This window comes from Vulpes vulpes, chromosome 13 (genome assembly GCF_048418805.1).
Source record: "Vulpes vulpes isolate BD-2025 chromosome 13, VulVul3, whole genome shotgun sequence".
NCBI lineage: Eukaryota > Metazoa > Chordata > Mammalia > Carnivora > Canidae > Vulpes > Vulpes vulpes.
Window position 1 is genome coordinate 84,909,048 of NC_132792.1, and position 121,896 is coordinate 85,030,943.

A 121,896-nucleotide genomic window follows, 5' to 3' on the forward strand; every position below is an offset into this window, starting at 1 on the left:
GTATAATAGGACAAGTGTGGGATGGATTAGAATATTTATAATATTGTTATTTTTAGTAATGAAAACATTAAAACCTAAAGGTTCATCAATCAGCAATTGATTGAATCAATGATGATATATTCACTGCAGTAGAAAACAGGGTACCTTTCAAAAATACTATGTATTTTTATTTTTTTGGCATAAAAGATATCCATGATAGCCAGCAAACAGCAGACTTAGTTATCTGGACAGAATATGCATGAGAATGTGTTCACTGTCCCTGTATTGTTTGAACTATTTATAAAAATGGTGCATTTATGAAGGAGGAAAATAATGTTGCTTTCTGTTTGGGGAAAAAATACGCAGCTGTAATTTGTATTTTCACTGCACAGAAGATAGAGCAAAGAGCAAACCATCGGGCTGAACAGATTTGCGGTCATCCGATCCAGTTTCCTCACATGGGATATACATAGTAAGATACTTTTTAAAACTCATGTAGCATAATCCCTTACTTAAAAATACAAGTAGCACCCAAAAAAAGTAGTACATCTTTTTTCCAAAATATGTTGCTGAGAACTGTGATACAAAATAAATGACACATTTTTCAAAGGAAATATATAAAGTAATAATTTATTTCAGCATTAAAAGCATTATAAAGATCAAAATCATATCATAAGTTTAAAAAGACATCCATACAACATATAAACATGTAACAGTGTCATAAACCTGAACTATCTAAATGGAAACAATTAATATATAATAAATGTCAATTATTTAATACAATTTTGATTGGCTTATTAGAATTTTAATGGATTTGGGGATGACTTCTATGGATCATGTTGCTAATAAACTTGTCCGTGATAATTTTAAAAGATAATTTCCTCTTTATTAGTGAAGTTTATGTAGCTAAGGGACACATTTTCAAAATTGTATTGATGCTGACCTGGAAACCTGGACTTCATCTTTCATTTTTCTCCCTTTCTCTCTGTTTCTCTCTGGTCTGAGAGATATCTCTGAGTTTATACCAGATTTACCTGCTAGAACTGAAAAGACAGATGTATCTGGCATTGATACATTTTCATTAAGAGATTCTTTTCATGATAAAATATATCTTGAGCCCCATTAGAATTTTTATGTGTATTTCCCCCAATCTTTTAAATGAAAAATGCTGTATATATAGAAAAGTTGGCAGGTAGAAGTATAAAGCGATATATACCCACTATTGGAGTCTGCAAGTATTAATATCTTGCTGTATTTGTTTGATCATAGATCTATCTTTTCTTCATCCATGTATCTATCTACCCACCAATCCATCTTATTTTAGAAAACTGCCTGGGTGGCTCAGTGGTTGAGCATCTGCCTTTGGCTCAGGGCGTGATCCCAGAGTCCCAGGATCGAGTCCCACATCAGGCTCCCTGCATGGAGCCTGCTTCTCCCTCTGCCTGTGTCTCTGCCTCTCTCTCTCTCTCTCTGTGTGTGTGTGTGTGTGTGTCTCTCATGAATAAATAAATAAAATTTTAAAAATAAATAAATAAATAATAAGATAATATATATTATTATAATGTATTACTTTTTAAAAAGTAATCTCTGTATCCACCACATGACTCGAATTTATAATCCTGAGATCAAAAGTCACATGTTCCACCAACTAAGCCAGACAAGCAGTCCATTTTTTATGTATTCCAAAGTAAACAGAAGACAAGAGTACACTTTATCCCTAAACATTTCAGCTCACATGTACTTAATATTTGCTTATAATTCTTATTATTTGCTTATAGAAATCTTAATGTTTGCTTATAATTCTTTACTCTTATGAGAAGTCTACATATAGTAAAATAGACAAATATTAAGTGTACCACTATTCTATGAGTTTTGAAAAATGCAATACTCAATCCAACTCTTAACTAGATCTGTCCTCATTTTGTACATCATTGATTAGTTGTACCTATTCTAGAACTGCATGTATGTGCAATCATTCAATTAGTATTGTTTTGTGTAAGGTCTCTTCCACTCACTGTGTTTTGGGGAGTCATTCATGTTGTGTTTCAGTAGTTCATTCCTGGTTATCACTGAGTGGTATTCCATTATGTAAGTGTATCACAATTCATTTCATCCATTCTTCCTTTGATGGACATTTGGTTGTTTCCACCTCAGGGCAATTAGGGAAAAAAGCTGCTTTGAACATGTGGGTCTGTGTGGGTCTAAGGTTTTATCCCACTTGCAAACTACCCCTCCACGCTTTCACAGATGCTGGCCGAAAACATGAGACTCCTAAGCCAGATATAAAGGGTGTTATGGTGGTAACCAGAGCATCAGTAACTGGACTACTGCCCTCTAAACCCATCTCCATGGAGTGACATAAAGGGCCAAGTGACCTTGCATCCAGGAGTTATGTCACAGGGAACAAACCCTGAGCTTAGAGAACCTGAATCTGTTAGGATTGCCCTGAAGGGAGACTTGATCTTTATCTTCCAAGACCCATGGAGAACTATCTCCTAACAAAACATTCTTGCACAAGTCCTTTTGTGAAGGAGTTTTTAATTTCCCCTTGGGTAAAATCCTACAACCTGAATTGCTGAGTCATAAGATAGATGTTTGTCTAACTATCAGAACCTTTCCCAAAGTGACTGCACCATTTTATACACCCACCAACAATGTATGAGAATTCCTGTTATTTCCATTCCCCTGTGTTGGTGTTGTGTTTTAAATTTGGGCCAGTCTAGTTAGCTACAGTGGTAATTTTTTTTTTTTTTTACAGTGGTAATTTAATTGTAGCTTACTTGGCATTTTCTTGACGACTAATGATGTCAAACACTTTTTTATTTGCTTATTGGCCATTAGTACATTTTCCTTTGGAAAGTGTTTCCTCAAATTTTGCCTTTTCAAAAAATAGGTTTTTGATAGGAATGCCTGGTGGCTCAGTGGTTAATCGTCTGGCTTTGGCTCAGGGTGTGATCCTGGATCCCTGTATGGAGCCTGCTTCTCCCTCTGCCTATGTCTCTGCCTCTCTCTCTCTCTGTCTTTCATGAATAAATAAATAAAATATTTTTTTTAAAAAAAATAGGTTTTTGTCTTTCTATTATTGAGTTGTAGTAGTTCTCTATTATTATGAGGCACACATCTTTTACTAAATATATATTTTGCCAATATTTTCTTCTTGCTTATTTATCTTTTTTTTTTTTAATTTTTATTTATTTATTTATTTTATGATAGTTACAGAGAGAGAGAGAGAGAGAGGCAGAGACACAGGCAGAGGGAGAAGCAGGCTCCATGCACCGGGAGCCTGATGTGGGATTCGATCCAGGGTCTCCCGGATCGCGCCCTGGGCCAAAGGCGGGCGCCAAACCGCTGCGCCACCCAGGGATCCCCTTGCTTATTTATCTTAACTGTGCCTTTCAGGAAATAGGATTTCAAAATTTTTGCTGAAGTCCAATTTATCAACCTTTTTTTTAAGTTGGCTCCACACCCAATGTGGGATTTGTGGGTTTTTTTTTTTAAGATTTTATTTATTTATTCATAGACACAGAGAGAAAGGCAGAGACACAGGCAGAGGGAGAGGGAGAAGCAGGCTCCATGCAGGGAGCCCGATGGGGGACTTGATCCCAGGCCTCCAGGATCACCCCCAGGCTGCAGGTGGTGCCAAACCGTTGTGCCACCGGAGCTGCCCCCAATGTGGGATTTGAGTTCACCATCCTGAGATCAAGACTTGCATGCTCTATTGACTGAGCCAGCCAGGTACCCCTAATTTATCAACTTTTAATTTTATAATTACTACTTTCTGGGTCCTGCCCATGAAATCTTTGCCTACCTCATAGTCATGAAGATTTTTTTTTAATGTTTTCTTCAGGAAGCTTTATAGTTTTAACTCTTAAGTCTAGGTCTATGATACATTTTAAATTATTTATTGGGTAAGGGTGAGGTAAAGGTGGTTAATTTCTTCCATATGAATATCCAATTGTCCCAGCACCATTTTGTGAAAAACTTTTCCTTTCCTCGTTGAACTGCTTTAGTAAAAATCAAATAATTTTTAGTAAATATTTTAGTAATAATTTTTAGTAAAAATCAAATAATTGTATAAATGTGGATCAATTCTAAGCTCTCTATTCAGTTCTATTAATTTATCTATCATTACACCAGTACCACACTGATTACTATAGCTTAATAGTAATCTTAAAGTCAGATAGCGTAAATTTAAAAATTTTGTTCTTCTTTTCCAAGATTACTTTGGATAATCCAGGTCACGTGCCTTTTCATAGGAATTCTAAAATTTCCTTGGAAGATAGATAGACAGATAGATATTTAGTTTTTGTGTGCTATGTAATAGAAAAGTTATTTAAAGTATAGCAATCAGAAATACATTTAAATAACTGCATTATACTTTTCTTAATTATTTAATATTTCGAAATCCATATACATAGGCAACTTGAGTTTTTAATTTATTTGACATGCTACAGATGCCATGTAATTTGATTAAGACTAATTAGATAAGAAAAACCTGACAATGTGATGTGTTTGTTTTGACTCTTTAGAATAGGATATTCTGATTAGTATTATTAGACTGTTTCAATTTTCCTAATTAGAATAGTCATGTTCTAGAAAGAGTGAGCATGAAACAAATTAAAGTGAGAACAAATAAAGTAGTCATTATGTTGTTGGCATTCATCTAATTATATTTTTTAATCGCCTACCTAAAGTAGCATTCCTAACTAATTTGTTCTAACTAAAGAATTACCAAACAAAATAGAAAAGTAAAATTATAGAAAACCTTTGAAGAATTATCAGAAGGTTAACATGTACTTTTGAAAGTTTAGCAGTAAAAATATCTGAAAATCTTGAGAGATATAATAAGCTAATATTAAAAATCTATAGTAAATATCAAGCATATAAACAATTAAGTTGGCTAACCACTGTTTAATATTTATCACTTTACTAAAGTTGCCTAATGCATATTTTCTTCCTCGTACCTTAAAATTTCCATCCTGAAAACTAATAATTCATTTGCCAGATATTTTGAAGTAGCAGACTTCTCAGTTTTTACATTTATCTTATTATTGAATAACATTTATACCCTCATCAAATGCTTTTTGCTGTCTTAAAATTTTCTGGGGACTTAGCTACATTAACAAGTTTGTCACTTTTACTACTTATAGAATGTTGTAAAATGCAGAGGTAAGAAATTGTGGCCTCTTAACTGCAAAGCTTCCAGTATATTAAATTTAGAATGATCTTCTGTGTCAAAGAAACTTATTAATGGAAAATTGACTTGACTACCAAAAGGTCTCTCCTGCCATCTTGTAGTACACGGCAGCCCTTCATGAAGAGTAGTTTCACGAATAGTTGGCAAGAGAGTAAATATGAACAATTAAGGAACCCGAGTTATATTAAAAAAAAATAAGCAACAAGAAGGAAAATGCCAAAATAAACAGGCACACTTATTTTGGAACAAGTGGTAAGCCAAGGTATCCTGGCATTAATTTTAAATGATTTTCAATTTGAACTACTATATAGAGTCAATCTATCAATTGAATGAAAAAGTAAATTAAGATATTTGCACACATACAAGAATTTTTTTTAAGATCTTTATTTATTTATTCATGGGAGACACAGAGAGAGAGAGAGAGGCAGAGACACAGGCAGAGGGAGAAGCAGGCTCCATGCAGGGAGCCTGATGTGGGACTTGATCCCAGGACTCCAGGATCACGCCCTGGGCCAAAGGCAGATGCTCAACCGCTGAGCCACCCAGGCATCCCACGAGAATTTTTAAAATATACCTCCCACATATTTCTTTTCAGAAAGTTCTTAAGATGAGTGTAAAGCCAAGAAAAAGGAAGACATGGGACACAGGAAAGAGTAAAACTGACCCAGAAATCAATTGAGAAGAAGCCACTCTTTTTTTTGACAAGATAAAAGAAAAGCACTTAGAAACAACAGAAAAATACAGGAAGCTGTATAGGATAGTCATGGTTCAAACAGGAAGCAATCTGGAAGGCAGTATAATTTTGAGCAATTGGTAGAGTATTAGAAAAGGGAATCAGTTTGCTTATAGTTCTAAGAACATTCTTTTAGGTGACTCTGGAGTGTTGACATTGACCATGTACAGAAGGATATAGGATCCTAGCATTTTACTTATTTATTTATTTTTAAAGATTTATTCATCTATTTTAGAGCGAGAGTGAGAGATAGTGTGTGAGCAGGGAGGGGGCAGAGAGAGAGAAATCCAAGCTGAGCCCGTGCTGAGCATGGAGCCCTATGTGGGGCTTGATCTCACAACCCCAAGGTCATGACCCAAGCTGAAATGAAGAGTCAGATGCTCAACCAACTGAGCCACCCAGGCACCCCTGGGATTCTAGCATTTAAAAAAAATCTCTGCGGTTAATAATACTTATATAGTTATAATAATGTGTAAGCCATCTCATGGTTTTCAACTTTGAAAAGTAACCTTTAGATAATCCACAGAAGATTTAGGAAAGAACCTAATTTGAGAGGTAAAATCTGGAGAAGAATTCTAATTTTATGTCCTGGAGAGACAAGAAATATTGTATGAAATTGAAACAAACAAACAAAAAAGAAATGAATGAAACAAGAACTAGAGGTCTAAGTGCATTATTTCAAGTTACAAAGTTTGTAAAAAAGAACTAAAAATAAAGTAACTATCAGGGATGCCTGGTTGGCTCAGCAGTTGAGCATCTGCCTTCGGCTCAGGGCGTGATCCTGGGTCTGGGGATCGAGTCTCCCTCTGCCTGTGTCTCTGCTTCTCTCTGTGTCTCTCATGAATAATAAATAAATAAATAGTCTTTAAAAAATAAATAAAATAAAGTAACTATCAAAAATTGAAAAGAGAAGGTCAATTGTGTAGGTTAATTCTTTCTATTTTGGAGTGGGGAGCTATTGGATAGTATCTATCTAATTTAGAAGTAGTGATATAGACACAATATTTAGGATTATGAAGGTAAGTACCAGAAGTATGGAAAATAAAAAAGTATTTGTGAGAATAGCCCTGGAGTGGAGAGAGACATGATGCTTTCCATCACAAATCTTGTGATTTTTTTTCAAAAAGTAATTTACATCTATTATGTTGATATAAAATTTTGATTAAATGAGAATAACATTTATTTTTTTAAGGTTTTATTTATTTATTCATGAGAGACACACACACAGAGAGAGAGAGAGAGGCAGAGACACAGGCAGAAGGAGAAGCAGGCTCCATGCAGGGAGCCCGACGTGGGACTCAATCCTGGGTCTCCAGGATCAGGCCCTGGCTGAAGGCAAGCGCTAAACCTCTAAGCCACCTGGGCTGCCCAAGAATAAAATTTAGATTGAAATGTATCAGCATCAAAAATAGACCAAAGCAGCTGTCTTAAATGCATTCAGTTCTTGGTTGAAAAACACCAGTTGGTTTATTTTTATAGATATTTTTGTAAAGTTTCAAACTGCTATTTGTTATTATTTGCTCAGAAATCATACATTGTGAATAGAGGACTTTTTTTCCTCTATAAGTGAAAAGCCAAACTGGGCTTTTTGAATTATATTTTCTCTTTTAATATTGATTTGTGAAGAATGAGAGATAGTTTGATGTGCAGCATAAGAACTGTGATTCGAGAAATACACCTTACTGATTGTGGCAAATATTTGTACATGTTCTTCAGAGAAATGTCCACTCGAGATGATTGACTATTTTTTTTTGATTGACTATTTTTAATCAGGTTTGTTTTGTTATTGAGTTTTAGGAGCTCTTTACATGTTCTGGATCTTGACTCCTTATTAGATACATGATTTGCAAATATTTTCTCCCATTCAGTGGGTTTCCTTTTCATTGTGCTTCCCCACTTTACACCATAGGGTTTTTTTTTAAGATTTTATTTATTTATTCATGAGAGATACACTGTAGTTTTATATGAACTAAACAATGCAGAACTAAGGATAATGGTCACCCCACCCCACCCAGTGAGCCAGCTGAATGGCAACCCCACCTCTCCCCTCTCTACTGCCCTGCCCCCAGTAAGTGATATGTGAGCTGGTTCCTCTGACTTGTTCATTGGATGAGCATTGGATGGCTCTCAAACTTTCTGTTTTAAGGATGAAATTTTTTTAAGTAATTATTTTTAAAACTTGAAAGAGAACAGTGATCATTCTATCTTCTAACAAAGTGAATCCTTTGAACCTTCAGTTGAGAAATGCTGCCCTGCTCCAATAAATCTGATTTGCAAAGTCACTGCTTTGAAATCGCACAGGACTCGTCAAGGGGCTCCCTCTCCAGGTGTGGAAAATGCTATTCTAGAATTTTCTCCCAATTCCCCAAACAGTTCCTCCCTCTCAGATTCTGTGGGATGAGCCATTCATGTGGGTCCTCTGTTACCCCATGCTGGTGAGGAGAATTTGAAACTAGGGTTTCACTATTGAAAAATAACATTGACATTTTGCCAAGGGAATTACACTTGGTGAAATCCCCTCTGCACTAACTTGAAGAAGATTCAAATCTTGACTCTCCATCTCTGGCTCCTAAGGTCTCCCCTGATGTCTTGGCAGTTGTTAAAACAAGTGAATTCTAAGGAAAAAAAAAAAAAAGCAGAACTATCCTAGAGAAGATCCAAGCTGAGTAGGGAGCACAAAAGTCCCATCTGCTTGTCCCCGGGTGCTTCCCACCCCGAGGCCTGCCCCATGGTTCATGATGGTTAGTTTCTCTAGACTCACTGCTAAGGACATCCAGTGCCATTATGGAAAACAGATAACCAGTTGTCTGTACATTTGAGGCTCTTTGAAAATTCTGTCAAGGGCGCCTGGGTGGCTCAGTCAATTAAGCACCTGCCTTTGGCTCAGGTCATGATCTCAGGGTCCTGGAATTGAGTCCCGTGTCAGGTTCTTGCTCAGCCAGGAGTCTGCTTCTCCCCCTACCCCCCACACCCTGGCTTGTACTCTCCCTCTCTCTGAAATAAATAAATAAAATCTTGAAGAAAACAAAGCTCTGTGAAATGAAAGCCCAAGTGTGATATTGGGACAATTAATTAATTTTAAAAAACATGATTTTCAAAGGCTATAATTATGTGTCAAGGATATGGCTGGCCACTGACATTTGAAATCAGCTTTTTATTTTCCTTTCACAGAGATCATTTTGACATGTTTGCTACTGGGAATTTCTTTCTCAGTAACATATAAAAGCATTGAACTGGATGAAGTTGACATTCTAAACATTTGAAGTTTGTCTTTGATTCTTTCAACAAAAGGAAAAGGAAGGGAAGGTCATTTAACATCATTAGAACATCTTGGAAGTTTTGAGAGGCTTGTGCTATGGAAACCTAAAATGACATGGAGACATTTTTCAAAAGGATAGAATTTGGGGGTTTTCCTTAACTTTCCCCACCGTCCTCTGCAGAGATGTAGAGGCTGAGGCCAAGTAACATTAGCGTCCCTCACCCCTGACATCACTTGCTCAATAGCAGGTCTCCGTCCCACAGGTCACCACATATCCAGGCATTTGGCCTCCCCAGCCTCTCTCCAGCCCTCTCCAGGTCATTCTCATGGCCTGCCTCCTAATCCTAAATCAGCAAAGAGCACAAGCAAACCATCGTCTTCTAATTTTAAAAGGTAGGCAATATGTGTTAAAAAGGAGAGGTGGCTCTATCTATATTGACATGAAATACTGTAATATATTAAGTGAAAAAAGCAAGACACAGAAAAATAAATTCAATGATTCCATTCATGTTTTTAAAAATGTGTGTGTGAAAAAAAATAAAAATAAAAATGTGTGTGTGTATGCATGGTTAAAAAAGGGGGGGGAGTCATACACACACACATAGACATATAAATACAAGAAAGAGAAAGAAAGAAAGAAGAAAGTAAGAAAGTAAGAAAGAAAGAAGAAAGAAAGAAAGAAAGAAAGAAAGAAAGAAAGAAAGAAAAGTTAAAAACGAAGTAGCAGGCCCCAAAGGGAGTCACTTATGCTAAGCCCCACGTCACCAAACTGACTTAATTAGTGTTGGCTCTCCCAGAAATGGAATCTTAAACCAGTCGGTCAGGAATTGCCCGATCAGCACTAGTGAGGTAATGTGCCTGATACACCCCTGTCATCATCCCCTAAAGGAAGGTGACATTGCAATAACCAATTTGATTTTTTTGCCTGGTGTAACTTCCCTGTTCCCACTCCCTTCTGCCTACAAGTCTTTCACTTTGTACAGCCACTCACTGTTCCTTTCTATCTGCTAGAAGGGCTGCCGCCTGATTCATGAAGCATTGAATAAAGCCACTAGAGTATGGGATCCCTGGGTGGCACAGCGGTTTAGCGCCTGCCTTTGGCCCTGGGTGCGATCCTGGAGACCCGGGATTGAATCCCTCGTCGGGCTCCCGGTGCATGGAGCCTGCTTCTCCCTCTGCCTGTGTCTCTGCCTCTCTCTCTCTCTCTGTGTGTGTGACTATCATAAATAAAAATTTAAAAAAAATTTTTTTAAAGGAAAAAAAAAGCCACTAGAGTATTAACATTCACTGTTTTTGTTTGTTTGTTTAAAATTAATTTATTCATGAGAGACACAAAGAGATGCAGAGACACAGGCAGAGGGAGAAGCGGGCTCCCTGCAGGGAGCCGGATGCAGGACTCGATCCTGGGACCCCAGGTCAGGCCCTGAGCTGAAGGCAGCCGCTCAATGACTGGGCCACCCAGGTGCCCCCACTCAGTTTTTTAACAAAACCCATTAGGAGGGCAGTTTCCTCCCACCCTCAAGGAGAGCCGAGATCTACAAACTGTCCTCTGAGCATGCCCTGCTTGGAATGTCCTCAGCTGTGACCCCCAGTGTGGCCATGAGGCCACCTCTTGGAGTCTGCTGGAGCACCCGGGGACAGAGGGTCACCTTGGGTCTCCTGAAGCCTAGCACCCAAGGTGGCATAGGATGGTGTCCATTACAGGAAGGAAATGAAGGCATAGAAGAATTCTCGCTTCCCTGTACCTTTTCCTGGACCTGAAATGGTTGATTCTAATGAGGGGGGCTGTTCCTTGGGAAGGCCTGATCCATGGGCACCCTGACCTTTGTCTACACAGACTCTGCTCAGATTCTTATCACCTGCTCAAACATTTCCCTCTTCCCGCCTCACCCCACCTGCCCCCTCGAGTGCATGGCAGCCTTTGGGACTTCCTCCTTTACTTTGTGAAACTGCACCTTCTTTGCCCCTTGAACAAGTGCTCCAGAATAAAATTCTTTTTAAAAAAATTTATTTAGGGACACTTGGGTAGCTCAACGGTTGAGCGTCTGCCTTGGGCTCAGGGCGTGATCCGGGAGTCTCAGGATCCAGTCCTGCATCAGGCTCCCTGAATGGAGCCTGCTTCTCCCTCTGCCTGTGTCTCGGCCTCTCTCTCTCTGTGTGTCTCTCATGAATAAGTAAATAAAATCTTTAAAAAATAAATTAAAAAAATAAAAAAATTATTTACTCATGAGACACAGAGAGAGGCAGAGACATAGGCAGAGGGAACAGCAAGCTCCCTGTGGGGAGCCCAATGCGGGACTTGATCCTATGACCCTGGGGTCACACCCTGAGCCAAAGGTAGATGCTTAACCACTGAGCCACCCAGGTGCCCCTAGAATAAAATTCTTGGTTCTGTGATCTTGATGAGTGAAGAGGAAGAGGGACTGGTTTTTCTAGGGGCTAGAGTGGGAGATTATCTATCGAATTTATAAAGCCTCTGAGAAAAGTTTGGAAGGTCTGTGGGAGGGGTAAGACGGGAGGAGAGTGTATGAAGGAGCTCTCACTTCTCACTCCATATATTTCTGTACTGTTGCTTTTTTTTCTCGCAATGATCATGGATTCGTTTTTTACTTGTGTAATTACAAGAGTAAAAATAGAGGCTTGGTTGGTTAAATGAGTTGTGGGTTTACGCATACATTTTTAATTTGCCTTCTTGTCATGGACCAGAAATACTCTCTAAAGTGAAGACGTCGTGCAAAATAATGGAAAACAATGTGAGCGAGCTGTCACAGGCACAGGGCTTTCTCAAACTGGCTGGTGTTCGTGCCCTAGATAATTAAGTTTAGAGGCAGCCTGTGTTCAGAACTATTTTGACTACACAAATATAAATGGAAAGCACCAAGATCAATTTTGTCTTACTGGCTGTGACATTCTACAAAGCTTAGCAGTAATCAGAAGAATCTGCTCACAGTCGAAATCTGGCCAAAGAAGGTCAAGGAGGTTATAACTGATGTGAAACCAACTAATCCCACATATGAAGACATGTTTGTAGTCCTCGTTCATTTTTTAGAATGTGGAATTTTATCATAATTTTTCAAGAAGAAGCAAACACAAACACTTCCCCCATAAGACAGAAATGTTGACTAATGGATGATGTGGATTAGGGAAGAGAAATCTTACGTAATAGCTGAAAAATTAGAAACTTTGAATATAAAAATGGGAACAATTATTCTTGCTGCTGAAACCATTGGCTGGGTAAAAGCAGTCTGCAGAGCATATTGTTATAACTACTCTCTGTTAATAATACAGCAACATCTGAATAAGAAAATGAAAAATATTACCTAAGAAGTATGAACGTAGAAAGTAAACATAGAGCTTGCACCTGATGATTTAGTGAACTCAAATGCAGAGGACACAACTGACCTCCTTGTGGATGTCATTAATTTAGCAAAACAAAACAAAACGCCTGAAGCCGTGATTTGCAAATGTGGCCACTGTTAACAAGGGCATGAACTGTATCAGAATTACCAAAACAAAAGTGACCCTCTTTAAATGCTATTTACATGGAACCTCAGGACAAATGAGATTTAGCACCTTAAGCCATTTTAAAGACAGACAGATGGAGGGGCACCGAGGCCCCAGCCAGGGAAGGTCCCAATGCTGAGCCTGGGATGGAGCCCTGGGCCCCCTGCTCGGCGGGGACTCTGCTCCTCCCGCTGCTAGTGCTCTCCCTCGCTCTCTCTCAAATAAATAAACTCTTAAAAAAAAAAAAAAAGGGTATACTGGATGGCACAGCTTCATAAGGGACTTTGTTTCTTTCTCCTTTTATTTCTTTCCGTTTCTTTCCTCTTTTTTCCTTCATTCTTTGAAGAAGAGAGCACAGGCAGGCGGTGGGGAGGTGCGGGGGGGGAGTGAGAGCCTCAAGCACCCTCCCTGCTGAGCCGAGCTCGGGAGCTCAGGCCCAGGACCCTGAGATCAAGACCTGAGCAGAAGCCAAGAGTTGGGCACTTGAACTGACTGCCATCCCAGGCGTCCCGGGACTTTGGTTTCTTTCTTGCTTCTTCTTCTTCTTCTTCTTCTTCTTCTTCTTCTTCTTCTTCTTCTTTTTAAGATTTTATTTATTTATTCATGAGAGACACACAGAGAGAGGCAGAGACACAAGCAGAGGGAGAAGCAGTCTCCATGCAGGGAGCCCGATGTGGGACTTGATCCCTGAACCCCGGGATCATGGCCTGAGCTGAAGGCAGATGCTCAACCACTGAGCCCCCCAGGCATCCCAGGACTTTGGTCTCTAAGTGTGCTCCATGGAAGTTGTAATGGGAACAGCCAAATTACTTGGGCTAAGAGTACGAAATGTACCCCAGGTAGCTAGTGGTAGAATTGTCCGAAAAAAGAAGGTTTGCTTGCTTGGAGCTGTTCACCATCTTGCCTTTGGTCCCATCTAAGCATCCACATTGTTCTGCATTCCCCGGTTTTCATTAAGTTCCAGGGACTGGCCTTTGTTTAGAGCACTGTTCCAATGTTCATCATGCAAATGTGGTTTTGCTTTGAATAAGATTTCAATGTGTTTGCTGCTTCACAGATGCCTTGAAGCATCTGTGCATCATGCAAACCTAGTTTGGAGAAACCTTATGAATTCTGAAATGGGTCATGCTGTTACACAAGGGAGCTTGTCAAAACCTCTTTTGTACTCCTACTTCCAACCTTTTTTTTTCCATTTGCCAATATCCAAGTTTTCAGTAATTTTCCAGCTACTGAATATGCAACCTGGAAGGATGCTTGACCAAGGGCTTCTCAAGCATAAGGTCTCTATCCTTCCCCATTTTGGTACTAGGTCTTGGACATCTTGGGCTACCTATCATATCCAGAGTCACTATTCTGTGTGTGCCTTTCATTTCACACACAGAAGATTACAGGTCCTGCCGGGAGACATTTAGAGCATTCCTGAGGAAGTAAAATATTCCTGAAGGGCTAACAGTCAGAGGTGATTTAATTCAAAGCCCTGGCTTTCCAGACCTTGTGGGGGCTGCAGACTTAGTCTCGAGCACCCACCTGGATGGCAACAGCACACCTCTGCTGCACATAGTTCACCAAGACACATAGTTCCCTGGCCTTTAGGACACCATGCAGGGCGTGCAGGATTCCAGAATGACTTCTAGGCTACAAACACATGCACCACAGCCAGTGGTCTACACTGGCTGAGGCTTGTATCCATTTGTGATTTATACTGTCCCAGCATGATCTTGTAGTTTAACATATTTACCTTCTAAGGGAATCTGACAGCTCTCATTCCAAGAAGAGAAGCTCACACTGCCCCACCCCCACTCCCATTTAGCATCACTGCTTTAGGGAGCAGCAAAGGAAATCCAGAATATCTAGAAAGAAGAGGAGAGGAGAGGGGAAAGAAGGAGAAGGAGGAGGACTAGAATACAGATTTCTTACTTTCTCAAGTGAGTCAAATCCTGAAGGACATGGTTTTCCAAAGGCGAACTGGTAATAGATTCAAATCCACTGTTTTAAAATAAGCATCACCAATTTTTTTATATGAATGTTTGTAAACTTTGTAGATGTTTGCCCCGTCAGAATCCTCATCACCCGAGTCAGATTGGGCTGTTCTAACAAACACCACAGGATGGGTGACTTAAACAACAAGCATTCATTTCTCACAGTTCTGAAGGCTGGAAGGTGAAGGTCAGGACGCTGGCAGATTCCTTGTGTGAGAGGGGCCTCTTTCTGGCTTGCAGACAGTTGTCCCGTGGCAGAGGGGCGAGGGGTGGCCCTCCGATCCCTTCCTTCTCTTATAAGGATGCTAATCCCATAATGGGGGCTCCACCTCAAGATCTCATCTAAACCTAATCACCTTCCAGAGCTTCCGAGTATCTCATTGGGGGCTAGAGCTTCAACAACTGAAACTGGGAGGACTTCTTTTTAAAGGGAAACAGTCAGGTATTTAACAGGTGGGCAAATTGTGCCCTGGATTCCTATTCATTTCCCTTTGAGAAAATCTGCCTTTCTGAGATCCTCTTGCTCCACCAGAGATGCCTGAGGTGAGTGATGTGTGGGATGTGCCAGTCCAGACAGCACAGGGACGCAGCTCCTCAGCCAGGGAGGTGCCTTGGGCCATCGGTTTCACCCACTGGTGCATCCATCTCCACCCTGTGAGCTGGGTTCTCTGGAGCAAACTACCAGCAGTCGGAGGATCTGCATCACAGCCCTTGCTCTGCCCCCATGTGATTTTATTTCTTTTTTATTTTTTTATTTTTTTAATTTTTATTTATTTATGATAGTCATGCACAGAGAGAGAGGCAGAGACACAGGTAGAGGGAGAAGCAGGCTCCATGCACCGAGAGCCTAACATGGGATTCGATCCCGGGTCCCCAGGATCACGCCCCGGGCCAAAGGCAGGCGCCAAACTGCTGCGCCACCCAGGGATCCCCACCATGTGCTTTTAAAAAGTCGTCAGTGGGGTGCCTGGGTGGCTGAGTCAGTTAAGTGTCTGCCTTTGGCTCAGGTCATGATCTCAGGGTCCTGGGATCAAGTCCCACCTCTGGCTCCCTGCTCAGGAGGGAACCTACTTCTCCCTCTCCTTCTGCCTTTTCCCACTCTAACATGTGCTCTCTCTCTCTGTCTCAAATGAATAAATAAAATCTTAAAAAAAAAAAAAAGTAGAAGAAGTGTAGAGGATCAGGACCCAGAGTGGCCATCGTAGCTGGCTTTGCCACTCAGTAGGAGTTAATGGGACCTCCTCAGTCCCTTCTCACGGCTGTAACTACGGAAGACTGTGTGGCCTATCAACAGCAGGCATTTATTCTCACAGTCCTGGAGGCCGAAGTCTGAGAGCAGAGTGCCAGCATGGTCGGATTCTGGTCACTACCCTCTTCTGGGTTATAGATGCTGACTTCTCATTGTGTCCTCATGTGACAGAAAGACAGTTTTGAGGTCTCTTTTATAAAGAAGACACTAATCCCACATTCATGGGGGTGGTGAGGGAGGGTGATGATCATACCTCATCACCTCCCAGAGGTCCCATCTCCTAGAACATCACATTGGGGATTAGGAATTTAACATGAATTTGGGCAGGAGGACACAGACATTCTGCCTTTGGGCGGGGGGGGCGACCTCTGACTCCAGGCTCATTCCTGGTTTTTCTCATTCTTCTTGGAATAATTTAATTCATCATAAGAACTTTCATTTTGCTTTCATTTATAGTAATAACAATTTCAAGGAAAAGGTGAAATAAAGCAAAATTGTGTAGCATATGACTAATTTTAAGTACCCTTTTCGACAAATTGAAATGTTTATTATTTTAAAATGTTCATAATGGGACATTTCAAACATATCTAAAAGTAGAAAGAACTGTATAAGGAACCCTGTATACCCATCACCCAGCTTCAATAATTATCAGTACATGGCTGATCCTACTTCATCCCCTCAATCACCACTGGAGTATTTGAAAGCAATTCCAGACACCATATCATTCCATCATTAAATAGTTAAGTGATTGTTTTAGAGTTTAGTTCATGTAAACAGCACGAAATTCAAAAGGTAGGAAGCAAAATTGAGAAGAAATAAGTCATGGTGCTTCGGTCCCCTTCCTATCAAGTCCTGCTCCCAGAGGCAGTGACTGTAACTAGTTTCTAACTACAGTTGACCCTTGAACACAGGGGCTGAGGACTCTGGCCCCCCACACAATCAATGATCCACATATAACTTTGGACTCCCCCAAACTTAACTACTGATAGTCTGTTGATTCGAAGCCTTACTGAGAACATAAACAGTCAATTAAAGTACATTTGCCTATGTATTATACACTGTATACTTACAATAAAGCAGGTTAGAGAAGAGAAATTTGTTAAAATACTAAGGAGGGGCCATTGGGTGGCCCAGTAGGTCAAGTGTATGACTCTTGGTTTTGGCCCAGGTCATGATCTCATGGGTTGTGGGCTCTGTGCTCAGCAGGGAGTCAGCTCAAGGATTCTCTCTCTCTCTCCCTCCCTCTGCTCCTTCCCCCACTCATGTATGCAAGCTCTCTCTCTCTCAAATAAGGAAGTAAATCTTAAGAAAGAAAGAAAGAAAGAAAGAAAGAAAGAAAGAAAGAAAAAGAAAGAAAGAAAGAAAATCATAAGGAAAATGCATTTACAGTACTATATGGTATTTATTGAACAAAATCTGCATATTTAAGTGGAGCTGAGCAGATAAAATCTATGTCATTCAAGGGTGAATGGTTGCTCTTCTAAATGGAGGTACCACTTAGTCCCACAAAAAGATTTCTCCTGAGAAATTGACATCTGAATAGACAGACTGAGCTATCGGTGTATTTCATTGATGGCATTTCTGGTAAGAATAGTCAGATTGGACTACATGTTGAGCATATTATAGGTCAATTAATATCTGGTTTGATTGATCCTGGAACTAACAAGGGCCGTTTCTCAAAACTCAATTTGTGTTTATTTTTTATAAGATTTATTTATTTACCTGAGAGAGAGAGTGGTGGGGACATAGGGGCAGGGGGAAAGTGAGAGAGAATCATAAGCAGACTCTGCCAAGAATGTGGAGCCTGACGAGGGGCTTGATCTCACAACCCTGAGATCATGATCTGAGCCAAAACCCAGAGTCGCATTTAACCAACTGTGCCAAAACTCCGTTTTAAAGCATCCACTTTGCACCACTCTATCTTGGCCATGCATAGAACATAAGAACTAGAAGGCCCCTAGCACTAATTTAGCTAAGCCCTGGGAGGTAAGAGAATTAAGTTCAAGGAAATCAAGTTGGTGGCAGAGAATCAGAACATCATTCTTCTGCGACCAGTGCTCTATCCACTGTATCCTAAATTCTTCCCCAGCCTGTCCATGTTGGAGCACATTAGATGTGCTTTCATTACCATCAACCACAATTAAAGGCAGATGCTCCATTTTTTAAAATTTGCTTATGGGATCCTTATGGTGTTTGATGGAACAATCAGTAGTAGTGTGTTCTACATGCCAGGGCTGGCCACAGAAAATTCTTCCTAAGATTCAAGAGACTCTCAAATGGAACCTAGCCCGCCAAACATTGCCAGGGGCTCACCGTGGACTCTGCCACTTTCTGCTCACTGCACGGGGGTCACCTTAAGCTCAGAATGCATTTCGTGTAGCCCTGGGGAGTTTCTAAAGTTGCCTGACACCCAACAGTTCATGCGTCCCTCCTCTTTCATAACCCTGGGTATATGTAAAAGAAAGTCCGATTCCAACATCCTAAGTGACCAGGCCAAGAAGAAGTAGTCAGAAAGGGGCAAAGCTAGCACCGAAAGGATGGCCTGAGGCCCCAGCCCAGCTCTCCACCCTCACAGCCGGCTCAGCTACAAAATGCAGGACATGTCTCTATTGAAGGAGTACATGTACGTAAAACTCGACCACTGCTTTGGAAGTCCATAATACAGTGTGTGTTTCTCCTGGCACCAGTTTTAATTTTAGTAATTTTGGAAAAGGCCGTTCCGGCAGGGGCAAGCTGGGAGTGTGCGGGATTATAAGCAGTCTACATTTCTGGAGCAGGGAGCTGGTGGTTGGGCAGCAGTGAGAGCCAAAGCCAGGGAGGAGGGCAGGAGCCAGCCCAGGGAAGAAGGCCTTTGCATGCCATGGAGATCTTGGATGTGATCCTCTCGCTAGCAGATAAGAAGCCATGAGGGCATTCAGCAAGGAGTACTAGGGACATATTTGCATTTTAAAAGGTCATTGGGGGCCACCAGAAGAATGAATTGACTGTGCCAGAACCAAGGGCAGAGGGATCAACCACAGGCTACACACGGGCCAAATGAGAGGGCAAGAGGGTAGGCGCGGGAAGGAACACCAGGCCCCAAGGTCCAAGTCACCGAGCCCATGAGAAAGGCTAACCTATGTGCATCCTGACATTACAACGCGGGATGCGGCACACCGTTCCGGGGTCTAGCTTTTATTGAAAAAAACCTGAAGACCTAATGAACATCCAACACAATGCACAGGTGTTAAATGCTCAGCCCGATGAGTTGTTTTTAAAAATTTTTAATTTTAATTCAATTTAATTAATGTATAGCGTATTATTGGTTTTGACGTGGAATTTTGCGATTCATCAGGTGCATACAACACCCAGTGCTCATTGCATCACGTGCCCTCCTTCATGCCCATTCCCGTTACCTCATCCCCCAACCACAACCCTTCCAGCAACCTTTAGTTTGTTCCCTAGAGTTGAGTCTCTTATGCTTTGTCTCCCTCTCTATTTTCATCTTAGTTTATTTTTCTTTCCCTTCCCCTATGATCCCCTATTTTGTTTCTTAAATTCTCCACGAGTGAGATCATATGATATTTATCTTTCTCTATTTCACTTAGCATAATACCCTCTAGTCCCATCCACATCTTTGCAAATGGCAAGATTTCATTCCTTTTTGATCAGCGGATGAGTTTTGACTACTGTGTGACCCCTGTGGCCACAAGGATGGCGGCTGATAGGTAATCCCAGGTGCAGGAAGTGTGAGAAGAGAGCTACACTTTTATTTTGTGTTTCCCACCCACCACTAAGATGTGTTATCAAGGAACAGTGCCAGCATTATAGCCTTCTGATTTCTTCCCTGTCCCCAGGCTTCTGGATGGCCCTGGGGAGAACCGAGGGGGAAGGGACAGGAAATTACATGCCAGGGGTAACAAGTATCGTGGCACTAACCCTCCCAATGGCAGCCTGGCAACCAAACCATGAAATAGGTTGTTAACGCAAACAGCTGGAAGTCAAACACAACGGACATTTCATGGGAACTCCCACATCACAGTGTTCACCCACAAGTGCTCCTAGCAGAGACCCCTGAAATAGTGACAGAGCAAGAGTGACAGCGCCCATCACCTCCCGTGAGCACAGAGATGGGGACGGAGCTTGGCCCAGGTGAACAATGGCCAAGCAGGGAGGCCACCACTGCGCAGCTCACGCGAGGGGCACCGCAGGGCTGTGGAGATCTTGAGAGAGAGCCAGGGCTCCCCGTGGTCAGATCCCCAGGCCCATGGCTGCCATGTGGCTGACGGACGCACCTGCTGGCTGCAGCTGCCAGGGAAAAATGCTCCAGGGACAGAAGTTGAAAGTCATGGGCAGCCCGGGGGGCCCAGTGGTTTAGCGCCACCTTCAGCCCAGGGCCTGATCCTGGAGACCCGGGATCGAGTCCCACGTCGGGCTCCCTGCGTGGAGCCTGCTTCTCCCTTTGCCTGTGTCTCTGCCTCTCTCTCTCTCTCTCTCTCTCTCTCTCTCTCTGTCTGTGTGTGTGTCTCTATGAGTAAATAAATAAAATCTTAAAAAAAAAAAGTTGAAAGTCATCGGAGCAGGAAAGGGATAGGCAGAAGTTGACTGAAGTTGTTTAAACGGCCTGCATTTCTTGTGTCTTCACAGCCCTATGAGACGGTTCCACAGCCAGGCCGTCTTCGCTGGAGTTAGACCAAAGAGTTCAGTTTTTCAGTTTCTTTATCTTGATGACAGATTTGCTCTTTTTAAAATGTCACAGAACAAACAGAACTGTAAGTTAGGCTTCCTGCTTTTCTGGGGCTCATTTCATGTCCTTTGGACAGTTGCAATATGTCTATGCTATTGAGAAATTGATTTGGGACAGAGGAAGTGAGAGCTGTTGCTGGGACTCTCGGGGGGCTCGGGGCTGGAGGGGCTCCAGGGCAGGCAGATCGGGAGAGGATCGCACTCAACTTCGCCGTGAGTTTCTGCGCAGGTGTTTGCTCAGCAGGATGGCAGCGAATTGGACTTTGTGATGACAGCTATTCAGAAGTTTGGGTACCTCGCAAGGAAATTTTCTAAAATTTCAGTGATATTTAGAAGACTTCTCACAACATATTGTCAAGTTAAAAATAACAGTTCATTATGATCCAGTTTTGTACATTTGGGTGGAGAAAAAGACTGGGAAAGCATCGCATTACTTGGGATTTGAGGCTGCAAAGAACAGAGACTCCCCAAGACTTCTCAAAAAACAAACAGACCAACAAACCAAAAAAATGAGGTTCATTGCAAGGCAACACCTGCACAGAGGCACAGGAAAAGCTGGGAACTATGAGGAGTGAGGATGATTCTGGAATCAAGATAGGTCCAGAGGCCTCTGCAACAGGAGCTGGACCTACCAAAGCTTTGCTCTGCAGTTGTGACCGGTCGGCTTCCTCATACCCTCCTCCATAGTTTCTCTCCTTTTCACACCTTCTCACGTTTTCTGTGCCGCCACAATCTTGGCTTGCACAGGACCCATCAGGCTGCGCTGATCCTCACGAGATTCTTGTAGCTGGGTCCCCACTGGCGGCCACCACTCTGAGCAGCTCCTGGTTCCCATACGCAGGACAGGAGAGCTTGGGCCACCCCATCTGTGTGCGGCCCATGGAGATCAGCCCACTGTTGCATGCCTGAGCTCCCGGACCGTGTGCAAGGATCCGGGTAACATACGACACTTTGCGCTCCTCAGGGCCGTGGCCGGGGCCGGGGGGCTGGGGACGATCTAAGTGCAATCAGACCACACACTGACACATCAAGCTGACTGAAATGGGAACGATCGGAAAGGGTACAATCCCGCACTGGTGACGGGACACCCTTCTTTGAAGTGTGGTCATCACTGGCAGGCTCCGCGCCCAGGACACAGCCGGCGTGTGGTGACCACATGCCACTCACTGCTGTCACACTCCTCATGTAGCCTGAGATCGCAGCACCCAGAGGAGGATCCCCTTCCCCCAGCCTTGCCTGCCAGGCCTAGCTGCTCAGTTTTCCTGTTTTCCAGCAGGAAATCGGAATTTGAGAATGATCGACTTCTGAGTTGCTTTTTCAGTCTGTCTGATGAGCTCCTTATCAAGAAAATCAAATATTCAAAGAAAAAGGGGATGTTTATTGTTCTTTTTACTTGGGCATCAAAAGCAGGAAAGGGATGGGAGACATGGCAAAAACCCACAGATGGTGGGTGATTGATCTGTGTGCAGGAGACGTGCCTCTGAGGAAGTGAGCACGCCGTCTTCCACCGACAGAAGTCTACGCAACCACAGGGGAAGCAGAGGTTCGCTGTTCCCATCTCGTCTCCAGAACTGCTGAACACCTGCACCTCTTGAATTTCATTCAAGATTCCTCATCAATAAGAGAATGTGTTCTTTCAAGAGGTCACAAACATTTCTGGAGCCTGGAGCATGAGTGTGGCTGGCATCCTGCCACAAGCCCTGGGAATCTCTTGAAAGTCTGTACTCTGGGCCCTTCTGGAAGGAGCTCTTTGTTCTGAGTCCTGCATGTGTGTAAAGCGGTCCCTGGGAGGTAATCTGGTATGTCTATTCAGAACAACTCACAAAAGGGAGGGTGGTAAACACTCTGATAGACAACGTTGGCTTTAATAAATTAACGATTACCTTAAAATGATTACACTCGCATGCTTCCTCCTCCCCACCCTGGGGGTTCTGGGTCCTGCCAAATGCACCGAGCTTTTTATAAAATTGGCAACAGCGAGGAAATTCCAAGTCAAGAATGTGACGGAGGCCCCACTATCAGGGCAGGAGGAACAGGGGACACAGAAAAGCCGGGGGGAGGCAGTAATCTCACAGATTATTAATGAAGCAACTAGATGGAAACTACTGGTTAGCATGTTTTATGTGATCACAAATACATTCTTCTTAAAGAAGCTTAAAATTAAGGCTTGGAGTTACTTGCTGGTGTTTTCTTTGGTTCTGAGCAGTTTAAGGAAGTGGAATGCAGCTGTTTAAATGGATGCTATGGACTGAATTTCTACTCCTGAACTCCTCCGTAAGAACAAAGAAGTAAGTCTCATGATCATTAAAGGCACAAACCACATGACTACCTGTCCTAAAATCTTACTGCTAAAATCTTAGGTCCTATTTGGAAACTATTTACTAGAATTTGAGAACCAAAAATATGTCATTATCCCAAACGCGACTAGATCAACAGGTGGAGTCTATCAATTATTACCAAGACTCCTTAGGTTAACATTTTTTAAAGATTTTATTTATTTATTCATGAGAGACACAGAGAGGCAGACACACAGGCAGAGGGAGAAGCAGGCTTCCTATGGGGAGCCGGATGCAGGGCTCTACCTCAGGACCCTGGGATCACTACCTGAGGACCTGAGCCGAAGGCAGACGCCACCACTGGGCCACCCAGGCATTCCTTTAGGTTAACATTTTTATCAGAGACTCTGGGTATCTAGTCACTCATAGAGACATTTTTTTTTTCTGCAAAAATCGAATTTTTTAGGAAAAATATCTGTTCACATCTTTTTAAAATTCAAAAAAAAATTTATGGTAATAGATTCTCCTGGCTCACAATTGAAAGGTAAAAAGGGGCGGGGATCCCTGGGTGGCTCAGCGGTTTAGCATCTGCCTTCAGCCCAGGGCGTGATCCTGGAGTCCTGGGATCGAGTTCCACATCGAGCTCCCTGCATGGAGCCTGCCTCTCTCTCTCTCTCTCTCTTTGTGTGTCTCTCATGAATAAATATATAAAATCTTAAAAAAAAAAAAAAAAGAAAAGAAAAGAAAAGAAAAGAAAAAGAAAGGTCAAAAGGGCATAAAAAGTGACAGTCAGCTTCCTACCCCGTCCTTCAGCCTCTCATTTTCCCTCCCTGGAGGCGGCCAACATTTTCATATTCTTGTGAATTCTTCCAGACACTTTCTTGCATACAAGCAAATATGTACATACATTTTTCTGTTTTACACAAATGGTAGAATATTATACACAATTCTACATCTTGCTTTTTTCTGTTAACAATATATCTTAAGAGAGTCTCCACTGTTCACCATTATCCCACTATAAGAAAGTATCATCGCTGACTCAGTTACCAATGTTGGGCACTTAGGTCCAATCTTTTGTGCTACAATGTTGAGTGGATGCCCTTGTGACAGTATCATCTGTAAGGTAAGCTTCTAAACATGAAATAGCTGGATCAATGCACATATGCCAAACGCACTCCTCCCCCGCAAAGAGGATGTGGAAAGCTGCATTCCCACAATGACATGTATTCTAATTTGCATCTCTCAAATTTTGAGAGAAGTTAGGAATCTTTCATAGTCATTGGCATTTCTTTTTCTCTGAATAGTCCATTTATATACTCCAACTATTTTATTATTGGGTTATAATTCTTTTTCTTACTGACATGAAAAAGTTTTTCCAACGTATCATGTCTTTTTCATTGTTTAGGATTTCTTTTTAAATTCCCAAATTCAAGTTTTGGCTTTGTAGTAAAATGTAATAATCTTCTAAAGAGAAGCTGTAAAATTTTTAAATTGTAATTAAGATGGCCTTTCCTACCCTAAAATTAAAAAATAATTCTCTTTATGGGGGTACTTTTGTGGTTTAATATTTTTGTATATAAATCTTTGATTGGTATGGAATGTATTTTGGTATAAGGTATGAGGTATGATTTCAGTTTTATTTCTCAGATGGTTGACACTATGGAATGAAAGTTTGTGTCCTTCCCAAAGTTTATATGTTAAAGTCCCAACAAATCCTCAATATGATGGTATTGGGGGTGAGGCTTTTGGGAAGCAATTTGGCTTAGATAAGGTCTTGAAAGTACAGCCCCCATGATGCGATCAGTGTTCTTATAAAAGAAAGGAAGAGATAGGAGATATCTTTCTCTGTGTATACATACCAAAGAAAGATCATGTGAGCGCATAACCAGGAAGAAGGCCTTTGCCAAGTGCTTGACCATGCTGCCACCCTGATTTCAGACTTTCCAGCCTCCAGAACTATGAGAAATAATTTTTTTTTAAATATTTTATTTATTTATCTGAGACAGAGAGAGAGAGGGCACAACCAGAGGAGGGTCAGAGAGAGAAGCAGACTCCCCACTGAGTGTGAAGCCCAATGTGGGGCTCCATCATGACCTGAGCCAAAGGCAGAAGCTTAGCTGACTGAGCGTCCCCGAGAAATAAATGTTTACTGTTTATGACACCCAGTCTGTTGCATTTGTTGAGAGCAACCTGAGCTAAGTTACCCAGTTGTTCCCACATTTGCCTAATAACAATTTCACACTGGTATGTAATGCCATCTTTATCTTATACTTTACATTTTGTACATTTGTAACTATTTCTGGGCATATCTATAGCTAGTACCACACTGGTTTAATTACTATACCATCTATCATGTTTTAATTTCCCTGACCTGGTTTTAAGTGCATTTCATACATAATTTAGTATTGGTGTTCTATGATGCAACCAACAGAAAATTTTTTTTTTTTTTTTTAGAGAGAGGGAGAGCACACAAGTAAGTGGGGGAAGGGGCAAAGGGAGAGAGAGAGAGAGAGAGAGAATCTTAAGCAGGATCCACTCCCACTGTGCAGAGCCTAATGCAGGGCTTGATCCCAGGACCCTGAGATCATGACCTGAGCCAAAATCAAGAGTTGGATGCTTAACCAAATAAGCTACCCAGGTGCCCCCAACAGAAACAGATTCTTAAGCAAGGAAAAGCTTTTAAATATAAGGTTCTTGGGGTAGATCTCAGAATCAAAGGAATCAAACTGGGAAGTGTAGGAAGTAGGTCAACTCCAGAGAATTCCAATAGTAGAGCTTCTCTCCAGAGTGGTGCCATAAATGTGATTTTAATTTCTGTGTCACTATCTTCAAGTTCCAAATTCTTGAGCTAGAGATGGGCTGTACTGGCTTAGATCAGGTGTCTTGCTGGATCAACAGAGAAGAGGCCACAGTGAGAAAGTCACAGTGAGAAGGAAGTTGCCCCCGTTAATGTATCTACTACACATCTAGATTCTTGACACCATCCTTCTAAATCCTTGCTAACTATACATTTCTATATTGAAAAGTAAATGGCCAGGCTTCTATTATCAGCAACTTAGCATCCTGGAAAAAATTCCAGATAATAAGAAACGCTGATACAATATAACCAATGTGGTTTTTTTTGTTTGTTTGTTAAATGTTTAACTGCACTTGTGAAAAACTAAAGAAAGTTTCTAGGTTAAAAAAAGAAAAGGGGCACCTGGGTGGTTCAGTTGGTTAAGTGTCTGACTCTTGGTTTTGTTTTGTTTTGTTTGTTTTTAATTTTTATTTATTTATGATAGTCACACAGAGAGAGAGAGAGAGAAAGAGAGAGAGAGAGAGAGAGGGAGGCAGAGACACAGGCAGAGGGAGAAGCAGGCTCCATGCACCAGGAGCCCGATGCAGGACTCGATCCCGGGTCTCCAGGATCGCGCCCTGGGCCAAAGGCAGGCGCCAAACCGCTGCGCCACCCAGGGATCCCCTGACTCTTGGTTTTGGCTCAGGTCAGGATCTTATGGATCATGAGATGGAGCCCCGCATTAGGCTCCGCTCTCAGCAGGGAGTCTGCTTGAAGATTTTCTCCCTCTGCCCTTCCCCACCACTCTCTCTCTCTCTCCCTCAAATAAATAAATAAATATTTAAAAAGAAAACAGAAAACCAGGGCACCTGGGTGGCTCAATCAGTTAAGCATCCAACTCTTGATTTTGGCTCAGGTCATGATCTCAGGGTCCTGGATCAAGCCTTGTGTTGGGCTCCCCGTTCAGTGGGGAGTCTGCTTGAGGATTCTTTTTCCCTCTCCCTCTGCTCCTCCCCCTGCTAGCTCTCTCTCAAAATAAATAAATAAGTCTTAAAAAAAAAAAAAGGAAGAAAAATCTGATGCTGAAGCTAAAAGCCACACTGGCACTGCTGTCACCCCTGCCCTGAGAGTATTAGCTGATCTCAAACGAACAAGATACTCAAGTTTTAATGAGCAAGAAGACAGAAGACGAGACATCAGCCCACACAAAGTAGGTGTTATAGATTGGAGGCTCTCTCCTACCTCCCAGCAAGCTGAGACTCTTGAAAGGGTGTAGTTTTATAAAGTGAGGACTCGAAAAGATACTCTCTCTGACAATAGGAGAACAGAGGACAAAAGAACAACTGTCTGTGTTGCTCTGGATGGGGCAAATGTCTCCTTGAGAGTTCATGACCATGAGCTTGTCTTCATGCTGCTCTGGAGTTCAAATTCTATTACTGATTATGCTTATTAAATCTAGAAATTCACAGTAAGAATTTCTGGGTTAGTAACACTGTGGGGCAGCTGCAGAAGTGAAAAAAAATCCTCCCATAAAGTATATATACACAAACCCAGGTCTCCTAGGAATGGGATAGCCCTGTTGAACACAAGTTTACCCCCTCAAAATATAAAATGTATGTAGAAAGAGGCATGAAAAGTGAAATAGACATGAAAAGTTTAATCACTGGAGTTAAAGCCATCAGAATGCTACTCTGGCAAAATCTTTAGGTACAACGACTATCTATGGGTACCATCACTGCCTGATTAATTGCCTACATCCTTTGACCATCTAACACTAAACACACACTTTACTTGCTGAGAGACCCTCAGAATAAAACTGTCCTATTACTAAAAACACCCAGACACTCCCACAGCTTTCTGTCAATAACTGTCTATACCTTTAACCAGTCTAGACATTGACTCTACCAATAGGTGGTTTATTCCCCAAATACCAACAGATATGAGTTTTAAAAGCTTATTAAACAATACCTCAATTTATTCTCTTAAAAAATAAAAAAGTCCTCAACAATGTAGTTTTAGAGGGAACATACCTCAACATAATAAAGGCCTTACATATATGAAAACCCCACACTAACATCACATTCAATAGTGAAAAACTGGATGTTCAGGCAGGGACCATGGCAGATGGCAGCTCGGAGAGGGCTGATGGACACATCGTCAAGATGGAGGTGGACTACAGCGCCACAGTGGATCAGCGACTGCCCAAGTGCAAAAGCTGGCCAAGGAAGGAAGACTTCAAGAAGTCATTCAAGAAGTCACTCCCTTCTCTCTTTGGAGAAACAGACCCACACTGCTTCTGATATGGTGTCTACATCCCGCATCTTAGTTGCAGTAGTGAAAATGTGCAATGAGGCTAAAGAATGGGATTTACTTAATGAAAATACTATGCTTTTGTCAAAAAGACGGAGTCAGTTAAAACAAGCTGTTGCAAAAATGGCTCAACAGTGCTTGTACCTACATTGAGGAAATCACAGACCTTCCAATCAAACTTCGGTTAATTGATACTCTATGAATGGTTACAGAAGGAAAGATTTATGTTGAAAGTGAATGTGCTCACCTGACTAAAACATTAGCAACTATAAAAGAGCAAAATGGTGACATGAAAGAGGCAGCCTCCATTTTACAAGAGTTACAGGTGGAAACCTATAGGTTAATGGAAAAGAAGGAGTGAGTGGAGTGTATTTTGGAGTAAATGAGGCTCTGCATAGCTGTGAAGGATTACATTCATACACAAATCATCAGCAAGAAAATTAACACCAAATTTTTCCAGGAAGAAAATACAGATAAATTAAAGTTGAAATATTATAACTTAATGATTCAGCTGGATCAACATGAGGGATCCTATTTGTCTATTTGTAAGCATTACAGAGCAATATATGATCCTCTCTATATATAGGCAGTAAGTGAAAAGTGGCAACAAGCTCTGAAAAGTGTTGTCCTCTATGTGATCTTGGCTTCTTTTGACAACGAACAGTCAGATTTGGTTTACCGAATAAGTGGTGACAAGGAGTTAGAAGAAATTCCTAAATACAAGGATCTTTTAAAGCTCTTTACTACAATGGAGCTCATGCATTGGTCCACCCTTGTTGAAGACTGTGGAATGGAGTTAAGGAAATGGTCTCTTGAGAGTCCAGCGACAGATGTTTTTGGTTCTATAGAAGAAGGCGAAAGGAGGTGGACAGACTGAAAGAACAGAGTCGTGGAACATAATAATGGCCAAGTATAACACCAGGATAACAATGAAGAGGATGGCTTAGCTTCTCTGTCTGTTGATGAGTCAGAAGTGTTTCTTTCAAATCTAGTAGTTAACAAGACCATCTTTGCTAAAGTAGACAGGTTGGCTGGAATTATCAACTTCCAGAGACCCAAGGATCCAAGTAATTTATTAAATGACTGGTCTCAGAAACTAAACTCACTGATGTCTCTAGTTAACAAAACTACACACCTCATAGCCAAAGAGGAGATGATATACACCCTACAATAAGGGTCTCAATGCCCCTAATGCTTTTAGAAAAGAGTTAAAATTGGAAGTCATAAAAGACTGTTATGGTGTATATGTTGGGTTTTTTTTTCCTATTCTCAGCTCCTTTGTCTAAAATTTAAAAGATAGTGAATATGTTTAAGGCCCTTTCCAACCTTTCAGTACCCCGATTTTATCATTAACTTTGCATTTGCAATTGATGCAAAAAAAATTCTATTTCTGTTGTCTATGAACTCAAACAATTGTGTCATAACTTACCCAAATGTGTTTTTCTATCATTTGAAGACTTTTTTAGCTATTATTTGTTCTCATTCAGCTAACAATTATAATAATCATGATAAAAGCAGTATATATATGCACACTGACTTTCAAAAAAAGATGGTGAAAAACTGAGAGCTTTTCCGCTAAGGTCAGGAACAAAACAGGAATGTCCACTCTCATCACTGTTATTTAACATTGTACTGGAAGTCCTAGCCTCAGCAATCAGACAAGAAAAAGGACTAAAAGTCATCCAGATGAGTAAGGAACAAGTAAAACTCTCACATGCAGTTGACACGATACTAGATAGAAAACACAAAGATTCCACAAAAAGCTACTAGAACTGATAAATGAATTCAGTAAGGGTGAAGGATACAAAATCCATGTAGAGAAATCCATTGCATTTCTATACATTAATAATGAAGCAGCAGAAAAAGAAATTAAGAAGGCAATCCCAGGGCACTTGGGGGCTCAGTCAGTTGGGCATCTGTCTGTAGCTCAGGTCATGATCCTAGAATCCTGGGATTGAGTCCCACATGGGGCTCCCTGCTCAGCGGGGAGCCTGCTTCTCCCTCTGCCTGCCATTCCCCCTGCTTGTGTTCTTTCTCTCTCTCTGACAAATAAATAAATCAAACTTTCAAAAAAAGAAAAAAAAGAAGACAATCCCATTTACACTTGCACCAAAAATAATAAAATACCCAGAAATAAACTTAACTCCTTAACACCTGTACTCTGAAAACTATAAAACATTGATGAAGGAAATTGAAGATGATATAAACAAATAGAAAGACATTCTATGCTCATGAATTGAAAGAAGAAATATTGTTAAAATGTCTATACTGCCCAGTGGGGAAGATGGTGGCAGAATAGGAAGACCCTAGGCTCACCTCATCATAAGAATGCAACTAGAAAAAAGATCAAATCATCCTAAACACCCTAGAAATGGACTGGAAGCCTGGCAGAAGAAACTCTACAACTAAAGGTTGAGAAGAGGCCAATCTGAAAAAGGCAGGAAGTGCAGAGACGTATTGGGAGAGAGACACTGTGATAGGGGGGAAGCCATGGTCACAGAGGAGGGTGAGAGACACATTAACACACAGTGGAGCACACAGGGAAGAAGAATCCCCATAGCCATTGGCTTAGAAAGTGAGAGGGGCCAAACTGCATGAGTTCTTGCAACCAGCAGGGCTTGAAGACTGGAGTTTGAAAGGTCAGTGGGCTTGGCTGGGAGACCCCAGAGGACACTGTACTGTTCCTGGAGAGAAGGCAGGCAAGTCACCTGCAGATGCAGAGCATGGAAGCAGCCACCTGAGAGCACCTGAGGCACGCAGTGGGGAGGTTATTCGCTCATCTCAGTGTCCTAGAGAGACGGAGTCCACAGGGAGAGCCCTCTGGGAACAAAGAAACTGGCAGGTGCCCAGTGCCTCCCCTGCCCCTCAGCACAAGCCAGGGCCACCTGCAGGACCCAGTGTAGCGCCAATACTTGCTACCTTAACTTGCTTGCACCGAGCCCTCCCCACCCCCCCAACTCTCCAGTGGAACCACCCTTCCCAGTCATGTTTGCCTCAGTCCCAGTGCAGTCGACTCCAAAAGACTGGCCCAAACCCCTCTTCACACCACATCTCCTGATATTTTGCAGAGCCTCAGTTCTGGCAGCAGTGGGCACAGGGCTCATTTCACAAACAGACCAGAGCACAGCTAGTTGAAACATGCCACATTCAGACCACAGACCAAACACTGCTCACAACAGGCAAAGACAGCCTCTGCAGATGACTGGCCTGAAGGATGGAGTGGCCAGTACAGAACAGCAGGGCACACACAGCACACATTGGAGGCGCTCCCAGAAGGGCCAGGCCCAGGGGAGGAGGGGACACTATATGGCAGGATGTTACAGGACCACCTCTTCATAAGGTCATTACCCTCAAGAACAGGAGATGTCGTTGACTATCCTAATACACAGAAACAGAGACAGACACTTAGACAAAATGAGATGAGAAATTTATCCCAAATGAAAGAATAGGACAAGGCCACAGCCAAAGGTCTAAGTGAAACAGATATAAGTAACATGCCTGATAGAGTATTTAATGTGATGATCATAAGGATACTCAGTGGGGGCGCCTGGGTGGCTCAGTCAGTTAAGTATTTGACTCTTGATTTCAGCTCAGATCATGATCTCAGTATCGTGAGATCAAGCCCTGCATTGGGCTCTTCACTGGACATGGAGTCTGCTTAAGATTCTCCCTCATCTTCTACCCTTCCGCTCTCACCCCCAACTCTCATGCACACTCTCACTCCCTCCCCCCGCCTCTTTAAAAAAAATAATGATAATAATAAATAAGGATACTCACTGGACTGGAGAGAAAAAGGGGAAGACATGAGTGAGACACTTAATACAGAGATAAGGAATAACAAAGCAGAGATACAGGGCTCACTTAATGAAATGAGAAACACACTTGATACTCGCAAATGAAATATCCAACAAAGGTTTCATATCCAAAATATATAAAAATGTATACAATTTAACACTCAAAAAGCAAAAATTATGTAGAACACCTGGGTGGTTTAGCGCCTCCTGCAGCCCGGGGTGTGATCCTGGAGTCCCAGGATGGAGTCCCACATCGGGCTCCCTGCATGAAGCCTGCTTCTCCCTCTGCCTGTGTCTCTGCCTCTCTCTGTGTGTGTCTCTTATAAATAAATAAGTAAATAATATTTTTTAAAAAAGCAAATAAGGCAATTAAAAAATAGAAAAAATGAACAGACATTTCTCTAAAGAAGGCATACAGATGGCCAACAAACACATTAAAAGATGCTCAACATCACTAATCATCAGTGAGATGCAAATCAAAACTACGATGAGATATTACCGCACACCTGTCAGAACGATGGAAATCAAAAACCTCAAGAAACAACATGTGTTGGCAAAGATGCAGAGGAAAAGGAACTCATGCACTGTTGGTAAAAATGCAAGCTGGTGCAGCCACTGTAGGATACAGTATGGAGGTTCCTCAAAAAGTTAAACAATGGATCTACCCTATGATCCAGTAATCACACTACTGGATATTTAACCCATAGAATACAGTAACACCAATTAAAAGGGATACATGCACCCTATGTTTATTGCAGCATTATTTACAATAGCCACATTCTGGAAGCAGCCCAAGTGTCCATCAATAGATGAATGGATAAAGTAGAAGTGGTAGATACACACATGCACGCACACACACACACACACAGAAATATTACTCAACCATAAAAAGGAATGAAATCTTGCCATTTGCAGCAATATGGATGGATCTAGAGGGTATAATGCTGAGCACAATAAGCAGTCAGAAAAAACAAACACCCTACAATCTCATTCATATGTGAAATTTAAGGAACAAAACAAATGAACAGGGGGGAAAAAGAGACCAACCAAAGACCAGACACTTAGCTATAGAGAACAACCTGATGGTTACTAGAGGGGAAGTGGGTGGGGGGATGGATGAAATAGGTGATGGGGATTAAGAGTACATTTCTCATGATGAACACTGAGTAATGTGTAAATTTGTTGAATTACTGTATGGTACACCTGAAACTAACACTAGCATAACATAGTGTATGTTAAGTACACTAAAATTAAAACTAAATGAAACTAAACTAAAATAGGGATGCCTGGTGGCTCAGTGGTTGAGCATCTGCCTATGGATCAAGGCATGATTCCTGAGTCCCGGGCTTGAGTCCCACATCAGGCTCCCTGCAGGGAGCCTACTTCTCCCTCTGCCTGTGTCTCTGCCTCTCTCATGAATAAATACATAAAATCTTTTTAAAAATAATAAAATAAAATAAATTATATTAGCAGTATTCTGAAGAAAATCTCAGCAATAATCCAGGGAGAAAAGCTACTTATACAGGAGGCAAATCCAAAATAGTTAAGGTGTTTATAATGCCCTTTATTAGAACTCAAAATACATTTTTTATCCTCAGAAAATATATCACATACTTGAGATTAAAATTAGCCTTCACAGAAGTTCTTTTCATACTTTAGCTAAAGGAATATTCCTTGATTAATTTACTAGATTACATTAGTAAGAATTTTTAACATGCCAGGCAAGGAAAAAAATTACCAGGCCTCAAATTAAAAATACAGGTTTTTTTTTTTTTAATTAGTCATGACCTTATTTATTCAACGATTATACATTGATGATTCAGTATGCGATGGAATATGCTGCTTACTGGGTATACAATGGTGAATAAAGTACATCCTGTAACTTCAAGAAGCCAACAATTAAAACAGAGTATAAAGGCCATGATGGGCCAGCCCAGGTGGCTCAGCCGTTTGGTGACACCTTCAGCCCGGGGTATGATCCTGGAGACCCAGGATTGGGTCCCATGTCAGGCTCACTGCATAGAGCCTGCTTCTCCCTCTGCCTGTGTCTCTGCCTCTCTCTCTGTGTGTCTCTCATTAATAAATAAATAAAATCTTAAAAAAAAAAAAAAAAGGCCATGATGGAATGAAGAGAGAATTTTAAAGGAGTTTCAGTGGGGAAGCCTAACCTAGCCTTGGAGATGATGAAGTCTTCCCAGAGGAAATGAGACAAATAGGGACAATTGTGATGGACAATGCAGGGGGGGGGGTAGGGGGGTGGGGAGGGGGGTTGGGAGGAGAGTTGGGGAGTAAATTCCTGAAAGGAGCAGCAGAATGCACCAAAATATGGAGTTGAGAAAAACTTGGAGCACTCTGGAAACTTCACGTATTTCTTTCTTTCTTTCTTTCTTTCTTTCTTTCTTTCTTTCTTTCTTTCTTTCTTTTTTAAGATTTATTTTAGAGAGCATGCACATGCATTTACAAGGAGGGTCGGGGGAGGGTGGGGCAGGGAGAGGGAGAGAATCTCAAGCAGACTCCCTGCTCTGTGCAGAGCTCAATGCAGGGCTCAATCTCACCACCCTGAGACTATGACCCAAGTTGAAATCAAGAGTCAGACACTCAAACGACTGAGCCATCCAGGCACCCCTCTTTTTTTGGCACCCCTCTTTAAAAAAATACAGTTATTTAAAATTGGATTTCCAAGTCTAAAGTCTGCCTTGTAAAGAAGCGTTTTTTGTCAAGAGAACACCTTAATAAAGCTGAAACATTTCCTAAAGCTGAGCTAGTGGAGACTTTAGTTTTTATGAATACTTTACCTAAGTGCCCCTTTCTGGGTAATCTGTGCACTTCTTTGGAGACCCTCTACTCCTCTACTCTGTCCATGTGATCCGGGAGGGCTACCTGGGACCTCCTCTGGAGCTATCTGCACAGTGATGCACTCTTCATGCTTGGCATTGCCAGCCGGAGGAGTGAGCCAGCTGTTGAGGCGGCTCCTTAGGGGTGTGCCAACCAACCCAGCACAGAGCTGCAAGCAAGAGAGACCCATTCCTGTATTCAGCCACTTCCAAAGCTATGGTAACCCTGAACTTTTGGGGTGTGTGTGCCTCCCAAGGTTTTTTTCCCCTTTGAACTGATTTGAACTGGGTTTTGCCACTTGCAGCCTAACCTGCCTTTATAGAAATACTAAAGGGAGTTCTTTAGGTTGAAATGAAAGGACACCAGATAGTAACTTTCCAAATGAAGAAATAAGGAACACTGGTAAAGGTAACTAAAAAGGTAAATGTATCTTAAAAAGGCATAAATGTATTTCTTGTTTGTAACTCTTTCCCCCCCTCTTATCTGATTTGAAAGACAACTGCATAAAGGGATAATTATAAATCTGTATTGATGGGCATATGAAATATAAAGATGTAATTGGTATGACAATAACATCACAAAAGAGAGAAGTGAAATTGTTATTTTTTTTGTTTGTTTTAAAACCCTTGGGATTTCTTAAGTGATAAGAGCCATAAAGGTGTCTTTTGTTAACAAAACAAGCCCCTTTCAGCCACATCTGAATTTGTGTTAATAATGTGACTTTTTTTGTTTTGTTTCACTTTTTAGAGAAGGAGAGAGCGAGGGGAGGGAGGAGTAGAGAAGGAAGGAGAGAGAGAATCCCAAGCAGGCTCCATGCCCAATGAAGAGCCCTATGTGGGGCACAATTTTACAACCCTGAGATCATGACCAGAGGTGAAATTGAGAGTCCGATGCTTAACTGACTGAGCCACCCAGGTGCCCCAACCATGTGACTTTTGGAAAGCACTGAGGCTAGCCCACACTTCCATATCTCCAGTCCCACCTACCCCTCTGCCTCTGGGGAGGGGAGATGGGGCTGAAGATTGAGTTCAGTCACCAATGGTCAACAGTTTAGTCAATCATGCCTATGTAATAAAGGCTCCATAAAACCCCTCAAGGACAGGATTTAGAGAGCTTCTAGGCTGGTGACTAAGAATGCATGCATCCACATGTTCTTGGGAGGCTTCCCAAAGTCCATGGGAATAGAAGCCCTTATGCTTGGGACCCTTTTGGATCTCACCTGATGTATGGCTTCATCTGGCTGTTCATTCTTATCCTTTAACCTTTGTAATAAACCAGTAATCTAGGAAGTAAACTGTTCTGAGTTCTGTGAGGTGCTATAGATAATTAATGAAATCTGAGAACAGGTAGTGGGAACCCATGATTTATAGCCAGTCAAAGGCACAAGTGACAGCCTGGACTTGAACTGGGGGGGGGGGGGGTGAGGGGCAGTGCTGCACAACTGAGCCCTCAACCTGTGTGGGATCTAAGACCATCTCCAGGTAGAGAGTGAGTTGAATCATATAACACCTAGTCAGTGTCCACCAGAGAGTTGGAAAATTGCTTGATGTGTGGGAACCCCCACACACCTGGTGTCAGAAGTGAGAGTGGCATTCAGTCATGAGTAAAGGAAACAAGTATATTTTACAAGAATAGGAAAAAGGGAGGGGAAATAGAGCTACAAGGAAACAAAGTTCTTACATGCTATTGAAATTAAATTTGCATTAATCCAGGGGTACCTGGGTGGCTCACTTGGTTGGGTGTCCAACTCTTTTTTTTTTTAAACCTTTTTTTTTTTTAAAAAAAAGATTGTATTTACTTATTCATGAGAGACACACAGAGAGAGGCAGAGACAGGAGAAGCAGGTTCCATGCAAGGAGCCTGATATCAACTTGATCCCAGGACCCTGGGATCATGCCCTGAGCCTAAGGCAGACACTCAACTGCTGAGCCATCCAGGTGTCCTGGGTATCCAACTCCATCTCAGCTCAGGTCTTAATCTCAGGGTCATGCGCTCAAGTCCAGTGTTGGGCTCCATGTTGGGCATGGAGCCTACTTAAAAACAATAATTAATTAATTAAAAATTGGAATTAATCTGAAGTAGATAGGTTGTTATAAATTAAGATGTTAATTGTAATTCCCAGTGCAATTATTAAGAAAATAATTCAAAGAAAGAGCAAGAGAATTAAAATTGGGACTAAAAAATACATAGTTAGGGGTGCCTGAGTGGCTCAGTTGGTTGTGCATCTAACTCAGTTTTGGCTTGGGTCATGACCTTGGAGTCCTAGGATTGAGTCCTGCATTGGGCTCCATGCTGGGAATGGAGTCTGCTTCAGATTTTTTTCCCCTCTCTCTCCGTCCTCTCATCACTCACATGCACACACACTCTCTCTAAAATGAATAAATAAAATCTTAAAAAAAAAAAAAGAAAATATAGTTAATGATCCCCAAATTTTAAAAGGGCAAATAATGATATTTGTTTTCTATATGTCTTATGTCTTTTTTCTTCTTATATTTAAAAAAAAAAAAACAATATACCTCTGAGTTCCATTCCCTGTTCTGCTTTGAGTGCCCACATTTGCAAAGATTTTGGTGCATATACAATAAACCTTTAAATAGTACTTTGGTAATTCATTGATTTTACTTCTGTTATTTATGAACTTTTTTTTTTTTTTTAGATTTTATTTATTTATTCATGAGAGACACACAGAGAGAGGCAGAGACAAGGCAGAAGGAGAAGCAGGCTCTTCGCAGGGAGCCTGATGTGGGACTCGATCCCTGGACCTTGGTATCATGCCCTGTGCCGAAGGCAGATGTTCAACCACTGAGCTACCCAGGAGTCCCTATTTATGAACTTTTGGCAAAATGCTTATTTGGATATTTTAAATTAAAGAAAATATTCATTTTACCTATTTCTAACTTGATTGGCAAATTTGGGAGGAAAACTTGGCATGCTCGTCCCCTTGGTAGTAAGCTATCTGTAAAGAACACAGATTTTGTCCAGTTCCTCCAGGGGCAGGCCCTCCTTGAGGACATGGGGCATTTTTGCCTAAATCTTGGTTCAAGTCTTATCCTCTAATCTGGCCTCTGTCAGCTATCAGGTTCTCTCCCATCCACTTTCACTGAGGTCATAGGAAACCTCAGGTAGCTGTCTCGTGTAATAGCAATCTGTTTTTCGATCTTGGAATGATTTAGTAGATCTAGGATATGAGAATCAAAACTATATTATCAGTATTTTTGTGTTAAGAATTGGTATATTTCATTGAATGTTGGAGAGGATTTTGCTTATTAGAGTACAGCCTCATAAATCCAATCTAAAGTGTGTAATTGAGTAATTGAATTAGGCTTAATTTTCAGTTGACATCTTCCTAGGTTTTGTGTAGAATTGGAACTTTCAACAGGTTCATCTTATTATTATGTTTAATTTAACAGTTGTCTAAGCAGGGGCACCTGGGTGGATCAGTGGTTGGGCATCTACCTTCATGATCCCGGAGTCCTGGGATCGAGTCCTACATCAGGCTCCCTGCATGGAGCCTGCTTCTCCCTCTGCCTGTGTCTCTGCCTCTCTCCGTGTCTCTCATGAAGACATAAATAAAGTCTTTAAGAAAAAAAAATCAGTCGTTTAAGTACTCAGCAAACACTGAAGGACAGGTATGAAAACTTGATCGTTAAATATATACCTACATTGTTAAACTGTTAGAAATAATACTTTTTTGCAACTTGTGGAAGAACTAGGTTTTTAAACTTTTTTTTTTAAAGATTTTATTTATTCACGACAGACACACACACACACACACACACACACACACACACACAGAGAAAGGCAGAGACAGAGGCAGAGGGAGAAGCAGGCTCCATGCAGGGAGCCCAATGTGGGACTCGATCCCGGGACTTCAGGACCACGCCCTGAGCCAAAGTCAGACACTCAACTGCAGAGCCACCCAGGCGTCCCTAGGTTTTTTAATTTTGTAAATCAAATAAATTGAACATTAATTTATTTTTTTTAAAGATATATCGGATAAAGGACTGTTTTTTTATTTTTATTTTTATATTTTTTTTATTTATGATAGTCACACACACAGAGAGAGAGAGAGAGAGAGGCAGAGACACAGGCAGAAGGAGAAGCAGGCTCCATGCACTGGGAGCCCGATGTGGGATTCGATCCCCAGTCTCCAGGATCGCGCCCTGGGCCAAAGACAGGCGCTAAACCGCTGCGCCACCCAGGGATCCCTGAACATTAATTTATAAAATGCATATTGACATATGATTAGTCTTTTCTGCAACAAAAATTGCCCTCAAGGATACCAAAAACTTTGTGTCAGCAACATGCATGGTCTTCTTGCTAGGTTGCTAGAGAAGTCTCCCAATCGTTAAGCCTCCTAGAGTATAAGTAGTCTGGAAATACCCTAAACCACACAGCAAAGGTGCATGTGCAACACTTACACATGTCCACTCAAAACCAGGACACTGGGGATCCCTGGGTGGCGCAGCGGTTTGGCACCTGCCTTTGGCCCGGGGCACGATCCTGGAGACCCAGGATCGAATCCCACGTCGGTTCCCGGTGCATGGAGCCTGCTTCTCCCTCCTCCTGTGTCTCTGCCTCTCTCTCTCTTTCTCTCTCTGTATATCATAAATAAATAAATAAATCTTTAAAAAAAATAAAAAAAACCAGGACACTGGCTGGGAGAGTGGCTATTCACAGTGCCTGGTTACTTTCTGCTTAGGGTAATGACTTGGTTAAAACACTGCTGTGGAATTTCCTGGGGTCAAAGGCCAGTGAAAGCGGTGAAGGTCATGCACAAAGGGAGAAGTGTCCCAGGCTGATGAAACATCATCTACAAGGGGCCTGAAAGGGGTTTAGCAGGATCGTGAAACAGATGAAGGACTGAAGCAGGGAAATGCTTCCCGTTAGCCTGGAAGGCTGACCTAAAGCCTGGATTGTTTTGATAAACATCAAATACGTGCTGGTTGCTACAGTGATTAAGGGTCTCGTGACTGCCTATATATCTCACCTATATTTAATGTCAGACTGAATGATAAGCAGCAGAGGAATCTTGCAAAGGTAGTTTTACAAGTAGAAATTCAAGGACTCTTGTAATCTGACACTCCCTGCATACCCGCTTTCTTTTTGATTACCAAGTCTGTAACAACCAGCCTCACAGCAAAAAGTGCTGCTCTTTCTGCCCATGGGTCCTGCGCCTGTTGCTTAGATAAACTAAGTTGCACCATGAACGTCTCAAGAATGCTTTCTTGACCAATGCACTTGACAACCCCGCATAATTTTGCAGGCGGGGTACAGGGACGGGGCAAAAAGAATTCAAGAGCTTCAGTGCAGCTCCGTAAATCTTCTTGACACTCCCACCCTCCTCTGTCTTTCCTACGTGTCCTTTTTCAGAGATGTCCTGAATAGCACGACCCTTCAGAATGTGCCTTGTCTGAGTGTTCAGCAGAGCACCTCTAGCCTATGGCTACACTGCAGGGAAGGACAAATTCCTGCCACTGGGCTGGTTGCTAGTGCCTTGGCCGTAATAGCATAGGGCTCAGAAATCAGGCTCTCCCTGTTTTACCTGTTCTTTGAATACTTGTATTCTTCTCAGGCACTGGACAGTCATACGGGTCATTAGGACAGCCATGAATCCTAAGAGTCCTAAGAGTGTAAGATTTCCTTCTAAATAACCTGGTAAGATCCCCTGATGAGCATAAAATCAAGATACATCTGACCACATGCTTCTAGAAAGGGACTGGCTGGAGCTAGTGCCCAATTGGGGCACTCACCCAACAGGAGACTGTTTCCTTGGGACTGGACCATGGATAAACCTCATGAGAAAGTTGCTTGGATTAAACAGGAGTCCCCATACTTCCCTTTTATCATATCTCTCATTTGTCCTTCCCCTGGGCTATTTGGCATTCTCAGTCATGCTCTTAGATTAAAGGCACTTCTTCTAGCTTAGATATAGGATGCTTAATATGATATATAAAATAGCAGCCTCGATCTTTGTGGCATTTCAGTTCATATACCGGCAAGTACTGAAGCCAAGGACGTAGTGGGAAAGTGAAGGGAGGTCAACATCCCTTCTCAAGTGGTACAAGGGCATCAGAGCCATCAGGAAGAGGGACACATCTTGTCACCCTGAACCCTGGGAACCTTTGGCAATATTCCTGACGGGATGCCATTCAGAAGCCAAGGGGGATTTTGGTAATGGATTCTTGGTCAATATATTTTCCTCATTTTGTTGGAATTAGCTATCGGATCAACTTCCTCAATCCCAAAGGATTCCCTCTTGGATTGTCTCCTAACATACTGGAGTTGGAGTCAATTTGGACTTTTTTTTTTTAAAGTGCCAAATAATAAAAATTCCTGCCCCAAATAATAAATATTCCACCCCTTTGCCTAACAACTGTCAATAATAGATAGAAACCCATTCCCCAGGATGTGCAGGTCTCTCTTGAGCTTGACTGCTCTCAGATCTCCAGAATGTACTTCTCATTTTAATGGACTCTCCTAAAAAAAAAAAATAAAAAAAAATAATAATGGACTCTCCTGCTTCTGTTACTCATATCCTGTGCTTTATGTCCGTCCATGAATTCCTTCTTCTCATGACAAGACTAAGAACTTTTGGCCACTCCTTTTGGTCTGGATGGTCAAAGCCCCAGGGCCCGAGGTCTCCCCAGTTCACCTGGCAATATCTTTTTGGTGACCATGAAGGGATGAGGTAACAGCAGGTCAAGTGATCCTCTTCATCAGTGAGTCTCCAACTCTCGCCTTCCTTGTGCTGGAGAGTTGCTTAGTCACTATTCTCCTCTGTTCTACTCTTTCTTCCCAATCTACCTGGGAAAGACCCTAGAAAAGGAAACAAAAATCGCTGGTTCACTAGATTAAATGCAAGCTCAGTGCAGGGGAGACTTCCTGTCTCGCAAGGACACTCATGCTGATTGATGGAAGAATGGGCAGGGGTATCATCTTCAGGGCACCTAGGAGGCTGAAGAGGTGGGCAGCTTGGGAATGCCCTCTTGCACCAGGGATGATAGTTTGATGGTTCCAGGGACATGTCTCTGGGGCCTAGACTTCAAGGCGTTGTTCTTGGGGTTCAACAGGGATGTCTCTACCTAGGAGATGGTCACTATCTTCCTTTCCTCTCAATCCTCAATTCCATCTGACATTCCCTTGGGATGCATCTTGAGAAACTGGAAGCATCCGCGGAAGGCAGACGTTTAACCACTGAACCACTCAGTCATCCCTGGACTGTTTCTGTCCAAGCAGATGATCTCTAGGACCGGGAGGCCTCTCTCTCTTTGCCCTCTTGGCTTTCATCCACTTTCAGCCTTCCTGGAGGCATCTCACCTCTTCTGCCTTCCTCTTCTCTTCCTCCTGGATCTGCACTACTGTGGGTGCAGCCTACATAACTGGCTCCTACACCATCTGGGTGCCTCCCGCACCATTGACTTCTCTTCCTCTCCCCTCTGCAGTACCCCACTGGACTTACACCACCCACTTCAGATTCCCAGAGCAGCGTCCCAGGTAAAAATTGACCATGGGGGACAAATTGATTAACCTTTCCAGTGGACTCAGTGAAACAGAATTCGGTATTTAAACTAAGTCAAGCTTGTTGGTTTAAAGTAGACATGTCTTTAGAGTTATCAGCATTAAATATGAAACTTTTATTCTACTAGGGATTACTGAAGGTCAAATAAGCTTGTGTTACCTTTGTTAGCAAAAAGATGACTTAAAATGATGGTTACTTTTGTATGTCTCAGAGTTTTCATGGGTAATTGTTAAGACAGCTTTCAAAGTCTTTGGTAACCTGAGACTTTAAAGCTTTGCTTGGATGATAAATTGGGACTGAATTTGTTGGATATCTAGGTCTTTTCCAAATAGGATAAAGTGCTAAAGGCATTGATTACTGAACGTAGATTTGCACTTTCAGCTTCTTACTGCAGAAAAACTAAGAATATTTGGGTCTGTTGGAAAACGTGTGCTTAATAGATTCATAAGTTGCCATCTAAAGAATTCTGGTGTAACAGTTCACAATTGGTTACTACTTAGTTTTCACTAGAGACTAGGATTTCTAAGAGTTAAAATTCTGCTAAATGTAATTAAGACTGATGGAAATAAGGGAAGCAACTCTGAATGAAAAAGTTGTAGGTTTATGAAGGGAAATCTTTGGAAGGGAATTTTATATGTGGTCAAGATAAAGGCTGTAATGAATGGATTTTAAAAGTGGACTGGTATAAGATTGAAATTCTGCTTTTCTCTCTGTTAAAAATTTTTTTCTTTAATTATTGGTCTGCTCTTGATAAAATATCAACCAAGGTTTTTTTCTCCTTTGCCCAGAAAACCAAAGTTTCTATGTTTTGTCTTTATCGGGTCTTTGATTACTTACATGTCAATGTTAAAGGAGCTAAGTTTTGCTAACAACTATATAACCCTCTATATTTGCCTTTGGAATCTTCTATTGCCACCTTGGTTAAATAAATAATTAAGTTTTAAACTTTGTAATGATTTTTTTTAAATTTTTATTTATTATTTATGTATTATAGTCACAGAGAGAGAGAGAGAGGCAGAGACACAGGCAGAGGGAGAAGCAGGCTCCATGCACCGGGAGCCCGATGTGGGATTCGATCCCGGGTCTCCAGGATCACGCCCTGGGCCAAAGGCAGGCGCCAAACTGCTGCGCCACCCAGGGATCCCTGTAATGATCTTAAATCATATTTAGGCATGTGCTTTATAGCTTCCTAAGGTTTTTAAACACATTTTCTTCCAAAAAAAAAAAAAAACCCACACATTTTCCCAGCTTTAAATTGTAAATGTAAATTTAATTTTTGACCAAATAGGCTCATTTATTTGGTATGTTAAGTTACTCTGGAAGAACTGTCAAACATATAATGGTAAACTTTAGGTTATGTTGCCTGAATAAATGCTATAACTGTTCATATATATATTTATTTTCACACATATATATATATTTTCACATATATATATATTTATATGAAATTCCTGAAGTCTTAATGTTTTGATAATAAGGTTGTCACTTAACATTCTAATTATTCAAGTGTTGTGTCACAAAAATGACCAGATTTCCTTGCCAGATATACTGTAACCTCTCATCAGATCTTTAACCATGTTCATTTTTGAGTCTTTTGTCATTATAGTTATTCTCTTGCGAAATGTGTTTCGTTTTCAGTGAGATTCATATCTTTTGGCATATACAGGGTTTTTTTGACCTTTAAAAATCATAAAACTAAAACTGGTAAGAATTTCCAGAACTATCTAGAAGCTGCATGCAAACTAAAGAATTAGTACCATGGGACTAAATAAATTAAGGAAGAGGACTGTGGTTTTTGTGACTCTTATTTGAAACATTGCTGGTTCTCTAATGTTTGCTCTTCTTGATTAAGGACATTTTAAGATATCTATGACTCACAGAAATGTGATAAAATATTCATTCGTGAACAAATTGAAGCATTTAACTTTCCACCTGAACCCTGTGAAATTCCGAAATTCTCACTGAGGATTCTTTCTTTCATGGCAGTCACAGCTATTTGCAGTAAGAATCTGTTCTACCTGTAACAGGACACCATTGGAAACCCTGGTATTTTAACCAAGGCTTTGACTGGAATGTCATAACTGAGAGATGCTTAGACTCAAATATGACCATGCAGCTTTAAGGAACTAAGGTTGACTTTATGAAGCATGAAGCTAATAAAAGCCTTTGAAAATGTTGGCCTGATATTTTGCTTACAGAGTTCCTGGCAGCCTTACCAGGTGAGTGAAGAATGTCACTTCCTGGCAGGTGCAGGAATCTCAGACTATTTTGGGGACCTCCAGAAGAGGAATTCAACCAAATATACAGGATTGCAGGCATGTGTGATGGCAAGTACTTGGCTTGGCTTCTGACTTAAAGAGGCTACTAAAAGTTCAATCTAGATTCCTTATAAAAAGTTCTAGCAAAGCACATTTTAAAAGAGCTGTATGATCAATCACCATTCTTGCTGAGCTTATAAAAATAACTAGGCCAAATTTGTTAAAATTGGACTTGTTTTACATGAAATTAGATTTGGCTATCTCTGGAAAGGAGGGTAATTATAGAGAAATTATGTTTTAATAACATCTTTGTAGATATTAAATTTTAATACTATATAATAAATATTTTATAATAAAAACTAGACTAGATCCTGAATTCTTCTGGTTTCCTCAAATCTTTGGCTATGGCTTTCTAACTAAGGTTTCCAATCTTCTTCCATTCTCTTGACTTAGAGTCATTAAAAACTAAAACTGCCTTTTTTTCTAAAAATCTTAAAAACTGATGCTAGGCAACTTAAGGTAAACTTCAGAGAAATAGCTCATGTATAGATAATCTTGCTTGTTATTCTGTGGGGATAATAACAAGACTCTATGGGCATATGATTATGTGAACAACTGGAAAATGGGATGGAGTCCCCCAACAATTGTATATGTAAAGCCTTTTCTCACTGTAGACCTATCAATAGATAAAGACTATAGTGATCTATTAAATTATTCACTTAAGGCTGGTTTAATTCCTGAACTACTTAGTGAGTGTGCTAATCACATGCTCCCAAAATCTGGTTTAACTATATAGTTATATATAACTATAATTAAAAGTCTACCTCATGTAAGTCCTGGAAACTTTGAAAGATTGGATTTAAGTCCCACAGCAGGAGACTTAAATCCACAATAGAAAGGTCCATATTAGGTCATATTATGTACTCCCACTGCAATAAAATTAAAGGGGCATACTTCATGGGCTCATATACCTAAAATAAAACCTGCACCTCCTTCACAGGAGACCCATGAGCAGAGTAACGTACCTTCTTACTCCTGTGAACCTGCAGAAGATCTCAAACTCCTCTTCAGATGACAATGAAGGTTGTATATTTTCTATTTGTTTTCTATTCACCTATCTTAGCTGACAATTTCTTTCCACAATAGGCACAGATTACGCTGAACCACAAAATCAAACAGCTTGTGGATTTCTGCCCATGTCAAGTACCTCTGGGTTACCCGGTGGATTTCCCCTTTACAAGGCACTATTGGGCACTCTCTATATAATTATATCTCAGAAATAATATATAATGATATCATGTTTCATGATCAATCTATCACTAATCATAATGTTTTTTCCTGGCCCCTGATCAGAGGACATGGAATTTACCAGGACATAACCAGACCTTTTCATACCCTCACACTCTTAAAATATTGACTTTACCAACCCACAAATTAATACCCACCAAAAGTGCCCAAGTTACAAAACCCTACTTATTGCTATGCTGGCATATATAAAATTTGGGATACATATTTATGGCTCCACCACTGGACAGCTCAGTCCAAAGGCAGTTTTATGCTGGGAACAAAGAAATCATACATACAATACCTGGGCAAATAGCACGTGCCATTTAGGATAGCTATCTTTATTTTTATTATTATTTTTAAAAGATTTTATTTATGTATTCATGAGAGACACACACACACATAGAGGCAGAGACACAGGCAGAGGGAGAAGCAGGCTCCTCGCAGGGAGTCTGATGTGAGACTCAATGCGGTACTCCATCCTGGATCCCAGGATCACACTAAGCCGAAGGCAGACGCTCAACTGCTGAGCCACCCAGGCGACCCAGGATGGCTATGTTTAGAAGCATGTTCTCAAACCATTGTACTTCAGGCTACTGACGGTTTGCTACTGATTGGATACGGCTACCTGAAGTCAGATGGCTAGCTCCAGACAGAGCCCACTGATTATGTGAAACTCATCTATGGCCCTGGCTTCTTCCAGGGGGTTAGGTCGTTGTACTTTAGGTTTTGCCTGGATTCATGGGTGAGTTACTAAAACTATCACTACTCCAGCTAATCTTCCCAATTTAAAATAAAGATGGAGGCTCTCTGCTCTTCCCCATTCGACAGACAGCCGCATCTTCTGGTGCAGTGCCAGCCACATCCCCGAGACACGATGGTGAAGGTCAGAGTGAATGGATTTGGCTGTATTGGGCACCTGGTCACCAGAGCTGCTTTTAACTCTGGCAAAGTGGATATTGTCGCCATCAATGACCCCTTCATTGACCTCAACTACATGGTGTACTTTGCTAGAGAGAAAGGTAAATTTAGCTTACAATAGCTCGGCCTCCAAGATCTTGTAAGTATTCTTTAACATACGAAAAACCTTTTGGAAACTTCCCACTGTCTTTATTTCCCTCATCTCCTAAGTATATAATCAGTTGCTCTTCACAATCCCAGTGCAGCCTTTTCTGCCCATAGAACACATTTGCACCAAAAATGTCTCAAGAATTCTTTCTTGGCCATTAGGTCTGAACCTCAACATTTCTATACCAGTTACTAATTGATTTTCACTGGAGACTAAGGTTTCTTAAGTTAAAATTCTGCTAAATGTATTAAGACTGATGGAAATGATAAGGAAAGCAACTCTGTATGTAGCAAAGTCAGGAAATAAAGAAGGTATAAGAAATAAGAACACATTTTGTTGAGGGAAAAAGAAAGTAATTGTGCCCTAAAATCAGACTGGTTATTTAGAGAGAAAAACCTTAGAACAAAATCTGAAAGAAATTTGTAGAACGTTTGTGAAGGGAAATCTCTGGAAAAGAATTTTATATGTCATCGGGACTAAAACTGAAATAAATGGATTTTAAAAGTATACTGGTATATGATTAAAATTCTGCTTTTCTGTTAAAAAGACAAAAATTATTTTGGATTATTGTTCTGTTCTTGATAAGAAATTGTAAACAAAGTTTTTTCTTCTTTTCTGCCCAGAAAACCAAAGCTTCTATATTTTGTCTTTATCAGATCTTTGATTACTTACGAAAGTTAAAAGTTCTCAATATTGAAGGAACTAAGTTTTGTTAACAACTGTACAACCTTCTGTAGAATCTCTTATTGCCAGCATGGCTAGTTAAATATTGAGTTTTATACTCATCTGTGATCCTATTTAGCAACGTGCTTTGAAACTTTCAAGGATTTTAATTCTAAATGAAGTCTTTTCAACTAATTAGGCTTGTTTATTTGGTATGTTAAGTTGCTTGGGAAGCATGTCATAGAAATGATGATAAAACTTAGGTTACGTTGTTTGAGTAAATGTTGTAATTGTTCTAGAAAATACACGAAATATCTAAAGTTTTAAATATGTTCTGGTATAAGGTCATCACTGGACATTCTAATTATTAAAATGCTATGTGTCACAAAAATAACCAGATTTTCTTCTCAACTGTGTTGTCATGCTTTCTCATCAGATCTTTAACCATGTCCATTTTTTAGTCTTTTATCATTTTTAGTTATCATTCTGATGCCTTTGCCAGGTAAGTTTTGTCTTCAAGGAGATTTGTGAAAAGGACTTTCTAACAAACAGATTTTTGATATCCTTAAGATCATAAAACTAAACTGGATATGAATTTCCAGAACTAGGCCACCTGGGTAGCTCAGTTAAGCGTCTACCTTCTGCTCAGGTCATGATCCCAGGACCCTGGGATCGAGTCTTGCATTGGGCTCCCTGCATAGCAAGGAGTCTGCTTCTATCTCTACTCCTCCCTGCTGCTTGTGATCTCTCTCTAATAAATACATAAAATCTTTAAAAATAAAAAAGGAATTTCCAGAACTAATGGGAAAGCTGCATCAAAAGAGAATGAGAATTAGTAACATGGGATTGAATGAATTAAGGAAGATGATTATCACTCTGTTATGACTCTTGTTTGGAATACTGCTGATTCTTTAATGTTTGCTCTTCTAGATTTAATGAAGTTTTTTCTCTTAAGATATTTGTAACTTACAGAACTATAATAAAATATGACTTTGTGAACAAATTGTAACCTTTAACTTTTCTCCCTACCTGGACTCTTTGAAATTCAGAAACTCTCAGTGAGTATTCTTTCTTTCATAGCAATATAATTATTTGCATAAGTCCAATGAACCTGTTCTTTTTGTAAAAGGACACCATTGGAAACACTGGTTACATTACCAAGGCTTTGACTAGCCTGTCATATTTGGGAGAGACATGCATAGACTCAGATATAACCAGACAGCTTTAAGAAACTCAGATTGACTTGATGGAGCCAATAAATCCTCCCTGGAAATATCAGCCTGATATCTTGCTTACAGAGTTCTCAGCAGCCTTATCTGGTGAATAAAGGTCAGCTTCGGGATATTAAGACCCTGAGAAGAGAGAAATTCACCCATCTCCATAGGTATTGTAGGCAGAGACTGATGGCAAGTATTTGGTGTGGCAATCTAGAGATTCCTTATAAAAAGTTCTAGGAAAGCAGATTTTAAAAGATCTATATGATCAATCACCATTCTTTCTGAACTTATGTAAGTAATAAGGCCATGTTTGCTACAATTAGACTTATTTTACAAACAAATTAGTCTTGATTTGGCTACCTTTGATAAAAATGAGGGTGATTATAGAGAGAAAATGTGTTTCAATAACACATTTTTTTTTAATATTTTTTTAAATTTTTAAATTTATTTATGAGAGTCACAGAGAGAGAGAGAGAGAGAGGCAGAGACATAGGCAGAGGGAGAAGCAGGCTCCATGCACCGGGAGCCTGACGTGGGATTCGATCCCGGGTCTCCAGGATCGCGCCCTGGGCCAAAGGCAGGCGCCAAACCGCTGCGCCACCCAGGGATCCCTCAATAACACATTTTTATAGATATCAATTTTAATACTAGTTATTATAACTAGGTCTTGAGTTCTTATGGTTTCCTTAAATATCTGGCTATGGCTCTTTAATTAAGGTTTCCAGTCTTCTTTCACTCTCTTGACTAAAAGTCATTAAAAACTAAAACTGCCCTTTCTTCCTAAACCCCTGCAAACTGATGCTGGACAACTTGAGGTCAGCTTCAGAGAAACTGCCACTAAAGTAATGTATAGACAATCTTTGTGCCTGTTGAACTACAGGCCAAACGGATCACTAGAAAGGTACCTGGGTGGCTCAGCTGGTTAAGCATCTGCCTTGGACTTAGGTTATGATCTCAGAGTCCTAGGATAGAGCCCTTGCATTGGGCTCCCTGCTTGGCAGGGAGTCTGCTTCTCCCTCTCCTTCTGCCCCTCCCTCTGCTCATTCTCTCTCTCTCTCACTGTTTCTCTCAAATGAATAAATAAATAAAATCTCTCTAAAAAAAAAAGTATCATCAGAGAGACATTTGAATTACAAATCAGGAAAATTCATCTGATTCCCACTGCTTGTCCCACTCCATCTGAGGATGCTTTAAGCCTGACATATAAAAAAATCTTTTCACTGGCAGTATTTGAGACTCAGACACTGGATTTGTAATTTGTTCTAACCACTGATTTAATTTTTTTTGTTTCTATAGAAGTGCCTCTTATTAATTACCTGATTGCTTGCCAATAAACAAAATAGTCTATTTGATGGGTAACACCATATGCTACACAATTAAGGCCTGAAATGACTTCAAAACTGCAATACATTATCATTTTTGTGTGTGTGTGAGAGAGAGAAAGTGTGAAAGAGCAGGGATGGGGGGTGGGGCAGGCAGAGGGAGAGGGAGAGAGGATCTTAAGCAGGCTCCATGACCAGCACAGAGCCCAATGAGGGTGTCAATCTCAGGACCCTGAGATCATGACCTGAAATCAAGAGTCCAACACTTAACCAACTGAGCCATCCAGGTACCCCAGCATTACATTATTTATTAAACACCAAAGTAATTCAAATGCTTAAAGCAGTCTCTCTCTGTATGACTATCATAAATAAATAATTTTAAAAAAATTGTTAAAAAAAAAAAAAAAAAAAAGAGAGAGAGAGAGAGAGAGGCAGAGACACAGGCAGAGGGAGAAGCAGGCTCCATGCACCGGGAGCCGGATGTGGGATTCGATCCCTGGTCTCCAGGATCGTGCCCTGGGCCAAAGGCAGGCGCCAAACCGCTGCGCCACCCAGGGATCCCTGCCTCTCTCTCTCTCACTGTGTGCCTATCATAAATAAATAAAAATTAAAAAAAAATAGCAGGACGAGAAGGAAAGAATGTTATTATTAAAACAGAATGTTATGTCTCCATTCCGGATTATGACAAAAATATAAGAGCATTACTTACAGATATTAGTAAACAGATTTGGGCTCTCAAAGACCCTACACTGTCACTTAACGATTGGTTGGGAAGTAGACCTTAAAGGGTCTTTATCACACTTACTTTTATCATATTAATCCTAATGTGTTATCTCTTTTGCTTTATTCTCTCCTATTGTCGAAGTACATGTAAACAGTTCCTGACTCCTTTGCCCAGCTAACAGATGATCAGTCCTTCCTTGATGTCCACTCTGGTGGTCTTCTGTGATTATTATTCATAGAAACAGAGAGTGACCAATTTCGGTCCATAAGTAGGGACATCTCTATAACACCGTCAGCTTGAAGTTATAGAAGATGAGCCCTTTGCCCTTCAGCAACCTTAAAGATTTAAGAACCGAAGATTGGTCAGCAGGGAAAACGATGAGGAAAACAATGAAGCAGAAAAATGCTTACTCCTTGTCTGGAAGGCTGAACGAAAGCCTTCATCATTTTGATATAAGCAACAGATATGTGCCCATTTCCTACACTCTTTAAGGTTCTCATGACTGCCTGTTTATCTCCCCTCTAGCTAATATCAAACTGAATGATAGGCACCAGAGAAATCTTGCAAAAGTCGTTTTACAAGTAGAAATTCAAAGACACTTTTGTAGTCTGCCACTCCCTGCAAACCCTTCCCTTTTTTATTTTTTAAAGATTTTGTTTGAGAGAGAGAGAGAGAGAGAGAGAGAAAGAGGGAGGGACAGAGGGACAGAGAGAGAGAGAGAGAAAAGCAGATTCCCTGCTGAGCAGGAAGCCTGACATGGGGCTTCATCCCAACCTGATCAGAGATCATGACCTGAGCCTAAGGCAGACACTTAACTGAGCCACCCAGGCACCCTTGCATATGAATGACCATGGGGTCTGTGCCCTAGGCCTCAATGTGCCCCAAACTGCCCTGCTCCAAAGTCTGAAGTTGCCTCTTCCTAGAGGTTTCAACTTACGGATATCAGCAGCCAAACCCTCACTGTCTAGGGTCCCCAAACTTGCCTCTAGGATTCTGTGAGATCCAGGGTAGGTAACAGAGCCTTGCTCTTAGCAGATTTTGGATGTGATAGGGCTCTGGATCAGATTTTACTTGATTTAAAGGAAATAATGAGGGGCTCAGGCGTTTAAGCATCTGACTCCTGATCTCAGCTCAGGTCATGGTCTCAGAGTCCTGAGATCCAGCCTAGATCTGGCTCCAGACTCTGTGGTCTGGGAGACTCAGGCCTCTTGTCTTTCTGGCAAAGGCATTCATTTCTGCACCTGCTTCTCTCTTGGAGAATCCCCTGAAGCAGGTGAGACTGCTAGAAAACAAAAGGCAGGTTGTCTGCTTTGTTCTTACTTCCTACTAGGTAACCGGAGCCAATTTAGGCAAAGCCTTGCAATTTGCTTGGAATTGGAACTAGGGTTTGGATAGTCATTACCTGCATGTTTTTGTTTTTTTTTTTTCAAATATTTTATTTGAGAGAGAGAGAGAGAGAGAGAATATGAGTGGTGAGGAGGGGTGGGCGGGGGGGGGGGGGGGGAGAGAGAGAGACTGAGATAAGCAGACTCCCTGCTGAGCAGGCAGCCTGCTGTGGGGCTCGATCCCAGGACCCAATCATGACTTGAGCTGAAGATAACGCTTAACTGACTCAGCCATGTGCACATGTGTTTTAGAATGACCACTCTGGCTGCAGAATGATGTGCATTAGGAGGGCTGACAATGCTATCATTTTTGTCACAGAGGAATTTCAGTGGTGACTGACCGTGTCTAAATTCAGTAGCTAACTTCAGTCAAATGAGGACATTTCTGTCAGTGACAGATGAGGGTTTTGCACTTTTCCAGGCTTCTTTCTGGGTCCCAGCACCACTCTGGGAGGGCAGAAATCTTTTCTCTTTGCTTTTGCACTGAGAATTCTCACCTCAAAAGCTGGACCTTGGGGTTGTTGCTGACTCCATCCTTCAAGCACAGACTTCAAACTAAAAAGATGTAAAATGAATTTTTAATTGGTTAGGAAATATCTAAGAGGCCTGAGAATCGTAACTCCTAACACCTATAAGCTAACGGAGTGTCTGACGGCTTAAGGAACTTAAAACCCGCCAGTGTGGGCTGCTGGGTGGAGCCAGCCATACCACAGCCTGCCTGCCTTCTGATTTTCCCAGTTGGGACGCTCCATCCCAACTCTGCACCTCCAGACTGACCCTCTGCCTCTTAGTGCCACATGGCTCACTGCCACTGGGCACTTTCAGCAAAACAACAACTTTCCTCATCAAATGTACAGTCCTTCTGGAAATGAATTCTACCCCCCAAATTTCTTAGATCTCTCATTCGGTTAAGTCACTTGGGCTGGCAACCTGTCCTCTTGAATTTTTCCTTCTCTAGATCCTCCTGTCCACTAGGCTTTCAGAATGTAGATTCTGTGAAATAACACTGATTCTACCATAGAGGATAGCCTATGGACTCTCAAATCTAATAACACAACCCTGTGAGAATTATTACTGTGGGAGCGTGAGGAGTGATTTTCCTACCTTGACCTTCCTGTAACTCCTTCCAATCATCATCAGATAGTTCTCCTGAGGCTTGAGGAACAAGGAGAATGTTAAGTATTTCATTTCAAAATCTCCCCGGTATTGGAATAAAGCACATGAAAAGGCAGAAAGCGTACTGTTAAAGAGCATTTGTTTCAACACAATCTGTAGGGACATCCAGAGACAAGGGGACATGCTTCATTTAAACTATAACTTCACTAGACAGAAATCTCAAACTTATTCTGGTGTTTCTTCTATGCTGAAGTTAAAAAAAAAAGCATGACACACTCATTTTAATTTTTTATTAAAATATTCTTTTGCTCATAGGGACAACCAAAGAAAAAATACATAATTCTGTATGTTGTAGATCATTTGAAACACAATTAACATAAACTCTGGGGAATGTAGAATAGATTTTTAAAAATCTTCAAAGAAGTGTCACAAAAACAAACTTTAAATATGTGGCTTATTTATATTTACCTAATTTTTCAGAAGTCTTAGTTTCTTTTCCCTATTTTGATGCTACTCTGCTTTATAAATAATTGTTCAAAAATTCTAGTATCTTACCAATTTTGTTTTCTGAATCTTTAGAAATAGTTTTTCTAAATGAAAGCATTTTATAGCATTCTATGTAAACAAAAACTTATTTTGTTTGAATTATCGTTTGATTTGGTGCCACTATTTTGAGTACAATTTCTCCAATAATTAGGTGCTATGGGGTGGGAAAGGACCAAAAATCTACCTAGCAAAGACATGTCTTACTCTAGGAAAGAACCTTTTATATATGGCTTTTATAATAGCTGCTGATTGAGGTTTTTTTTTTTTTTAATCTAGTTATAAAAAAGTTAACATACTTTGTGTTTTTTTTTTTAAAAAGAATTTTACCAGAGTTTCAATATGGAAGTGAACTATACTTTTAGAATGGTAATACAAGGTCTACATTTTAGTGGGGGAAAATACACTTACATTTTAATTTGGAAAATATTGTTATTCAAAACCTGAAATACATTATAAACTGGAAATGGAATCTTCTAGGTGAACTCTTTCAACCCGATTATAAACCACAAAAACTAAGCAAAACTGAATATACAATTTACCATTACACTTAGGATTAATTTCCATTGGGAGAAAAAGTTGTAAGGAAAATTAGTTCAAATACAATATGGTTCAAGAAATTACCCTTCCAGTATAGGGGCAGAAGAGATATTACACTTAAAAATTTAAGAATGGAAACCTAATCAAGATGATAAATGTGGTTAAGAAATGTTTGTTGGCATTTTTAAGGCAACATTAAGCATGCTGCCAATAAACACAAAAGGATTTCTCTGTTCATAAGTATGAAATTATTTTGAAGAATAGCAAAGTGGAAATGAAGCTGCTAGATGCAGATTCTTTTAAAACTCTCTCTTTTTTAAGTTTAAAAGGCTTTAAGAAAACCTTTAGCTTTACAGGCATTAATGAAGAAGGGGAGCTAAAATGTTTTCCAGGCACTTTTAAACAGAGGCATTCTAGATAAAAGTAAGAAACAGATATTCCAATGTTTTGCTATTAAAAAAATACATACAAGAGCTAAATTTTAGCTTTTTTTAAAAGGGCAAAAGTTTCTGAAAAGGCTAAAGTACCTTGAGTATTCATTAGAGTTGTCCGAAAAGAACAAGAAAAAGTGTTAAGGCTTTAGATTTTATGATGGTTAATCATGATATTACATATGATCTTGTAACTAACTACTACTGTTCATATAATGAATACAAAGTGTCTAAGAGCATTATCTATTTTTATGTACTAAAATACTTAGACATATAAAAAAGGTATTCCTACAAGTTATGTGTAATTCATAATGTACTGAAGAAATCAATAATTTTGTAAAGAGTCTCTGTGTTATAAATATTTATGTTTTAGATTCATGCTTGAAGACAGGTTTTATTACAATGAAGGGCACATAGTATTTAAGCTTCTCATTACTGGAACATATAAAACAAAATAGTCTATTGTGTATTTGAAATTAACATTGCCTTGAACAGATTTCTCTTTCATTTCATAATCTTAACCTCCCACTGTATGATTATACTTGTTTAATAAGAACATTCGATCCAGATAGAAACCTAAAGGAAGGATTACAATATAATAAAATAATTAATGTAAATAGTTTTAAGTTTGTTTCCAATAAGAATTACCAGCATTTTCAACCTTCCCTGCTCACACCTGTAAGTTCCTTCTTTATTCCCTCCTATCACTCATTATTGGGGAACATGGCTCTGCCCATGCTAAGGCTGAGAGGCTCATTCATTCTACCCAAGATTACAGCTTTTCCTTTTCACCTCACCATCTCTGTACAATGAGACAAGCTGTTTCTCTGGTGCTTTAAGTGGAGTCTGACTTGGAAGGCATTTCCCCTTCCTAGTGCTCGTTAAGCCGGTACCTTAAGTTAGAGAAATGCCTTAACTCTCTATTTATCCTAGCAGAATATTTAATGCAGTGTCATAGGTGTGCCTTGAAATTCTTGCTCAAAATTCTTCATTACTACCTACCTACAGAAGCACTTTGGGCAGAGGGATGTAAGAGATGGAGAAACTTTGCCGAAAGTTCTGTCAGCATGTGTATTACAGGATAGATTCTACTACGTAAAAGTTTTAAATTGTAAAATGTAGTAAGCATTTACTTTCTAAAACTAACAAAGTTTTACAAGGTTTGAAATTAAGCTTTTAACAGTGATCTTTATGTGGGTTCTCAGGGTGATATATGTGAATATCTACTCTATTTATAGAAGAGATAAACGAGACAAGGCACAGTGAATGACAGTGTCCCAGTAGTAGTAAATGAAGAAATTATAACTTATGTTAATGTGCTCTAACATTTTCAAAATCAAAGACTTTGGAATGCTAGAAAAAAAATGACATCAGGCTTTATGTCAGGACTCTCAGATCTTTCAAGGAATTCTCTGTGTGCTTGCTTCTCATATGACCAAGTTGTAAATGTATATGGAGGAGGGGGTTTATTGCCAGTGGGCTAAAAAATCAACTAGTTTTACTTATGATTTACCACATTACTGAATTTGTCACACTTTAACTCAGTCCAAATTCTTTCATCTTCTTTTTTTTTTTTTTTTTTTTTCTTTCATCTTCTTAACCTGCCGGCATTCTAGTGCAACCAGTAGACTTCACCAAATAGATTTTTATATCTTTCTTGTTGACTAAATTGGTTTACATTCTTCTCCTTCTTTAAAACATGCAGTTCATACATTTGACAGTTTTACTACCATAGTCGATGCACTCTGGACCAATGCACTCACAGCAGGCGTTATGGAACCAGCGATATTTGGATGCTCCCATGGACTCACAGGATATTTTACACTGATGTATGGACATGCAGTCATCAAAATAAACCACAGTACACATATGTTCTGAAAAATAAAAAATTAAGAGCTCAGAGCAAGAAAGAGGAAAAGTAGGAAATGCTTTAATACCTGGCTGATATTAATAGTTATTCTTAGTTCTCTTACTGCTAGTCTGCACAGGACAGTGGATGAGTTGCATGAATAAAGATCATATCTGTTAATTATATTGAGAAGGAAGTCAGAGTCCCCACTCCTGCTTTAAGAAGGTGAAGGGGCTTCCTTAGTCACTTTATCAGATTCTGGACTTTGATCTCAAAGTTGAAATTACTGGGCTTAACATTTGCTGTGCTTCAGAGCTGTGCTTTTTAAATTGGGCATTTCTTGGGCAGCCCGGGTGGTGCAGCGGTTTAGTGCCGCCTTCAGCCCAGGGTGTGATCCTGGAGACCCGGGATCGGGTCCCACGTCGGGCTCCCTGCATGGAGCCTGCTTCTCCGTCTGCCTGTGTCTCGGCTTCTCTCTCTGTCTCTAATACATAAATGAAATCTTAAAAAAAGAAAAGAAAAAAAATAAATTGGGCATTTCTGGGGCACCTGGGTGGCTCAGTGGTTGAGTGCCTGTCTTCAGCTCAGGTCGTGATCCCAGGGTCCTGGGATTGAGTCCCACATTGGGCCCCCACAGGGAGCCTGCTTCTCTCTCTGACTATGTCTCTGCCTCTTTTTCTGTGTCTCTCATGAATAAATAAATGAAAAAAAAATCTTAGTTTGGGCATTTCTGATAAGATTTCCTTAGACGAGAGAATTCTCTAGCTAAAAGATGTCTGAAAAATATTGTTCTTGGGTCACCTGGGTGGCTCAGTTGGTTGAGTGGACAACTCTTGACTTTGGTTCAGCTCATGATCTCTGGGTTGTGAGACTGAACTCAATGAGTGGGTTCCACAGGGAGCCTTGCTTCTCCCTCTGCCTATGTCTCTGACTCTCTCTGTGTCTCTCATGAATAAATAAATAAAATCTTTAAAAAAATATTAAAAATAAATAAAAATTACTATTATCAGTAGCAATTTCCTAGTCTTGTTTTCCCACACAATTATTTTTGACTGTTTCAATTTTTAGTGCTCCTGGTGGTTAATGCCCTATGATGACCTAGTTAAGACGATAAGGTACATGAAATAAATACAAGACAATAAAAAACATTAATAGAGGGGGTATGATTAAAATCTGTTATTTTATGGAGCCATATATGGAACTGATATATCACCAGAGGTCTGTATAGTAAGGAAAGGCTTCATGGAAAAAGCTGTATTAGGAAGAAGAATTGACAGCAAAATTATCAGTAACAAAATAAGGAAAGTCACCAGGAGACCAGTGTAGTATGCATGGGGAATGGATTGGAGGCATGTCTGACTGCAGTGAATGGTTAGCATCAGGAGATAGCAGAACCACCACTGGGTACAGGTCAAGACAGAAAACAGGGAGGCCAGTACAGCACAACACCAGACAGACTAGGGATTGGTGGTGGGCAGGACAGGGTAGCTTTGAATCTCAGGTGATTAGTATCTATCAACTTTTTCTCATTTAATTACTCAACAGGTATTTATTAAACACCTACTATGGAAGAGCCATTATGGACTCAAAGAGTAATCAGAGGATCCAAGGAACTAAAAATTAAAATTAATTAAAAATTAAAAAAAAAATAAAGTAGTTTAGCTAAGGGACGGCTGGGTGGCTTAGCGGTTGAACGTCTGCCTTTAGCTCAGGGTGTGATCCTGGAGTCCCGGGATCGAGTCCCACATTGGGCTCCCTGCATGGAGTCTGTTTCTCCCTCTGCCTCTTTCTCTGTGTCTCCCATGAATAAATAGATAAAATCTTAAACAAAAAAATAAAGCAGTTTAGCTAAAAACAGTAAGAATTCTTACTCTGAGATCATTAACAAATGCTATTTTGCTTTTACTACTAATGTCCAAAGTTCATACTATTTCAGATTGGCAGGACTATAATAGAGGGCATGACAAAAAGCCAAGTAAAAAGAGTACAAATTATACTGTTTATGTATAATTCACCTCATATTTTAAGAAATAACTGCAATTTTCATAATTACCTTATTTTAACACAGTAAAACTGTGGAGTCTTTTATTTGAAAATATCAAAGACTTTTTTTTTTAATTTTTTATTTATTTATGATAGTCACACACAGAGAGAGAGAGAGAGGCAGAGACATAGGCAGAGGGAGAAGCAGGCTCCATGCACCGGGAGCCCGACATGGGACTCGATCCCAGGTCTCCAGGATCGCGCCCTGGGCCAAAGGCAGGCGCTAAACCGCTGCGCCACCCAGGGATCCCCTCAAAGACTTTATAAAAGTTATATATGCCCTGTACATTCCAAAATTAAGGAATGATCTATCCCCACTAATAAGTATTCTTCAATATGCTTCTCAAAGTTATATAAGCCATTCTTCTATTTAGTTCCCCTTCTGACCAAGAGTACTAGAGTTAGTTTATACCTGGAAATTAGATACCAACTGGCTCATAAAGAAATTTAGCTGATGAGCGTGGCATCATTTGTAGTACCAATGCTATTACAAAAATGTGACTGCCTAGGACACTCTGAACGTTATCTGACAGTGAATTAAGCAAGCAGCTCTGTTGCTATCTTACAGAAAGAACATTAAAGCCTAACACAAACATCAAAATTAGAACCAAGTTATCTATCTTTCAACACAATCTCTATCACTGAGGCTATGGAGTGGCATGCCTCCTTATCTACTTAGGGATTAGGGTTATTAAAGTCCATAATTCAAGAGAAGACAAACTCAAAACCAAAAACTGCTCTAAAAGATAAATAAAGGTTTCACAGACCACACAGAAAATGAGGGGGCAAGACAGAAAGTCAACTGTGGGGAATTACCTTTGTCACTGGAATAAGGTGCGTGAACATTATTGCTAGGAACAGACACATTTTGATGGTGTGGCTGGTTCACGGTTTCTAAAAATGAAACCAGATTCTCATGATGTGAGAGTTCTTCTGCAACAGGGAAGGAAACAATGTTCCAGTTCAACTGAGTGTCTCCTTCTGTGAGTGCTCGGAAGAGAGAAGGGATTGGCTCATGAAGTTCTTCCACCGTGCTCTTTGAGGTTGGAGGTGTGTCACTATAGTTTCGAGGATTACACATACCTAGAGGAGGAGGAAGAAAGAAAATAAAAGTTATTTTTTTCTCACTGATTGTAATAGCATGCAATGCTGTTAGTTAATGCCTTGCAATCAAAGCTCCAATATATTAAAATTAACTTCCTTCTAAAATTATATGTATTTTCCTAGCTTTTTTGACTGAGGGGCCCTAGAAGTGATGACACTCCCATAGCATTAAGCACATCAAGGGCTCAGATATTTTTTTCTAAATACCTATCCTTTGCTAAGAGGAACCAGAGCTATCTGGAGAAAAGACTGATTCCAGGGCTGGGCCAGGGAAAATACAACGTGACTCTGGGATACTTTCTATGCTTAAAAGAAAGAAAATACTCAGTGAATGATGGGAGTTATCAAAAAAAAACCACAGGAAGCAACCAGAAGGGGCTCCCACTAGCCAAATAGACCATTTTAACCTCAAAATAAATAATGGTAAATAATGGATTACTTATAAATAAAATGGTTATTAATGATTAATGGTTATTAAAATGGTTATTAATGTTATTAATGGTTATTAATATGTTATCAATAAATAAATAAATGAAGGAAAAGCTCCTCCTTTTAGTAGAGTGTCCAACTGATAAATGTAGAAGGAACAAATGAAATAGAAAATCACCACTTGGCAACTATCACACAGGTGTTTGATTCATATGGGAGTTGTCAATGGATGCCAAAGCTGGTGGGTGGAGGTTAGATGAGGAACATACTCTTGGAAAACTCTCTACAAAATACTAACCAATTACAAAAGGACTAATGGTGACTTTACTGTAGAAAATCTGGCAGATGCCAAGGTGACCAGGAAATCAAGGTTAACATGACCAGGGATCAACAGGTTGATATTTTGTATCACTTCGTGTAATTCTTAAGTTCATTTCAGGGTGCTGTTGCCCAGAATGTGTGACTTAAGTATGGTTATCAGTCACCATCAAGTCGATCAAGGTTTAGGGTCATCCTACATAATGTCAAGTCTGTACTCAATAAAACTATCAAGGGAAAAGACCACAGTACTATTTCAAATTGAATGAGTCTGAACAGATATGACAACTAAATGAATCACATATTGTCGATAGGAGCCTGGATCAGAAAAGATATCATAAGACATACTGCTGAGATGGTGAAATATGAGTGAGGTTTGTGGATTGGGTGGCAGTGTTTTAACAATGCTGGCTTCCTTGTTTGGAAAGTGCATGTCAGTTACATAGGAGAATGTTCTCATTGTAAAATATAGACTGGAACATTTAGGTGTGACGGGATATCATGTATAAAGCTTTATTTCTAAAGGTTCAATAAAGAATGAATGGTCATGCATGTTTAGGGGTGTGTGTGTGTAGGGAGAGGGAGTGGAAGGAGTAATGACAATGAAACAAATTCAATAATGTTAGTAACTGGGGAATCTGGCTGAGGGGATACAGGAATCTTCTTCTCCCTTCTGACAGATTTTCTCTATATTTGAAATTATTTCAAAGTGAAGCATTTTTAAAAATAATCTTAAAAAGGGAAAATAGCAGAAGAGAATTACTCTTTTGAGGTGTTTTGTTATAAAGGGGAGAACGGAGAAAATGCTTAATCAGCCCCAATCTTTGGGCTATTTCAGCTGATGTTTTGTGGAGCAGAAGAAAGCTACCCAGAATGCAGGTTCATCAGCTAACTAAACAATTATTATTGTTTTAAGCCACTGTTTTGGAGTACATTATTTAGTAGCAATAATTACTGGAAAAAACTCCCTGGATTTCCTTTGTGAATTCAGTACTTTAAAAATTAAATTATATATCATTTTGGTTTAGTTTCTATTAGATCTAATATGGAGTTTTTCTTTTTCCTCCCTTAGACAGAAATTTTGAAAAGTTAAGCCAAATTTATAAATTCTGTCAGTTTATAAATTTAGGCAAAAGGAAAAATCATCTCATGTTTTCCACACTTCATTAGTTTAAGGAACATGGCAAGAGCTGAGGATAATAAGGTTGTGCATACTCTTCATAAAATCTTCCATTACATATATACCTTAACGATTTTGATTGTGAAACAGAATCACGGATTAAAGGGTTGAATCTGACTCCTTTATTCATAAATGAGGTAATAGGCCCAGAGAAATTAAACGATTTGTCTACTGTTTTATAATCTAGGATTAGAGCCAAGATTATGATTCAGTCTGATTTCATATCCGTTGCTCATTTTAATAACTACATTCTATAAATAATCATTGTCACTGAAAAGTAAGTAATTCTTAGAATACATGAATTATATAAATATACATAATATATTCTTCTACCAGATTTTATAATGAATGAAAATTAGTAATCTGAGATGAAAAAGTAAACAAAGGAGTTCAACAGAAGAGCTAAACTCAGTATCTCCTGAGACTAAAGAAACTTCAGGGCTCATTACCAGAGATTTCATTACATTAAAAAAAGTTCTGAGGGGAGAGTTGTGCAATTAACAAACTTAGGTTAAAGACATCTGTAATTTAAATCTGAATACATCATGCTAAAACTAGTAAGCATGAAGTAAATGGTTGCCAGGTAACATTTTTCCATGGCATTGTTTCAAAGCTTTCATACATCTTTCTCTTTTCAACTAGGATTATGGCCAGAGAGATCATTTTTACCCTCCATCTCTTGCCTAAAGCACTCTTCAAATTCTGCATTCTTTCAAGTATGGTGAGTTATGAAATTTGATCTTCCAATGAAATGTGGGATTTCTCCTGCTCAGGAAAAGCAACCTTCTTTTTTTTTTTTTTTTTTGAAAAGCAACCTTCTGAAATTTCTGGAAATTCTTCAGTTGTCTATATTCATTATATATAGTGGACCAGTTTCTGGATAGGGAGATACTAACCATTCAGTGTTTAAAACAATTAGTGAAACTTCTCTGTGAAGTATCTATCACCCTCCTAAAGTTTATTATTGTTAGCTTTTCTTTAGTTGACCACAGAAGTTATTTTTGGAGCTCTCATTTCTTTTCAGGATCATTTTCTTGAGGCAGTTTGTTACTTTGTGGCATGCTGTCATTACACTGAAATTTAAAAACTAAATATACTAAAATTTTAAAGACACTGCCTCTGCACATGACAGAGAGGCCCCAAATCAGGAAACAAATGGCAACAACTGAAAAGGCAAGCATTTCAAATCCTTTAAGTGCATAGAACTTTGATAACCTTTCTTTCAGCAAGCCAGAATTCACTACTATTGGGCTCTAGATCTACAACTACCAAGTACAAAGACTTTTTCTGATGTATGCTTAATTCTTTCATATATCTGACCTGTTGTCATCACACATTTGAAAACTAAAGTTACATTAAAGTAGACTTTACTTGATGAAACTACATTTTAGGGTCAAAATTAAGACTAAGGAGAAAAAAGGTATTATTTTCCTTAATTAATGTGCATGGTTAAACAGCCACAACAAAGAGTCTAGAAAAATGTACGGTAAAAAGTAATAATCCCTTTCACTCCTCCCACTCCCACTCCACTCTCCAGACACAACCATCTTAAAAGTCTGTTCCTAAGTTTCTCTGTTGATTACCTCTATGAGAATTTAAATAAAAATGATTAATTTAACAAAAGCAGTAAAAACATTTTTAGATTTTATCTATTAATCCTCTTATATGAGAGATGTAGATTAAAGGTCATTTATACTAACACTTTCTTCCATATTTCTAATAATTGTATTATTATAAAACTATAATCTGTTTTCTTTCTAATCTTAAATATACTTAAACTTCTGATTTTTATTCCATATCTCTTAATCCCCTCATTTGTAGATAAGGATGCAGGTGCCTTTCCTACTTTACCTACCCAACCTCTCCTAATTTATATTGACAAACTAAGTAACTACATTCTGTTGCCTAAACGCAATGAAATCTTCTTATCTTACTATATATATATATATTTTTTTTTTTTAAAAGATTTTTAAAAATTTATTTATGATAGACATAGAGAGAGAGAGAGGCAGAGACACAGGCAGAGGGAAAAGCAGGCTCCATGCCAGGAGCCCGATGCAGGACTCGATCCCGGGACTCCAGGATTGCACCCTGGGCCAAAGGCAGGCGCCAAACTGCTGAGCCACCCAGGGATCCCCTCTTACTATATTTTGATTTTAAAAGTGGAAAACCAGTAAACAGCAGTTTACCTTAACATGGCTCCATGCATGTTATTCACTGAAAAACAGATAGTATGATAGGATTTCCTTGTCCAATGCCATGATTATCAGAGGAAAATATTTCTATTTTTAAAATAAAATGAACTTTTCCATGAACCCCATAAAATACTGAAAATCAGCTATTTCACACATCATTACCTATTAGGTCTTCTTGCCAAAAAATATAAAACCTGAACCCAATCAAACTTCAACAACTGGCTTCAAAATACTGGAAATACAGAAAGATAGAGGAACAAGTAAAATGACAACCTCCAGAAATTAAACAGTCAAATCCTAAATGTGGGCTATTCTACAGGGGAACTCTTCGATAGGTCAGGTGGCATGAGAAACACACACACACACACACACACACACACACAAGGATCTTGTCTGGATCAACTTGAACATATCCACTACAAAAACAGGTTCTTGAGACAAGTGGAGAAACCTGATCATGAACTGGAATGTTAGATTATACCAAGAAATTATTAATTTTGTAGGTTTCTTAATCGCATTATTTATAAAGTAAATGTCTTTATTTTCTTTTAGAGATTGAAATTGAAGGATGCATGGGTAAAAATTAGTTTATAGTTTGCTTGTAAATGCTTCTATGCCAAGTCAGAAAAAAGGGAGGGAAAGATGAAATGAATATGGCATATTTTTTATAACTATTGAATCTAGTGATGGGTATATAGGAATTCATCATGCTATTCTCTCTACTTCTCTGTATCCTGAAAACTTTCATAATAGCAATCAACTGACATATTTAATTCCTAAGACTCATACTTCCTTGTTGAACTTTTGTATTTTCTTGCAATTTCTATGCTTGGAATTCTTGGATTTGTGTGTATATGTGATCACAGATAACAAGCTTATAACAAATCTTGAAAAATTATTCTGCTTCTCAATTATATGCTTGATGTACCCTAAGGAACTCATTTTCTTCTCAGAGATACACGTCAAGGGGCCCTCACTTACTGCTTCAGGCAGGCCAGTTATCTCTTAAGCCTCTGTATTTTTTATGTTTTTCAATTTTCTGTATATTATGATGTTTCAACATCTTAGAAAAAGCTTTCTGGCTGAGGAGAGACTTCCTCCCTGGCTAGTCAATTCTAGGAGCCAGCAAAGGGCTCAGCCAGGAGCAGGCCTTGGATATGCAAACTGACCAATTCTGAGCCACACCTCCTCCATCAACCCAAGCAACCCAGGAGGCATATAGTTAACCAAGCCAGGCCCAGTACTAAGTAGAGACCACAGGCAGAGCCCCAAACCCATGGGAATGACTCAAACTAGCCAGACCTAAATTGCTTGCTCTGCCCTGCCTTGACTTTCCTGTGGAAACCCCACTTAAGATTCTGGCCCAGATTTTGCTCTTGCTCCTGTCTTTTGCCACTTGACCAAAACCTGGTGCTTCTTCTGTGATCCTGCATGGCATGCAGTAACTCCTTGAGACCTGCGATTTATAATGAACTTTGTTCCTTGAGCTTTTTCTGTGCCTCTTCTGAGGCCACATCTGACTGACCACAGAACAGCCTTCCATGTAGTTATGATCTTAATAGTGTCCTTAAATCAACTCCTGGGTAAAGCCATCATTTCATTCGACCCACGTTTTTCTCTTTCTTAGTCTTCTGCCTTATTTTGTTTGATATCATATCAAATATGCTGTGTGAGAAGTAACTTTCAGTTCTTGCTGTTTAAAAATGTTTTTAATTTTTACATTCACATTCTTGGTCAATAATTTGTCAGTTCAAAATAATTTTCCTACTATGCACTTAAGGCTTTGGTCCAGTGACAGTGATGAGAAGAACTCTGATAGCACTGTGATTTTTTTTTTTAACTCAGGTTTTCTATTTACATGATTTATTTATTTATTTTAAAAAATAGGCTCCATACCCAACGTGGGGCTTGAACTCACAACACTGAGATTAAGAGTCACATGCTCTACCAACTGAGCCAATCAGGTACCCTGACAATGTAACTCTTATTCCTTATACATAAACTCTATTGTTATTTCTGAGGTCTTTCAGATTATTATTTGACTTGACAGTAGTAAAACTGTATCAGCTTCTGTCTAGATGTAGGTCTTTTCTCATTAATCTTTATTCCAATATTATTTTCAACCCCTCTTAACTTATAAGTTTTCCTAATCAAATTTTAAATTTGCAAATGCTTTCTTGTTTTGTCTTTGGCACTACAGATATATCTTCTCAAATTCCTCAAAATATAGCCATTAGTTTTCTTAAAGATTTGTTTCCTAAAGATTTCCTTCATGATCAGTTGGTCTGCTGTTTTACCTTGTTCTACTTTGCTTGCATGTCTGGTTGGTTGGTTATTTATTTATTAATATAGATTTTATTTATTTATTCATGAGAGACATAGAGAGAGGCAGATATAGGCAGAAGGAGAAGTAGGCTCCCTGTGGGGAGACTGATGTGGGACTCAATCCCAGGATTCTAGGATCATGACCCAAGCCAAAGGCAGAGGCTCAACCACTGAGTCACATAGGCGCCCCCGAAAAGTTTTTAAGATTTTATTTATTTATTCATGAGAGAGACAGAGGTAGAGACACAGGCAGAGGGTGAAGCAGGCTCCATGCAGGGAGCCCGACGTGGGACTCGATCCCGGGTCTTCAGGATCAAGCCCTGGGCCAAAGGTGGCACTAAACCACTGAGCCACCCAGGCTGCCCTCAGTCACATTTTTCCTTCATGAACCAGTAACTCCAATACCTGGATCACCACCTCATTTCCACTCTTAGACCTACTATCACTCTTGACAATTTCAATATTCACCCTGAAGATCCACCTAATACCCTGGTCTTTGGTTGTTAGAACCCCTTAGTGAAATGATTTGTAAATCTACCCCACCTCAGTTACCCAACTCATAGTCTAGCATTGATTCCCCCTCTTTCCTCATATCCTACATCCACTTGAAACAAAACTCTGACAACTTACCTCCAAAGAATCCCCTGAATCTGAGCAGCACCATTTCGACTAATATCAATAATCCTATTCTACTATCATGTTACTTCAACTATTGACCCCCTCCCACCCTGTCTGTCCTCTTCACATCCTAAAGTCCATCTTACACACAGTAGCCAGAGTGATCATTTAAAAATGTAATTCAGGTATCACCACTGCACATTCTCCATTGGTTTCCATTACACTTAGGGTACAATCCAAATTCCTTTCCATGTCCTCTAAGACCTGATCTTTACCCACCTCTCTCATTCTTTTCCTTCTACCCTTTCTCTTGATCACTAATATTGATACACACTGATCTTTCTATTTCTAAATTTGGATCTTTAGCCATTGCATTTAAAATATTTATATTTTGATATATACACACACACACATATGTATGTTTTTTAAACATTTATTTAATTATTCATGAGAGATACAGAGAGAGAGAGAGGCAGAGACATAGGCAGAGGGAGAAGCAGGTTCCCCGCAGGGAGCCCAACGCAGGACTCGAGCCTGGATCCAGGGATCACACTTTAAGCTGAAGGCAGACACTTAACCGCTGAATCACCCAGGCATCCCTCTATTTTGACATCTTAAGTGGTTCACATCAATCTTTTGTTGGTACTGGTTAACTAAAGTTAATAATTTCTAGACTTAGCTGGAGATTAATTCTTGCTCTTTCAAAAGTTAAAACTTTCCATGACAAGAGGAAACAAAAGCTCTTTGAGACTTATTCACTTAAATGTTTTCCCTAAATGAAAAAAAATGACCAAAAATATTATTAAAATATGTTTTGTCCCCTGAAACTAATAATATACTATGTTAATTAAATGAATTTTAATTTAAAAAAAGATGCTTTCTGCTCTAAGTAAAAGTAAAATTATTCTAACAGTATCTTGGATACTGTTCATTATACTTTTATAAAATAAAAAGTGTAAAACATACGTATGTTTTTACTGGAAGTATATATGAGAAATATTTAATTTTAGGGAGAGGTATGGAGGTATTCAGGAAGGGAGACATTTTATATATATACCTTCTAGCATTGTTTGAATTTACTGTATATAAGTAGTAATTTTAGTTTTTAAATTGTATTTTAAAGGAAAATACATATGTGTTAATAGTAGCAGATACTGAAGGTCTTTCTTTTCTATATTTTACTACAATTCAACACAGTACTTTCACCTTAAATAATGTTCTTAGATATGCAAAATTATTATTTCATTAGGAGTTTTCTTTAAAATACGGAGTATATAAAACTTTAGATATTTTTTAAAGGATACATTTGAATAGCAGTTCCCAAACAGTCTAAGAACTTCTTGGAGTTTTCAAAATCCTTTCAGAGGATTCATACAGTCAAAATAATTTTTAGATGACTTTGTTTATTTTCCAGGTCTTACATCTGCACTGATGGTGCAAAAGCAATGATGGGTAAAACATCTGGCATCTTAGCTTGAATCAAGGCAGTGGCACCAAATTACTAGTAGTCATTGTGTTCTTCGCCACCAAATATAGTTGTTGCTTTTTTTGTTGTTGTTGTTGCTTTTTTTTTAAAGGCCAGTTTCACTTAAGACAATGCTTAATGAAACAATAACAATTATTAATTCATTAAATAGGGACCCCTGAATACATGACTTTTTAATATACTGTGTGATGAACTGGGAAATATGCAGAAAATACTTGCTGCATACTTACATATAATGCCTGTGTCAAGGAAATGTGCTTACTGAGTTGCAAGCTGAACTAGCTACTTTTTCTTAGAATACTATTTTTACTTAAGAAAAAAATGACTACCAAACTATGATTATGAAGAATTATGTATCTAGCAGATATTTCACTGAAAATGCATGAAGTGAACATGATACTTCAAGGATGTAGCTCACAGTATTTGTGGAAAAAACAGATTTTCCAGCAAAAATTAGAATTTTAGAGAACTTCTCTCTGCTACCATGATTCAATTGCTTCCTAAAACTTATAATACATTCTAATGAGATTGGTGGTAAAATTAACTAATGTGGGTTTTTAAAAATATATATTGTATAATGAATGTGTCACTATTTGGAAAATCTACATAACTCAGTGAACTCATAATGTCCAAATGACTGATACATAATATTACAAAATTATACATGGGTAAAATTACTCAAAGTTTCAAGACAGACCAGTGGATTTTGAAGTAAGAGTATAAAGAATTTTAGAATCTGGTTTAGGTTCTACTTTGTAAGTAACTTTTAAGAAATTACCACTTGTCCCATTTTGGTGTAGAATCAAAAAAGAATATACCCAATTATCTGGAAAAGCTATTAAAATACTCTTCTCTTTTCCAACTACATAGTTGTATGAGGTTGGATTTTCTTTATATATTTCAACCACAGCAAGAGATCACTAAAGATTGAATTTTTCAGAGTATTAAGGAGTTCTGAGATTCAAAAAAAAAAAGTTTTGGAATAGCTGCATTACAAGAACAGATGGAAAGAGACTGTAGCCATTGTAGCTATACCTCTAAGGCAGAATGTGCCCTATAGTTATCCAAAAAGGGCAGTGGGATTCAGAGCATGTGATCCAACAGACCTCATTTTGAGCAGCGTATGAGAATGGATAGAAGTTTTCACCTCTTAGTTTCCTCATATGAATACAGAGCATAAATGAGAATCCCCTGTGGGTACGTATAGTTTTAAGAGGAATCAATACTTAGTTAATAGTATAATTATCTTTTCCTGAAGACAAACTCTTATTGTTTTCAAACTACAGATTACAAAAAAAAAAAAAAAGAAAAGAAAAAGGAAACAATTTGTCTAATGATATGGAGAAGATACAGTGATGCAAAAAAGGACACTGGGAAGGCAAATAATGACTGAAACTGAGAAAGGAGGACATGCCATTGTCTAGAGCAACTTTCTTTAATCCTTTAAACACCATGCCCTGTTTTTATAAACAAAAAAATCTCTCCACCATGTGTCCTCTCATGAGTTGTCATAGCAATACAATGCCTCTCAAAGCAGACTCAGTGCATAACGCCAAGTATAGTAGGGCAGAGGCGGCTTTAGGAAGGGCTTTAACAATATAGTCCAAACAGTTTTCAGAAAGTCTGGCTAAATCAGGCTCCTGCCTCTCTCTGTCTCTCATGAATAAATACATAAAATCTTAAAAAAAAAAAAAAAAGATTTGAGAGAGACAGAGAGAGAGAATGTGAATGGGGGAAGGAGCAGAAGGAGAGAGACAGAATCTCAAGCAGACTCCCCACAAGCATGGAACCTGAAGCAGAGCTCGATCCCAAGACCCTGAGATCATGATCTGAGCTGAAATCAAGTCAAACACTTAACTGATTAAGCCATTCAGGTGCCTCTCTCTCTCTCTCTTTTTAACAGACCTTTTTTTACAACAGTTGCATAGAACAATTGAAAAGACAGCACAGAGTATAACTAATACCCCCACCCCTAGTTTATTTATTAAAAGATTTTATTTATTTATTTATTTATTTATTTATTTATTTATTTATTTGAGAGAGAGAGAGAGAGAGCACAAGAGCACAAGTGGCAGGAATGGGAGGGGAGAGGGAGAAGCAGGCTCCCTGCTGACCAGGAAGTCTGACACAGGGCTCGATCTCAGGACCCTGAGACCATGACCTGAGCAGAATGCACTTAACCCACTGAGCCACCCAGGCACCCCTCCCCCATTATTAACATCTTACATAATATGGTACATTTGTTATAATTAATGAACCAATACTGATAAATTATTATTTTATAATGTCCATACAGCAGATTTTTATGGTATTTACCTAATAATCTTTTTCTTGTTCCAAGAGCCCATTTAGGATGTCACACTGCATTTAGCCATCATGTCTCTTTAGTTTCTCATGGTAGTTTCTCAGTTTTCCTAGCTTTTGATCACTCTGACAGTTTTGAGTAGTACTAAGTCAGGTATTTAGTAGGATGCACTGTTTTTAGAATTTGTCTGTTGTTTTTCTCATTATAAGATTTAGGTTATAGGTTGGGGGGGGGGAGACCACAGAGATAAAATGCTATTTTCCATCAAACTGGATCAAAGATACAAACTACAGACAAGATTTCTGACTGCTTATATTGACCTTGATCACCTGGCTGAAATAGTGTAGGTCAGATTTCTCCTACCTTCCTGTACTGAACCATTCAGAGGGAAGTCACTATGAGTAGCCCACACCATGAAGGGTGCAGTTATGTTCTCCTGCCTTGAGGGCAGAGCATCTATATAGTTACTTTGAATTCTGCTTTGGAGATCCGTCTCTTCTCTTCCACTAGTTAACTTACTTAATCAATTATTTATATCAATACAGACTCATGAATATTTATTTTATACTCTTGGTTACAGTCCAATACTACTTTATTTTGTTGCTTATTTTTTCTAGCTTTAGCCACCAGGAGCTCTTTCAGTTGGCTCCCATGTAAAGGTAACACACACACACACGTCAAACGGCTATTTTTTTTTTAAAGCACTTCCTTAGGGCAGCCCCAGTGGCTTAGCGGTTTAGCGCCACCCTCAGCCTGGGGTGTGATCCTGGAGACCCGGGATCGAGTCCCAACGTCAGGCTCCCTGCGTGGAGCCTGCTTCTTTCTCTCTCTGCCTGTGTCTCTGCCTCTCTCTCTGTCTCTCTCTCTCATGAATAAATAAATAAAATCTTTAAAAAAAAAAAATAAAGCACTTCCTTATCTTCTGGTACTTTAACATGTTCCAGGCTGATCTTCTATATTTCCCGCCTTGGTGTTAGAGCCAGCTGTTTCTCCAAGAAGCATGGAGAATTATATTAGAAACCAAGATCTGAGTGCAAAGTACACTCATGGTACTGGTACTGGGGCCGGATCCCCCTTTAAAACGTCTTTTTAGCACTTGTTGGCATCGATGAGCACTGGGTGTTATACTATATTGTTGGCAAATTGATTTTAAATTAAATAAATAAATAAATAAATAAATAAATAAATAAATATTTCTTAAAAAAATAAAATGGCAGAAGATATATAGGACATATACTACAAACAAACTCAAAGTTCTTTCTTGGATAGTATACACATGAGTGATTCTAAAAATCCTTTAAATCAAAGCAGGCCCTTTGCTTTGACTGGGGCTCATATACAAATATAAAAGCAAAATAATTTCATAATATAATTCCCAAAACTGTTTTTATGACAACTTAAGGGACTTTTTAAAATTAATTTTTAAAAAAGGATTCTATTTATTTATTCATGAGAGACAGAGAGAGAGAGAGAGAGAGGCAGAGACACAGGCAAAGGGAGAAGCAGGCTCCATTCAGGGAGCCCGAGTGGGACTCGATCCCAGGACCTCAGGATGACGCCCTGAGCCAAAGGCAGAGGCTTAACCACTGAGCCACCTAGGCATCCCAAGGGACTTTTATTACTTTTTATTTTTTAATTTAATTTAATTTTTAAAAAAGATTTTATTCATTTATTCATGACAGACACAGAGAGAGAGGCAGAAGCAGAGGGAGAAGCAGGCTCCATGCAGGGAGCCCAATGTGGGACTTGATCCTGGATCTCCAGGATCACACCCTGGGCTGAAGGCGCCCCTAAATCACTGGGTCACCGGGGCTGCCCCTAAGGGACTTTTAGATAATAATTAGTTTATGTTAGAAGTGTGGGGCCAATTGTCATTTCTAAGAATAATAGTCCCATGGATATCACAAAACAGAATATATTTTTTTAAAGGTTAATTTGAAATAAAGATATAGCTATTCAACTTCTCAAGAAATACCGGAGTTAAGTGATTACTATTCCATTCTGGCAAAAAAAAAAAAAAAAATCACTCTAATTAAAAAAATAATTGCCTAACATAGCTTATTTTGGGAAAAAATGTAATTGAAATTGTTCCTATTTATTATGCTGTGACTCATATTTGATATATGTAACAGATTATGGTGGGCTAAAAGTAAAGAAAAGGATATTTAAGGACTATTCTTAAAGAAAATTCACTCTAAAGAAGCGATTCTTACCAATAAAAAACATTTGTGTCCAGAGTCATTTTGGGATTAGTTCCTGGTCTGTTTTTTTACAGCAGATAAATTAAATTCAGTTTTGTTACTTATCACTTTCCAAAATCAATAAATCAGCTTTAAAAGTGAACTCTGAATAGGCATATATGACCCTTGTCTTGGGTGTCCTTAAGTACTTGTTGGGTAACAATTATAAATACCAAATAGCCAATCAAACATCTTTAGCAAAATAAAATCAAGTAAAAAAATCCTATGTTTCTTGATATATCAATTCTGGCATATTTATTAAATCAACACAACATTTTCAACAGCTATGGTGGAGACCATGAGACCATAATGTATCTAAATAATATGCATCGCTTTCTTAAATACTATCAGTATTTTAAAAATAGAAAATCATGTTTGTCAATAAGGATTTAAAAATAAATATTTGCTACAGGATACAAAATAAATATATAGAAATCTGTTGCATTTCTATACACTAAAAATGATGTAGCAGAAAAAGAAATTAAGAAAACAATTCCATTTACAATTACACCAAAATAAAATACCAAGGAATTAACTTAACCAAGGAGGTTAAAGACTTGTACTCTGAAAACTATAAAATACTGATGAAAGAAACTGAAGATAACAAAAACAAATGAAAAGACAAACTATGGATTGGAAGAATAAATATTGTTAAAATGACCATACTTCCCAAAGCAAAAACAGATTCAGTGTAATCTCTAACAAAATATCAATAGTAATTTTCACAAAACTAGAACAAATAAGCTTAAAACTTGTATGGAACCACAAAATACTTTAAAAGGCAAAAACAATCTTGAGAAAGAACAAAGCTAAAGATATCACAGTCTCAGATTTCAAGACATACTACAAAGCTGTAGTAATCAAAATAATATGATACACAAAAACAAACACATAGATCAATGGAACAGGATAGAGAGCCCATAAAGAAACCCACACCTATATGGTCAATTAATCTACAAGAAGGCAAGAATATAAATGGAGGGGCATCTGAGTGGCTCAGCTGGTTAAGTGTCTGACTCTTGATTTGGCTCAGGTCATGATCTCAGGATTGTGAGACTGAGCCCTGTGTGGGGCTCTACGCTAGGCATGGACTCCGCTTAAGATCCACTCTCTCTTTCCCTCCCTCTCCCCCAAAAAGGATATACATGGGGAAGACAGTTTCTTCAATAAATAGTGCTGGGAAAACTGCACAGCTACATGCAAAAGAATGAAACCGGATCACTTGCTTACACCATAAACAAAAATAAACTCAAAAACAGATGAAAAATCTGAATGTAAGACCTGAAACCAGAAAGGTCCTAGAAGGCAACAGCCTCATGGACATTGCCCTTAGCAACATTTTTCGAAATATGTCTTCTGAGGTAAGGGAAACAAAAGCAAAAACTAGTAGGACTACACCAAAATACAAGTATTTTACACAACAAAGGAACCACCAACAAAACAAAAAGGCAACCCAGTGAAGGGGAAAAGGTATTTGTTAATAATATGTCTGATAAGGGGTTAATATCTAAAACATATAAGGAACTTACACAGTTCATCACCAAAAAATAAACAATCCAATTTAAAATGGGCAAAGGACCTGAAGAGATATTTTTCCAAAGAAGACATTCAGATGGCCAACAGACAAATGAAAAGATGCTCAACATCACTAATTATCATGGAAACGCAAATCAAAACCACAATGAGATATCACTTCATTTATGAGTCAGAATGGCTAGTATCAAAAAGACAGCTAACAAGTGTTGGAAAGGATGTGGAGAAAAGAGAACCCTCATGCACTGTTGCTGGGAATGTAAATTGATGCAGCCACTCTGGGAAACAGTATGGAGGTTACTAAAAAAATTAAAATAGAAATACCACGTGATCCAGTAATTCCACCTACTGGTCCAAGAAAAATAAAAACACTAATCCAAAAAAAATACACGCACCCTCATGTTTATTGTAGCATTATTTAAAAGAGCCAAGACATGGGCAGCCCCCGAGGCACAGCGGTTTAGCGCCGCCTGCAGCCCAGGGCGTGATCCTGGAGACCCTGGATCGAGTCCCATGTCAGGCTCTCTGCATGGAGCCTGCTTCTCCCTCTGCCTGTGTCTCTGCCTCTCTATGTCTCTATGAATAAATAAATAAAATCTTAAAAATAAAATAAAATAGCCAAGACAGGGCAGCCTGGGTGGCTCAGCAGTTCAGCACCACCTTCAGCCCAGGGCATGATCCTGGAGACTTGTGATCGAGTCCCATGTCTGGCTCCATGCAAGGAGCCTGATTGTCTCTCTGCCTGTATCTCTGCCTCTTTCTCTGTTCCTCATGAATAAATAAATAAAATCTTTTAATAAAATATAAACAAACAAACAAACAAATAAATAAAATAGCCAAGATATAGAAGCAACCTAAGTGTCTATTGATAGATGAATGGATGAAGAGTAGAAATACACACATATATCTAATGGAATATTACTCAGCATAAAAAAGAATTTGCAACAACATGGATAGACCTAGAGGTTATTATGGTAAGTAAAATAAGTCAGAGAAAAACAAACACCATATGATTTCACTTATATATGGAATCTAAAAACCAAACACAGAAACAAAAAAGCAAGAACAGATTCATAAATAGAGAGAACAAACTGATGGTTACCAAAGGGGAAGAGGTGGAGGTATGCGCAAAATGAGTAAAGGGGAGTGGGAAGTACAGGCTTCCAGTTATGGAGTGAATAAGTCATGAGGACGAAAGGCCCAGAATAGAGAATATAGTCAATGGTACTGAAATAGCATTTTATAATGATAAGTAGTAGCTACACTTATGGTGTGGATAACATAATATACAGAGTTGTCAAATCACTATACTGTATACCTGAAACTAATTTAACACTATATCAACTATACTTCAGTAAGAATAAATAAATCAAAATTAAAACAAAAAAATAACAACATAGGGTAGGGTCTCAAAGTCATTTATTTTCAATGAAGGTGCTTTCTGCTGTACTCTAACTTCATTCATGTTTTCCTGAAGTAGGAATGTAATTTGATTGTGTCTAAAAATAACTAAGAAAACAAACACCACACTAGTATTTTAGTTGAATTCTTAGCACATATTTGTTCTTTAATATTAGAAAGTAATAAGTATTGGTGTGAAGCAAGACAGAAATCCATTCTGTGTTGTAGCCAATGGATACACCTGGATTTGATCTGAGCTGTAAAAGGCAGAATCATAAAAAAAAGCCTGGATGTGCTAAAAGGAAGAGGCCAACATTTCAAGTAGGTTGGTACTAGAATAGTAGCCATGAGTTGAAAATCAGAGTTCAAGGAATTCATAAGGTAGATAAAGGAGCAGGAATACAGAAGAAACATGTGATCAATAGGGTGGCAGAGCCAGTATCTTAAGGCTCAAGTTTGTGGTTCAAGTACCAAGTGCACAGCTGTCTCATCTTGTTTTTCTGGGTTTTGCAGGCACTGCCTCTTACTTGACACCTTCCACCTTCTTTTGCCCTTTTCATAGGCTTTTCTCCTCACCTGGGTGAGATCTGGGATCTTTGAAATGGTGTGGACCAAAATAGTTCAACAAGTTATTGTTTCTTTTTTTTTTTTTTCAAGTTATTGTTTCTAAGCAGTTTTTCAGAAGGCTCCCTAGCCTAGTCTTGGAATCTATGATACTTTCTTTCATTAAGTACTAATAGTGACTTTAGTCACTAGTATCAGAAAGAATCTAGTATTTCCAAATTAACACCCAAACAGTGGACCACTGAATTCCCAACAGGAAGAAGCCTATATACTTTGCTACCTCAGCAGGAGAAAGGAAGATTTTCTTCTCTCCTAGTAACAGCCCAAACGAGAGACTACCTCAATTAAGCCACTGAGAAGCCACTATACTTTCAACTCCTAGTTTACTCCAGTGCACTTTTTTGTTTACAACAGTACTCCTAACTCCTCCCTGTCCTCTATAAAAGGATGTTCCTCTCTGTTTTCTGGACTTGCCTATTGTTTTGCTATAGCTTGCATATCCCAAATTGCAATTTCCTGCTATCCCCAAATAAACTCATCTTTGTTTGTAAAAAAAAAACTGACAATTTTATTTTTATGGTTAATTGTAGAGTCTATTATAGTACGTACCATTTCATAATTTTCTAAAATGCATTTTAAACCACTACGTGATACTGTATGATTCCATTTATGTGAAATTAAAGAACAAGCAAAACTAATCTAAGTAGATAAACTCAGAACAATAACTATAAAATGGGAATTAAGAATCAAAAACTATAAAGCAGACAAGTAAATAAGAACAGAAGTCAAAACAAGAAGCTTAATTCAGGTTACATTTTGTTTAGGTAGACCAAATTGCTATTCTGGACAGGGGCTCCTTCATAGCTGTTAGGCCCACATTCATTGTACATTATCCTAAAAGTGCAGGCTAATGCCAGACCCAAAATATAAAATAGAGCATTTCATTCACACAAAAACTTAATATTGTCAATGGTCTGTTTTTGCACTTCAGGGCAGAAAATCTCAGGGGAAAAAAGGGGAGCCTAATATATTAATACTTTTTGAGAATCAGTTTTCAGGGGCTAAGCCTGGTTGGAAAGTCTTTTACAAAGAACATATGTAAGCCTAAGGGGAAGAAAAGAATCCTTTTATCAACCCTAGTACGTATGTAGGTATACTTGAAATTAATGTACTATGAGTAGAAGAGCAATGAATGGATGCCTAGCCTTACTAGATATTAAAACACTTATAAGGCTTCTATAAAGAAAACAGTGTGGTTTTGATGTATTAACAGACCACAGTATAGCATACAGAAAACTAAGAAATAAAGCAAAGTACATAGATAAAGGTGGCAACTGAAATCACTGGGAGACTTTTAAATAAATAGGCGTATGACTTCATAGGTAATATTTAAATGAACAGTGGTAGTGTGAAAAAGAAAAAATGGGATCCATAGTTCATATATAAATCAGGATGAATTCCAAATGTATTAGAGTTAATTATATGTAGATAAATAAATAAACAAGACCATACAAATACTCTCTGGGATCAGAGGGAAACCTAACTACGACTCAAAATCTATGAACAATGAAAGGAAACACTGATAAAGTTGACTACATAAAATAAAAAAGCTTTTCAGGATAAAAAAAAACAAAGAAGGTTAAAATACAAATGAACAACTGGGAAACAAAATTATAATTATAAGATTTTGGGGTTGTACACCTATTATTAAACTTCTAAATAATAAATAAAAATACCAAAAATCCAGTAGAAGAATGGGCAAAATACATGAACAATTCACAAAAAAGTAAATATACATAGTCCTTCAACATATGAACAGATGCTCAACCTCACTGGTGATAAGAGAATAAACATTTAAAACTATATCATTTCCCTATCAAATTTTTAAAAATCCAAAACTTTGGTAAACAATAGCAACAAAAGTTTGACAACATAAGTTTTTTGAAATATTTGGGGGGAACACTGCCTTGGTGAGAATGCAAATGCTGATTCTTTTGGAGGAGAATTTGATAATATCTAGCAATATTACATAAAATTGACTATACACGATTATTCATTATACTGTTATTTGTAATGATAAAAGACTGGGAATAACCCAAATGTCCATTTATCAGCAAATGAATACCATAAAGTGTTTTAGCCAACAATGTAGGTACTACTACTACTACTACTACTACTACTACTACTACTACTAAGTTCCAGGACATTCAATTAAATGAAAACACAAAAACAAAAAGGAAAAAGCATGAAGCACAGCATTTTATGTAACAAATGAATGTTTTGTTTAACAAATATACATGTCTATGAAAGTTTTAAACAATGGCCACAGGTAGGATGAAATCATTCATCCCAGGTTCCTTGAGCCAATTCAGATCAATTCAGGTTCAGGTTTATCCTACTGTCTTTGTTTAACTCTCAAAAATATTCTAGTTTGGATAATAAGTTTTGTGGTCACCTTATCTATAGTTGAGGGAAGGAACAGAGTGGAGGTGATAGATGGATATGAGTTGTTTTACCACTGTTATATACATTTGTCTAATTATATAAATATTTTACATAATCAAAAGAAAAATAAATAAAAAAGGAAATAAACAATCTCTAAAAACTGAAAAAAAAAAAAAAACCTAAATAAATGAACCTAATTTTATGTCAAGTTGGTCACATAATCAATCACTCACGGAAAATACTCCAACTGACTATGGAAGATAGTATTTGGGCTTACATCTTTAGTTCATATTCAAGGACAAAGAAATCTTAACCATTACTTAATAGTTTCACTGAGGTATTACATATAACGCATATAAGTAAGTGTATTAATGTTGTTAGAAACCAAAAATTTCAGCATGAGAGAGTTACAGATGTAAAATCAAAAGGAGTAAAGACCTTGTCATCTTAAATTTGAATTGGCAATATTACTACAGACTCAAAAAGTTTTTTCCCTTGTAGCTATTTATTAGCTCTGCCCACTAAAAAGGGCTAAAAGAAAGCTAGTAGTAGCAACAAGTAGTCCTAATGGCAAGACTGTGGTCTCTACCTACCATTTTCTTCTAATAGGAACCAAAGTCCCCTGGGGAAATGGCTAATTACATATGTAAGATATATAAGAGGAGCCTTGGACAGCCTATCTAAAGCTAACAAGGAGGACAGAGGTCATGTCAAAAGGACTCAAGCACCAAGTTGATGAGGTTCCTACTAACCAAAGATGAGACAATTTGAGTAAAAAGAACAATGACAGCAACTGATTAAAATACTAAACATATGTAAAAAACCATGAGTTTACAATGACACTTAAAATACCACCCACCCACACCCACACCCAAACTACCAAAAAGCAAAGTGAAAATGTATTGAACACTACTGGAATCTGCTAGGGCATGAAGTCAATACTCTGAAAATGAACAAAGAGAATTAAGTATCTTACTTTTTGTTTATATATCCTTTATTTCAGGGTAACCAAAGGGCTCTAGGAGATAGAAAAATGTTCTTCTATACAGAATAATTCCAGCTAATAAATGAAGAAGGAAAGATAATAGATCATTATTTAATGAAATTGATAACGGCAAAGGTCATCAATGAAGGGTGAAACTATAAGGTGAAAGACTGATGGGGAACTTACCATGAAAGGATCAGACTGGAGGATAACCAATTATGGTGTATAATTTACCACTGTACCCCACCTCCCCAAAACTGAATTAGAATCTAATCAGTCTTTAGATCTAATCTCCAATCTATAGGAAATAGGACAAAATAACAAGTTAAATATGGGAAGCAATTAGCCAAATCCAGAATGTGATATATTTTCCATCATTATTCACTAGTTTCTTTAACAAGTCCTTAGAATTTTAAAAGGTGGTGAGGGAAGGAAGAATTGTTAAGCGTTTTACGTATGGTGATGACACTGTATTGTGTAAGAAAATTTACTTTTTTTTTTTTCTTGAGATGTACAGCAAGGGACTTTGGAGATGTAGTGAAATTATAATACTCCAAAAAAAAGAAGGCGGGGGGGGGGGGGGGGGATGGAGATACACAGTTGAATGAATGGATGAATCAAGTATGGCTGTTGAAGCCAGGGAGTAGGTGCATAGCAGTTCCTTGTACTCTCTTTTTGTGTACATTTGGAAAGGTAAAAACAAAACAAACACTAAAACAAATCCAAAAAAGCTGCAGGTAAGGATCTAGCATCCCAAAACTACAGGATTTGAGAAATATGTTCAATAGCAAGGATAAAAATGAGCTACGGTGGCTACTCTCACCTTAAGAGAAAATCAGAAAAGAGAAACAGATTCTCTTAGGAAAGTTGCTGGAGGAGCCTGCTAGACAAGGTTATGTGCTCAAAATGAAGGGAAGGGAAGGGAAGGGAAGGCTGTACTCTAATTTAGGTTCCCCAAAGTATGGGGAGTGGTTTTCAACTTAGAAAGGAGGAGCAGCTACATATTTGCAGAGGACATCACAAGAGCCTAGTGTGGAAGAAAACTGCTTATAAGAAAAAGAATACTGCTTTACAAAAACAAAACAAAAAAACAAAACAGAAATAAAACCTGGAAGATGGAAATTTTATCCTAGAGAGGAGAAAGATTAACTGAATTTTATTTATTTATTTATTTATTTATTTATTTATTTATTTATTTATTTATTTATTTATTTTTTATGATAGTCACACACAGACAGAGAGAGAGAGAGAGGCAGAGACACAGGCAGAGGGAGAAGCAGGCTCCATGCACCGGGAGCCCGACGTGGGATTTGATCCCGGGTCTTCAGGATCGCGCCCTGGGCCAAAGGCAGGCGCCAAACCGCTGCGCCACCCAGGGATCCCCGATTAACTGAATTTTAAATGAGAGATAAAGTTACAGTATGAACTTACTTGAAGTTTAAAACTAGTGATTAGGGCAGCCCTGGTGATGCAGCGGTTTAGCGCCGCCTGCAGCCTGGGGTGTGATCCTGGAGACCTGGGATCGAGTCCCACGTCAGGCTCCCTGCATGGAGCCTGCTTCTCCCTCTGCCTGTGTCTCTGCCCCTCTCTCTCTGTCTCTATGAATAAATCAAATCTTTAAAAAAACAAAAAACAAAACTAGTGATTAAATCCTTATAGGTAAATAATATATGTATTTTTATTTATTCATGAGAGAGACAGAGATATAGGTAGAGGGAAAAGCAGTCTTCCTATGGGGAGCCTGATACAGGACTTGATCCCAGGACCCCAGGATCATGACCTGAGCCAAAGGCTGAGACTCAACCACTGAGCCACCCAGGTGTCCTATATTTTTAAATATGAACTAGCCTAGAAGCTCACCAGTTGCTTCTAGAATTGTAGAGGTATGACTGAGTTTAAGTGTTCTTTTTCAGCATAATTATAGAACTATTTTCCTAGAAGAGGAGGCTGAATGGGGGTACCTGGCTGGCTCAGTCTGTGAAGCATGTGACTTTTGATCTCCAGGTTGTGAGTTTGAGCCCCATATTGCATGCGGACATCATTTAAAGAAATAAATCTTTTGAAAAAAATAAGCTGAATGGCACTGTTTCCATTGTGTGATGAGCAAAACATAACACACACACACACAAACTCACACATTCACACACACATTCACATTCACACACACATTATTTTAGGCAATGCTAAAAGTATATTTGTATATTTGGCATCCATGTTAAATTAAATGCTTATTCAGGGGTTAAAGGACTTGTTTTCTCATTTTTACTTTCATTGTACATATTAAATAAATATATTTAATGTTCTGAAATAATTAAAACATTCTTTTCTTTTTTTTCATTAACAAAACTTAAAAAATGCCCATCAAGAGGGGAATCCCTGGGTGGCTGAGCGGTTTAGCGCCTGCCTGTGGCCCTGGAGACCCAGGACTGAGTCCCGCGTCGGGCTCCCGGCATGGGGCCTGCTTCTTCCTCTGCTTCTCTCTCTCTCTCTCTATCATGAATGAATAAATAAAATCTTTTTTAAAATGCCCATCAAGAGCATTAACTATAAACGGTCCATCTTGGGAGACTAATGCAGTAAGAACTCATTTATTTGACAGTCATAAAACACTGAAGTACCTTTTATGTGTCAGAAACTATACCAGCTATTAGAGGTACCAGATGAACATAAGATGACAGAGAAGACACCTCTGTCCCAGTTCTCTCAGAATTCACTACAAAACTATCAGAAAAACAAGAAACGGACACATTCCACCTTGGAAGAACCTTAGAGCTAAGTGTAGTAGAGTAAGCAGTCACCCCCACAGGCAAATGTATGTACACCACAGAACTCTAGGAAGATTCAGGAGTTGCAGACAAACAGGTAAGGTGAAGCAAGCTTCTTTTGAGGATAGTTATGCCTCCCAATCGGTCCCTGCCTCTCTCCTCTCACAGTTGTAGAAGATGATAGGTTATTCCCTAGAGAAATTAAACCAAAGAGGGCCTAGACTGGGACTATCAAAAATTGTAAAGGGTGGAGATGAGGATGGGAAGAAATAAGGAAAGGAAATGACAGTATGCTTTCTGAATACCGACAGGACCCCCGAACATTTGCAGCCAGCCATATCACCCACCCTACCCCAGGTAAGACAATCAGATTCTTCCCTGAAAAGCTATATGATCCCAAAGAGAAAAATCTATAGATACTGAGACAGAGAGCTCCTCAGTGAAAAAGTCTGCAACCATCTGACTGGCAAAATAGATTCCATGCCCTGTCTATGTACACAGGGCTCCAAATTAGATCAGAATGCCTAACTTTTATCCATCAATAGATGGCCAAGGATTACCAGTCAATTGAAGAAATGGAAACAGTGCAAAGAACAGAAGGAAAAACTTCAACCACAACTCAACTCCATAATTAACAGTCCCAGGAAGATAAGAAAACTATCTTATCTATAAAAAGGAAGAGTATGCTCCCCAAAAAGGATAAGCAGAGAAGGGTGCTTGGAAATTAAAAATGAAAGCCAAAATTTTAAACACGAACACAAAGTCTAGAAGATTAAGAAATATTTCAGGAAGTATACTCCAATATAAAAAAGACAAAATAAGGGCAGCCCCAGCGGCCCAGCAGTTTAGAGCCGCTTTCAGCCCAGGGTGTGATCCTGGAGACCCGGGATCGAGTCCCACATCGGGCTCCCTGCATGGAGCCTACTTCTCCCTCTGCCTGTGTCTCTGCCCCTCTTTCTCTCTGTGTGTGTGTTTCTCATGAATAAATAAATAAAATCTTAAAAAAAAGACAAAATAATAGTATTCATTTAATAAACTAGTGCTTATACTATCTTACATCAAACTAATATGGAACACTAATTTATTCAATAGATTGCTAAAGTAAGGGCAGCCCGGGTAGCTCAGCAGTTTAGCGCTGCCTTCAGTCCAGGGTGTGATCCTGGAGACCTGGGATCCAGTCCCACATCGGGCTCCCAGCATGTAGTCTTTAAAGATTTTAAAAATCTTGGGGATCCCTGGGTGGCGCAGTGGTTTGGCGCTTGCCTTTGGCCCAGGGCGCGATCCTGGAGACCCGGGATCGAATCCCACGTTGGGCTCCCGGTGCATGGAGCCTGCTTCTCCCTCTGCCTGTGTCTCTGCCTCTCTCTCTCTCTGTGACTATCATAAATAAATAAAAATTTAAAAAAAAAATAAATAAAGATTTTAAAAATCTTAAAAAAAAAAGTGCAGTATCTTTAAAAAAAAAAAGATTGCTAAAGTAATTACTGATTTAACTAGAAGTAGTGATAACTGTATTGGGAAGATAAAAGAAAAGAGCGAAACTATCATCTACCATAAGAAGTCAATGAATAGTTTCTAAAAATCAAAGAATCAAGACAATGGTATAAGGATATTACTTAAAATTATGGATGTAAGACAATACCAAAGAGCCAGAAGTTGTCTATGACACAGGATCAAAGCATTGGGAACAAGCATGCCAGGGGGTTGTTTATTACGACATGGATGTACTTCAAGTATGTACATATAATCCACTTTTATAAGAATAATGGTTAATTTTAAAAGATCAAAATGACACCATCCTGTTCTTAAGGGGTTTATACTATGTTAGAAGAGACATGCTACACAACAATTATAGTAGTGTGCAGTACATGACCTAACAGAAGCAGACAATCTGAGTAATGCACAGAGGATTCTATCTCAGTCAAAAGAAATGTTTGTGAGACAAGGGGACACTTGAACTGTGGTTTTAGAGAATGAAAAAGGGTTAACTGGTAGGAGAGAGGATGATGAGTGTTTCTCCCATCAGCAGTCTACACATGTAAATTTTCTTTCAAAAACACAAGTGATAACATTCCATAAATACACTTTTGCACACTTTGCATTTTTTTTAAACATTTATTTTAGAGAGACCAAGAGAGAAAGAGCACAAGCAGGGGGGAGAGGAAGAGGGAAAGGCAGATGGAGAGAATCTCAAACAGACTCCCTGCTGAGAGTGGAGCCCAAAGGGGGCCTCAATCCCACAACCTTGAGATCATGACTTGAGTTGAAATCGAGATGGGGGCAGCCCCAGTGGTGCAGCGGTTTAGTGCCACCTGCAGCCCAGGTTGTGATCCTGGAGACCCGGGATCAAGTCCCATGTCGGACTCCCTGCATAGAGCCTGCTTCTCCCTCTGCCTGTGTCTCTGCCTCTCTCTCTCTCTCTCTGTGTCTCTCATGAATAAATGAATAAAATCTTAAAAAAAAAAAAAAAGAAATCGAGATGGAAGCTCAACTAAATGAGCCACTCTCAGGTGCCCCCCCCCCTTTTATTTAATACATCTCGGGCACTATTCCTCAGAAAACCTTTAAAAATAGCTTTTAGTTTCTCAAAAAAGAAAGAAAGAAAGAAAGAAAGAAAGAAAGAAAGAAAGAAAGAAAGAAAGAAAGAAAGAAAGAAAAAGAAAAAGGCTTTTGGTTTCTCAAGGATCTTTAGTGAAACCTTTTCATTTTTTTATTTATTTTTAGAGGCAGGGAGGGGCAGAGAGGGGGAGATAAAGAGAGAGAGAATCCCAAGCAGGCCCCATGCCCAGTGCAGAGCCCAACAAGGGCTCAATCTCACCACCCGAAGACCAAGACCTAAGGCAAAATCAAGAGTCAGGTGCTTAACTGATTGAGTCACCCAAGCACCCCATAGTGAAGTTTTATATAGAAGAAAGATAACCTATTTTTAATATAATTATAGATTATTTTAACAGTATTTTATAGTATTTATTTTTATTTTATTTATATTTATTTTATAGTATTTATTCTTTTTTTTTTTTTTTAATTTTAGAGACACAGGCAGAGGGAGAAGCAGGCTCCATGCACCGGGAGCCCGACGTGGGATTCGATCCCGGGTCCCCAGGATCGCGCCCTGGGCCAAAGGCAGGCGCCAAACTGCTGCGCCACCCAGGGATCCCTATAGTATTTATTCTTATTAAAAATTCAACAGTATGAGATATTAAAAATAAAAAGTAAAAAAATTCCCATTGTTCTTCCATTCCTCCTTCCATGAATAAGTACTTTGAATTTCCTTCCAGACCTTTCTCTATAAAAATAAAAATGTGCATATATATAAATACCATTCAATACAAGCAAATGCAATCATGTTCTATATACCTACTACATCTTATACCCACACTACTCTATACAAATAAGATACACATATATTCTTTAAAGTCTCTTAAAGACAAAGATTCTGTGATAAATATTAAGCTTTACTGCATGTCAACTTACCAACACAATCACAGCACTCATCCCAAAGGGTCCCAAGACACAACATACATTCCTTGCAGCAGGAACAGTTTCCTTCTCCAGGTCGGCACTGGCAGAGCTCCTACAAATAAGATAATTAAATTTCAAAATCTGAAACTATATTTAAAATTGTTAGTTTTTTGCAGCAAAACCTCCACATTTGCATTTATAGTAATCTACCCTTCACATAATTTTTTTTTAAAGATCATTAACTGTTTGTAGGAACATAAATATCTACAACATCAAGTAGTTTTATATTTTCTTTTTAAAAAAATATTTTATTTATTTATTTATTTATTTATTTATTTGAGAGAGAGACAGAGAGAGCGCACAAGACAAGCACAAGTAGAGGAGAGGGATAAGCAGACTCCCCATCGTACAGGGAGCCTGATGAGACTTGATCCCAGTATCACAACCTGAGCTGAGGGCAGATGCTTAAACAATGAATTACCTGGGCACCCCAGATTTTTTTCTTTTGGATGCATTCAGTGATCTATTTGGATGCTCTTATCTTATTTTGAAATAGAGAAAACCTTTTACTTTATAACCCATAACTTTACCCCCTATACTGCCTTGAAAAATCATTCAGTAGGAGTATAAAACATGCTTTTCAGCTATTAGTCATTGTTCAAATTAAATGAATAGCCAGTTTGTAGTGGGAGCTGTGGTTTCTCAATATGTGGAGTATGAATAAAAACATCTTTCAAAAACTGCTATTTTTATTGGCCTACAACATATTAAAGCAGTGTGTTTAGTGTGGTAGACTATTTAAAAGAAGATAGCAATTATTCCCTCCCTGTGTCCACCCACCCTTTTTGCAATGAAACTTTGCAACTCTTCTGATCAGGAGGACAGTATTTATTTTCAGACTAGCTTTAATCAGCAGAATTTGATGAAAGTGACACGTCAGTTCTGAGTCTGGGTCTCCATAGCACTGAGTGCTTTTCCTCTTCCTCTCAGAACCTACCTTTCCTAACATGCTTTGAACCTAAGTATTGGAAATACAAAAAGAAAAAAAACCCAACTCAGTAAGTAACTCTGTGATGGGCAGGTTGGTCCACTTGAAGCACCCTATCTCACCCAGCCTCCAACCAACCAGCCCCTGACAACAGACACAGAATGAGCCCAGAAAAACCATACAGTTGATAAAGGCCCAGACTGCCAACTCACAGAAGAGCTAAATAAAGGGTTATTGTTAAGCCACTAAATTTTGCTTCCTAAATGAGGCTTTAAGGTAATTCCTTTAGTCCTTGCCACCAGACAGCCACTCCTAAACAAAGCTAACTTGAAGGGAAATTCTGTAGCCACCATTTCCTTTTTTTGTTTGTTTGTTTAATTAATTTATTTATTTATGATAGTCACACAGAGAGAGAGAGAGAGAGGCAGAGACATAGGCAGAGGGAGAAGCAGGCTCCATGCACCAGGAGCCCGACGTGGGATTCGATCCCAGTTCTCCAGGATCGCGCCCTGGGCCAAAGACAGGCGCCAAACCGCTGCGCCACCCAGGGATCCCCTGTAGCCACCATTTCCTACTCAGCTTTCCATTATCCTACTCAGATACCATATACATTTTTTTAAAACAAACATAGAACATAATATTTATCCCTATTAAGTTTATCTTATTACATTTCTAGACTACTGAAGTCATTCCATCATTCTAGTATGACATGATTTTTTGCAACACTGATATTTAATTCCTTGTTTCTTCTCCACAAGTCCCTTAGCTATTTCATAGCACTTTCAAGAATCAACATTTGCACTATTTTCTAAGTAGTTCATTAGTTTCATGTAAGTGCATACTTGTAGCCTGATGATACATGCAAGCAGCAATACTTTATTACTGCCTTATTAAAATAACAAAAAAACAGGCTAAGTCTCTTTCTTTCTTTCTTTCTTTCGTTCTTTCTTTCTTTCTTTCTTTTTTTCTTTTCTTTCTTTCTTTTTCTTTCTCTCTCCTTTCTTTCTTTCTCTCTCTCTCTCTCTCTTCCTTCCTTCCTTCTTTCTTTCTTTCTTTTCTTCTTTCTTTTCAGTATTAAAACTTCAGAACTGTCCAGTCAGGCTGAATTCATGTACTGCAGACCTTAGGTAACTTTGCTAGGTCTCTTACAGAGAGACTAAAAGGGCAGGAACTTGCTAAGAAGTACAGGTGCTAAAACAAGAAAAAAAAAAAAAAAAGAAGTACAGGTGCTTCATCATAAAACTGGTGATGCTTGATTCAGACAAACTCAAGCTTACTTGGAAACCTAGAAAAATCACAGTTGCCAAAGATATACTTTATGACTGGTTTCTCCATAAAAATCTGTTTATCCTGTCTTTGGAATGAGAGAACGTTTCCTGAGTATACATCTTTTAAAAACACCATCAGAGTTAAGGATATTGATATTTGTTTTTTAGTTTTAGATAGGCTACCACTTAGTCACAAGAAATAAAGCTTCTTTTAAATTTTAATTTACATTATACATAGAAAATATCCCTTTACTCTCTTAGTTGCTTGAATTTCATTATCTAGCTCAGAAGAAGCAAATTAGAAAGTAACAAATTTACTCAAAGAATATATTTCTCCTGTTTCTAAACAAATGCTTATTAAATGAATTACTGTATATCATACTAAATAATTTGAAAATGAATGTCAACGTAATGGCTTCCCGTCTGAGTCATTAAAGCATTCATTATGTCTTTTTACCGACATGAATCTGTAAGGTGTTTTAAATTGGAATGAAAGGGTGGTGATACCTTAAGATTACTGAGAACTAATGGAAGGTTAAAACTAAGACTATTTAAAGCTGCTTCAACTTGCCTGGATCACGTAGCCCTCAAGATTAAATCTATTTCACACCCTCTTAATAGATGCCTATACTTTCACATGCCAGTATGATGGAATAATATACTCTAGTAATATGCTTAATGATTTATAATATACTGATAGGATATAAAAGGAAAGGCTATAGGAAGCCAAAATATGAGGGAAATAACTTGAAGGTAAGTTTTATTACTGCCTTATTAAAATAACAAAATAAAAAACAAAATAAAAATAAAAAAAACAAAAAACCAGGCTAAGACTCTATCTTTTTTTTTTTTTAAGATTTTATTTATTTATCCATGAGAGACAGAGAGAGGCAGAGACATAGGCAGAGGGAGAAGCAGGCTCTATGCAGGGAGCCTGATATGGACTGGATCCCGCCGCTCCAGGATCAGACCCTGGGCTGAAGGTAGCACTAAACGCTGAGCCACCTGGGCTGCCCCAGACTAAGTCTTTCTTGATAAAAATTACTGTGCTACCTGGTTGAATACTAAGTAACAATAAGCCAACCAGTACTTTTCTTTCTTTCCATCTTACTAAAGAATGAACAATCTTTGTCTTAATAAAATAATCTCATATATTAAAACATTTACAGAGTAAATAAGCCTAAAAATATATCAAATAATCTCTATTCTTCATAGCTCATGTCAATATTTTTTTAAAATATTTTATTTATTCATGAGAGACAGAGAGATAGAGAAAGAGGCAGAGACACAGGCAGAGGGAGAAGCAGGCCCCATGCAGGGAGCCCGATGTGGGACTCAATCCCAGGACTCCAGGACCATACCCCAGGCCAAAGGCAGGCGCTAAACCGCTGAGCCACCCAGGGATCCCCATCATGAGAGTATTCTTTTCAGGAGATTCAAAAATAAGAAAATGAGATCCTCAAACCAACCTTTTATCAGGATTTATGCCTTTTCAATTTTCAAACCCACATTTAACTTCTCATTTTCCAGAAGAAAATTCCAGCAAATTTAATATATGGTAGTTAGGATCTCAAAAACCTCACTGCAGATCAGGAGAGCAAAAATATATAGAAACTCTTTGCACTATGACTATGGTTAAGTCAAGAAAAAAATTGAAAGCAATGAATTTCCATGTGTAAATAAGATGAATAACAACCATGTGTGGCTCACCAAATTCATTCTTTTCTATTCACTTTACATGTCTTTCAAAATCACATCATTGAATGTTCGGTCATAAAGATCTTTGGAAATGTACACTATAATTTTCTTGACAGCAAGAGAACTATGTTTATAATGAATGTTTCTAAATATAAAAAACACTTCTAACATGCTTTGAACCTAAGTATTGGAAATACAAAAGGAAAAAACCCCAACTCAGTAAGTAACTCTGTGATTATCAAGGATCACAAAAAAAACAGTAATAATTATTCCATTTAAATTAAGCAGAGGAGGGCAGCCCTGGTGGTGCAGCGGTTTAGCGCCGCCTGCAGCCTGGGGTGTGATCCTGGAGACCCGGGATCAAGTCCCACGTCAGGCTCCCTGCATGGAGCCTGCTTCTCCCTCTGCCTGTGTCTCTGCCTCTCTCTCTCTCTCTGCATGAGAGAATAAATAAATAATAAAATAAATAAATAATAAATAAATAATAAAATAATAAATAAATAAAAAATAAAATAAATAAAAAATAAAAATAAATAAAAATAAAATAAATTAAGCAGAGGAGTGCCTGGGTGGCTCAGTTGGTTAAGTCCTCAACTCTTGATTCTGGCTCAGACCATGATCTCAGGGTGGTGAGATGGAGCTCTGCACCGGGCTACTCACTCAGCAGGGGGTCTGCTTCTCCCTCTCTCTCTCTCTCTCTAGAAAATAAATAAATTTTAAGAAAATAAATAAATTAAGCAGTCTTCTTCACTTAAAAAGAAGTCTTTATCTTTAATGGTTTTAGTTATGAAGACCTAAATGAATCTTCAGTAACCAGAAAGTCTTTCCTAAAGAGGTTATAGTCAAGGGATACTTAAAAAAAAAACAAGTATTTTTTAATTATGAACGACTCAAAAATATATACTAGAGTCAAAGGAATAACACCCCAAATTCCACCCACTTTGGTAAGCTCCTACACATTTTTAACAAAATAATGATTGTATACTCTCCCAATCTAAAAAAAAAAAAAAAAAAAAAAAAAAAGCATTTCCCTATTAGTAGAATCTGTCAACATAATTTAATAACTGCATAATAGTATATTCTATTTAAATAGTATATTCAAAATTCAGAAATAGACCTTAAATCCTGATTCCTTCCACATCTTGTTCACTTTTTTTTTCTTTTTTTAAATCTTGGGTTTTTTTTTTTTAATGGCCACCATCGGGATGCACTGGCACTGCTCTGCCACCTGCAGTGGCTTCAGAAACATGTGGCAGCACAGACGGGTGGCAGAGTGGCATTGGGGCATGCTGCAAGGTGTTGTGGGTCTGGCTTATTAGACCCTGACACCATGGATGACCCCAGTGGAGGTTGAGGAGGTCAAGCTATTGCTGTAGAAAATGCTCCCAGACACAAGGCAGATACAGACACAGATAAATGTGGTTGGACCCCTTCACTTTCTGGGTGTCCCACTTTCTTATTCTTTATCAAAAATTTTTATCATCATCATTCTTCTACTTAGTAGAAAAGATGGCTGACTTGAGATGTGGAATTTTTCTGTTTGGACTGGCTATTTATATATTTTCCTAACCTTACAATGACGAAACTTGAGTACTGCTCAGTTGAATGGAACATGTGATCACAACCTAAGGCAAAGTTCACAGAAGTCCAAAATAAAGACTGATTCAATGCTTCCATGATTACAACTACTACCTCCCCTAAAGTTCCTAAGTAAGCGTTATATAATACTAACAGGCATCGTTCTAAGCATTTTATATGCATTATCTCAACTCTCATAAAGGCCCTTTCAAGGCAGTTATTATCCTCATTTTTCAAGTAAGATTATAAAATTTGTACAACATTCATTTAGTAAGGGGATGAAATTTGATGCCAGTTTTGGTTAGATATTCTTGTTTTTTAAACACTGGAATGAGAAATATAAAGCTTATTTCTTATTAATTTAGCATTTCAATAATTATAGTTATTACTTTCTTAGAGAGAATGAACCCATAATTAAACTTAGATAATACTCTAGGTTGTTCAATCAAAGGCATTATTATATCTTTCACTCTCTACCTGAATACGATTAAAAGTGCTATTGCCCAAGTTTAATCATTGCTTGTAGAGGTAAATAAGTATCATTGGCTAAGAGTTGCAAAACCAGTGAGTTGGAATTTAATACTTAATTCTTTTGTTGTTTCAGCTAAAGACTATCTCATCTGCTTTCTTAGTCTGCAACTCTCAGAGAAAGTATGGATGTTGCTCTTGGGACAGATGAGAAGAAGGCTGAGGAGGAGGTTAGTGATTAGTTTGTCTGAGTTCCTGCAACCGGGGCTCTGACATCAGGTTTTCTGACTCAAGGCTGTTCTATCAACACTGCTCTTGCATGCTGGAGTCAGAGGAACACGCAACAAGTACTATGCTAGATGTCTGTGAAGTAATCGCATGGTTCAATAAATTTATGATGGAAAAAAAATCAAAACTTTATACTAAAGAGGAAATAGTAATGTTTACATTTGGGCTACCCTATATGGACCAGCATGAGTATCCAGAAAGAATTTGGCAAGCCGTTTAAAAAGCCAGTATGAGGGATCCCTGGGTGGCGCAGCGGTTTAGCGCCTGCCTTTGGCCCAGGGCGTGATCCTGGAGACCTGGGATCGAATCCCACGTCGGGCTCCTGGTGAATGGAGCCTGCATCTCCCTCTGCCTGTGTCTCTGCCCCTCTCTCTCTCTCTCTCTCTCTGTGACTATCAAAAAAAAAAAAAAATTAAAAAAAAAAAGCCAGTATGAGATGAAAATCTGACAGAATGAAAACTTTTAGGTAGAGTCTAATAATTTAAAATATATTACATTTTAATGTATTAGAAAAATCTTAAATATCTCAGAAATTTCAAATCTCTGAAGGCCAGAAGACAAGGATTTTACATAATTATTTAATCAGGAGTCCATCAAATCTATTGTCTACTATTGTCTATACTTCCTCTGCAAAATAAATTGGGGAGAAAGGGTAGTATTCATCTAAGACTAGACTTTAAGAGTTAAAATTTTTTGGGACACCTGGGTGGCTCAGTTGGTTAAGCATCTTACTCTTGATTTTGCTCTCAGATCATCTCAGGGTCGTGAGATGGAGCCCTGCAATGGGCTCTGGGCTGGGCATGGAACCCGCTTAAGATTTTCTCTCTCCCTCTCCCTCCTGCCCTACCCCCTCCATTCGAACTCTCTTTAAAAAAAGAGAGAGAAAAAAGTTAATTTTGTAAACTTCGAAATCTCCAGGCCAACAATGGAAAACTAATAACTTAAGGAAGAATCTTATTTATATTCCAGTGTTTGGTTACTGATAAATATTTCCATTCTCTAACCATTGCCAAATCTAGATATTTGCTAACACTGTTATTAAAACCGGGGAACATCACTGAAAAAAACATGATAGTCTAGAAGACAGGAAATGAGTCAGATTTATAGGATCTAGACTGGGATCCCTGGGTGGCGCAGCGGTTTGGCGCCTGCCTTTGGCCCAGGGCGCGATCCTGGAGACCCGGGATCGAATCCCACATCGGGCTCCCGGTGCATGGAGCCTGCTTCTCCCTCTGCCTGTGTCTCTGCCTCTCTCTTTCTCTCTGTGACTATCATAAATAAATAAAAAAAATATATATATATATAGGATCTAGACTCCTAGCCCATAACTGCTCTGTGTAACAGTGGTTCTCAGTTTTTCAGTCATAAAAAGAGGATAGTACTGCTGGATTTTCCCTTATAGGTCTTGACAACCTAGGCAGATAATGGCTATCAAAGGGCTTTGGTGGCCTAGCAGTCCTGCTACTACATATTTACTTAAGAGATATAAAAACATACATCCATACAAAGACCTATAAGTGGGATCCCTGGGTGGTGCAGTGGTTTAGCGCCTGCCTTTGGCCCAGGGCGCGATCCTGGAGACCCGGGATCGAATCCCACGTCGGGCTCCCGGTGCATGGAGCCTGCTTCTCCCTCTGCCTATGTCTCTGCCTCTCTCTCTCTCTCTCTCTCTCTCTCTCTCTCTCTCTGTGACTATCATAAATAAATTAAAATAAAATAAATAAAAATTAAAAAAAAAACAAAGACCTGTAAGTGAAAGCAAAATCAACTTTATTCATAATCACCAAAAACTGGCAATAATCCAATGTCCATCTGCTTGTAAATGGAAAAATAAATGTGGTATATCCACACAATGAAATATTACTCAGCAGTAACCTGATATGCATAATAGGGATTAATCTCAAAAGCATGAAAGAAATCAGGCAGACACAAAAGGCTACAAATAGTACGATTCTGTTCATAAGACATTCTGAAAAAGACAAAACCATAAGGAAAAAAATCAAATTAGTGGTTGACAAGTGCTGAGTTTGGGAAGGAGGCTAGTTTCAACCACAAAGAGACCCAAGAGGACTTTTAAGGGAAAATATTCTCTACCTTGACTGTGGTAGTAGTTACATACGAGTGTATGTTTGTCAAAAATCATAGAGCTATAAACCTAAAAAAAGGGAATTATATTGTATGTGAGTTATACCTCAATAAATCTGACCCCCAAAAATGGTTTGAGAGATGAGGGAATACTTTATTTCACCTTTAAAAGACTGGTATGGTACACTGTGGGCTGTAAATTTATTATTTAGATAAACCTGAATTCAAAATACATACAAACTGGTACTAAAGAAAGCAATGCAGAAGACAATTCTTCTAACTCTGAAAATGTATTTCTCTATTTTACTTTTAAGCTAAAACTAAACTTCTCTAACTGACATACTTTTCTTTTTACAAAGAAACCTAAAACAATGCTAGTGAAAAATGCAGAACACAAAACTTGTATATGTAATTGTTAGAAATCACCTAAACAGAGGCACCTGGTTGGATCAGTTGGTAGAACACGTGACTCTTGGTCTTGAGGTTTTAAGCTGGAGCCCAACACTGGGTGTAGAGATTAATTTAAAAATAAAAAAATCTTTTAAAAAATCACCTAAACAGGGGATCCCTGGTGGCTCAGCGGTTTAGTGCCTGCCTTTGGCCCAGGCCGTGATCCTGGAGTCCTGGGATTGAGTCCCATATCAGGTTCCCTGCATGGAGCCTGCTTCTCCCTCTGCCTGTGTCTCTGCCTCTCTCTCTCTCTCTGTGTCTCTCATGAATAAATAAATAAAATCTTTAAAAAAAATCACCTAAACATAGAATAAAAACCTAGAAAGGGCTTATCAAAGTATTAAGAGTAGTCTGTGTTTGGAAAATAGTACTGTGAATGATTGTTTTCCTTTTTTTACTTCAATGTATTTTGTGAATTTCCTTAAAAAAATTTCCTATTTTGTGAGTATAAAATATTTTTATAATGGCAACTAAATATTTATTTGGCTACTGTGACTTCTTAATCCAGTTTAATGTTTGTATGATTTAAAAAAAGACACTCAAAAACACAAACCAAGGTTCTTAAACATTAAGCAAACTACAAGTATTTATAGTATCTTGATCTTAACCCCTTCCCCCATAAGGCCCTGCAGGCATGATGGCAGAGTAGGAGAACCCCAAGTTAGCCTCATCCTAAGGCTACAACCAGATAACACCCACATCAGTGTAAATAACCCAGAAAACGACCCGAAGACCGTCAGAACAGACTCTCCATGGCTAAATATAGAGGAGAGGCCTCACTGAAGAGAACAGGAAAGGTGGAAAATGCAGGGGGTGCCAAAAAGACCTGTGAGACTATCTGCTAGAGGGCAGGATGCCGTGGTGCCGAGAGGGGAGAGAAAAAGACCTTCATGCCAAGCACCCCTGGCACGAGGAACCATCGTGGGGAAGATGAATCCTCCCAACATTTGGCTTTGAAAGTCAGAGGGGCATCATTTTTCAGGTTCTCACAATCAGTGGGGCTTAACACTCGGAACTTTAAAACCAGTGAGCTCAGCTCTGGAAAAGCCAAAGAGCATAGGAAATGGAGTTCTTGCCCTCAAAGATACAGCACAGAAGCAGCAATGTGAAAAATGTCTGAGTATAGAGAAGGGAAATTGGTTAAGAATCTTAGAGCGTGTGCGGGAGGTGCTGGAATGCTGGGAGGCTTCTCCAAACATAAAAGAGCTGGAGGGTGCCATTGGCCTGCCCAGACTCCCAGCCTAGATACTCAGACACATGAGAGGACACCAGTGGGAACCAGCACACCACAACGCTCTCCACCTAGCTCTCCTCCTAGCTTAAGTCTCCTGCAGACCTGCCCCCTCCCATAGGCCCTTGGCTAGAGCCCATCCAAAGCAGTGCCCACAAGCCTGGCAGTGTTCAAGGGGCCCTGACAAGGGCCAGTACCACTCCAAAGTGACTCCTGTCCCAAGGAGAGGGGAAGATAATCTCACACCTGTCAGACTGTAGCCATGCTGAAATGAAACTAAAGCTTCTCAGGGGAAAACATAAGGAAAACACCCTGCAGTTTGGTGCTACTGCATCTCTGGCAAATGCCTGGTCTGACTGGCAAGCCAAAGGCAGCCCCAGACTGGGCCCTCTAACAACACAGGGACCAAATCCTGCCCACAACAGGCAAAAAGAGCCATTGCAGATGACTGAAAGCAAAGTGGCTCAGCCACAACAGTAGAGCATATACAGCACACATAGGAGATACTCATGAAGTGCCAAGTTCTTATGAACAGGTGACACTACACTGGAGGGCACTATAGGACCTCTTCTTCATAAGGCTACTACTTTCAAGAGCAGGAGACATAGCTGAATTTCCTAACACACAGAAACAGACACAAGAATTAGTCAAAATGAGGAGACGGAGAAATAAGTCCCAAGTGAAAAAAAATGGGACAAAATCACAACAAGACAGCTAAATGAAACAGAAATAAGTAATATAGTTGATAGAGAATTTAAAGTAATCATTATAAAGATACCCACTGGACTTAAGAGTAGAGAATCTCAGAGGACCTCGACAAAGAGAAACATGAAAAAAGAGAAAACATAAGAAACATAAAGAACCAATCAATCAGAAATGAAGAACTTAATAACTAAAAATAAAAATACATGAAATGGAATAAGTAGTAAATTAAAGGAAGCAGAAGAACAGATCAGTAATCTGAAGGACAGAGTATAGAAAGCAATCAAGTTGAACAGAAGAGAGAAAAAAATAATAAAAAATAAAAATAGATTAAGGGAATCAATGATCCCATCAAGCGTTGTAACATTCACATTATAAGGATCCTAGAAGAAGAGAGAGAGAAAAGGGGCAGAAAATTTATTTGAGGAAATAATAGCTGAAAAATTCCTGAATCTGGGGAAGAAAACAGAGCAAACAAACACAAAACCAGTACAAAGAAGGAAATAATAAAGACTAGAGCAGAAATAAATGAAATAGAAAAAAAAAAAAAAAACCAGAACAGATCAATGAAACAAGAGCTGGTTCTTTCAAAAGATCAACAAAATTGACAAATCTTTAGCCAGATTCAAAAAATAAAAAGAAAAAGGAAACCTTCTAAATTCATTCTATGAGGCAAACATTACCCTGATGCCAAAACTAGACAAAAGAAATCACAAAATAAGAGAAATATAGGGTGTGTATCTCTGATGAACACAAAGCAAAATCCTTAAAGCATTAGTAAACTGGGACGCCTGGATGGCTCAGTGGTTGAGCATCTGCCTTTGGCTCTGGGCATGATCCTGGGACCTGGGATCAAGTCCCACATCAGGCTCCTCCTGGGGAGCTTGCTTCTCCATCTGCCTGTGTCTCTGCCTCTCTCCCTCTGTTTCTCATGAATAAATAAATAAAATCTTAAAAAAAAATGAGTAAATTGAATCCAAACATACATTTAAAAAATTATTTACCATGATTAAGTGGGATTTATTCCTGGGATGCAAGGCTGGTTCGATATGCACAAATTAATCAACATGATACATCACATCAACAAGAAAAAGAACATAAACCGTATGAGCATTTCAATAGATGTAGAAAAAGCATCTGACAAAGTATGACATCCACTCATGATAAAAACCCTCAACAAAGTAGGTCTAGAGGGAACATACCTCACACAATAAAGGCCATATATGAAAAACCCACAGCTAACATCACACTCAATGTGTAAGTGATGAAAAACTGAGAGTCTTTCCTTTAAGATCAGGAACAAGACAAGGATATCCACTCTCACCACTTTTATTCAACACAGTACTGAGAGTCCTACCCACAGCAATCAGAGAAGAAAAAAGTCATCCAAAGTAGTAAGAAAGAAGTAAAATTTTTACTTTTTGCAGATGACATGACATTATACATAGAAAACCCTAAAGACACCATGAAAAAACTACAATTCATAAATGAATTCAGTAAGGATGCAAGATAAAAAACTGACACACAGAAATCCACTGCATTCCTATACACTAATAATGAAGTAGAAAAAGAGAAATTAAAATAATCCCACTTACAATTACACCTAAAGAATAAAATGCCCAGGAATAAACTTAACCAAGGAAGTGAAAGACCTATACTCCAAAAACTATAAAACGGGGATGAAAGAAATTGAAGAGGACACAAACAAATGGAAAGATATTCCATGCTCATGGATTGGGAAAATAAATATTGTTAAAATGTCCATACTACCCAAAGCAAGGAAGAAAAAGTTAATTTTTTAGGTTATTGTGATTAAGAAGGCCTGAAGTTATCTGAACTACTTACATTTTTAACTTAAGACAAAATACACTTGTAGAAAATAGATTAATAAAAAATTATTTAGAAATCCCAACTTATTTCAAAAATCTAAGATTTGGCAGTTTAAAAAGCAGACTGTTGATTTAGTACAAATAAGTGCTAAATAAATATTCAGATAACCAGTAAAGTGCTAAAATAATGCATCAATGATCTCTGAACATAAGTTTGAATTTTTTCATGAAATATAATGTTTACGCTATACTAAATATGACCATAAACATTAGCCAAAGGTACTCACAAGGCAATAATGGGTTTTTCCATTCATAATAAAATATAGATCTTAAGATTTCTGGGGTAAAAGTACAATACTAATACAAATTTTAAATATTCTTTTACAGAAAAAAACTAATAAAGATATAGTTAAAAGCAAAATCTTATATGACCATTTTTTCCCTCTGAAATAGAACATTTAAACCATTCATTATATAAGCAAGGAAATACACAAGATGACAATTTTACTTTCTTAATGTTTAAAGTTAGATTTCTTTCCTGCCAGAAACAAAAAAATAAATATTTATACAGGGACCACCCTGATGCATAGCAACTTGTAGGAGTGGTAGGAATGACCATGCTGCCTTGCAACCATGCTGGTAACAAACATTTACATGATGTGAGCTTCCAGAGAAAATTTTTTATACTCAGTTATTTCATGAGTTGCAGAGGGTTCAACATAAATAAATGTTTTAACTTAACCTCACATACACCACTTCAACACTACAGATGTTGTTCAAACCAAATCTAAATAACAAAAAGAGAACCTAAATTCCTTGTAAGAGGGAAGTAACATCTTTCCTAAACTTCTATAGCATTGCCTTTCTTAAAGTACTTATCTCCCACCTTCATTTCTATACCTGTTTTTCCATAGTTAAAGGAGAAAAGCTATTATTGTCATCTAAAATGTCAACATGTCTTGTACTTTGCTGAATTTGAAAGGATTTTAATGACAACTTAATACCTGGAATGGAAACCAGCAAAACCCCAGTAATTCCTAACCTTTCCAGACACTTTGAGAACCTACTGAAAGGTATGGACATTTCTTTAAAAAAAAAGGGGCGGGGATCCCTGGGTGGCTCGGCAGTTTAGCGCCTGCCTTTGGCCCAGGGAGTGATCCTGGAGTCCCAGGATGGGGATGGAGTCCCAGTCCCAGTCCCAGTCCCACATCGGGCTCCCTGCAGGGAGCCTGCTTCTCCCTCTGCCTGTGTCTCTGCCTCTTTCTGTCTCTGTGTGTCTCTCATGAATAAATAAATAAAATCATTTTTTAAAAGATTTTATTTATTTATTCATGAGAGACAGAGAAAGAGAGAAGAAGAGACACAGGCAGAGGGAGAAGCAGGCTCCCTGCAGGGAGCCAGACGCGGGACTCGATCCTGGGTCTCCAGGATCATGCCCTGGGCTGAAGGCAGCGCTAAACTGCCGAGTCACCGGGGCTGCCCAATAAGTAAAATCTTTATAAAAAAAAAAAAAAAAAAAAAAGGTACGAACATTTCTTTTCTATTTTTTTTTATTTTTTTATTTTTTTTTAATTTTTATTTATTTATGATAGTCACACAGAGAGAGAGAGAGAGAGGCAGAGACACAGGCAGAGGGAGAAGCAGGCTCCATGCACCGGGAGCCCGACGTGGGACTTGATCCCCGGTCTCCAGGATCGCGCCCTGGGCCAAAGGCAGGCGCTAAACTGCTGCGCCACCCAGGGATCCCGGTATGAACATTTCTGCCATGAAAACTGTACACAAACAATTTTGAATATAATTTTGGGAATCCCCTAAAGCCTTTAAAGGATCCAATAACCCTAGCTGCCAATTCTTAGCACATGAAACATCAGTAGCCAATCTGTTCTTCAACTCAAGAAATATAAATAAAAGAGGACATTCAAGGTCACATTTCTATCAGACTGTTCCAGCTGTTTCCCTGCATTGGAGCAAAAAGACAAGAACTAGGCATCTACTGACTATTCAACCATCCCAACCACAGTAAGATAACCAACCAATCAAAACTAACTAAAAACTTCTCTTTAGAAGAACGATCAGTCTCAGAGCAGAGAACATATTTCAGCATTCAAGGGCTTCCCACCCCCTCAAGTGATATCCTCTATTGTTGGGTATGTCAGCCTTGCCTAAGAACACAATCTCCCAACCAGGCTTAATTGCCTCATTCTTAACTATAATGGACAGCTAAGGAATGCCATATATTTGAGGAAAGCCTGCCATATGAAAAATACATAAGATAAAAGAAAAAAAAAACAGTCTAGGGAGAAAAAGAAATCCAGGTAACAAAATGGAGGGGTGGAGGGAGAAACATATACAGCAAAGCTTCTAACAAGTATCTTCAGAGATATCTGAGAAAATACTGCATTCAAAAGTAAAAGTGTTAATATGAAAAACTGACAAGTAGAAAATAGGAGTTCCTGAAATTCAAGAGTTATTGCTAAAATTTAAAAATTTAATAGAAAGGGTTCAAGGTAAAGTCAAGGACATCTCTCAGAATGCCAAACAGGATGGTAAAAACAGATTTAATATCTACAGCAGTATATACAAGAAATGAACAATCTGAAAATGAAATTAAGAAAACAATTCCATTTACGACATCAGCAAAATGAATAAAATACTTAGAAATAAATTTAACAAAGAAATATAAGACTTGCACACTGAAAACTGCAAAACACCGTTGAAAGAAAATTAAAGAAAAATCTAAATAAAAGGAAAGACATTCACATTCATGAATTAGAAGACTTAACACTGTTATGATGGCAAGACTTTCCAAACTGATCTAAGATTCAGTGTAATCCCTCTCAGAATCCCAGCTGGCAACACCAAAAGATATAACCTGTGAAAGAAAAAAATGGAGAAGTTGGACCTCATTAAAATTAAAAACTTCTGCTCTGCGGGGTACCTGGCTGGCTCAGTCAGAAGAACATGTGACTCTTGATCTTGGAGTTATGAGTTTGAGCCCCACATTGGGTGCAGAGATTACCTATATAAAAATTTTTTTTTTGATTAGAGAAACAAAAACAAAAAGTTTCTGCAGAAAGTTTTTGCAGAAGCTCTGCAAAATACACTGTCAGGAGAATAAGAACACAAGCCAGAGACCGATAGAAAATATTTGCAAAAGACATAAAGAACAAAGGATTGTTATCCAAAATATACAAAGAACTTTTAAAACCCAACAATTAAGAAAATGAACAATTCTATTTTAAAAGTGGGCAAAAGATATAGGCATCTACAAAAGATGATGTACAGATGGCAAATAAAGCATATGAAAAGATGCTCAAGGGACACTTGGGTGGCTCAGTGGTTGAGCATCTGCCTTTGGCTCAGGGCGTGATCCCAGAGTCCCAGGATCGAGTCCCACATCAGGCTCCTTGCATGGAGCCTGTTTCTCCCTCTGCCTGTGTCTCTGCTCTCTTTGTGTCTCTCATGAATAAGTAAATAAAATCATTTTATTTTATTTTATTTTATTTTATTTTATTTTATATTTTATTTTATTATTTTATTTTATTTTATTTTATTTTATTTTAATTAATTAATTAATTTATTTATTTATTTATTTATGACCCAGAAAGAGAGGCAGAGACACAGGCAGAGGGAGGAAAAGCAGGACATGCAAGAAGCCCGACGTGGGATTTGATCCCGGGTCTCTGGGATCACGCCCTGAGCCAAAGGCAGACAACCACTGAGCCACCCAGGCATCCCAGTAAATAAAATCTTAAAAAAAAAAAAAAAAAAAAAAGATGCTCAATATCATGCTGGCACAGAATTGCAAATTAAAATAATGAGACATTGGATACCTGAGTGTCCTCAATTGGTTAAGCATCCAACTCTCAATCTCAGCGCAGGTCTTAATCTCAGGGTCATGAGTTCAAACCCCACAATGGGCCTCACACTAGGCCTCACACTGGGCATGGAGTCTACTTAAAAAAAATAAAATAAAATAACAAGACACTAATATACACCTTTCAGAATGGCTAAAATTCAAAACACAGACAACACTACATGTTGACAAGGATGTAGAGCCACTTTGGAAGATAGTTTGGCAGTTCCTTACAACGTACAACTTTGGAAGACAGTTTGGCAGTTCCTCTTAGAATATGATCTAGCAATTGTGATTCTTGGCATTTACCATGAGCTGAGAACTTATGTCCACATAAAAATCTGCACATGGCTGATTGTAGCAGCTTTCCTGTTAACTGCTAAAACTTGGAAGGATTCAAGATGTCCCTCAACAGGTAAATAGACAAACTATGGTACATCTATACAATGGAATATAAATCAGCAATAAAAAGAAATTAGCTATCAAGCTACAAAAAGACGTGGAAAAACCCTAAATGCATATTGCCAAGTGACAGACAGCAGTCTGAAAAGGCTATATACTGTGCAATTCCAATTATACAACATACTGGAAACAACAAAACTACAGAGATATTGAAAGAGATCATTGGTTGCCAAAGGCTGGGGAGAGGCTTGCGGGAGGGAAAAAAAGGGAGGGTCAAGTGGAAGTACAGGGGGGTTTTAGGGCAATGAACCTATTCTGTGTCATATTGTAATAGCAGATATATGACATTATGCATCTGTCAAAACCCACAGAACTATACAACACAAAGAGTGAACCCTAACTCAAGCCCTATGGACCTTAGGTAACAGTAGTGTGTCAGTATGGGTTCATAAGTTATAACAAATGTACCAACTAATGCAGGATGTTAATAATTGGGGAAACAGTGGGTGTGTATAGGGGAAAGAGTATACTGGATCTTCACATACTTTCTGCTCAATTTTTCTTTAAACCTAAAACTATTCTAAAAAGTAAAGTCTGTATTAAAAAAAAAAATCCATGGCTGGTTTTATTAAAGAAATTGACAAGCTGATTTTAAAATTCACATGATAATACAAGGGACCCAAAACAGTCAAAACAGTCTCTGAACAGAACAAAACTGGAAAACTCATATTTCCTGATTTCAGAATATACCACAAAGCTATAGTAATCAAGACAAACATGGTATTGACATAAAGATAAACATATAAATCAATGGAATAGAAATGAAAGTTCCGATATAAATGCTTATCCTTTTGGTCAAATCATTTTCAACAAGTGTGCCAAGATAATTCCATAGGGAAAAAATTGTCTCAAAAAATGGTGATGGGGTAATTCCATACATAAAAAAATAAAGTTGGACACGCAAAAATCAACTCAACATAAATCACAGACCTAAAGAGCTAAAACTATAAAATTATCAGAGGAAAATATACAAGTAGATCTCTGTGACCTTGAATTAGGCCAATAGTTTCTTAGCCAAAACACCAAACACACAAGCAACAAAAGTAGATAAATTAGACTGTATCAAAATTAAAAATGTTTGTATTCCAAATGATACCATCAGGAAAGTAAAAAACAACTCACAGAATGAGAGAAATTACTTGCAACTGATATTTCTGATAGGAGATTTGTATGCATAATATACAAAGAACTCTTATAACTCAACAATGAAAAGACACAAAAGCCAATTTAAAAATGGGCATAGGTTCACAGGAGCCCTCAAACACTGGTGGTGGGAATGTATGAAGTCACTCTGGAAAATACTTTAGCAGTTCCTGAAAATGTTAAACACAGCAAATATGGCCTACAAATTCTACTCTTAGGTATATACCCAAAAGAAATGAAAATATATGTCCAAATTAAAAACTTGTAGATGAATACTCGTGGTATTCATCTAGCCAAAAAGTGGAAACGATCCAAATATTCATTAACTGATGAATGTATAAGTTAAATGTGGTAGATCTATAGATCTATCCTGTGAAATACTATTTGACCATAAAATAATGAAGTACTGGTACTTATTATAACATGGATGAATCATGAAAGAATTATGCTTAATAAAAGAAGCCAGACATAAAAGACAACATATATGACTCTATTTATATTAAATGTCCAGAATAGACATACAGAAAGATTTAAAGTAGACTGGTGGTTGCCGAGGTGCTGCGAAGAAGGAATGGGGAGTGAGTGCTAGGTATGAGTTTCTTTTTAGGGTACCAAAATATTCTAAAATTCAATTGTGGTGATAGTTGTGTAACTCTGTGAATACATTAAAAACCAGTGAATCGGACATTTAAATGTGTGCAATTTATAGTATTAGAATTATAAGTCAATAAAGCTGTTTAAAACAACTAAGACTTAGAGTATCTAAATTAAACTTACAGAAACCAGAGTTCCAGGAAAAAAGAGTGGGTATTACATATAAAAATAATAATAAAAGGAAATATTCCAGTCTTGAGCTCACAACACACCTCCTGTCTCCTAAAAGAGATTCATAAGGTACCCATCACAGTGCCCACACCGAAGGTAAGGATATGAAACTAAAGGTTTCCAGAGAGAAGGAAGAAACAAACTAACAGGGACGCCTGGGTGGCTCAGTGATTAGGCGCGTCTGCCTTTGGCTTGGGGCGTGATCCCGGGGTCCTGGGATCGAGTCCCACATCGGGCTCCCTGCATGGAGCCTGCTTCTCCCTCTGCCTGTGTCTCTGCCTCTCTCTTTCTGTGTCTCTCATGAATTAAAAAAAAAAAAAGGAACAAACTAACAAAGTCACCTACAGAGAATTAAAAACAAACAAACAAACAAAAAAAAAAAACAGCATCAGACTTCTTACTAGCAATATAGAATGCCAGGAACATAAAGACAGGAAGTATCTTCAAAGTTTCCAGGGAAAATAATGTAACACAGAATTCTATATTCAGGCAAATTACCAGTCAGGTATAAATAAAATGAGAATAAATGTATTTTAAAGAGATATGGTACCCAGAATGTTTCCTCCCTATATTGCCTTTGTCAGAAAATAGTCTAGGGCATGTTACAACAAAATGAGACTAAATCAGGAAAAGAACAAGACATGGAATCAAAGAAATAGTGGAGCCAACTTAGGAAAGTAAGAGTGGGGATGCACTACAGGAAAACTTGCATTAGATCTAGAGAGTCATCAGTTAAGTCTAAAAACAACACGGGAGGCTCCTTGGTGGTGGAAAAACAGACTAAGAATTTAAGACAACATAAGGTATTAATGACTGATGATGCAAAATCAAGAAAGACAATTAGAAACCCTCGAAAAACAAAATCATTCAAGAAAGAAAATGTAATCATAGTGCCCTGTGGGACCATACAGTCAACAATATTTATAAAATCATCACAAAATAAACATGGCTTATTGACGGTCAATTTTAGAATATATCTGTAAATAAAGCATGGAAGATTAAAAATGGTTACAAAACAAAGAACTAGGGTTAGTAACATTTATGGATAAATTACAGATATATATAATCCATAATATTATGGATATAGCACTTACATACTAATACTTATTAATATGTAAATACCAGTATATAAGTAATAGTTTGTAAGTGCTTAGATCTAAGTACTCTATATCTAATCCTCACAAAATCCACACACAATAGGGATGGTTATCATCGCCATTTCACAGATGAAGAAACTGAGGCACTGAAACATTAACTCCCTTGCCCAAGTTCAGATAGCTTGTACATCACAGAACTGGATTCAAATTCAGTCTGGTTTCAGAGTTCATGCTCTTAACTATTACACTATGTGCCTTCAGAATATAGATGTTATCAAGCTTGATGACATAAAAGTGAGAGTACAGGTTATACCCCATTCCCCACAGACTTTGAGATAGCTATCAGAAGTTATTTCAAAAGTAGGGGGATCCCTGGGTGGCTCAGCAGTTTAGCGCCTGCCTTCAGCCCAGGATGTGATCCTGGAGTCCCATGATTGAGTCCCGGGATCAAGTCCCACATCAGGCTCCCTGCATGGAGCCTGCTTCTCCCTCTGCCTGTCTCTCTCTCTCTCTGTCTCTGTGTGTCTCTCATGAATAAATAAAAAAAATATTTTAAAAAAAAAGAAAAAAGAAGTTATTCCAAAAGTAGAAAATTCTGAGGGCAGTATTCACAAGATGCAAGAAAACTGACTTCCTTACTTTCTATGATATTAAGTGTGGCAATCAATGAAGTGTGGCACCCCAAGAGATAATGTTTTTAAATGATAGGACAGAAAAAAAGGTTTAAGTACACAGTAGAAATCGAAAAGAGAATCATGAGAGAAACTAAAAACAGTGCAACAATTAGGGCAGAGCAGGAGTTGGCAGGGAGAGAATGGTAAGTAAACCATGGCCTAATCTAAGCCTGTTCTGTCCTGGCAGAAAGGCAGGTTAGATACATAATCTAGAATTGGTAAGTTAAAAAACAGTAGTAGAAGCTTATTATTTAACCATATGGCTAAACAAAAACAAAAACACTAAATGAAGTACAAGTAGAAGCTATTACTTGGAAGTTTGAATGTATTTCAACCTTGGAGAACCTGGGGGCTCAGTACGTTTAGTGCCTGCCTTCAGCTCAGGTCACGATCCTGAGGTCCTGGGATCAAGCCATGCATTACACTCTCTGCTCAGCAGGGAGTCTGCTTCTCCCTCTCCCTCTGCCTGCTTCCCAAAATTGACGGTCTCTCTCTCTCTCAAATAAAGTATATTTTTAAAAAAGTATTTTAACCGAATAACAAAATAAGAGTAGAAAAAAATTATTCGAGGGATTATTTTTCTTTATGTATACTTCCAACAATTTGACTTTTAAAAAAAATTTTTTTTGACTTTTTATTTATTTTTTTAAAGGTTTTATTTATTTATTAGAGAGTACAAGGGGAGGCGGGGCAGAGGGAAAAGGGGAAGCTGACTCCCCGCTGAGTGGGGAGCCCAACTAGGGGCTCAATCCCAGGACTCCATAATCATGACCTGAGCCCAAGGCAGATGCTTAACCAAATGAGCCACCCAGGTGCCCCACAATTTGACTTTTTAAAAAAAGGCCTTTAGAAACTACACAGTCAGAAAACAATTAACAAAACAGGAAAAAGTACATATCTATCAATAATTACTTTATATGAAAATAGACTAATGCTTCAATCAAAAGATGAATGGTGACTAAATAGACAAAAAAAACAAGACCTATCTATATGCTGCTTATAAGAAATTCATGTCAGACCTAAAGACACATAAAGACTAAAGGTGTCGGGATGAAAATACATTCACCATGAAAATGAAAAAGAAAAAAATAAATGGAGTAGCAATACTTGTGTCAAACAAAACACACTTTAAAACAAGGAGTGGGGGCACCTGAGTGGCTCAGTGGTTGAGCATTTACCTTTGCCTGGGGTTGTAATCCTAGGGTCCTGGGACTGAGCCCACATTGGGCTCCCTATGGGGAGCCTGCTTCTCCCCCTGCCTCTGTTTCTTACGAACAAATAAATAAAAATCTTTAAAACAAAAAACAAAAAAGCCAAGGACTATAGGGGGCATGTAGGTGACTCAGTCAGCTGAGTGCCTGACTCTTGGTTTCAGCTCAGGTCATGATCTCAGGGTTGTGAGATCAATCTTTGTGTGGATCTCTGCGCTCAGCACTGAGTCTGCTTGAGATTCTCTTCCTCTCTCTCTGCCCCTCTCCCTGCTTATGTGCCCTCTCTCTCAAAATAATTAATTTGTTAAAAAGACTATAGCAAGGGACAAAGAAGGCACTACACAATGATAAATGGATCAAGGAAACAAGATAATGTAACAATTATAAATAGCTATGCATCCCACATAGGAGCACCTAAATGCTTGAAGCAAATATTAACAGACATAAAGGAAAAAACTGATAGCAATATAATAATAATAGGGGACTTTAATACCCCACTCACATCAATGGATATATAATCCAGATAGAAAATCAATAAGGAGGGGCACCTGGGTGGCTCAGCCAGTTAAGCGTATGCTTTCAGCTTAGGTCATTGATCTCACGGTCCTGGGATAGAGCCCCATATCCAGCTCCCTGGTCAGTGGGGAGCATGCTTCTCCTTCTGCCCCTCCCCCTACTCATACTCACTCTCTCTCTTTCTCAAATAAATAATTTTTTTTTAATAAATAGAATCTTTAAAAAAAATCAACAAGGAAACAGTGGCTTTGAACAACACATTAAACCAGAAGGACCTAACAGACATACCCAGAACATTCCATCCCAAAACAGCAAAAAACACATTCTTTCCAAATACACATTATCCAGAATAGATCACATGTTGGGCCATAAAACAAATATCAATAAATTTAAGAAGACTGAAGTCATATGTTTGATATGACCTTTTTTTCTGACCACAATGAAAACTAGAAATCAATTACAAGAAATAATTCTGGAAAATTTCTGGAGGCTAAACAACCTGCTACTAGACAACAGATGGGTCAACCATAAAATCAAAGAGGAAATTAAAAAAATACATGAAGACAAATGGAAAGGAAAACACAACAGTCCAAAATCTTTTTGGACTGCAGCAAAAGCAGTTCAAAAAGGAAAGTTTATAGTGATACAGGTCTAATGCATCAAAAAACAAGTCTCAAATGAACAACCTAACTTTACAATTTAGTTGTATTAGCTAAAAAAAAAAAAAAGCCCAAACCTAGAAAAAGGAAGGAAACAACAAACATTAGAGCAGAAATAAATAAAATGGGGATAAAAAACATAATAGAAAATATCAATGAAACCAAGAGATTGTTCTTTGAAAAGATAAACAAAACAGATAAACATTTAGTCAGACTAATCAGGAAAAAAAAGAGGGCGGGCTCAAAATCAGAAATAAAGGAGGATAAATAACTAACACCAGAGAAATATAAAGGATTATAGTATTATGAAAAATTATATGCCAACAATTTGGATAACTTGAAAAGAAATGGGCAATTTCCTAGAAACACAATCTTCCAAAACTGAATCAGGAGGAAATAGAAAATTTGAACAGACCAATTACTATTAAGGAAATTGAATCAGTTATCAAAAAACTCCCAACAAACAAAAGTTGAGTACCAGATGGCTTCACAGGGGAATTTTACCCAACATTTCAAGAAGTGTTGGGATGTCTTGGTGACTCAGTTAAGCATCTGACTCTGGCTCAGGTCAGGATCTCAGGATCTCAGGCTCCAGGCTCAGCAGGGAGTCTGTTTGAAGATTCTCTCCCTCTGGCCCTCCTCTCAGTCCCTCTTAAAATCTTTTTTAAAAAATAAAAAAGTGAAAAATAAATAAAGAAGTGTTAACACCCATTCTTCTCAAACTATTCCAAAAAAAAATAGAAGAAAACTTCCAGATTCATTCTATGAAGCCAGTATCACCCTGATACCCAAACCAAAAACACCACAAAAAGAGAAAACTATAGGCCAATACCTCTGATGAACATGGATGCAAAAATTCTCAACAAAATACTAGCAAACCAATTCAACAGTATGTTAAAAAAATAATTTACCACGATCAAATGGGATTTATTCCAAGGATGCATGGGTGATTCAGTATTTGCAAAGTGATCAACATGATACATCATATTAACAAGAGGAAGGATAAAAACATTATCATTACCTCAGTATATGCAGAAAAAGGCATTTGACAAAGTACATTCGTGATAAAACTCCATAAAGGGGGTTTAGAGAGAACATGCTCCAACACAGAAAGCGCCACATATGAAAATCCCATTGATAACATCATATTCAATAATGAAAAACTGAAAGTTTTTCCTCTAAGATCAGGAACAAGACAAGGATGTCCACTCTCATTACTTTTATTCACAACAGTAATGGAAGTCTTATCTGTAGCAGTCAGACAAGAAAAAGAAATAAAAGGCAACCAAATTGGTAAAGAAGAAATAAAACTCACTCTTTAAAGATGACTTGATAGGGATCCCTGGGTGGCGCAGCAGTTTGGCGCCTGCCTTTGGCCCAGGGCGCGATCCTGGAGACCCGGGATCGAATCCCACATCAGGCTCCCGGTGCGTGGAGCCTGCTTCTCCCTCTGCCTATGTCTCTGCTTCTCTCTCTCTCTCTCTCTCTCTCTCTCTCTCTCTGTGACTATCATAAATAAATAAAAATTTAAAAAAAATAAATAAAAAAAAAATAAAGATGACTTGATACTATATATAGAAAATCCTAAAGACTTCACCAGAAAACTAGTAGAACTGATAAATGAATCCTATAAAGTTGCAGGATTCAAAATTAATACACAGAAATCTATTGCATTTCTATACACTAATAATAAAGTAGCAAAAAGAGAAAGAAAACAATCCCATTTACAGTTGCATAAAAAGGATATCTAAGAATAAATTTAACCAAGGAGCTGAGAAACCTATACTCTTAAAACTGTAAGACATTTATGAAAGAAACTGAAGATGACACAAAGAAAGGTAAAGACATTCCATGCTCACGGACTAGAAGAACAAAAATTGTTAAAATGTCTATACTACCCAAAGCAATCTACACCTTTTTTTTTAAAGATTTTATTTCTTTATTCATGAGAGACACAGAGAGAAAGAGAGGTCTGCCTCTCACACAGGCAGAGGGAGAAGCAGGCTCCATGCAGGGAGCCCAATGCGGGACTCGATCCCAGGACTCCAGGATCATGCCCTGGGCTGAAGGCAGGTGCTCAACCGCTGAGCCACCCAGGGATCCCTGTAATCTACACTTTTAAAGCAATCCCTATCAAAAAAAAATAAATAAATAAAGCAATCCCTATCAAAATACCAACATCATTTTTCACAGAACTAGCACAAATAATACTACAATTCTTATAAAACTACAAAAGACCCTGAATAGCCAAAGCAATCTTGAAAAAGCACAGCTGACAGGCATCACAATTCCAGACTTCAAGTTAACAAAGCTGTAGTGATTAAACCAGTATTGTATTGGCATAAAAACAGACATGTAGATCAATGAAACAGGATAGAAAGCCCCAAAAGAGACCCACACCCATATTGTCAATTAATCTACAACAAACGGGCAAGAATATGTAATAGAGAAAAGACGGTCTCTTCAATAAATGGCACTGGGAAAACTGGACAGCTACATGTGAATGAAACTGGACCATTTTCTTACACCGTATATAAAAATAAACTCAAAATGGATGAAAGACCTAAATATCAGACCTGAAGCCATAAAACTCCTAAAAGAAAACATAGGCAATAATATTTTGGACATCAGCCTTAACAATATTTTTCTAGGTTTGTCTCCTGAGGCAAGGGAAACAAAAACAAACTAGTGGGACTACACCAAAATAAAAAGTCTTTGCACAGTGTAAGGAAAATATCAATAAAACAAAAGGTAACGCATTGAATGGGAAAAGATATTTGCAAATAATATATGTGATAAAGGGTTAGTATTTAAAACATAAAGAACTTATATAACTCAATACCAAAAATACCCCAAATAATCCAATTAAAAATGGGCAAATGAGCTGGAGACATTTTTCCAAAGAAGATATCCAGATGGCCAACAGACACATAAGAAGATGTTCAACATCACTAATCACCATGGAAATGCAAATCAAAACCACAAGAGGCATCACCTCATACCAGTCAGAAAGGCTACCACCAAAAAGTCAAGGAATAACAAGTGTTGGAGAGGATGTGGAGAAAAAGGAACCCTCATGCACTGTTGATGTGGATTTATGTTGGTGCAATCACTGTAGGAAACAGTATGGAGGTAACTCAAAAAATTAAAAACAAAAATACCATATGATACCATAATCCAACTACCCAAAGAAAAGGGAAACATTAATTTGAAAAGATACGTGCTATGTTTATTGCAGCATTACTTACAGTAGCCAAGATATGGAAGCAACCCCATGTCCACACACAGATGAAGGGATGAAGAAGAGTAGTATACACACACACATACACACAAATAAGTCTTACTTAGCCTTAAAAAAAATGAGATCTTGCCATTTGCAGCAACATGGACAGACCTAGAATATGTTATGTGAAAAGAGTTAGAGAAAGACAAATACTATATGATTTCACTTAAATGTGGAATCTAAAAAGTAAGGCAAACATTCTTAAATATAGAGAACAAACTAACGGCTGTGGGGGTGAGGAGACAGGCAAAATATAAGACAGAGATTAAGAGGTATATTTACAAACCTCCAGGTATAACATAAGTCACAGAGATGGAAATATATAGTCAATAATATTGTAACAACAGGAGCGGCTGGGTGGCTCAGCTGATTAAGCATCTGCCTTCAGCTCAGGTCATGATCCCAGGGTCCTGGGATGCAGTCCTCAGTCCTGGCTCCCTGCTCAGTAGGGAGTCTGCTTATCCCTCTCCCTCTGCCCTTCCCCCAGCCCGCTTGAGTGTGCGCTCTCTGTCTCTTAAATAAATAAAATATTTTAAAAAATATTTTAACTGTAACTACACTTAATCAGTGAACACTGAGTTCTGTATAGAATTGTCAAATCAGGGGCAGCCCGGGTGGCTCAGCAGTTTAGCGCAGCCTTCGGCCCAAGGCATGATCCCGGAGACCGGGGATCGAGTCCCACATCAGGCTCCCTGCATGGAGCCTGCTTCTCCCTCTGCCTGTGTCTCTGCCCCTCTTTCTCCCTCTCTGTGTGTTTCTCATGAATAAATAAATAAAATCTTAAACAAAAAAAAAAAAGAATTGTCAAATCAACATGTTGTACACTTCAAACTAATGTAACATTGTATATCAATTATACTTCAATTAAAAAAAAGAGAAAAATGCCTTTCTTACTCTGATTTTTAATAAAGAGAATATTTACCACATAACAGTCGGTTTCTTTCATTAGAACTATATAGAGTTAGAAGGAAACTTTGAGATCATCTAGCCAACTAATCTATTTTACACTTCATATGTAGCATACTGTATTTTTCAAAGATGTCCATGCCATTTTATGCCACACACTCTTTTTATGCTCCTCCATCAGAGGTAGGGACTATGTTCCCTTCACTTAAATCCAGGTGGACCTATGACTGGTGGTAATACTGTAACCTTTAAGGTAAGACCATAAAATACATATTCCTTCAGCTTTCTTTCATAAAGCAGGTATCTTGGGAGCCCTGAGCCAATATGTGAGATATCTCTAGTCTTAAACCAACACACTAGAGAAGTATATAGAGAGACAACTGAGAAAGTGAGAAAGCGAGTGAGTGAGTGAGAATGAGAGTGCTGGAGAATTTTCTTAATTTAGTTAGACTTATCAGTGAGGCACATATAGCTATTTAGATTTCAATTAATTAAAACTAAAATCTAAAAATCTAAAAATCTATTTTTTCAACCACAAAAGCGATTATTATTATTATATTTCAAGTGCTCAATAGCCTTATGTGGCTAGTTTCTACTGCACTGGACTGTTTCTACTACAGACTGTTTCTATCATTGTAGAACATTTCAGGGAATAGTGCTGCTTCAGATAACTCCAGTCCTTAGCCTTCAAGCTGCCCTAGTGTTGTGTAGTGAGTTACCCACTGAACCTTGCAGAATGCAAACTTGTGGGCAAAATCAACATTGTTTTCAGCCACTGATTGTTGGGGTGGTTTGTTACATAGCATAGTAAGAGGAGAAAGAGGAAAATAAAGTTCAGAATGTGAAATAATCTGCTGGAGTTTTCAAGACCATAAAATGAGTCAAAATTGCTACATTTTACTTCAATGTCCACTGTTTGTGAATAAATGAACAAGAAAATCCCCAATTCTGGATCCTGTGATATGTTTAACTTCAAACACCCTGCCACTATGCACCAGAAGTGTTGTCTCTACCACTTCAGAAAAAGATCTGATGATTCCTGGCTCTGAAGGAACAATAGGAACCAAGAAATGTCAGCATCACCGAATTAATGGTAAAGCTAGTCTTAGCTTCTTTCCAATGAATTTACTAGAGTCACCATTTAACAAGTGAAGCTCAATTTTCCAGTTTTTACACTCATTTTTAAGATTTTATTTATTAGACAGAGGGAGAGAGAGAGAACATGCACAAGTAGGCAAGTGGCAGGCACAGGGAGAAGGAGAAGGAGACTCTGAGCAGAGAGCCTGACAAGGGACACCACCCGAATCAAAGGCAGATGCTCAACTGAATGAGCCACCCAAGTGCCCCTACATGTTTTTAAATTTAAAAACAAAAGAAACAAGCCAAAAACTTTTAAGAGTATTTATCAATATTAACCAAAAGCTATCTTTAAAATATTCCTTTACCAAGCAAGTTATTTTAATAAAATCCAATTTTAATTATTCAAACTAACAGAAATTACAGATTTGGAGAGTCAAAAATAATTTAGGATTTAAGTGAAATTCCACCTGAACATGAATATAGCAACTGTTGCTATATTTGCAACTTTATTTCTAATAATAAGAAACTACACTGAAACAACGTGGGAAGTGACACAGCTTCCCCATCAGACCAGAGCACAAAGCTGGGCTTCATGTATAGACTTCAAAATTTTCTGCCAGCATGAGCCTAAGCAAACACGCCATATCAAAACTTTCATGTATAAAATTAGATGATATTTAAAATTACTGTTAATTCTTTCTTTCTTTTTTTTTTTTTTTTAAGTAATCTCTACACCAACGTGGGGCTCAAATACACAACCTTGAGATCAAGAGTCTCATGCTCTTCCAACACAGCTAGCCAGGCACCCCTAAAATTGCTAATAGCTGTGTTTCAGAGTTCTTATCTTTAAGATGTATATATTAGAATTGTGATAAAACAATATCAGCAATTTGCCTGAAATTAAGACGTATCTGGGGTGAGCAGCGCAGAGGAACAGAGATGAAATATGGGTGGTCCGGAATTAATGATTGCTGGAACTGCCCTTCACTATACTCCTCTCTTCCACTTATTCTTAAAGATGTCCACGGTGGAAAAAAAATAAAAACAAACCAACAAACTTCCCTATTTTAATGCTTTGGTTTGAGATGCAGAGTTAGGGTAAAGAGAGCATGAGATGGTGGCAAACTACTAGATAAAGGTCAGGCTTCCTAGGATCTTGACTGTTAAATGAGAAGGACCAAAATGTCCAAAATAAATACAAAATGCCTCAACTCTATAAAAATCATTATCACTTCTAATACATACACACAACTGCTCTATGTCAGGTATAGCCAAGAGGTAGCTGACTCATACCTTACGCTGAATTCTAATGTGTGTAGTTACCAAATTTCTTAGCCAACAGCTAAAAACTAATAAATACAGACACACAAAAGGCACAAGACTGTTGATGGTCTAACACGATGAGAAAAGAAAACAGCTCTGTAAGACGTGAAGTTCACCACTAATTAACACAACTTTATGGCGTAATAACCAGTATGTTAGGTAGAAACGCCACAGGCTTTGGAGTCAAAGACCTCGTTCTAAAGTCAATCACTAGCTATATGAACCTGACCAAACTACTTACCCTCCCTTTTTCTTCAGAAAAGTGAGAATGGTAACTAAGCTTATCCTGATGACTGAAAGAGAGATAATTGTCAAGTATTTTGGAAGCAGATTCTCCACAATCTCAGCCAATTTGCCTGCAACCTTGTGAGAGACCCCGAGCCAGAAGCACCCAGCTCAACTGCTCCTAGACTCTCAACCCTCACACACCACATCACATAAATGTCTACTGCATTAAGTAGCTACATTTGGGATAGCCTGTTGCACAGAATACACAACTGTTACATTATATAAGGGAACAATATGACTATTATCTGATTAGCTAAAAAAAATTTTTTTAAGATTTTATTTATTTATTCATGAGAGACAGAGAGAGAGAAAGGCAGAGACACAGGCAGAGGGAGAAGCAGGCTCCATGCAGGGAGCCCAATGTGGGACTTGATCCTGGATCTCCAGGGTCATGCCCTGGGCTAAAGTCAGCGCTAAACCGCTGAGCCACCCAGGCTGCCCTAAAATTTGTTATTATTAGTTTCAGAGGTAGAATTCAGTGATTCATCAGTCTTATATAACTCCCAGTGCTCATGATATCACACGCCCTCTTTAATGCCCATCACACAGTTACCCCGTACCTCCCACCCCATAGCCTCAAGCAACCCTCACTTTGTGTCCTAAGATTAAGAGTCTCTTATGGTTTATCTCCCTCTCTGGTTTCATCTTGTTTTATTTTTTTCCTCCCTTCCCCTCTGATCCTGTTTTGTTTCTTAAATTCCACATATGAGTGAGATCATATGATAATTGTCTTTCTCAGACTGACTTATTTCACTCAGCATAATATCCTCTAGTTCCATCCATATCGTTAAAGGTGCCCCTTCGCATCACTGCATTTGTATGTATACATTTATACGCACTATTTCTATCTTTGGGGTAAATACTTAGTAGTGCAATTGCTGGATCACAGGGAAGCTCTATTTTCAACTTTTTGAGGAACCTCCATACTGTTTTCCACAGTAACTGCATCAATTTGCATTCCCACCAACAGTGTAAGAGTGTTTCCCCTCTCCCTGCATCCTTTCCTGCTGTCCTTTCCTGGCTTGTTAATTTCAGCCATTCTCACCGGTGTGAGGTGGTATCTCATTGTATACCTAAATATTTTTCTAAATATAGTAATTGAGTTTCTTTGGTTTACAAACTAGATAATAAAAGGAAACCTTTTACTTTATCTCAATGGAGTGCTCATCACTTTGCAGTGGCATATTTATGAAGACGGATATTATTTTCAGCACCAAACTTCTTAAATCTGACATTGCATATCTGCAAGAAAACTATGGAGATAAAAACCCAGACCAGCGTGTTGCAGTTCAGTACCTCAGGAGCTGACCTAATACTCAGGCATATATATATATATATATACACACACACACATATATATATATATCTCCATATATCCATACATACATACACACACACACCCTTTATATAGGCACTCGATATCTGCTCTACATTTTAATAATAATAAAAAGTATGCTTAGTCCTACCTGAATGAGGCATTTGCTCACATCACTGGCACAGAGTGCTTTGTTACAAGTCAGCGACACAGGGACCCATGTCAGGAACACCAGGACAGCTAGAGTAAGCATAACAACAGCGTGTGACTTCATGTTTCTTCAAAGACGATCAACTTCCTGGAAGCTAAATAAACAAACAAAAGGAAAAACCAAAAAAACTTTAATTCAAAGGCAAGGGCTAGGTTAAGAACAAACAGAAATGAAAAGCAAAACAAATAAACCAATACTCATTGTGTTAAAAGACTTTTGAGTGATCATTTAAAGGACATTCTCAATGAATGATTAAACCTTCAAACTACACTTTTTATACAGTAGTGTCTTGTCAGCCAACTTCAAATATAAGTATATAAAATATATGTATGCATATATATATATGAATCATCAGGTTGCTGAGGCAAATAACTAGTTATAATACTGCACTACTACTATTCAACTTTGGTTGTAGGCCTATTATTCAACTTTAAACTCCTATTTAAAACTATCAATATTGAGGGATGCCTGGGTGGCTCAGCGGTTTAGTGCAGTCTTTGGCCCAGGGCGTGATCTTGGAGACCCAGGATCCAGTCCCACATCGGGCTCCCTGCATGGAGCCTGATTTCTCCCTCTGCCTCTGTCTCTGCCTCTTTCTCTCTGTGTCTCTCACAAATAAATAAAATTTTAAAAAATAAAAAAAACTATTAATATTGAATCATAATTTAAAACATTTCACAAAATTTAAAAATGCAAATTAGTCTAATGATTATCTCATTTTATCTCTTAATATAACTAGGCAGGATGAAGCAGCTTAGGGAAAGGAGTGGGCAGTCATTCCTTAACCCAAGAAATAACAAAGGGAATCGTAAATTGGGGATCCCTGGGTGGCTCAGCAGTTTAGCGCCTGCCTTTGGCCCAGGGCGCGATCCTGGAGTCCCGGGATTGAGTCCCGTGTCGGGCTCCTGGCACGGAACCTGCTTCTCCCTCTGCTGTGTCTCTGCCTCTCTCTATGTCTATCATAAATAATAAATAAATATTTTTTTAAAAGGGGATAGTAAATTATTAATTGTATTACGAACTCTTGTGTAATTTATTGAAATGTGAAGATATTCTTCGAATTCTATACCTTAGGTACCATGGATTCCTCAATGTTTCTTTTTAAAGCTCTTATTTATTTATTCATGAGAGACACCGAGAGACAGAGAGAGAGAGAGAGAGGCAGAGACACAGGCAGAGGCAGAAGCAGGCCCCATGCAGGGAGCCCGATGTGGGACTCGATCCCGGAACCCGGGATCACGCCCTGGGCCAAAGGCTGACGCTCAACTGCTGAGCCACCCAGGCGTCCGTCAATGTTTGTTATTAAGAAGACAGTATATTAATTAGTACACTTTGAAAAAAAGATCAGCACAAATCCTGATGGTTGGTTAAACAACCTACCTGTTGTTTTAAGCTTTTTAAAAAGATGTAACGTCTTTTAAACGTGGTTTGGAAATATATAACAAACCCTCTCCAAAATAGAATCAAGTAAAATAAGTGACTACCAGTGTCAGATACATAAAAAGTGAGTTTATAGGGCTTTTATGATCACTGTAAACTTTTATTCTAAGTATTCTAAAGCACAATAAAGCAAACGCAGTACGAAGGCGAAAAGGATGCAGGGCTTTGCACCCGGTATGACTCAATTTTGAAAGAGAAAGCCCTGGTGACTGCTACTAGGCCCATAAAGTATTAGTAAAGACCGTTAGGAACCCAGTTTTCTAATTTATTATTTAACTGCACCTAGCAAGTCGGATGATTTCTGGTGCATATTCGTGGAGGCCAGAGAAGGTATCTGAAAAGTGATTTTTTTTTTCCAGAACTAGTTTTCATCCTACACTCACTAAAAATGGGATATTTTTTTCGTCTCTTACGGTTGTCTTCACCCTACTCCGCAAACCTTGCTAGAAAACGTATTCAGGTAAATAATGGCATTTAGAGAGCCGCCGGCAGAAGTACGAAAGGGCCTCCCCGAGCCCGGGGCTGAGACGCGACACCGCACCGGAACTGCCTGGGCTCGGCGCCCGCGTGCGGTCCCCGGGCGGCTCTGACAGCAGCCTTTGTGCGGCGCGACCGAGCCCCAGGCCCGCCAGGAGGCGGAGGCCCCGCGGCTCTGCCGCCGCCCCCGCGCTGCGCCCGCGCCCGCCACCCGCCCCCGCCCCCCGCGGCGGCCCCCAGCTTTGTCCCGCGCGTAGGCGGGGCCCAGGCCGCGCGGGGGCCGCTCCGCCCCTCCCACCTCGGGAGCCCGCCGCCCCGGGCCCCGGCCCCTCCCGGCCTCCGACGCTGCCCGCCTGCGCCCGCTCACCGTGCGCCGCGGCGCCGCGAGGCCGCGGGCCCTCGTTCCCCCGCAGGTCGGCCGAGCCCGGGCGCGCCGCGGGGCCGTGCGACGGAGGGAGGCAGGCCGCGCCTCCGCGCCGTCCCCCGGCGCAGCGCCCCAGCCCCCGGCACTTAAAGAGACAGGCCCGCCGCCGCCCTCCCCTGTGCCGCGGCCCTCCGCCCGTCTTCAGCTCCCCGCACCCGCCAGCTCCCGCCAGCTCCCGCCAGGAGGCGTCTCTCACTCCCGGGGCGCTCCTGTCAGCGCACGCCCCGGCCCCGCCCGCCAGGCCCGGCGCCCCGCCTCCCCTCCGGCCCCGCCCACCGCCCCGCCCACCAGGCCCCTCCGCTTTCACTCCAGCCCAGCCCCGCCCACCAGGCCCACCGCCCCGCCTCCACTCCGGACCCGGACCCGCCCTCCAGGACCAGCGCCCTGCCTCCCCTCCGGCCCCGCCCACCAGGCCCCTCCGCTTTCACTCCAGCCCAGCCCCGCCCACCAGGCCCACCGCCCCGCCTCCACTCCGGCCCCGCCCCCACTCCGAAGACGGCCCCGCCCCCCGCCCCGCCCCCCAGGCCCTGCGCCCCGCCTCCACTCGGCCCCGCCCACCAGGCCCTGCGGCCCGCCTCCACTCCGGCCCCGCCCACCGCCCCGCCCACCAGGCCCTGCGCCCCGCCTCCACTCCGGCCCCGCCCACCGCCCCGCCCACCAGGCCCTGCGCCCCGCCTCCACTCCGAGCCCGGCCCCGCCCTCCAGGCCCAGCGCCCCGCCTCCATTCCGGCCCCGCCAACCAGGCCCTGCGCCCCGCCTCCACTCCGGCCCCGCCCACCGCCCCGCCCTCCATGCCCGGCGCCCCGCCTCCACTCCGGCCCCGCCCACCGCCCCGCCCACCAGGCCCTTCGCCCCGCCTCCACCCCGGCCCTGGCCCCGCCCTCCAGGCCCACCGCCCCGTCTTCACTGCGGCCCCGGCCCCGCCCGCGCGATGGCCCCGCCCCCGGCTTCGGCCCCGCCCCGCCCCGCCCTCCGGTCACGCCCCACCGAGGCCACTCTCCGGCCCTGGGCACCACGCGCGCTGTGCCGCCGCTCTTTTCCCGCCCGGTCTCGGCTTTTCTTGTCGGCCTGCGCGGGGCTGCAGCCGACCTTGTCCGAGGCCTGTTCTCTGCACTTAGCATGTGTGGGACGTGCCCGAGCGCAGAGACTCCCCACGGCAACCCCGGAGGCAGCCGGATCTGTCCCGTCCTGGATGTGTTGCAAGTGCAGCAGGTCTCTGGGTTCGGACCCTCCTGGGCAGAGCCTTCGTGCCGCAGTCCGCTAACACTGGCTGCGCCCCTCGTGAGAGCCCGGCGCCGTGCGAGCGCGGCTGGAGGAGCGGGGCGCCGGGTGGTGCTGGTCCCGGAGGAGGCCCGGGCTCGGGACGCGGGGGCCCTGCAGCCCCTGCACAGCTGGCTCCAGGCCCCACATCGTCTCAGCAGGACCGCCCCCCCCCGCCCCCCGGCATGTGTGACGCAGCACGCTTTTCGGCCTGTGCTTCACAAAAATAGGTAACACCGATAAGGGCATTTGAGAATTGCGCTCAGTTCTTTCCCGCACCCCTGGGAATTTGCATTTTTAAAAGATTTCAGCGTGCTTAAGGTGCAGCCCATCTTGGGAGATGATCCACGAAGTATTTTCCCCTTGGAAATGGTGATCTACTGATAAAGTCGTTTAAACTAGTAATCTTAAATGCCTCACATTCCCCTTTGTTGCTGGGCAGAAAACAGAAAAGAATAGAAAGAGGTGATTAGCTGAGGGCGGATTACATTGTCCATTTTTTTTACAGTAAGTAAACATGCATGTTAAAAATCATCCCTGAAAACTATCTTAAAGACATAAAGAGTGTACACAAACTTAACTAAGGATTTTGTTCTTTGGCATTGCTTACTGGTTAAATGAATTACGATACCCCAGTGCAATGAATTAAATCAGCTATTAAAACATGATGAAAACATGTGAGGTTCTCACATTTTTCGTCTCAGGACCCTTTAACACTCTTGAAAAGTACTAAGGACACCAAAGAGTTTTTTTGTTTGTTCGTTTTGTTTTGTTTTGTTTTGTTTTGTTTTACCAAAGAGTTTTTATATGTGCAGTATCTATCAAAATTTTTGAAGTTTAAACTGAGAAATTTAATGGGGCACCTAGGAGATCCTTATTCAGTAGGTCTGAGACAGAACCCAGAAACCTGCGTTTTTAATAAGT

General features: G+C 39.3%; 1 protein-coding gene and 1 pseudogene across 2 annotated transcripts; one reads left to right on the forward strand and one right to left on the reverse strand.

Moving 5' to 3' along the window:
• Positions 1–27,794: 27,794 nt before the first annotated feature.
• On the forward strand, positions 27,795–29,189 carry LOC112925229 (26S proteasome non-ATPase regulatory subunit 12 pseudogene; annotated as a pseudogene).
• Positions 29,190–53,451: 24,262 nt separating this feature from the next.
• Positions 53,452–121,147, reverse strand: TWSG1 (twisted gastrulation BMP signaling modulator 1). Of its 2 annotated transcripts, none has more exons than XM_026005948.2 (5): positions 120,802–121,147; positions 117,312–117,465; positions 85,950–86,049; positions 59,399–59,665; positions 53,452–56,564 (listed from the first exon to the last, which is right to left on the reverse strand). In XM_026005948.2, exons 2-5 carry the CDS (start codon positions 117,432–117,434, stop codon positions 56,383–56,385), a joined length of 672 nt encoding a protein of 223 aa, XP_025861733.1. In that variant the 5' UTR covers positions 117,435–117,465; positions 120,802–121,147; the 3' UTR covers positions 53,452–56,382. The 2 variants fall into 2 exon arrangements, with proteins under 2 accessions (XP_025861733.1, XP_072590985.1); XM_072734884.1 differs by lacking the exon at positions 120,802–121,147 and adding an exon at positions 119,656–119,884.
• Positions 121,148–121,896: the final 749 nt, after the last annotated feature.

Excerpts from the sequence above, each read along its gene's own strand:
- TWSG1 (XM_026005948.2), bottom strand. The coding sequence starts at position 117,434 with ATGAAGTCACACGCTGTTGTTATGCTTACTCTAGCTGTCCTGGTGTTC. Across the intron at positions 86,050-117,311 it reads TGAGCAAATGCCTCATTCAG|GAGCTCTGCCAGTGCCGACC; the intron begins GTAGGACTAAGC and ends TCTTATTTGTAG. Across the intron at positions 59,666-85,949 it reads TGAGTGCTGTGATTGTGTTG|GTATGTGTAATCCTCGAAAC; the intron begins GTAAGTTGACAT and ends CTCCTCCTCTAG.